Source organism: Neoarius graeffei, chromosome 3 (genome assembly GCF_027579695.1).
Source record: "Neoarius graeffei isolate fNeoGra1 chromosome 3, fNeoGra1.pri, whole genome shotgun sequence".
Taxonomy (NCBI): domain Eukaryota; kingdom Metazoa; phylum Chordata; class Actinopteri; order Siluriformes; family Ariidae; genus Neoarius; species Neoarius graeffei.
Window position 1 is genome coordinate 35,827,596 of NC_083571.1, and position 144,179 is coordinate 35,971,774.

At 42.3% G+C, this 144,179-nt stretch overlaps 1 protein-coding gene across 1 annotated transcript; it reads left to right on the top strand.

Moving 5' to 3' along the window:
- The first annotated feature begins 3,698 nt into the window (after window positions 1-3,698).
- Window positions 3,699-118,906, top strand: tusc3 (tumor suppressor candidate 3). Its single transcript, XM_060915881.1, has 10 exons — window positions 3,699-3,812; window positions 55,129-55,298; window positions 56,096-56,213; window positions 56,507-56,647; window positions 59,153-59,293; window positions 63,489-63,578; window positions 116,139-116,202; window positions 117,872-117,946; window positions 118,564-118,654; window positions 118,744-118,906. Exons 1-10 carry the CDS (start codon window positions 3,708-3,710, stop codon window positions 118,757-118,759), a joined length of 1,011 nt encoding a protein of 336 aa, XP_060771864.1. The 5' UTR covers window positions 3,699-3,707; the 3' UTR covers window positions 118,760-118,906.
- The last annotated feature ends 25,273 nt before the right edge of the window (window positions 118,907-144,179 follow it).

Here is a 144,179-nt window from a genome sequence, read left to right on the forward strand (position 1 = left end):
ATGTGCCTTTTACTAAGGAGTGGCTTCCGTCTGGCCATTCTACCGTAAAGGCCTGATTTGTGGAGTGCTGCCTGGATGGTTGATCTTCTGAAAGGTTCTCCCATCTCCACAAGGATACGCTGGAGCTCTGTCAGAGTGACCCTCGGGTTCCTGCTCACCTCCCTGGCTAAGGCCCGTCTTCCCCAATCGCTCTGTTTGGCTGGGTGGCCAGGTCTAGGAGGATTCTTGGTGGTTCCAAACTTCTTCCATTTATGAATGATGGTGGCCACTGTGCTCTTTGGGACCTGTAAAGCTGCAGCAATTTTTCTGTACCCTTCTCCAGATCTATGCCTTGACACAGTCCTGTTTCTGAGGTCTGCAGGTAATTCCTTTGACCCCATGGCTTGGAGTTTGCTCTGACATGCACTGTCAACTGTGGGACCTTATAGGCAGGTGTTGGCAATCTCCAATCATGTCCAATCAATTGAATTTACCACAGATGGACTCCAATTAAGTTGTAGAAACATCTCAAGCAGTATCAGTGGGTGGGGGGGTATTAGACCAAAAATTTTGTTCTACCCCCTCCAAAATATGGAGATGATCTATCATATGATTTCCATATAAGTATGGAAATACCAATATTTGGCCAACTGAAAAATGCTAACCCCCCTGTACATACCCTCTGAAGTTAATAACCCCTCCAAATAGTCAAAAACTGCCTTTTTCACTAATATAAGCATTCCTTAACGGAAATAACTCTTAAATATAACATCAAAAATCACAGTAATAACATTTATTTCTCACAAAAAGAGTTGTTAGAAACCCTCATTTTGTTTCTGTTTATGGGTTTGAATCAGTAACAAATTCTCCATAAAGTTTCAAGATAAGCTTCTTTATATGTCTGGTGTGCATGGTGTATAAGTTACAAAATAACCAGTGCTCTTAAACAAGTTCTGCCAGCAACTGAGCAGCAGCATCCCTGGATCTCTGTGCTTGACCAGCATGCTTCGGCCGCAGCAGATAGAGCATATTCTGAATGATGTCCTTCCCTGTTGGAAGCATCCCAGAAGGGAGCTCAGCCTGCTCTGTGTACTCTACTACACCTAGTATCTTCTTAGCTTTTGACCGTGTTGCAACAGAAGCCATTATTTACCTGCAAGAATACAAATAATGACTATTTAATACATTGGGAGATATAATTCAGATATGAATCATTTGTGCATACTGGTTCTTAAAACTAAATTAGTAACCTTAAGTAATGATCCTCTGTGCTTAAAAATAGTTCATATTTGAGGTATTACTGAAGAGTGTGACATTCATCAATAACTTTAAAACTTGCTGAAAAAGAGCGGAATTACCATACGTTTAATTTACTTGAATGTAAGGTTACTTACCACTAAGCTTATTACCTTAAAATAATGATCATCTGCACTGAAAATGTTGTAGTCGTACCTAGTGGCATACCTGAAGAGGTTAGCATTCATCGATAACTTTAAAACACATTAAAAAAAGCAGCATTCTAATATCAAACAGCACTGTAATGTATTTTGTCATACTGTAAGAATGGAAACTTTCAGAGGGTATGTACGGGGGGTTAGCAAGGTTCAATTTAATAAAATTTGACATTTTCCCACATAGATGGACCATCTCCATATTTCTAGGGGGGTAAAACATGGAAAAGTCAAAATTCTTAAAATAACCCCCCCCAACCTCAGCTCACTTCTGGGTGTCATATTAAAGGGTGTGCACACTTGTGTACATATGATATTTTACATTTAGATTTTTAATAACTCAGCACAAATGTCTAAAAACCTGCTTTCACTTTGTCATTATGGTAGGGTGACCAGATTTCCCTAGTCTGAAACCGGGACACTTTTGCGCGCGACCATGCTCGTGCACGCATACCTTTTTTTTACGTAAACATGACACTCAGAGAGGTGCTCTTATCATTTTGTTGAAGCTCACATTTATCAACATCTCACATAAAATAAAACAAACAGGCATTTTGTTATCTAGTAGCATAGTGGTATACAGATCAGTTAAATTATGGTCAGACAACAGATTTTGTAATGGCTGAGAATAGGCCAGGCTATGTCCATAGGCCAAATTTAAACTGATGTATTCCACCTGTTTGTGAGAACACCAAGAAGAATGCATATGCACATGTAGGCTATATCTCTAAAATTGTATGCACTATAGCATGAACTTAAAAAGTAGATATGTGACCTCAACATAGCCTAGGTCAGAATCAACCTTACTAACCATTCCCCACAACTGAATGAATAAAGCAAGAAGATGTGTACAAAAGTGAACACTTTAATGGAAGGTGCAACAAGCTGTTCAACACAGCAATAATGGCCAAACTGTCAGAATGGTATGTTAAACAGAAACAAAAAAGAGACAAGTGATTTGAGAATATACACTCAAACAAAACAGCAATAAAGGAGGAGAGGGGCGACAGCCCGAGGAAAGCCCCCACAGGAGCGCACATCATTTGCAACATAGGCTACCCAACTCAGTACAAGAACAAAGCACTTACAGTGTGTGCAGTAGGCTTCGTGCGCATTGTTCTGCACCTCTCGGAGGAAGGGCTAGATGCCCTGTAAATCTTTGGAAAAGGTACATTTTCTTTTCGGCATAATTGCTGCGGCATTACTGCTGCTAGCTGCTAGACAAAGAACATTCGCGCCAGTTAATGTTTATTTTATTGTTTCATGGCAACACGTTCTGTTGTCTGGAATAATGTGGCTAAATAAACACCCATGCCACAGGACCAGGGGGCAGTAACCAGGAAAGTTTGCGATTCCTGTCAATTCATCAAAATAGTAAATGCAGACATTTCTCCGCTAATGATTCCCACGCTGCTCAGTCGCAAATGTCGCGAGTGGCGAAAACCGGGACATATCCGTGTCCCAACAGACTTTTGTCGGGACTCGGGACATACAACCCCAAATCGGGACTGTCCCGGTAAAACCGGGACGTCTGGTCACCCTAGATTATGGGCTATTTTGTGTAGAATTTCTCGTCATCTCATCTCATTATCTGTAGCTGCTTTATCCTGTTCTACAGGGTCGCAGGCGAGCTGGAGCCTATCCCAGCTGACTACGGGCGAAAGGCGGGGTACACCCTGGACAAGTCGCCAGGTCATCACAGGGCTGACACATAGACACAGACAACCATTCACACTCACATTCACACCTACGGTCAATTTAGAGTCACCAGTTAACCTAACCTGCATGTCTTTGGACTGTGGGGGAAACCGGAGCACCCGGAGGAAACCCACGCGGACACGGGGAGAACATGCAAACTCCACACAGAAAGGCCCTCGCCGGCCACGGGGCTCGAACCCGGACCTTCTTGCTGTGAGGCGACAGCGCTAACCACTACACCACCGTGCCGCCCTGTGTAGAATTTTGTGACAAAAAATGAATTCAGTCTCTTGTAGAATAAATCTGTGATGTAATAAAATGTGGAGAAGGTGAAAGGGGTTTGCAGACTTTCCGGCTTGATTGTATATCAACAAAAACGGGTAATAGTTTATATCAGATTATTACGTTGTTATAACAATAAAACCTGACCCTTTAACTAGCATAACGCCGTTATTAGCAGCGATACAAGAAACAGAACTACATTTCCCATGAAGCCACAGCAGCAGGGTCGTTTCTGATTGGTCGCCGCTTGAGCCAATCGTGTTACAGAGACGCTGCACAACAGGAGCATCTTCCAAAATGGTAGCCATGTTCAAGCGCTTGTCTTTCAACCTGCAGCGCGCGGCTTTGTTTCTGATTCTGGCGCTTTTCCTTCAGCCTGCAGGAGCTCAGAAGAAGAAAGAGGTACGGATTGTGTGTGAAAATGATTCAGCTCGAACAATTATTTCGTCCTCGGTGTTAAAAACGCCACCCGGCGCTGTCCAGTGATGAATGAATTCCAAACGGCTTGCTCCTCCCTACTTAGGCGCACTACCTAGGGTATTCAATAACGGCGTGTAGGGCGCGTGCAGTGCACTTTGTTTTAAATATGGAGGCGTTCGTTATTCGGCCGCTCACTGCTTTTTTTATTCTACTGTCATCCAAAACCTGTTCAACTGAACATCAACTTCCGGGTAAAAAAAAAAAAAAAATAAAGAATAAACATCAGCACTATCTATTTGTCCATCCTTATCTAATATTTCTGATAAGATCATTAGAACTCAAGTATAAGATTATTTAGCTCACTTTTAGACGCTTTTACTCATTTCAAGCTTTAAATTTTCTTATTCTGTTGGCAGATAATTTTGCTTCTTTCTCAAATTAAATGCTTAAACATTAGCAAATTATCTGCCAACAGAATAAGAAAATTTAAAGCTTGAAAAGAGTAAAAGCGTCTAACCAAGGTATCATTTTTTGCAGTGTAGATAGATAGATATTACAATTAATCTTTACTGGTATAATATGCTCAGTATTTTTGTATTAAGTCTGTTTTTTCCTCAATAATCTACATTTATTTGCATACATTCTAATTAGGGCGGCACGGTGGTGTAGTGGTTAGCGCTGTCGCCTCACAGCAAGAAGGTCCGGGTTCGAGCCCCGTGGCCGGCGAGGGCCTTTCTGTGTGGAGTTTGCATGTTCTCCCCGTGGGTTTCCTCCGGGTGCTCCGGTTTCCCCCCACAGTCCAAAGACATGCAGGTTAGGTTAACTGGTGACTCTAAATTGACCGTAGGTGTGAATGCACTGTAAAAAAAAATCCGTTGTTTTTACAGAAAAACACTGGCAGCTGTGGTTGTCAGAATAATCCTGTTAAAAATACAGTGAAATGTAAACAACATTACAGAATAACTTGTACATTTCACTGGGATTCCATGTACAATTAATGATAAATGTAAATTTTACAGGTATTCAATGTACAATAATCAATACATAACTGTTAATTTTACGGATATTCATTGTACAATAAACAATGATTCAAAATGGTTACAAGCAATGATCTACTAGACAGATATTTTTTGGGGGGCTTTTTTCACCTTTATTGGATAGGACAGTGTTGAGACAGGAAATGAGCTGGAGAGAGATCGGGAAATGACCTTGGGTCGGAATCAAACCCAGGTCCCCAGATTCATGGTATGGCGCCTTAGTTAATTGAGCCACGACGGTGGCTGTTTTTTAATTTTTTTAACAGGGCAATGATGTAATTTTAACTATCACATTCTGCTTTAGTATTACAGTTTGTCTGTGTTTAAACTACAACAATTTGTAAATTCTACAAAAAAATATGATCAATTCAACATATTCTTACTGTTAAATTAACAGTGGTATTTGGTTAGGAGTTTTACAGTATATTGATGTAAATTACATACTGCTTCATTGTTTTTGTATTTACAGTTTTTTTATGTCATGATTTTACATAAATTCACTGTTAATTCTACGGACATTTTTTACAGTGTGGTTGTCTGTGTCTATGTGTCGGCCCTGTGATGACCTGGCGACTTGTCCAGGGTGTACCCCGCCTTTCGCCCGTAGTCAGCTGGGATAGGCTCCAGCTTGCCTGCGACCCTGTAGAACAGGATAAAGCGGCTAGAGATAATGAGATGAGACATAATTAAACCAAAAATCTACTCTTTAGATGATATTCGAATTAAAATGTTTCATTTTTTTAAACAAGCTTTTTTTTTAAATCCATGATTGTTTATCATTTAATCAAGAAAATCCCATGAGCATTTTCCATGAAGAAATTTTTTCTTCCACTTTTTCAATTTAGAATAAAATGTAAATCCAACATTTTGAGAAATTTCTCAGTGCAGAAAAAAGAGATATCGAGATAAAAGCGGATAAAAAAAATCCAGTGTTTTTATGTTTGCACTCAAGACAGTGTGATTATTAAAGTGCATATTCTGGACCAATTTCGTGTTTTTTATATAAAAGTATGTCCCTTTACACACTCATCCAGAAGGGTAATTTTGAACAAGGCCATCTGTCTACAGCAGAAAAAAATAAAATCCCAAGGGAGTCTGGAGCCAGATTCGTGACGTTACCTGCGGAAGCGCCAGCAGGCTGCGAGAGCTTTGCACGGTTTCAGTGCACAGCCTGTGTAGACCAAGCGCTCCCATTTCTCTCTCATTGTCCGGTCTTTTGGGAAACGATGAGCACTAATCCCATCATGCTTGGTGTTGCTACACCCTCCTACGATACATCTGTTAACCATTTTAATAATTACGCACTAACGTTGAAGAAATTTGCAGAAAACCACCAGGTCGTTTTCTCATAAACAAACCAGCGCTGACGTAGGATTCAGAGGGAGGCGTCCCGCATGCGACGTCACGAAAATCAGTGTTTCCCGGGAAATCCAAATGCAAAGTTTTTTCAGAGGCGGACCAATTCGCCTCAAATGGCTTGATTTCAACTTAATTTTTCTGGTATTGCTCAAGAGAATGCAAAATGTTACAGATATTTGACCAAAGTTTAATATAAAATAGGAGAATTGCATTGATCTCGCTCCTGAATTTACCCTTTAAGGCTTATAACAACATGTGAATAAATGCATATTAGGTTCTGTGCTGTGAGTGTGAAGTGGGCGGAGCTTAAGGAATTAAACTAAAGAAGTAAGTAAATAAATAAATATTTTCTGTTCAGGCATGATAGTTTAAGGTCACAATCATATTCCTGAATATTCCTAAACACATTAATGAAGCTCATTCATGTACAGTAGCTTCACTTGGGGGTGCACAAACTTTTCAGCTCGGTCATAAAAAAAAATCTGAACTATAAAATAGCCGTATGTTTGAATCTTTTCGCTCGACCGTCCTTTTAAACGTCAGACTGTTTTGAGTCTTGACTGCTTCGTCTGAGTGAAAGCGCCGCGATGATGTCGGCAGGAGAGCGAGGCTCGCACAGAGAACGGGACGAACCGCCACATTCTGAAGAAGGAATATTTCTCCGGTTCCTCGTTCATCATGGACACTGAATATTCCATCCTCGAGTGATATAAATTAGGGGATGACGGGGGGGAAAAGTGAATAAGCACTTCTGTCTCCATCTCTGTCTCTCTGTCTCTCTCTCTCTCACACACACTTTTAATATCTTTTTAATGATCTAGATTGTAGCTCGCGAGTGATTTATTGGAACAGCGAAGTAAGACACACAGAGTGAGCATGTGCTGTGTTATGGGAGGGGAATAAGTTTTCATCCCTCTCACAGTTCTGGAATTCAAGACATCTCTCTCTCACACACACACACACACACACAGCACCTCAACCTATACATCTTGCAGTAGAGTTGAGTGTAAATGCGTTGATCAAGCACATTCTCTATGTTTCACATTTAGCCACGCCTACAGAACTCCAAAAAAGGCAACGACCGCTCAATAAAATGGTGACTAAATGGTGAAAGAGTGTCTCGTCTTAGCCTGGGCCCGCCCATCCTAAGTGTGACGCAACACGAGGGCCTGTTGCGAGCTTAGTCTGGCAAGGCAAGCTATCTCCAGCTCTTCCAAGCTCCCGAAAAATCAGGAGCCAATCAACTTTGAGCATCTCCAACGGCCCTGGGTAGAGGCGTGTTCAAGGCAGTGACGTAGTAGAACTGCGACCGGAAGCCATAGATTGTTTACAGAATCTATGCTGGAAGCGCTTTATTCACTAGAAACATTACGAACATGGAGCAGCGGCAAGCCTTTGACACAGCGGTAGATGCTGTATTGAAAGCATTCAACGGGAAGTTCTCATTGAAAACGGAGCAAAGAGCAGCCCTGGAGGTATTTATCTTCTTCCTGTTACTCAAGCAGTTTCCGTCACGTCACATACGTCAGAGGAAAGAGTGATGTGATTGGTTTAAGCTTCGTCACAGCCTTTTCTGGCTTCGACCAGTAGCAAACTGAGACATTTCTGGGAGGCGGGTCAACCACGCACTTTGTGAAACGGTTGGGCTTAATATCTTTGCCAGACCAAATGCTCGCAGAGCTTTGAAGTCGCGTTAGCCAGACTAGTCTCGTCCTGCTTCTGGAGGGTGCCATTACTTTTGTCCTAATTAAATGCCTAGTCTTGTTTCTCTCGTATGTCAGTTTCTTTCTCTTTCCCTCTCACTGATATTTTTTTCTTTCTTCTCTTTCTCTTACTCTTTATCACACACTCGATCGGTTTCCATCTGTGAGAATTCCCCCGGTCCGAGTTGTGATTATAAGTCGCGCGTGTGTGTGTGTGTGTGTGTGTGTGTGTGTGTTTCCACCCCAGGCCGGGCTTCATTAAGCCAAGCGGCGGTGAATAATTGAAAATGGCGCGGCAAGGCGAGCCGTCCTTTTGACTGATGCGTTTATTCCGGAGACGTCCCCCTGTCCTCACTGTGACATTTCGGCAAATAATTACCCGCCAGTTATTTTTAAAAGAGAGCGAGCTAGAGAGAGAGAGAGAGAGAGAGAGTGGTAAGAGTTTAAAGTAGAATACAGGAGAATGATGTGATGAGGCGATGAGAGAAAATGGAAAAAAAAAAACCAAGATAAAAATAAAGACGGAGGAGGAAGTGGAAGGAAGCTTCATAAGGCTGACATTTAGGAGTTATAACATCCAGAGATGGAGTTCATTAAGATAAAAAAAAAAGATGAACAGAACCTAAAAAGACTCGACCGACGTCGAATACCACGTGCTGCGGCTCCTGAGCTTTACGTTCACGCTTGGTGATTCTACAGCCACCTGTGGGGGGGTGTGGCTTAACGTAACATCATCAGAGTGTCCTTTCGAAAGAGAAACAAGACATCGATGAGGCCATCCTTAAAAAAAAAAATCCGTTTCCTGTCCACCGGGTGAGCAAAAAAATTTTCAGTCGGGAGGGAGGGATTTATTTTTTTTATTATTATTATTTTTTTATACAGTATATATTTGTGACCCCTCACCGAATCCAGGGACACATGTCGGCCAAAACGAATCCGAGATAATCGCAAAAGGAGCATTTTTTTTTCGAAATTTGTGATTTTTGTTTTTTTCCATCATGTGCAAGTTGAGATCTTGAAGAATGCAATCAGTATTTCAGATAATAGATTGTTTTGTTGGAAAAGCATACATTTTTTGTTGCAAATTGTCTCGTTTTTGTCAGGACTGTAGCCTGCTGGGGGGTGTGGGTAAATTACCATATGGGCCATTCACATGATGATTTAAGTCTTTTGTTTTTTTTTCCCGCGAATCAGCTGTATGATGCGAGCTGAGCGCATGGCTACTTAACTGCATACAGGCATGTGATTTCACTATGGAATGAGTTACTAAACAGAGCGCAGAGGAGCTGAAACACCGCGAAGCAAACAGACACTCGGTATTTACATCGGAGATAATCATTTCTAGCAAAAAAACCCCGCAACCTCGTTTTCCAGATTGAATGGAATACTTGAATGATTGGATGATACACGGACCGTTCTAGGATTACATTCCATCGGAGGCATTGGTGTGTGCAAGGCGCCGTTTCTCTTTCTGATGGGGTAAGTTTATTAATCTAAGGCTGTGTGGTTATTTTTGCATGTAACGGAGAGTGTTGTGGTTTGGTTAAGCCTAGGTCACAACCGGACGTACGATTTTTTGGCCGTGTGATTTTTGGCGTTTCCCAAATCGCTGCGTTTTTTTTTTGTTCACGGAGTAAGTTTGTCTTGCAACCTGAAAAAAAACGTAAGCGCCCGTAGAGTTTGTTTGACATGACAAAGAACCTCTGCGGCCGGTCTGCGGCTCAAAAATCAGCACGTCACACGCGCACTCTCGTGCTTTTCACACGCGCGCTCTCGTGCGTTTCATGCGCGCCCTCTGTGCGTTTTTTGCATGTAGACCGGCCGTAGGAGCACGGTACGGCCGGTTGTTACCGAGGCTTTACATGAAACTAGTGTTGTGTTAGTTGTGTCATCATCGTGCTATCTTTCTTTCTTACGGTGTGAGTAATTTTTCAACCACAAAATGTTAAAGTATACTTTAGGACTTATTTTTGTACTTCATAATTGTGTTGGGCATACTTTGCATGGAAGGAAAATTGACGTAGTGATCTTTGTTTACATGAAAGTAGTATCGTGCTAGCTAGTAGGGGGTAGGGCTTTCCTTAATGTCATGCAGATGAGCAGCATTATGTGGCCGCCCTACACCCAGAGTAGCTGAGATGGAAAACTTTGAGGGCGATTTTCTCCCTTTTCTGTTTTAAGAGGTATACACTTTCAAAAGGCCACACATTCTTCAAATATTGTCAGATCTCCACATGGAAGGCATCATTGGAAAGCTTAGAAACTGTACTTTCTGAATCTGTCAATAACTCAAAATGCCCCCGGGCCAACATGTGTCCCTGGATTCCGTTATCTGACACATATGGATGGATAAGAAATCGCAATGCTGTGTTTGCTTTTTCTTTCAGTACTTTTTTATTACAAAAGCAGACACATTTAATAAAATATGACAGTTTAATCAACTGAAACTTGTACAAAAACTTTAAGTTAGCATTTTAAATGCTGACTGCAACATTTGCAAAACTTTTACAAAGGTACTTAAAATGTCCGACACACGAACTTTTTGTAGTTCTAAATCGACCGTTAGGCCGAGTTCGGATGAAATTACACTATTAAAATGATCACTGAATGATTTGTTTTTCTGAATCTTTACTATTTTGTTGTTCGCTAGAATACCATTTTGCGATTTCACACTTAAGCAAATGTTTGAAAACTCCGGATCTCCTTCCTTCATGGTGGCTGCTGTTTTTTTGTGCCGCATGGCGCATGCACAGAGCTGATTCAGTTCAGAGTGCGCGCGCACTCGGCGGAGGCAGTAGTGTGTCGGAGGGAGCAGAAGCAGAGATAACGCTTATTTTGTCTCTGGTAAACCAGTCTTCTCTCGTTCAATTATGTGCTGGCAGCAAAAGACACCGTTGGTTGTAAATGAAACCAAACTGAGTGGTTGGAGTGTATTTTCATACACAAATGGAGAAATGTTCGCTGAGTGTGTAATTGTGTAGCCCCACGGCAGACCGTTGTCGTTGTTAATTCATAGCATGCTCAGCTGCGTGAAAGTGCCATGCACCGAAAATAAGAGATTTACAAGCCAGGAACGCCTCATGATGCAATACGCAAGAAAAGAAAGAAGATTTTACTTTGTATTTGAGTAAAGTGAATAAATAAATGGTCTGTGGAAAATACATTTAATCCTGGGAACTGCGTGCACAGGAGTTTATTTTGTGTTTACCCCGCCCCCCCGGCTACTTATTTGTCATGGCTGGCTAGTATGAGCCTCAGTGGAAAGCCCTGGGAATGTGGAAATGTCAAGTTTGATTTTAGATTTACGAACCCGAAAAAAATGTCGGAAAACCGGCGTTAAAATAAAATTTCAACCGCACAAACGGCACTCACCTGGCCGGTGGACCGGAAACAGAACATTTTTTAATAATGGCCTGAGGCGAATGAATCGGTAAAAACAAATCTTCATATCCGGGAGGTTGGGTTTTTCATCAGCGTCGTTAATCCGGAAAAGTCGTACTCAGAAATATCGCTCGAAAGATCGGACCTTTTAGTGATCCAAAGCGAATATTTTTCTCCAGAGAATTCGTAATAAGTTAATTTTCCTTGTCTGGGACTCATAGGAGCAAGACTGTGCGTGCTGTCTGGGTGGGAGGGGCATACGCTGTCTCTCTCCTGTCAATCAGTGACGCTTGCCGGTCGGAGTCATCCGCGAGTCGCCTCCAAGTGTGAATGAGCGTGAGACAGAACGGCATCCCATCCAGGCTGTATTCCCACCTTACACCCGGTGTTCCCGGGATAGACTCCGGATCCAGTGCCACCCAGACCAGGATAAAGCTCCTACTGAAGATGAATCAGTGAAGGAAACATTCGTTCCATTTGTGATTGGGATATTAGACATATCAGGAATGCTTGTCCCGAAATCCCGGGAATGCAGGATCCCAAGCCGAGCACACGGAGTCGCACTGGAGATTTCATTGACCACCTCAAGAATCAGCTCACTCTAACTCGGTGTCTAATTATTATTATTATTATTATTATTATTATTATTTTAGATGATGAAGTGCTGATCCGACTCCAGAGCACACTCACTTTCTTTTTCCGTCGCTCCTCTCCGCTCTCCATCCCACCAACCTGTCGGATCATAAACATTGTGTGTGTGTGATTCCCATTCACATCCTGAAGTGTTTTATTCCTCCAAAGCGATCTGTCACTCATTAAAGCTTTTTATTTATTCAAAAAGTCACACTTTTTATCTGTTTATAGTTACCTTTAGTGAGGGACGTCTCTGAAACGTGCTGCCAGTTGTGTTGTCGCTGCGTAAAGCAGTGGCTCCTTCACAGCCTCTCTGTTCTCATACCTCTAATGAATTCATTAGAAGTTTCAGACTGAGGGCGAAAGCATGACATCTAATAGACGGGAAAATGAGATCGTGTTTCTCTCTCTCACTCACACACACTCACACACGCGCGCACACACTTTGAAACTCAATCTCAGTGTAATGAGAGTAAAATAATAGAAAAGAATCACAATTTAATTCCAGAGTTTAATTCGTGCAAAAACCTTAAAGTGAAACCTGGCACTAAATTTGTCGTTAATTAAAGTGAGAAACCACTGAAGTGTGTGCGCGCGTGTGTGTGTTAGTTATATCTTTGTATTTCTTCCCAGGAAACCCAACACATAAAAGAAACCTGTTCTCAGGTTTCATTGTTTAAATAATTTAGCTCTTCATTATTTTCCTTCATCTTTCCTCTTTTATATGTTTTCCTCATAGATATGTTAGTGAACATATTCAGAGTCAATTTCAGAGCTGACTCACGGAATGATTCAGTGTATACTCAGGTCACTTATAGTGAACAGATTCAGAATCACTTTCAGAGCTGACTCACGGAATGATTCAGTGTATACGCAGGTAACTATAGTGAACAGATTCAGAATCACCTTCAGAGCCGACTCACGGAATGATTCAGTGTCTACTCAGGTAACTTATAGTGAACAGATTCAGAATCACTTTCAGAGCCGACTCACGGAATGATTCAGTGTATACGCAGGTAACTTATAGTGAACAGATTCAGAATCACTTTCAGAGCCGACTCACGGAATGATTCAGTGTCTACTCAGGTAACTTATAGTGAACAGATTCAGAATCACTTTCAGAGCCGACTCACGGAATGATTCAGTGTATACGCAGGTAACTTATAGTGAACAGATTCAGAATCACTTTCAGAGCCGACTCACGGAATGATTCAGTGTATACGCAGGTAACTTATAGTGAACAAATTCAGAATCACTTTCAGAGCCGACTTACGGAATGATTCAGTGTATACGCAGGTAACTTATAGTGAACAGATTCAGAATCACTTTCAGAGCCGACTCACGGAATGATTCAGTGTCTACTCAGGTAACTTATGGCCCTTTTCCACTACCCTTTTTCAGCTCACTTCAGCTCGCTTCAGCTCACTTCAGCCCGACACGGCTCACGTTTCGAGTACCAAAAACCAGCACGACTCAGCTCATTTCAGCCCTGCTTAGCCCCTAAAACTCGCACCGTTTTGGAGTGGGGCTGAAGCGAGCCAAGCCGTGCCGAGTGAGGCTGGGGGCGTGAGCAGACACTCCCCTGTGCACTGATTGGTGAGGAGGAGTGTCCTCACATGCCCACACACGCCCCGCGAGCGCGCTGGGATCTGTAAACACCGCAAACCCGGAAGGAGAATAATTACGAATTACGAGAATTTCTGAAGCCTTATGCGCCTCGCCTCATCTATACGCTCTTGCCAGTATCTGTCCGCGTTGTCGGTGACAACAAGCCACAGCACCAAGACCAGTAACACTAACGACTCCATGTCCTCCATGTTTATTGTTTACTATTCGGGTTGTGAGACTACCGCTTAAAAGATCACTGATGTCACTGTTTGCGCTGCTTAACGACATCACCTGACGTCCACCCACTTTCGCTAACTCCACCCAATGTGTCCACCCACTTCCAGCCAGCACGGTTCAGCGCGGTTGTAGTCGAAATGCAACTCCAACAGCCCCGCTCAGCTCGACTCAGCACGGCACGGCTCAGCCCGACTCAGCCGCGTTTGTAGTGGAAAAGCGGCATTATAGTGAACAGATTCAGAATCACTTTCAGAGCCGACTCACGGAATGATTCAGTGTATACGCAGGTAACTTATAGTGAACAGATTCAGAATCACTTTCAGAGCCGACTCACGGAATGATTCAGTGTCTACTCAGGTAACGAACAGATTCAGAATCACTTTCAGAGCCGACTCACGGAATGATTCAGTCACTACGTTTACATGCACATAGAGAGAATCAAATTTCTGCCGTTGCTCGACTGAAATCGAAGTTCAAAATGCCATGTATACACCTTAATTCGGCTGAAATTGAACCGAACTTGATTTCTCGGAATCGAGCTACACGACCTAGTTTATGCGATTTCTGCCGAGCTACTTTGTGCATGTATATCCTATCGAGCTACTTGTCGAGCTACTTCCGGAAGTGACGAGTGACGAGACCACAAGCGGGAAACACAACAGCCTCGGTCGGCATGACAACAGTAGTAGCGAGCAGAAGAAGAGGTCAGGAGGAACAAACGGAGAAGAGAAAATGGCAATGTAGAGCTCTCTGAAGTGTGGGTGGAGCACAGAGGACGGCAGGACAAAGCTTCTGGTACTAATAGGCTTTTTATTATCAGACTTTTCAGTTTAACAGCCTACTTTTATTCTTGAGAGAAGCGCGCGCGCGCGCACACACACACACGCGCGCGTGCGCACTGTGTTCTAGTCCCGGGATGAGCTGTCCCCTCTGCTCTCCCTCTGCCTCCTTAAATAGGGCGCGGTTACTGGGAAGACACACAAACACAGGTTAATTACCGTCAGGTGTAGTTATTCTGCCACTCACCTTCCCTGGCTCCGCCCTCCTGTCACAGACCGGCGCTTGACCACGCCCCCACTGCCACAAGCAAGCAGAAACGTGAGCAAACTTCCCACTTCTGGAGCAATGAGGAGAAAGAGTTCATGCTCATTCAGCTTAAGGAGTTGAATATATTAAAATTCATGGACGGGAGAAAAATGCGCAATGGAGAACACGGAACTGATAACTTTGTTTACACTCTTGAATAGCTCTTCTTCATGACGACAACCGGAAGTGTACCAACACGATGGGGCGTGTTGCGCCACCTGTGGCTCGGGTGCACAATGCACCTCACACAATAGCCCGATTTCAGTTGTGTGCATGTAGGATTGGATTTCTCTGGCACCCTGCTGGGACCTTCAGCTCGATTACCGACAGCAGCTCAATTTGGATGTGCATGTAAACGTAGTCAGTGTATACTCAGGTAACTTATAGTGAACAGATTCAGAATCACTTTCAGAGCCGACTCACGGAATGATTCAGTGTCGACTCAGGTCACTCATAGTGAACAGATTCAGAATCACTTTCAGAGCCGACTCACGGAATGATTCAGTGTATACTCAGGTCACTCATAGTGAACAGATTCAAAATCACTTTCAGAGCCGACTCACGGAATGATTCAGTGTATACTCAGGTCACTCATAGTGGACAGATTCAAAATCACTTTCAGAGCCGACTCACGGAATGATTCAGTGTATACTCAGGTCACTCATAGTGGACAGATTCAAAATCACTTTCAGAGCCGACTCACGGAATGATTCAGTGTATACTCAGGTCACTCATAGTGGACAGATTCAAAATCACTTTCAGAGCCGACTCACGGAATGATTCAGTGTATACTCAGGTCACTCATAGTGGACAGATTCAAAATCACTTTCAGAGCCGACTCACGGAATGATTCAGTGAGATTTGATTCATGAAATATTATTTTCTTTATTATATCCTTCAATGTGGGCGGCACGGTGGTGTAGTGGTTAGCGCTGTCGCCTCACAGCAAGAAGGTCCGGGTTCGAGCCTCGTGGCCAGCGAGGGCCTTTCTGTGCGGAGTTTGCATGTTCTCCCCGTGTCCACGTGGGTTTCCTCCGGGTGCTCCGGTTTCCCCCACAGTCCAAAGACATGCAGGTTAGGTTAACTGGTGACTCTAAATTGACCGTAGGTGTGAATGTGAGTGTGAATGGTTGTCTGTGTCTATGTGTCAGCCCTGTGGTGACCTGGCGACTTGTCCAGGGTGTACCCCGCCTTTCGCCCGTAGTCAGCTGGGATAGGCTCCAGCTTGCCTGCGACCCTGTAGAGCGGGATAAAGTGGCTACAGATAATGAGATGAGATGAGATATCCTTCAATGTTATTTTTTCCTTGTCCTGTAAAATTTCTCTTCAGGGCTCCAGACTAACTTTTTCATTTGGGCGCACCAAAATTTTTCACAGTGCCTTTAGTGCCACAATAATACATTTTAAGGGTTGCCACTTTCATTTCCCATACACATCGATAGTTATGTAAATGACAGTAAACAGAAATAAAAGTGCAGATAAATATCTGTCTTTATTTTAACGGCAGTTTATTTATTTATGTGGCAGCATCGATTCCTCTGAAAAAATAACACCATTACATTAGAGCTTGTAACCGTCAATACTTTTGAAATTTTATTTGCTTATTTTAAGATTCAACTCAGCTCCGTGGCCTGAACAGAGGTTTCATGTTTCGAACTCAATACAATTACCCTAATCACCTGCAGTCATGAGTCATTTAACTTTATTCATCTTATATTTTAACTTTTTGCATGTCCTGTTTCTGCTTGAACTATAGTAGCACTCTTGTGGTTATGCCTTGCATTGGCTACACTTACCTTGTGCGTTGGCATGCTCCACCTCGATGTGGCCAGTGAATATTGCCGCTTTTCCACTACAAACGCGGCTGAGCCGTGCCGTGCCGAGTCGAGCTGAGTCGGGCTGAGCGGGGCTGTTGGAGTTGCATTTCGACTACAACCGCGCTGAACCGTGCTGGCTGGAAGTGGGTGGACACATTGGGTGGAGTTAGCGAAAGTGGGTGGACGTCATGTGATGTCGTTAAGCAGCGCAAACAGTGACATCAGTGACAGTGGCGGAACAAGTCAGAGCCGGGCCGGGGCAAATGACCGGGCCCTTTATTAAAGCTTATCATAACATCATTTTAGGCTACACAATGTCCGCAACTGCGGTGTTTACCAATTTCAACACTACCGGGTGCAACTATGTTATTTAGTACATCAAGTCCTTCAAACGAACATGTAACTCAGAAACAAAAAACATTAGGATACTGTACATGGCTCATAATAAAACATCAATAGCCTATACTGCGCACATTATTTGAAGGGCATACGAATGAGCGCTCAGAGTGGTGACAGGAAGAGTCAGAAATAAAAGGAGGGCGGTGCAAACCTCACTGAATGCACTGTGTTTACCAATTTCAACACTACGGGGTGCAACTATGTTATTTTGTACATTAAGTCCTTCAAACGAACATGTAACTCAGAAACAAAAAAGCATTAGGCGACATACTGTACATGGCTCATAATAAAACATCAATAGCCTACTGCCCGCATTATTTGAAGGGCATACGACAAGCCTTGCGCTCCGCGAACTCGTCCACGATGCTCTGTATGTCACTGATTCAGTGATCTTTTAAGCGGTAGTCTCACCACCCGGATAGTAAACAATAAACATGGAGGACATGGAGTCGTTAGTGTTGCTGGTCTTGGTGCTGTGGCTTGTTGACAACGCGGACAGATACTGGCAAGAGCGTATAGATGAGGCGAGGCGCATAAGGCTTCAGAAATTCTCGTAATTCGTAATTATTCTTCTTCCGGGTTTGCGGTGTTTACAGATCCCAGCGCGCTCGCGGGGCGTGTGTGGGCATGTGAGGACACTCCTCCTCACCAATCAGTGCACAGGGGAGTGTCTGCTCACGCCCCCAACCTCAGTCAGCACGGTTTGGCTCGCTTCAGCCCCGCTCCAAAACGGTGCGAGTTTTAGGGGCTAAGCAGGGCTGAAACGAGCTGAGTCGTGCTGGTTTTTGGTAGTCGAAATGCGAGCTGTGTCGGGCTGAAGTGAGCTGAAGCGAGCTGAAGTGAGCTGAAAAAGGGTAGTGGAAAAGGGCCACAAGTTGACCCACCTCCCTTTGCGCAGGATACGGCTGTAGATGATCACACACTCCTTTGTGGAAATGTCTGTGTCTCCATCAGTCATGAATGACCTGGACGTAGAATTCGCCATTTGAACTGTTTTTTCAAGGTGTCGTGAATTACCCCAGTGAACTGGGCACATGCAGCGTCAGCGCTGTAGGTCGGGTTTACATTTAACCCCTTCTTTTTCATGAGGATGGTTTGAAACTGAAGTTTAGTAAAATGCAGCTCTTCTTTGGCTATATTATAAGCACCGTTGAATTTTGTTATCATCTCGGACTCCTCACTGCTTCGGTTTGCCGCTGCCTGACGCTGAAATGCTGCGGGGGCACTCTGGGGTCACACACTTGTCACGGCATAGGATGTGTTTCTTTGAGGAGTTGTGTTTTTTTAACATTTCAATTTGGAATGTTGATACTCCGACAACAAAAGCACCGTTACTGGCCATGCTTTGGCTGCATTCTTTGCAGTAAATACACTGCGTCCCGTTCGCCCTTTGATCGTACCTGAGCTACGGAAACTGGGTTCGCCAGTCTTTCTGAAATGCATATATTTTGACCTTTTTATATTCAGTGGGCTCTGGCTCCAAGTCTGACCTGATGCGATCTCCGATGCTGGGCCAGGGTTACTGTTTGGCGTCTTACCAGGGACAGGGGAGACGGACGATTGAAAGGTTACCTCCGCTGATCGTGTAAGGTCCAGGCTGGAACTTTCAGAGCCGGGGTCAGGCAGATGTGTAATGGACAGCACAGCACATTTCTTGATAAAAACGCGATCAAGTCTTCTTTTCATCTCGAGTTTTCACTCGCTTAGCATGTGTTTCGTTTGTCACGCCAGGATGAGTAGCCTGCCACTCGCAATTTCAAACATACACAGCAGCATACAGCAATCTCTGGATCAGAGCCAATCAGAGGCGAAGACCCATCCTTTCTCTGCCTTTGATTGGTTTTGACCTTGATGTCATTCTTCCTTGAGCGTGAGTTTGGGGAAAAGATGTAGCGCTACAGTCATACACATACACAGACATGCAAAAAAAAACAACTGCAAAATGTTAAGTGCACCAGTGCGACCAAGGAAAAAATTTAGTCGCACTCATCAGATTTTTGGTCGCACTCTCAAGCCCTGCTCTCTCCTGCTTTATTCACAGCTTGTTTTTATCCCCCACTGGCCGAAAGACCCAAAGGGGGATTATGTCATCGTGATGTCCATCCGTCTGTCCGTCCGTCCCGGGAAGGGTGCTCACCTTCTGAAATCAACTCCTCTCACAGTTTTTGGACGAATTTCACCAAACTTGGCAAAAGGCTTTGTTATATGACAGTTATACGCAGATTGAAATTTCGTTTAATTTGGGCAAGTTTTACCAGAGTTATGCGCTTGATTATTAACAAACTTGTACTTTGGCAATTTCATCAAGATGTGCCTGCTTTCTGAAATCAACTTCCATCACAATTTTTATCCCCCACTGGCCGAAAGGCCCAAAGGGGGATTATGTCATGGTGATGTCCATCTGTCCATCCATCCGTCCGTCCCAGGAAGGGTGCTCACCTTCTGAAATCAACTCCTCTCACAGTTTTTGGACGAATTTCTCGAAGCTTGGCAAAAGGCCTTGTTATATAACGGTAATGCGCATATTGCGATTTAATTTCGTTTGTGAAAATTTTCCCAGAGTTTTGACCCTTGATTAAATAACTTGTACTTCGACAATTTCATGAGGGTGTACGTTCTTCTGAAATCAACTCCTCTCACAGTTTGTGGAGGAATTTCACCAAACTTGGCAAAAGGCTTTGTTATATGACAGTTATACGCAGATTGAAATTTCGTTTAATTTGGGCAAGTTTTACCAGAGTTATGCCCTTGATTATTAACAAACTTGTACTTTGGCAATTTCATCAAGGTGTGCTTGCTTTCTGAAATCAACCTCCCTTACAATTTTTATCCCCCACTGGCCGAAAGGCCCACAGGGGGATTATGTCATGGTGATGTCCATCCATCCGTCCATCCGTCTGTCCCAGGAAGGGTGCTCACCTTCTGAAATCAACTCCTCTCACAATTTTTGGAGGAATTTCACCAAACTTGGCAGGATTCTTTGTTATATGTCGATAATACACGTTGTAATTTTGTTAATTTGGGTCACATTTTACCAGAGTTACAGCGCTTGATTAACAGCCTTGTACTTTCACAATTTCATGAAGGTGCACTCGCCTTCTGACATCAACTCCTCTCACAGTTTTTGGATGAATTTCTCGACGCTTGGCAAAAGGCCTTGTTATACAGTGGGGCAAAAAAGTATTTAGTCAGTCACCAATTGTGCAAGTTCTCCCACTTAAAAAGATGAGAGAGACCTGTAATTTTCATCATAGGTACACTTCAACTATGAGAGACAGAATGAGAAAAAAAATCCAGAAAATCACATTGTCTGATTTTTAAAGAATTTATTTGCAAATTATGGTGGAAAATAAGTATTTGGTCAATAACAAAAGTTCATCTCAATACTTTGCTATATACTGTACCCTTTGTTGGCAATGACAGAGGTCAAACGTTTTCTGTAAGTCTTCACAAGGTTTTCACACACTGTTGCTGGTATTTTGGCCCATTCCTCCATGCAGATCTCCTCTAGAGCAGTGATGTTTCGGGGCTGTCGCTGGGCAACACGGACTTTCAACTCCCTCCAAAGATTTTCTATGGGGTTGAGATCTGGAGACTGGCCAGGCCACTCCAGGACCTTGAAATGCTTCTTACGAAGCCACTCCTTCGTTGCCCGGGCGGTGTGTTTGGGATCATTGTCATGCTGAAAGACCCAGCCACGTTTCATCTTCAATGCCCTTGCTGATGGAAGGAGGTTTTCACTCAAAATCTCACGATACATGGCCCCATTCATTCTTTCCTTTACACGGATCAGTCGTCCTGGGCCCTTTGCAGAAAAACAGCCCCAAAGCATGATGTGTCCACCCCCATGCTTCACAGTAGGTATGGTGTTCTTTGGATTCAACTCAGCATTCTTTCTCCTCCAAACACGACAAGTTGAGTTTTTGCCAAAAAGTTCTATTTTGGTTTCATCTGACCATATGACATTCTCCCAATCCTCTTCTGGATCATCCAAATGCTCTCTAGCAAACTTCAGACGGGCCTGGACATGTACTGGCTTCAGCAGGGGGACACGTCTGGCACTGCAGGATTTGAGTCCCTGGCGGCGTAGTGTGTTACTGATGGTGGCCTTTGTTACTTTGGTCCCAGCTCTCTGCAGGTCATTCACTAGGTCCCCCCATGTGGTTCTGGGATTTTTGCTCACCGTTCTTGTGATCATTTTGACCCCACAGGGTGAGATCTTGCATGGAGCCCCAGATCGAGGGAGATTATCAGTGGTCTTGTATGTCTTCCATTTTCTAATAATTGCTCCCACAGTTGATTTCTTCACACCAAGCTGCTTACCTATTGCAGATTCAGTCTTCCCAGCCTGGTGCAGGTCTACAATTTTGTTTCTGGTGTGCTTTGACAGCTCTTTGGTCTTGGCCATAGTGGAGTTTGGAGTGTGACTGTTTGAGGTTGTGGACAGGTGTCTTTTATACTGATAACGAGTTCAAACAGGTGCCATTAATACAGGTAACGAGTGGAGGACAGAGGAGCCTCTTAAAGAAGTTGTTACAGGTCTGTGAGAGCCAGAAATCTTGCTTGTTTGTAGGTGACTAAATACTTATTTTACCGAGGAATTTACCAATTAATTCATTAAAAATCCTACAATGTGATTTCCTGGATTCTTTCCCCCCATTCTGTCTCTCATAGTTGAAGTGTACCTATGATGAAAATTACAGTCCTCGCTCATCTTTTTAAGTGAGGGAACTTGCACAGTTGGTGGCTGACTAAATACTTTTTTGCCCCACTGTATAACGGTAATACGCATATTGCGATTTAATTTCGTTTGCGAAAATTTTACCAGAGTTTTGACCCTTGATTAAATAACTTGTACTTTTGACAATTTCATGAGGGTGTACATTCTTCTGAAATCAACTCCTCTCACAGTTTGTGGAGGAATTTCACCAAACTTGGCAAAAGGCTTTGTTATATGACAGTTATACGCAGATTGAAATTTTGTTTAATTTGGGCAGATTTTACCAGAGTTATGCGCTTGATTATTAACGAACTTGTACTTTGGCAATTTCATCAAGGTGTGCTTGCTTTCTGAAATCAACTTCCCTCACAATTTTTATCCCCCACTGGCCGAAAGACCCAAAGGGGGATTTTGTCGTGGCGATGTCCGTCCATCCGTCTCGGGAAGGGTGCTCACCTTTTGAAATCAACTCCTCTCACAATTTTTGGAGGAATTTCACCAAACTTGGCAGGATTCTTTGTTATGTGTCGGTAGTACACTTGTTGTAATTTTGTTCAATTCAGTCGCATTTTACCAGAGTTACAGCCCTTGATTAACAGCCTTGTACTTTCACAATTTCATGAAGGTGTGCTCGCCTTCTGACATCAACTCCTCTTACAGTTTTTGGATGAATTTTTCGACGCTTGGCAAAAGGCCTTGTTATATGACGGTAATACGCATATTGCGATTTAATTTCGTTTGTGAAAATTTTCCCAGAGTTTTGACCCTTGATTAAATAACTTGTACTTTTGACAATTTCATGAGGGTGTACGTTCTTCTGAAATCAACTCCTCTCACAGTTTGTGGAGGAATTTCACCAAACTTGGCAAAAGGCTTTGTTATATAACAGTTATACGCAGATTGAAATTTCGTTTAATTTGGGCAGATTTTACCAGAGTTATGCGCTTGATTATTAACAAACTTGTACTTTGGCAATTTCATCAAGGTGTGCTTGCTTTCTGAAATCAACTTCCGTCACAATTTTTATCCCCCACTGGCCGAAAGACCCAAAGGGGGATTATGTCATGGTGATGTCCGTCCATCCGTCCTGGGAAGGGTACTCACTAGGGCTGCACGATTATGGAAAAAATGATAATCACGATTATCTTGATCAAAATTGTAATCGCGATTATTAATCACGATTATTCTTGATGTTAGGGAAATCACTTAAATTTTATTTCACTATATTCAAACAAACAATATGAACAGCTTTCGGTGCAGAATAAAATTTAAAAGAGAAATTCTGATTTCCAAATGACAAATAAATGAAATTTATCCAAGAAATTACCAAAGGATGAAGGAACTGAAAACTCAATTGCAACAATTACATAGCATTATACTGAGGCCTACAAGTTTTTAGCTAGAAAGACCAGCCTATCAACATGCTCTGGCTTTAAACATGAGCGAAGGCAGGTCACAACATTGCCTCCAGTGCTAAATAGTCTGTTGTTCCGACTCTCTCACCTCAATCTGCTACCTACTCTCACGCTATCACCCCTTGAAGAAGATACCGCTGCACTGAAGCTCTGCGCACTTGGCTTGCTTGCTTATTTAGGCGGAGTAATGAAACCTTACATGCGTCGGTTCGCCCCCTAATGGTTTGGCGGAGTATTGGTCAAAAAGTGCTTGATCAGATATGCAGCAGAGCTCGCATTTTAAATGGAAATAAATCGCAATTTTCATTTAATTTAATCGTGGCAGCCAAAATCGCGATTTTCGATTAAATTCGATTAATTGTGCAGCCCTAGTACTCACCTTCTGAAATCAACTCCTCTCACAATTTTTGGAGGAATTTCACCAAACTTGGCAGGATTCTTTGTTATATGTCGGTAGTACACCTGTTGTAATTTTGTTCAATTCAGTCGCATTTTACCAGAGTTACAGCCCTTGATTTACAGCCTTGTACTTTCACAATTTCATGAAGGTGTGCTCGCCTTCCGACATCAACTCCTCACAGTTTGTGGACGAATTTCTCGAAGCTTGGCAAAAGCCCTTGTTATATAACGGTAATACGCATATTGCGATTTAATTTCGTTTGTGAAAATTTTACCAGAGTTTTGACCCTTGATTAAATAACTTGTACCTTTGACAATTTCATGAGGGTGTACATTCTTCTGAAATCAACTCCTCTCACAGTTTGTGGAGGAATTTCACCAAACTTTGCAAAAAAAAAAATTTCTCAAGATGGCGGCACAGGTGTTTGTCTTGTCCCTGTCTCAGTTATCTCAATGTGTATAATGTGTTAAATAACTTGTGTTTGCTCACGCTCGCTCGCTACTTTAAACCATTCCGTTACAGTTGACGCACAGAATTCACTGAAGAGTCTATTGTAAACCAGCAATATAACTATGTGGGTTACAGTGGTTGCTTTAGACTTTTTCATTGTCCGTCATTTTGACGGACAGGGTCGTAAAAATTCCGTCATTGTCCATTATTATCTGTCATTTTATTTTAACTTTTAAATGACAATGTATATAGGCTATAAATGCGACACGCTCCACCTCACGCAATTAATGCATGCGCCCACTCGCATTAATACAAAGGACATGAACAAGTCGACTCTGTTAGATGTCATTCTTACAAACACCCCGCATAAATATACTGCTGTTGGTATATTTTGTAATGATATCAGTGACCATTGTACAATTGCTTGTCAGGAATTGTAAGCCTCCAAAAACTATTTCAAGATATGTCTTCAAACGGGACTACAAACATTTTAATGAACAGGCTTTCCTGCACGATGTTTTTCATAGTGATTTGCATTATGTGTGCAATATGACTGATGTTGAACAGGCTTGGGACTTTTTTAAATTAACTTTTCTTTCTTTAATTAACAAACATGCCCCAATGAGATCTTTTAGAATAAGTGGTAAAAACAATCCTTGGTTTAAAGATGACATTGCTGTGGCCATTAGAGAAAGGGACAGGGCTTGGGCAATTGCTAAGAAACATAATGACCCCAAGTAGGGCTGTGCGATATATCGAATATACTCGATATATCGTGAAAATTCTGTGCGCGATACATAAAATTATTATATCATAACTATCGAGTATTTTATGGTCATCTTCCGACTTGCGTTTGTTTCGTGTTTGTTTAAAACCTTTCCTGGTGGTTTTCTCCCGGTCCCTCAGGCAGTAACGTGAGAGGCTGCCTAAGGGTGAAGAAAACAATAACGTCACGCACTCGCCAACCAATCCCGGGCGACATCTCGGTGCTGAAAGGAACTTCCGGGAAGATTTTCTAGTTTCGGTTGTGTTGCCAGATTGAGCGGTTTTAAGTGCATTTTGGCGGGTTTTGAACATATTTTGAGCTGGAAAACGTAAGCAGTATCTGGCAACACTGCCGGCGGGAAGATTTCCTGGTTCCGGTTTACAGCGCTGACTCAGTTCGTGCAATCGCTGGTGTTGCATAGGCTACCGTGTAAGCTCTGGCAATTTCAGTGACAAATTACTTCCTAAAAGAACTAGTAAGGGGTCAGTCAACTGGCATTTTTTGGATATCGCGAGGAGGACGTACTGGTAGAACAGCAAATGCCAGTTTGTAAAGTGTGCAAAAAAAAAAACCTGTCATCACGAAAGGCAGCAGCACTACAAATATGTTCCATCACCTGAAACTCACCCGGTACAGTATGCAGAGTCTCTTAAACTCCGAACTACTTGCCCACGAGCTAAAACCCCCCACAAGCTAAACAAACGACCATAGCGGCCTCGATCTCCAAAGCCACCCCATATGAGAAACCGAGTCAGAGATGGAGCGCTATAACGGATGCAACCACTAATGTCATTGCCGAAGACATGATCCCAATTAGTATAGTGGAAAAACCAGGCTTCCAAAAATTACTAAACACACTCGATCCCAAATATGAGTTGCCTGGTCGCAGACATTTTACAGAGAAGGGAATACCGGAATTATACACATCTGAGAGGCAGAGCCAGAAAACATTCAGTTCAAAAGTGTGCAAAGAGAAAAATGATGTTTTGCAGATCTCTCTCTTCTCTCCCTCAATCTCTCTCTCTCTATTGTGAATGTTCCAGTGGTTCTCAGTAGTCAGGTTAATAGCTTGGAGATCTATTTTTTAAAATAATTTAATGAAAGAGCACTTTTCTTATTTAGGCTAAATGTCTTTCTCAGTGTTGAGCTTGCACTTTATTGGTTTGAGCTCTGAGCAGCTCTGTATTGTGTTGCCCCTTTGTTGCAATTTTCAAGATTGTTTTTGCAGTTTGTGCCACATCTTTGTTGAATAAAAATAGTCTTATTTCAACTCAATTGTGATTAATCACCAACATGACAATTTCAAATGTGTTGTTGAAAACCACCTGTAAAGTTAACCAAGAATGTTATTTAATCTGCAGGGACTGTAGTGAAAACAGTAAAGAGTAAAAGTTAGATTTCATGGGGTCCTTTAGAGGAGATTTAAATATATCGAGATATATATCGTATATCGTGAAATGGAGAAAATGTATCGGGATATTCATTTTTTTCCCATATCGCACAGCCCTAACCCCAAGCTGTGGTCGGACTATAGGATTCTTAGAAACCGCTGCACAAGATTAGTGAAGAACGCAAAAAGTGGTTATTACCTTGAAATGATAAATGAAAATTTAAATGACCCTAAAAAGTTTTGGAAGCTGATCAGATCTGCTGAAGGTACAATTACGCCACCTACCCTTCCAAACTCTCTTACATGTAGCAAGGGGGAAATTATAGGGAAACAAAACATTGTGAACGCTTTTAATGAACATTTTATAAATGCAGGGGTTATGACTCAGACCAGTACTGCTGTAACAAACACTGACCACATATGTACTAGGGGTGGGCAAAATTATCGATACGGCGATATATCGCGATACTTTGTCTTCCGATTCAATATCGATACTCAAAATTTGAATATCGATATTTTTTCAAATAATAAATCATGTTTCAGACGGGTTGTAAATCCAGTACGACTTCCGCACCTCCGCTCCGCAAGGTGTCACTGTGCCGCTACCTCACTGCAAGGCACTCTTCGTCTTCTCTTTTTTTCCCGGTGGTTGCAGTGAGGAAAAAAAAAAACAAGCAAGCATGGCTGTTAATGTAAACCTAGAGACGCTGCCGAACTTTAAGGCAGATGTTTGGAGGCACTTTGGATTCCAAAGGAAAGGAGACAAAAAAAACAATGAGCTGGACAAAGAGTACGCACTTTGCAAAACTTGTTTCGCTCCAATTATATATTCAGGTAACACAACAAACTTGCGAACTTACTTAGCACGACACCACCCCGACATATTAGCTCAGCCGGAGCCACCGAAACCCGACCCGAAGCAAACTACACTGGACAGCGCCAAAGTCCTCCCGTCTACTTCAGTGATGTGTGACTTACTGTAACTGTGAACTTAATTTTGTCATTTAAGGCCAAAGGCAAGAAGCTGCACTTTATTTTGCATTTTCAATTTTAGTGTGTGAGAGACACTGCATTTTATTTTGAGTATTTACTCAAAGTTCAGAAGAAACATGATTCACTGAGGTTTCAGTTCAGTTTCAGTGTGTGGACACTGACCCACACTGCACTTTGTTTCATAATTGTGCTTAGGGAGACTAAGATGCACACTGCACTCTTCAGTGTGTTCAGACAGTGTGTTGTTCCTGCAAATATGTTGTAACTTGCGCTTGTATAGTTACAATAAAATGGCATGGATAATTAGAATTACATTGTTTTGACTCAGTTTGTCCCACGAATTATCACTATCATCTGATGTACATACAACTCGGATTTTAAGATGCATAATGCGTTTACATTTTTCAGTGAACTATGTAGAATATCGCAATATATCGCAATATCGTATCGTGACTCAAGTATCGTGATGCGTATCGTATCGTGAGGTCCTTGGCAATACCCACCCCTAATATGTACTTCATCTAACATTTGTCCTTTTTATTTTACTCATATCTCCACCTCACAGGTATGCAAGGCATTGACAAACTTGGATTGTAAAAAATCAGCAGGTCCTGATCAAATTGAACCATTCTTTTATAAAACTGCTGCACTTTTAATTTCTGATGCCATTGCTGCTATTTTTAACCTTAGTTTAACAAGTGGGTCTATCCCAGAATCTTGGAAGTCGGCTCAAGTACTACCACTTTTAAAAGGGGGTGACCCGTCTATCTTAGATAACTATCGGCCCATTTCTAGGTTGTCAACTTTAGCTAAAGTGTTTGAATCTCTTGTCAGTGATCAAATAAAACACTATTTAGCTGAAAATAATATATTAAGTTCAACTCAATCAGGCTTCAGACAAGGTCATAGCACTATAACTGCTGTAACATCTGTTTTAAAGGTCCCATGGCATGAAATTTTCACTTTCTGAGGTTTTTTAACGTTAAAATGAGTCCCTCTGACCTTCTTAAGTCACCCCAGTGGCTAGAAATTTCATAATGTGTAAACCAAACTATGCCCAACATTTGAGAATGGCGCGTCAAAACGGCGCGTTGATAAACTCTTCCCTTTACTACGTCAGCAAGGGAGATGATCCCCACGCCCCCCCCTCTGGATTCCCACCCACTGTATGGATTGCCCCACCCAGTTGTAGTGAGGAGACCATAGAGGACACAACAACATGGCATCACCTAAGCGAGCGAAACATGGAAATTGTGCTGTACATGGATGTGACAACACAGAAAAGAGTCTGTTTTTACTGCCGACGGGAGAGCCCCTGAAGACGCAGTGGCTTAATTTTATTTACTTCAATAATACGCCGTCGAGTCTACCTAAGACGGTGTATGTTTGTCGGAAGCATTTTCCTGAGGAATGTTTCCACAACTTGGGACAGTACAGGGCAGGTTTTGCACATCAACTGTCACTGAAGCCTGGGTCCGTACCAAGCATCCCTGCCGCATCAGCAACAAACACCGAACAAGTAAGTGTATAACTGGTCGTTTTGCCGTGTTTTAAAATCGGTGCGTTAGCCTAGCAATGGCTACATTAGCTGTGCAGCTAACCGCTTCCTGCAGTTAGCCAGGTAATCTGCGCTACAAAACTAAAGAGCATGCAGCATGCTCTGTTAAACTGAGTTTAGTCTGGAAATTGACTGTAACTTATGAGCTTATGTTTGACTATTGCTCCGCAATGCATGTCTTCTGTTGGATAAGCGATATGTTGCTGTAGTTGCTGCTTCTATCCTCTTTGGTTATGGAGTGCATGTTCAAGCCTAGGGTATTATACGTTCGTAAACTACCACTCCGAACACTCTCACTGTTCTCTGTGTCACGTTGAGTTTACGAAAGGAGTCCGAGGGAGAACGGGGTTTTGTCTTAGCAGCATGGCTACAGGCGCTGATAGCAGCGAGTATGTGTGTGCGCAGCTTGGTCAAGCCCCTCCCCCTCCCCCCATGGCCCTCTACCCTTCCCTGCCTCCTGCTTCTCATTAGCAAAACGATGCACTGGGAAAAGCGCTGAAATGGGGCTTTCTCCCAGGAGGCTATATTTACGTGCTGAGGGTTCATTTCGAGAAAGGCTGCGGATATAACATCCGGAAGCCTCCACAAGCCCGTTTAAAGCATCAACAAACCACCATGCCATGGGACCTTTAAATGATTTTATCTCTGCCTTAGACACCAAAAAATCCTGTTGTGTACTTTTTGTTGACCTATCCAGGGCGTTTGATACAGTTGACTTTAAAATACTGTTGCATAGGCTAAAGGCAGTAGGTTTTAGTAATCCAGTGTTACAATGGTTTTCTAATTATTTAGTAGGCAGGACACACTCAGTGCGTTTACATGCACATAGAGAGAATCGAATTTCTGCCGTTGCTCGACTGAAATCGAAGTTCAAAATGCCATGTATACACCTTAATTCGGCTGAAATTGAACCGAACTTGATTTCTCGGAATCGAGCTACACGACCTAGATTATGCGATTTCTGCCGAGCTACTTAGTGCATGTAAACCCTATCGAGCTACGTAGTCGAGCTACTTACTTCAGCACTGCCCCTTCCGGAAGTGACGAATGACGAGACCACAAGGGAAACACAACAGCCTTGGTCAGCATGACAACGAATCATGACAACGGCATGAATCTTTTCTTTTTGTGGCATTGTTTGCACTGTTAAAATTTAGCTCACTTACTGTATCACCAAATACATCTGTACAGCTGTTGCATAGCTGTGAATTGTGTACATAAACAAGTCATTGTATTTGTGTGTGTGTGTGTATATATATATATATATATATATATATATATATATATATATATATATATATATATAATGTCCAACATCTGAAGAATGTCAATAAAAACAAAACAATTGAACTTTTTGTGTGTTTATTAAGACATAAGTTAAATTGTAAGCAAAAAAAAAAATATTTTTGTAAGCAAAAAATGGACTTTAGAAAAATATTATTGTGCAAAATAAGTTGTCTTACAAAACAGTGGTCTGCGCCGGACAGTTTGTAGCCATACAGTCTGTTAGAGCAAGCCGAACAGCTTGAACACGGAACTGCCAGTGTTGCCAGATTGGGGGTTTTAACTGCATTTTAGCGGATTTGAACATGTTTTGGGCTGGAATACGTCAGCAGTATCTGGCAACACTATAGCTCTTCTTCATGATGACAACCGGAAGTGTACCAACACGATGGGGCTTGTAGCGCCACGTGTGGCTCGGGTGCACAATGCACCTTGCACAATAGCCCGATTTCACTTGTGCATGTAGGATTGGATTTCTTTGGCACCCCTGCTGGGACCCTTTGCTCGATTACCGACAGCAGCTTGATTTGGACGTGCATGTAAACGTACTGACTGTGTTGCCTTAGAGAACTATCAGTCACCCTTACTTACCATAAAAGCAGGTGCCCCTCAAGGGTCAGTTCTCGGCCCAATCCTGTTTTCTTTGTATATTAATGATATAGATAAAGGCCTAAATCCAGCCAAAGTACATCTGTATGCTGATGATACCATTTTATATACTGTTGGTTCCTCAGTGCAAGACGCCCTGGATTCTTTACAAACTGCCTTTATATCCATTCAAAATGCATTGTTGCAGTTAAAATTAGCATTAAACACAAATAAAACTAAATATATGATTTTCACACGGTCAAGATCATGTCCTGATGGTAACTTAACAACACTTGATGGTACCTTCTTGGAGAGGGTTACGTCCTACAAATATCTTGGCATTTGGCTTCACCATAAGCTCACATTTGAAGTACATATCAATAATCTTTTAAGAAAGCTAAGACCCAAGGTCGGTTTTTATTTTCGTTTAAAAAAATGCTTTTCATTTTTAACAAGAAAAAGGCTGGTCCAGAGTACTTTTCTCTCAGTGTTGGACTATGGTGATACAATTTATATGCATGCACCTTTATGTTTCCTCAAGAAGCTGGATGCAGTTTATCATTCTGCATTGCGGTTTGTAACAGGGGCCCCCTCAAGAACTCACCACTGTGATCTGTACTTTAAAGTTCAATGGCCATCTTTGTATTTAAGACAAAAATTGCACGTTACTTTTTATTGCTAAGGCATTGTTGGGCAAACTTCCCCATTATATCTGTAATCTTTTGACTCTTTGCACTTCTTCATATAGTACACGTTCCTCACACAAGTTGTTATTACAGTTTTTCACCCCTCGTACTGAATTAGGGAAAACAGGCTTTTCTTTTTTGGCTCCACATCTCTGGAATGAGTTGCAGAATACATTGAGTATGGACACTCTGCCTTCATTAGAGATTTTTAGGAGAGCAGTTAATACTATACACTGAGGAATGTCATTGCTTTTAGAGTTACTCCACAAAATTTTTAGCTGCCACTGTGTTTTATGTAAGTTTATTATTTTTTTTATTATGTGTTAATGTGTTTGTCTGCGTCTGGAACTTTTTGTTGGCTGCCATTTTGACCAGGACTCCCTGGCAGAAGAGACACTTAGACCCCGTCCACACGTAGCCGGGTATCTGCTAAATCGAAGATATTTTTCTACGTTTTGGCCTGTCATCCACATGAAAACACATCAAAAACGAATATTTAAAAAAACTCCGGGCAAAGTGAAGATTTTTGAAAACTCCGTGTATGCCTTTTCGTGCAGACAGAGATAACCGGAGTTTTGCGTTTTAGAACGTCACAGTCTGCGCCAAAAAAATGACAACAAATCTGCCCTGACGTCAAACGTGCGACCTTTGTTTACTGCAGAAGCCAGATTAAGCATGGACAAAGAGTAATGGATCGGAGTAGTGCCTTGAAAGTGTTAATTATTGTGCAGGTGCTATTTACATGTTTAATTTTAGAAGCCCAACTACTGCTCCAAGAGCACAGGCGATGTGATTAGGGGGTAGGATTTGGGGAAATAATGCCATCTACAGGTTTGGAATGCTTATGAATGTGATTGAAAACGCAGATGTTCGGTTATGTGTGGAAGGGATTTTTTTCGAAGACGAGGTGGTGTGGATAAAACATTTTTATAAACGGGGGGGGAATGTTTGGTTTTAAAAATACCCGGCTACGTGTGTACATGGCCTTAGTCTCAATGGGACAATCCTGGCTAAATAAAGGAATAATAATAAAATAAATAAAATAAAAGGCTTTGTTATATGACAGTTATACGCATATTGAAATTTCGTTTAATTTGGGCAAATTTTACCAGAGTTATGCGCTTGATTATTAACGAACTTGTACTTTGGCAATTTCATCAAGGTGTGCTTGCTTTCTGAAATCAACCTCCCTCACAATTTTTATCCCCCACTGGCCGAAAGGCCTGAAGGGGATTATGTTGTGGCGATGTCTGTCTGTCCATCCCGGGAAGGGTGCTCGCCTTCTGAAATCAACTCCTTTCACAATTTTTGGAGGAATTTCTTGAAACTTGACAGAATTCTTTGTTATATTTTTGGTAATGTGAATATTGCAATTTCGTAAAATTCAGTCTCATTTTACCAGAGTTATGGCCGAGTTGCCAGCGGGGGATATTGTGCTCTCAGAGCACTCTTGTCTTTCTCTTTTTTCGCTTTTTCCTCTATTTTCCTTTTTCCTCTGATTTATCTTTTTCTTGTTTCTTGATTTTCTTGTTCTTTTCCCTTTCTTTCATTTCTTTTCCTTGTCAATCCCCATTTGACCTTTTTCTTTGCCTCTTCCTTCCCTTTTTCACTCTCTTCTTTTTCCACTGTGGGAAAAAATGAACTTTGGATCATATTTATATGTTGTAACTGTTTTCAACATGTTGATGTTGATTGTATTTTTACTGTTTTTTTTCTGCCTTTGTTCTAAACTTCATCATTTCTTCCTCTTTTCCTTTTCTGCTTTTTTCCTTCCTTTTTTATCTTAAATTATTTTTTACTCTCGTGTTCATTTCATCCTCCTTTTTTCTCCTTTTGTACTCTCATCAGTGTTCCCCCATTTTTCTGTTTCTTTTCCTTTTTGCCCCTTTGTTTTTTTCTCTCCATCTTTTCTTTTCTCTTTTTGTCTTCCTCTTTCTTTTCCCTCACATCTCTCAAACACTTCCTTTTTACTGTTTCTTTTCTCTTCTGTTTATTACACTGTTCGGCTTCCACATGGAAAAACTCTTCCTCTTCCTCCTTTCACCTTTTATTCTCGTTTCCTCTTTCTTTATCACTTCCTTTTTTCTTTCTCGTCCATTGTTTTCGTTTTCCTTTCCTTTTTCCATTCGTTTTTCTTTCCAATCCTTTTTTTTCTTTTCATCTTCCATTTACTTTTCTGCCTTTTCCTCTTTTTCTTTATAAACAGCTCTGCTCTTTTATTTTCTGCCACTAATCAGGGTTTTGGTGTCGGTAATAAATTATGCTGAATGTGTGTTCAAACAGCATGGAGAGAAACACGCTTAACACACTGACTCTGCATTATCTCACACACACACACACACACACACACACACACACACACACACACACACACACACACACACACACACACACAGGACCTGTCTTAACTGGCAGGTAATAAATATTGGGTTGAGCCCGTGTGTGTGTGTGTGAGTTGATTCTTTTCGAAATATTTTGTTGTGGTTAATAGAAACATTATTCTCTAACTCCTGTCAACATTCAAATCTCATGAATCGACTCTGAATCAGTCTATGAGTCGGCTCCGAATCAAGTATTAATTTGACTCATTCTTCATGAGTCATCTCTGAATCCTTCCCATTGTTCGACTCTGAATCTGAATCTTTCCCTTGGTTGAGTATAACTTGAGTCAACATTCAATCCTTCAAATCCTTCTGTGTGTCGGTCGACTCTGAATCTGTTCACTACAACTTCTCAGTGAGTATATATTGAATCATTCCATGAGTCGACTCTAAACGTGCTCTTCAGTAGATTACAAATCTTCCTTGAGTCAGTGCTGAATTGTTCCTGAATCGACTCAGAATCTGTCCTTCAGTTGACTCTGACCGTGAGCTGACTCTGAATCCCGTCATGAGTCGACTCGTCTGAATCAAATCCCAGTTCTTTGTGTCAGATTTGATTAGATTTGAATGCTTCCATGAATCAAATCCAAAAAGTACTTTCATTCCAGTAGTTGACTCTCATCAGAATCCTCTCATGAGTCCGAAATGGATCTGATTTTTTTTTAAAATTTGTAAACTGTGAATGAATCATTAGATCGACTCTGAATTAGTCTCTTGATGAAATCCTTCCATGGATTTGAAATGACTGAATCTTTTTAGGAGTCATGACTGCAGTATTCATCATGAACTTTGTTTTCATGGATGTTGGAAATATCACCAGCTTTAGTTTCATTTATTAACTGCTTTAAAATCTGTCCCTCTCTTGTCTCGTACACACTCGTACAAACTCTACACACTCGTACATCAGTGTGTGAGTAATCATCTGTTATATGTGACAACGTGCTCCATCTTTATAAATGTGTTCTCTTTCCATCTAAATAAACTCAACCATGTGTGTGTGTGTGTGTGTGTGTGTGTGTGTGTGTGTGTGAGAGAGAGAGGGAGAGAGAAAAATCTCCCACGTCTCGCATGACTCATGTGATCCCTCATGTTACAAAAATATTTAGCAATTTATTAACATGAATTTATAACAAACAAACAATTAAACAAACAACCTGATTGTAATTAAAATGAATAATGCACTACACAAAATGACAATTCTAATATGTCACCGTTTCTATAGCAACAGCTTGAGGAAAAAGGCTAAAGAGCAAAATCATTAGCAAAGGAATCATTCCATCACTTCTGAATTTGATTCTGAATCTGTTCAGTACAATTTATTTATGATTATACACTGGATCATCCCGTGAGTCGGTTCTGAAGTTGATTCTCTGAATCTTTTCATGACAACTTGTTTGATTATAATAATAATAATACAACCCTGATTCCAAAAAAGTTGGGACAAAGTACAAATTGTAAATAAAAACGGAATGCAATAATTTACAAATCTCAAAAACTGATATTGTATTCACAGTAGAACATAGACAACATATCAAACGTCGAAAGTGAGACATTTTGAAATTTCATGCCAAATATTGGCTCATTTGAAATTTCATGACAGCAACACATCTCAAAAATGTTGGGACAGGGGCAATAAGAGGCTGGAAAAGTTAAAGGTACAAAAAAGGAACAGCTGGAGGACCAAATTGCAACTCATTAGGTCAATTGGCAATAGGTCATTAACATGACTGGGTATAAAAAGAGCATCTTGGAGTGGCAGCGGCTCTCAGAAGTAAAGATGGGAAGAGGATCACCAATCCCCCTAATTCTGCGTCGACAAATAGTGGAGCAATATCAGAAAGGAGTTCGACAGTGTAAAATTGCAAAGAGTTTGAACATATCATCATCTACAGTGCATAATATCATCAAAAGATTCAGAGAATCTGGAAGAATCTCTGTGCGTAAGGGTCAAGGCCGGAAAACCATACTGGGTGCCCGTGATCTTCGGGCCCTTAGACGGCACTGCATCACATACAGGCATGCTTCTGTATTGGAAATCACAAAATGGGCTCAGGAATATTTCCAGAGAACATTATCTGTGAACACAATTCACCGTGCCATCCGCCGTTGCCAGCTAAAACTGTATAGTTCAAAGAAGAAGCCGTATCTAAACATGATCCAGAAGCGCAGACGTCTTCTCTGGGCCAAGGCTCATTTAAAATGGACTGTGGCAAAGTGGAAAACTGTTCTGTGGTCAGACGAACCAAAATTTGAAGTTCTTTATGGAAATCAGGGACGCCGTGTCATTCGGACTAAAGAGGAGAAGGACGACCCAAGTTGTTATCAGCGCTCAGTTCAGAAGCCTGCATCTCTGATGATATGGGGTTGCATTAGTGTGTGTGGCATGGGCAGCTTACACATCTGGAAAGACACCATCAATGCTGAAAGGTATATCCAGGTTCTAGAGCATAGGTGGCCAACCCGCGGCTCGCGAGCCGCATGCGGCTCTTTGCCTGGTGTCATGCGGCTCTCACCTTCACGTGCAAGTTGGTGTTCGTTTGTGGTTTTATGTGCGTTTTCGCTTCACTGCAGTTAATTACGGTTATTTTATTAAAGGTGCTTCGCTTGGTTTCATTACGGTATTTTCACATCATGACAAATGCGCAGGTGCGTGAGATGATATGCTAAATTTCAGATCTCAAAATGGCAGGGGAAAAAATGCACTTCAAAAAGAAAATATGAAGATGAAAACAGGACGTTTTTAACAGAGTGGGAGGATTTATATTTTTTCGTTGAACGTTATGGCAAGCCATTCTGCCTTCTATGTCAGTCGTCATTGTCGCATTTCAAGGCTTCAAATCTTCAGCGTCACTTCAGCTCACTACATGAGAACACAGAACACATTGAATGAGAAGGTGTGTCCAAACTTTTGGCATGTAGTGTATATACATTATGTATTTGTTCATTTGTTTTCCAGTTATCAATTTGTGTGTGTGCGTGTGTGTTCTTCTTTCAAAAATTTGAGCATTGTATTATATTTTATCTATATTTGCACTTGCACTGATCACTGTTCCCAGTGCCTATGGAGCTTGTACTGTTTGAGGAAATTAAATTAGCACTTTGTAATTTCCATTTTCCGACTGACTGTATTTATTTGAATACTTATTTATTTGAATGCAGGTCTTGTGCAGGTCATGCAATTGAGAATTCAAGCTGAATCAAAATGGCTTTTGCATTTTCGATGTTAAACAGGTAGCTCCAAAATGCACTAGAATACAGGAAATTGCATCTAAGAAATCCAAAATTTTTCGGGGGTGGCCCCCCAGAACCCCCCCAATGGGGGGAATCCCCACATGTAAACAATGTCTGCCTTTGTGCCCCACCTACAATTTTCTTCACCAGTCGCCACTGTTGAAAATGACTGGCCTGTGGTCTTGGTACTGCAGTAAATGTATCATTATCATGTTGGTGTGGGGCACTGGTTAAGTTGGAGTGTGACATCAATGTGGCTGTGTGTGTGTGTGTGTCCGCGCGCGCAGAAGGAAGGGTAATATTTGTGTGCCCATGTTCATGTGCCGATGTGGCTCTTTGCCGTAACACAGTAAGAATTGTGGCTCTTGGGCTCCAACTGGTTGGCCACCCCTGTTCTAGAGCAACATATGCTCCCATCCAGACGACGTCTCTTTCAGGGAAGACCTTGCATTTTCCAACATGACAATGCCAAACCACATACTGCATCAATTACTGCATCATGGCTGCGTAGAAGAAGGGTCCGGGTACTGAACTGGCCAGCCTGCAGTCCAGATCTTTCACCCGTAGAAAACATTTGGCGCATCATAACACGGAAGATACGACAAAAAAGACCTAAGACAGTTGAGCAACTAGAATCCTACATTAGACAAGAATGGGTTAACATTCCTATCCCTAAACTTGAGCAACTTGTCTCCTCAGTCCCCAGACGTTTACAGACTGTTGTAAAGAGAAAAGGGGATGTCTCACAGTGGTAAACATGGCCTTGTCCCAACTTTTTTGAGATGTGGTGTTGTCATGAAATTTAAAATCACCTAATTTTTCTCTTTAAATGATACATTTTCTCAGTTTAAACATTTGATATGTCATCTATGTTCTATTCTGAATAAAATATGGAATTTTGAAACTTCCACATCATTGCATTCCGTTTTTATTTACAATTTGTACTTTGTCCCAACTTTTTTGGAATTGGGGTTGTAGTAGTAATAATAATAATAATAATAATAATAAACTTTATTTAAAGATGGAGCCAATTTAGCACTGCTAATCTTACATTGGGCCATCTGATAATAAATACACAATATATAAGATATAAAATAAAAATAACTCAAGAATACAAAAAACAAATATTACAAAAAAATTATATACAGTACCAGTCAAAAGTTTGGAAACGCCTCTAATTCAGTGGTTTTTCATTATTTTAAAAAATTCTGACTTGTAGATTAATACTAAAGTCATCGACATTATGAAGAAATATATGTGGAATTATTTGGTAAGGGGCGGCACGGTGGTGTAGTGGTTAGCGCTGTCGCCTCACAGCAAGAAGGTCCGGGTTCGAGCCCCGTGGCCGGCGAGGGCCTTTCTGTGCGGAGTTTGCATGTTCTCCCCGTGTCCGCGTGGGTTTCCTCCGGGTGCTCCGGTTTCCCCCACAGTCCAAAGACATGCAGGTTAGGTTAACTGGTGACTCTAAATTGACCGTAGGTGTGAATGTGAGTGTGAATGGTTGTCTGTGTCTATGTGTCAGCCCTGTGATGACCTGGCGACTTGTCCAGGGTGTACCCCGCCTTTCGCCCGTAGTCAGCTGGGATAGGCTTCAGCTTGCCTGTGACCCTGTAGAAGGATAAAGCGGCTAGAGATAATGAGATGAGATGAGATTATTTGGTAAACAAAAAATGTTAATCAAACCAGAACACGTTTTATATTTTAGATTCTTCAAAGTAGGCACCTTTTGCTTGGATGACAGCTTTGCACATCTTGGCATTTTCTCAGTCAGCTTTATGAGGTAGTCACCTGGGATGGCTTTCAGTTTACAGCTGTGCCTTGCCAAGAGTTAATTTCTTGAATTTCTTGACCTCTTAATTTGTTTGAGGCCATCAGTTGTGTTGTGAAGAGGTAGAGTTGGTATACAGTGAATGGCCCTATTTGAGTACTGTTCTAATCCAGATTATGCCAAGAACTACTCAACTAAGTAAAGAAAAACAACAGTCCATCATTACTTTAAGAAATGAAGGTCAGCCAGTCCGAAAAAGTTTGGGATGAGTTGGACCGCAGAGTGAAAGCAAAGCAGCCAGTGAGTGCTCAGCACCTCTGCGAACTCCTTCAAGACTGTTGGAAAACCATTTCGAGTGATGACCTCATGAAGCTGATTGAGAGACTGTCAAGAGTGTGCAAAGCTGTAATCAAAGCAAAAGGTACCTACTTTAAGAATCTAAAATCTAAAACATATTTTGGTTTGATTAACATTTTAAAGTTTACTAAATGATTCCGTACGTGTTGCTGCATAGTCTGGATGACTTCAGTATTCATTTACAATGTAGGAAAAAAATAAATAAATAAAAACATCGAATTTGAAGGTGTTTCCAAACTTTTGACTGGTGTACTGTATACACACACACACACACACACACACACATATAGAGTGGTGCTTGAAAGTTTGTGAACCCTTTAGAATTTTCTCTATTTCTGCATAAATATGATCTAAAACATCAGATTTTCACACAAGTCCTAAAAGTAGATAAAGAGAACCCAGTTAAACAAATGAGACAAAAATATTATACTTGGTCATTTATTTATTGAGGAAAATGATCCAATATTACATATCTGTGAGTGGCAAAAGTATGTGAACCTTTGCTTTCAGTATCTGGTGTGACCCCCTTGTGCAGCAATAACTGCAACTAAACATTTGCGGTAACTGTTGATCAGTCCTGCACACTGGCTTGGAGGAATTTTAGCCCATTCCTCTGTACAGAACAGCTTCAACTCTGGGATGTTGGTGGGTTTCCTCACATGAACTGCTCGCTTCAGGTCCTTCCACAACATCTTGATTGGATTAAGGTCAGGACTTTGACTTGGCCATTCCAAAACATTAACTTTATTCTTCTTTAACCATTCTTTGGTAGAACGACTTGTGTGCTTAGGGTCGTTGTCTTGCTGCATGACCCACCTTCTCTTGAGATTCAGTTCATGGACAGATGTCCTGACATTTTCCTTTAGAATTGGCTGGTATAATTGAGAATTCATTGTTCCATCAATGATGGCAAGCCATCCTGACCCAGATGCAGCAAAACAGGCCCAAACCATGATACCACCACCACCATGTTTCACAGATGGGATAAGGTTCTTATGTTGGAATGCAGTGTTTTCCTTTCTCCAAACATAACGCTTCTCATTTAAATCAAAAAGTTCTATTTTGGTCTCATCTGTCCACAAAACATTTTTCCAGTAGCCTTCTGGCTTGTCCACGTGATCTTTAGCAAACTGCAGACGAGCAGCAATGTTCTTTTTGGAGAGCAGTGGCTTTCTCCTTGCAACCCTGCCATGCACACCATTGTTGTTCAGTGTTCTGATGGTGGACTCATGAACATTAACATTAGCCAATGTGAGAGAGGCCTTCAGTTGCTTAGAAGTTACCCTGGGGTCCTTTGTGACCTCGCTGACTATTACACGCCTTGCTCTTGGAGTGATCTTTGTTGGTCGACCACTCCTGGGGAGGCTAACAATGGTCTTGAATTTCCTCCATTTGTACACAATCTGTCTGACTGTACATTGGTGGAGTCCAAACTCTTTAGAGATGGTTTTATAACCTTTTCCAGCCTGATGAGCATCAACAACGCTTTTTCTGAGGTCCTCAGAAATCTCCTTTGTTCGTGTCATGATACACTTCCACAAACGTGTTTTGAAGATCAGACTTTGATAGATCCCTGTTCTTTAAATAAAACAGGGTGCCCACTCTTTGGTTTGTCGTAAATTATTCTTAATGCAATATTCTACAGTTTGCGAATCTGGATCACATGATTTGACATTCCCCAAACAGTAATACAATAATCAATGTGTGGTTGCATGAATGCTTTATACTAGATTAGGTGGCAATTCAAAGGTAAAAAATTCCTTAAACCTTCTTAGCAAATAGTTACCTTTACTTAGTGATCTAGCCACACTATCAATGTGAGATTTCCAAATAAGGTTTTTATCAATCGTTGCACCAAGCAATTTCTCTCTAACAGTATTTGATAGCTTAGTATCACCAAGGTAAATCTCCAGATCTGATGTATTAAGTCTTGCTGCTTTTTGATAAGTGGATATTAACATACATTTTGTTTTCTCCTGATTAATGACCATTTTATTGTTTACACAACAATTATGAATATTGAACATGTCTTGAGTTAGCACCATATTGATTTCATAGTCGACTGTCTGTACACCAATATAAATTGTAGAATCCTCTGCATACAGTGGCATGCAAAAGTTTGGGCACCCTTACTGAAAATGTCTGTTACTGTGAATAGTTAAGTGAGCAGAAGATGAACTGATCACCAAAAGGCATAAAGGTAAAGACGATACATTTCTTTTCAGCATTTTCTGCAAGATTTGTGTGTTATTTTTGTTTTGTACAATTGGAGAGTGAAAAAAGAAAAGGAACACAATGCGAAAGTTTGGGCACCCCAATACATTTGAGTTCTCAGGTAACTTTTACCAAGGTTCCAGACCTTAATTAGCTTATTGAGCTGTGGCTTGTTCAAATTCTTCATTAGGAAGGGTCAGATGATGCAGATTTCAAAGCTGTATAAATTCTCTGACTCCTCAAACTTGTCCCTAAAATCAACAGCCATGGGCTCCTCTAAGCAACTCCCTCGCATTCTGAATAATAAAATAATTGATGCTCACAAAGCAGGAGAAGGCTACAAGAACGTAGCAAAGTGATTTCAGGTAGCTGTTTCCTCAGATCGTAATGTTATTAAGAAATGGCAGTTAACAGAAACAGTGGAGATCAAGGTGAGGTCTGGAAGATGAAAACTTTCTGAAAGAACTGCTCGTTGGATTGCTAGAAAGGCAAATAAAAACCCCTGTTTGACTGCAAAAGACCTTCAGAAAGATTTAGCAGACCCTGGAGTGGTGGTGCACTGTTCTACTATGCAGCGGCACCTGAACAAATATGACCTTCATGGGAGAGTCATCAGAAGAAAACCTTTCCTGCATCCTAGCCACAAAATTCAGCGTCTGAAGTTTGCAAATGAACATCTAAATAAGCCTGATGCATTTTGGAAACAAGTCCTGTGAACTGATGAAATCAAAATAGAACTTTTTGGCCACAATGTGCAAAGGTATGTTTGGAGAAAAAAGGGTGCCAAATTCCAGGAAAAGAACACCTCTCCAACTCTGAAGCATGGGTGTGGATCGATCATGCTTTGGGGTTGTGTTGCAGCCAGTGGCACAGGGCACATTTCATTGGTCGAGGGAAGCATGGATTCAAATAAATACCAGCAAATTCTGGAAGCAAACATCACACCATCTGTAAAAAAGTTGAAGTTAAAAAGAGGATGGGTCCTACAATAAGACGATGATCCAAAAGACACCGCAAAATCTACAATGGAATACCTCAAGAGGCCCAAGCTGAAGGTTTTGCCCTGGCCCTCACAGTCCCGACCTAAACATCATTGAAAATCTGTGGATAGATCTCAAAAGAGCAGCGCATGTATTACGGGTCCCAAGAGTGATACCACAGTAATAAAGATAGTACCTGTAAAACAGGTGGATAAAATAAGGAGATTACACGGGCTGCTGCTTTCCAGTTCTTCATCCAAAGTGCATCTATTTATTTACTTCCAATCATGCCAAAGTATCTATGTGCAATAATTCTCTTGTCTGTGCGTTTCAGCAGTAAACATATTCATTAAAATTATATTTATGTATATCATACAAATACATTCATATTGTCATTCCACAACACCACACACATATGCTCATGTATCCCAAAACCATTCATACATTCACATTTTCACCTTTACACCAGTGAGAACAGGCCACTATGACTGAATAGTGCAATAACATGGAAATTCCAGTGTATTTAAGTAAAGGCTACCTGTAGCTGCCTAACAAACCACCTCACTAGACATTCATACTGGAAAGAATTCCACAAAGTAGCAAACGTCTGAGAATAGCACATATAAAGATTCAGTTCATTACTATAAAACACTTAACCTGTTTAAATTTGCATATAAAACAGCAATATTAATGTATCAGAGACACTAGTACATAACTTACACTACCGTTCGAAAGTTTGGGGTCACTTTGAAATGTCCTTATTTTTGAAAGAAAAGCACTGTTCTTTTCAATGAAGATCACTTTAAACTAATCAGAAATCCATACATTGCTAATGTGGTAAATGACTATTCTAGCTGCAAATGTCTGTTTTTTGGTGCAATATCTCCATAGGTGTATAGAGGCCCATTTCCAGCAACTCTCACTCCAGTGTTCTAATGGTACAATGTGTTTGCTCATTGCCTCAGAAGGCTAATGGATGATTAGAAAACCCTTGTACAATCATGTTAGCACAGCTGAAAACAGTTGAGCTCTTTAGAGAAGCTATAAAACTGACCTTCCTTTGAGCAGATTGAGTTTCTGGAGCATCACATTTGTGGGGTCGATTAAATGCTCAAAATGGCCAGAAAAATGTCTTGACTATATTTTCTATTCATTTTACAACTTATGGCAGTAAATAAAAGTGTGACTTTTCATGGAAAGCACAAAATTGTCTGGGTGACCCCAAACTTTTGAATGGTAGTGTATACTCAATCAATTTTAGATGAAAATCATTCAGTCTCATAGCTTAGTAGGCTATACATTCATTACTAAAAGATAACTCTTTTATCAAGACTGTGTTTCTTAACATATTCAGTCTTCATACTTTACAAAATACTGTTCCTTGTATCAATATATCTATTTATACTCATATATTTTATCAAACTAATCATGCCTTATGACCAGCGTGTATTTATCTCTTTATACTCTTGAAACTTCGTCAAATTCTGTATCTTATAACCAGTGTGTCTTAACTTATTTATAATCATCAAACATCATAAAATATCCGTTTCATAACAGCAGTGGATGAACTTATTTATACTCATTAAACTTCGTGAAATAACCATGTCTAAAAATAGTGTCCGGGAGCTCACAACACTATGTTAGCAGTTAGCTATGTGAATGTCAGTAGGATCTCAAAGGATCCAGTTAGCTAAAAGACGGCAGCTAACCATCTGAAGCGCTTCAGTTTGCCGCCACAAATAGCTCGCGAGACGGCAGCTGAACGTTTACCTCAGCTAGCCACTTCATATGATGGCAAACTTTCTAATATAACTTTTATACTTAAAAAAAAGTATAAAATATACCGTTATTTTGAATATTTTTTTATTCAAAATAACGGGCGGCACGGTGGTGTAGTGGTTAGCGCTGTCGCCTCACAGCAAGAAGGTCCTGGGTTTGAGCCCCGTGGCCGGCGAGGGCCTTTCTGTGTGGAGTTTGCATGTTCTCCCCGTGTCCGCGTGGGTTTCCTCCGGGTGCTCCGGTTTCCCCCACAGTCCAAAGACATGCAGGTTAGGTTAACTGGTGACTCTAAATTGACCGTAGGTGTGAATGTGAGTGTGAATGGTTGTCTGTGTCTATGTGTCAGCCCTGTGATGACCTGGCGACTTGTCCAGGGTGTACCCCGCCTTTCGCCTGTAGTCAGCTGGGATAGGCTCCAGCTTGCCTGCGACCCTGTAGAAGGATAAAGCGGCTAGAGATAATGAGATGAGATGAGATGAGTTCAAAATAACCCAAAAACAAGTTATCAAACAAACCTCAGTCATGAGTTGCAAACACCATAACATGGGCGGGGAGGGTTACCCAGTACTAACCTGTAAAACAGGTGGATAAAATAGCGGTGGTCCTCCCCATTAGCAACCCGGACACAACTGCTCCTCCTGTGTCATGCGCTTACGTTCCTACTCGGCACTAGGCCATTCTAGAGTAACAATAGTTGAAAATAAAAGTCCTACCATAGTACCATTCTAGATGAATAAGATAAAAATACAAATGCAGTAAATAAACAAATAATACATAAAACATGTGGTCACCTACTTGGGTGCGCCACACATGCAAGACAGCCCAAGAAACTTGTAGAACTGGAAGGCTTTTGCAAGGATGAATGTGTGAAAATCCCCCAGGTAAGAACTGAAAGATTATTAGCTGGCTACAAAAAGTGTTTACAAGCTGTGATACTTGCCAAAGGGGGTGTTACTCGGTACTAACCATGCAGGGTGCCCAAACTTTTGCTTCGGGCCCTTTTCCTTTTTTTGTCATTTTGAAAATGTAAAAGATGAAAAAAATTGTTTTTGCTTAAAATATAAAGGGAACGAGTCATCTTTAACTTTATGCCTTTTGGAGATCATTTCATCTTCAACTTGCTTAAAGGAACAGTCCACCGTACTTCCATAATGAAATATGTTCTTATCTGAATTGAGACGAGCTGATCCGTACCTCTCCGAGCTTTGCGCGACCTCCCAGTCAGTCAGACGCGCTGTTACTCCTGTTAGCAATGTAGCTAGGCTCAGTATGGCCAATGGTATTTTTTGGGGCTGTAGTTAGATGCGACCAAACTCTTCCGTGTTTTTCCTGTTTACATAGGTTTATATGACCAGTGATATGAAACAAGTTCAGTTACACAAATTGAAACGTGGCGATTTTCTATGCTATGGAAAGTCCGCACTATAATGACAGGCGTACTAACACCTTCTGCTCGCTTCGACAGCGCATTGATACCTTCACTCCTGTTTTTTTTTTCTCTCCCCCGCCCCCCCAACTTCCGTCAATACAACCAACGTGACCACCAAGACAAGTAGCCTGCACTCCTTGGAACACAGTCTAGTCAGGGGGGTGGGGGAGAGGGGGAAAACAGGAGTGAAGGTATCAATGTGCTGTCGAAGCGCGCAGAAGGTGTTAGTACGCCTGTCATTATAGTGCGGACTTTCCATAGCATAGAAAATCGCCACGTTTCAATTTGTGTAACTGAACTTTGTTTCATATCACTGGTCATATAAACCTATGTGGCAGATCACAGAATCCAGGGACACATGTCGGCCCGGGGGCATTTTGAGTTATTGACAGATTCAGAAAGTACAGTTTCTAAGCTTTCCAATGATGCCTTCCATGTGGAGATCTGACAATATTTGAAGAATGTGTGGCCTTTTGAAAGTGTATACCTCTTAAAACAGAAAAGGGAGAAAATCGCTCTCAAAGTTTTCCATCTCAGCTACTCTGGGTGTAGGGCGGCCACATAATGCTGCTCATCTGCATGACATTAAGGAAAGCCCTACCCCCTACGAGCTAGCACGATGCTACTTTCATGTAAACAAAGATCACCACGTCAATTTTCCTTCCATGCAAAGTATGCCCAAAACAATTATGAAGTACAAAAATAAGTCCTAAAGTATACTTTAACGTTTTGTGGTTGAAAAATTACTCACACCGTAAGAAAGAAAGATAGCACGAAGATGACACAACTAACACAACACTAGTTTCATGTAAAGCCTTGGTCACAACCGGCCGTACCGTGCTCCTACAGCCGGTCTACATGCAAAAAACGCAAGAAACGCACGGAGAGCGCGCATGAAACGCACGAGAGCGCGCGTGTGAAAAGCACGAGAGTGCGCGTGTGACGTGTTGATTTTCGAGCCGCAGACCGGCCGCAGAGGTTCTTTGTCATGTCAAACAAACTCTACGGGCGCTTACGTTTTTTTCAGGTTGCAAGACAAACTTACGGCCAACGCGCGTCTTTCTCCGTGAACAAAAAAAAAAGCAGCGATTTGGGAAACGCCAAAAATCACACGGCCAAAAAAATCGTACGTCCGGTTGTGACCTAGGCTTAACCAAACCACCACACTCGCCGTTACATGCAAAAATAACCACACAGCCTTAGATTAATAAACTTACCCCATCAGAAAGAGAAACGGTGCCTTGCACACACCAGTGCCTCCGATGGAATGTAATCCTAGAACGGTCCGTGTATCATCCGATCATTCAAGTATTCCATTCAATCTGGAAAACGAGGTTGCGGTTTTTTCTGCTAGAAATGGTTCTCTCCGATGTAAATACCGTGTGTCTGTTTGCTTCGCGGTGTGTCAGCTCCTCTGCGCTCTGTTTAGTAACTCATTCCATAGTGAAATCACATGCCTGTATGCAGTTAAGTAGCCATGCGCTCAGCTCGGATCATACAGCTGATTCGCGGGAAAAAAAAACAAAAGACTTAAATCATCATGTGAATGGCCCATATGGTAATTTACCCACACCCCCCAGCAGGCTACAGTCCTGACAAAAACGAGACAATTTGCAACAAAAAATGTATGCTTTTCCAACAAAACAATCTATTATCTGAAATACTGATTGCATTCTTCAAGATCTCAACTTGCACATGATGGAAAAAAACAAAAATCACAAATTTCGAAAAAAAATGCTTCTTTTGCGATTATCTCCGATTCGTTTCGGCCGACATGTGTCCCTGGATTCGGTGAGGGGTCACCTATGTAAACAGGAAAAACGTGGAAGAGTTTGGTCGCATCTAACTACAGCCCCAAAAAATACCACTGGCCATGCTGAGCCTAGCTACATTGCTAACAGGAGTAACAGCGCGTCTGACTGACTGGGAGGTCGCACAAAGCTCGGAGAGGTACGGATCAGCTCGTCTCAATTCAGAGAAGAACATATTTCATTATGGAAGTACAGTGGACTGTTCCTTTAACTGTTCACGGTAACAGCAATTTTGACCAGGGGTGCCCAAACTTTTGCATACCACTGTACATATCTTAATTGGAGCTAACCCACAGTGGAAGATCATTAATAAATCGGGCAAACAGAAGAGGCCCCAATATACTACCTTGAGGTACTCCATGGGGAACTGGTTTCATAGATGACAAATGACTATCGATGTGCACACACTGCAGCCTGTCTTGAAAATATGATTTAAACCAGAAAAGAGTCAAGTTGTTACAACGACAGATAGAAAGTTTCTGCACAAGTATATCCAAGTTCACCATGTCAAATGCCTTCCAGAAGTCAGCATACACAACCCCATTAAGCAAGCCATTGTCCATGTTAGAGGTCCAAATGTCCAACAAAGCTGTCTCACAAGAATGATTGTTTCTGAAACCAGATTGAGCAGCATACAGCGAGTTCTTCTTAACAAGATAACTGTAAAAACAGTTGTGAACATGGTGCTCAAGAATCTTGCTTATGGTACATAGAATGGATATTGGCCAGCAATTATTGACATCACTAAAGCTTCCAGACTTATGAACAGGAGTCTCATCTCATCTCATTATCTCTAGCCGCTTTATCCTGTTCTACAGGGTCGCAGGCAAGCTGGAGCCTATCCCAGCTGACTACGGGCGAAAGGCGGGGTACACCCTGGACAAGTCGCCAGGTCATCACAGGGCCGACACATAGACACAGACATCCATTCACACTCACATTCACACCTACGGTCAATTTAGAGTCACCAGTTAACCTAACCTGCATGTCTTTGGACTGTGGGGGAAACCGGAGCACCCGGAGGAAACCCACACGGACATGGGGAGAACATGCAAACTCCGCACAGAAAGGCCCTCGCTGGCCATGGGGCTCGAACCCGGACCTTCTTGCTGTGAGGCGACAGCGCTAACCACTACACCACCGTGCCGCCCATGAACAGGAGTGATTTTCGATATTTTCCACATAGAAGGAAATATACCACTTGACAGACTTTTATTAAGAATTGTGGTTATAGACTGACAGATTTGCTTTGCAGATGTCTTAAGGACTTTAGAACTCAAACCATCCAACCCAGTGGCCTTATTAACATCTAAGTTACATAAAGATTTCAAGACATATTCGGCAGTCATCAGGGGGATAGAGAATTCAAAATTATCATTAATACTTAAGTTGACAAATTCTTTCAGTTTCTCAAAGTTGGGCGTAGAATGCTGATTTGAAATATAACGGTCCACAATAGAAGAAAGATAGTCATTGAAACACTCACCAATCTGCTGAGGATCTGTAATGGTATTATTATACTGCAGAACTGTTTTGGTCGCTTTGGGTGCAAACTTATGCAAATGTCCCCAGAATTCCTTTGAGTTGGTTTTGCCATTGTTTAAGCTCCTTATATAGTATGTACTTTTGGCATTTCTTATTATACACTGAATCATTCTGTGAGTCGGTTCTGAAGTTGACTCTGAATCTGCTCACTCCAACTTGTTTATAATTATACACTGATTCATTCCGTGAGTCGGTTCTAAAGTTGACACTACATCTGTTCACTACAACTTGTGATTATACACTGAATCATTCCGTGAGTCGGTTCTGAAGTTGATTCTCTGAATCTGTTCACTACAACTTGTTTACAGTTATACACTGAATTATTCTGTGAGTCGGTTCTGAAGTTGACTCTCTGAATCTGTTCACGACAACTTGTTTATGATTATACACTGAATCATTCCGTGAGTCAGCTCTGAAGTTGATTTTCTGAATCTATTCAGAGAATACTTGTTTGACTATACACTGAATCATTCCGTGAGTCGGTTCTGAAGTTGATTCTCTGAATCTGTTCACTACAACTTGTTTACAGTTATACACTGAATCATTCAATGAGTCAGTTCTGAAGTTGAATCTGAATCTGCTCACTACAACTTGTTTATGATTATACACTGAATCATTCTGTGAGTCAACTCTGAAGTTGATTTTCTGAATCTATTCAGAGAAGATTATACACTGAATCATTCTGTGAGTTGGTTCTGAAGTTGACTCTCTGAATCTGTTCACTACAACTTGTTTACAGTTATACACTGAATCATTCCGTGAGTCAGCTCTGAAGTTGATTTTCTGAATCTATTCAGAGAATACTTGTTTGTTTATACACTGAATCATTCCATGAGTCGGTTCTGAAGTTGACTCTGAATCTGTTCACTACAACTTGTTTACAGTTATACACTGAATCATTCCATGAGTCGGTTCTGAAGTTGACTCTGAATCTGTTCACTACAACTTGTTTACAGTTATACACTGAATCATTCCATGAGTCGGTTCTGAAGTTGACTCTGAATCTGCTCACTACAACTTGTTTACAGTTATACACTGAATCATTCCATGAGTCGGTTCTGAAGTTGACTCTGAATCTGTTCACTACAACTTGTTTATGATTATACTCTGAATCATTTCATGAGTCAGCTCTGAAGTTGATTTTCTGACTCTATTCAGAGAATACTTGTTTGATAATACACTGAATCATTCTGTGAGTCAGTTTTGAAGTTGACTGAATCTGTTCACTACAACTTGTTTATGATTATACACTGGATCATTCCGTGAGTCAACTCTGAAGTTGATTTTCTGAATCTATTCAGAGAATACTTGTTTGATTATACACTGAATCATTCCGTGAGTCGGTTCTGAAGGTGACTCTCTGAATCTGTTCAGTGCAACATAAGTGTCGTTTGGAACTTTTAAAATTTTTCTTCAGGACAGAGAAGTTTACTCTTCTTTGTAGTTTCTCAAGAATATGAGAAGCTGTGAACAGGAAAGCATGGACACTGCTTCATTACACCGCCCTGTCACTGGTTATTTTCCTCTGACAGCACCCCCCACAGTGGTTTAGTCCCTGCTCGATGCAGTAAATAATGTGAGTTGATCGCTCAGAAAGCGTAACATTGTGTACATTTTAATTTTTGGCTAATCCCGTCCTTTATCGGTGAATGAAATGACGCGTGATGTTTACCGAACCATGGATTTAGAGGACATACTGTGTGTAAACAAAACACTGGCAGGCTGCGGATGCTTGTTTTTCCTGTAGGACAGTGTGTGTCGGTGATTTTTCCTCCACCACCAGAGCCAAGCTGAGCGCTGGCACCATCTGAGCACAGAACGAGAGAATTTGTGTGAAATGTTTCAGAATGTTGCCACATGGAGAAGGACGTGAGGGTGATGATGATACAGACGAGAACAGATGGAGACTCCAGACCTCAGGGTTGAAGTGTTTCATTCTTTCTCACAGTTCACATCCTGGCATTTTCTGATCATGTTCTCTGGTGTGCGAAAGTAAAGTGTTTTTGAAATGATGACTAGCTCTTATAAGCTGTAATAAAATATTATTATTATTATCTTCCACAGTCTGAGAGAACTGATTTATTCCTCAGTAGGGGAGGGCGATATGACACAAATATATCCTGATACTTCTACAATATATAGTGAATATATACATGATATATAGTTATTCTAACAAATAAAATAAAAAAATGATCCCCATCAGCATCTCACTGTTTTGAGAAAATCGTCTCTTTATTCCTAGAAAATATCCATTTCCAGATGAAACGTCTCGTCGTTTTGATCAGAGGAAGTTTGACGTTATACAGTCACACGTATGCACGTAAATACATTTCTGCTACGCAAGAAAAAATAAATCTCCAGCTATACGAACAAGATGCTTTTCTAGTCATATTTTTCGAATAACATCACAATGTTTTTTCATCATAAATAAATGCTTTCTAATTCAGATGTTATTTCTTTAATAAGTGCTTTTCTCAGTGATGAAGAAAGGGCTGTCACATGATCAAGATTATTCTCGTAATAACAAGATGCTTTTTCTCATAATAATGATGCTTTCATAATAATAATAATGTGTTTTTCTTGTAATAACTGTTAAAGTTAATATAAATAGCGATATTAATGTAATCGTTCTGTTACAAAAGGAAAATGATGGTGGAAGAATACAGATAAAGAAGTGTTTTGTATTTGAGCAGTTAATGCAGAAGAATCAGAGATGCGCATGCTGATGAAGTGAAAGCGTTCGGTTTTTATTTTAATGCAGCATTACTAATGAGTCACATTTCACCTTTTTCAGTTTTTTGATACTCTTTCATTTTATATGTAAAAAATCGAAAGTTTGGAAAGTGTCAATCATTTCAGAGAAAGGTTGTGAAAAGGTCCCGGATTTGTTCATGAGGAAAGGGTGAGCGTTCTGCAGATGGTCTGAGTTATTTATTCCTTCACTTAGATTCAGTCTGATGGGGACAGCTGTTCGTCATGATAAAAAAAACTGGCACCATTTTATTCATATTTAAACTTGTGCTAAAAGACTTGCAACCTTTCTACCACAAGTAGTTTAATGCAGAGCCATGATGAAATTTTCTGATTGATCTCATCTTTCTGTTTCACTGCTCTGTCAGCTCTGATGCCGCTCTGTCAGCTCTAACGCCGCCCTGTCAGCTCTAACGCTGCTCTATCAGCTCTAACGCCACCCTTTCAGTTCTGACGCAACCCTGTTAGCTCTAACACCGCTCTGTCAGCTTTAATGCCGCTCTGTCAGCTCTGACACCACCCTGTCAGCTCTAACGCCACCCTGTCAGCTCTGACACCGCTCTATCAGCTCTAACGCCATTCTGTCAGCTCTAACGCCACCCTGTCAGCTCTGACACCACTCTATCAGCTCTAACGCCACCCTGTCAGTTCTGACGCAACCCTGTTAGCTCTAACACCACTCTGTCAGCTTTAATGCCGCTCTGTCAGCTCTGACACCACCCTGTCAGCTCTGACGTCCCTCTGTCAGCTCTAACGCCGCCCTGTCATCTCTGATGCTGCTCTATCAGCTCTGACCCCATGCTGTCAGCTCTAACGCCACCCTTGTCAGCTCTGATGCCACTCTATCAGCTCTAACCCCATTCTGTCAGCTCTAATGCTACTCTATCAGCTCTAACGCCACCCTGTCAGCTCTAACGCCATTCTGTCAGATCTAATGCCACCCTGTCATCTCTAATGCCGCTCTATCAGCTCTAACGCCACCCTGTCAGCTCTAACGCCATTCTGTCAGCTCTAATGCTACTCTATCAGATCTAATGCAACCCTGTCATCTCTAACACCACTCTATCAGCTCTAATGCCACCCTGTCAGCTCTAACGCCATTCTGTCAGATCTAATGCCACCCTGTCATCTCTAATGCCGCCCTGTCAGCTCTAACGCCACCCTGTCAGCTCTAACGCCATTCTGTCAGCTCTAACGCCGCCCTGTCATCTCTGATGCTGCTCTATCAGCTCTGACACCATGCTGTCAGCTCTAACGCCACCCTTGTCAGCTCTGATGCCACTCTATCAGCTCTAACCCCATTCTGTCAGCTCTAATGCTACTCTGTCAGATCTAATGCCACCCTGTCATCTCTAACGCCGCTCTATCAGCTCTAACGCCACCCTGTCAGCTCTGACGCCATTCTGTCAGCTCTGACGCCATTCTGTCAGCTCTAACGCCACCCTGTTAGTTCTGACGCAACCCTGTTAGCTCTAACACCGCTCTGTCAGCTTTAATGCCACTCTGTCAGCTCTGACACCACCCTGTCAGCTCTAACATCCCTCTGTCAGCTCTAACGCCGCCCTGTCATCTCTGATGCTGCTCTATCAGCTCTGACGCCATGCTGTCAGCTCTAATGCCACCCTTGTCAGCTCTGATGCCACTCTATCAGCTCTGACGCCATGCTGTCAGCTCTAACGCCACCCTTGTCATCTCTAACGCCGCTCTATCAGCTCTAACGCCACCCTGTCAGCTCTGACGCCATTCTGTCAGCTCTAACGCCACCCTGTTAGTTCTGACGCAACCCTGTTAGCTCTAACACTGCTCTGTCAGCTTTAATGCCACTCTGTCAGCTCTGACACCACCCTGTCAGCTCTAACGTCCCTCTGTCAGCTCTAACGCCGCCCTGTCATCTCTGATGCTGCTCTATCAGTTCTGACGCCATGCTGTCAGCTCTAACGCCACCCTTGTCAGCTCTGATGCCACTCTATCAGCTCTAACCCCATTCTGTCAGCTCTAATGCTACTCTGTCAGATCTAATGCCACCCTGTCATCTCTAACGCCGCTCTATCAGCTCTAACGCCACCCTGTCAGCTCTGACACCACTCTATCAGCTCTAACGCCACCCTGTCAGCTCTAACGCCATTCTGTCAGCTCTAACGCCACCCTGTCAGCTCTAATGCCATTCTGTCAGCTCTAATGCCGCCCTGTCATCTCTGATGCTGCTCTATCAGCTCTGATGCCATGTTGTCAGCTCTAACGCCACCCTTGTCAGGTCTGATGCCACTCTATCAGCTCTAACCCCATTCTGTCAGCTCTAATGCTACTCTGTCAGATCTAATGCCACCCTGTCATCTCTAACGCCGCTCTATCAGCTCTAACGCCACCCTGTCAGCTCTGACGCCATTCTGTCAGCTCTGACGCCATTCTGTCAGCTCTAACGCCACCCTGTTAGTTCTGACGCAACCCTGTTAGCTCTAACACCGCTCTGTCAGCTTTAATGCCACTCTGTCAGCTCTGACACCACCCTGTCAGCTCTAACATCCCTCTGTCAGCTCTAACGCCGCCCTGTCATCTCTGATGCTGCTCTATCAGCTCTGACGCCATGCTGTCAGCTCTAACGCCACCCTTGTCAGCTCTGATGCCACTCTATCAGCTCTGACGCCATGCTGTCAGCTCTAACGCCACCCTTGTCAGCTCTGATGCCACTCTATCAGCTCTAACCCCATTCTGTCAGCTGTAATGCTACTCTGTCAGATCTAATGCCACCCTGTCATCTCTAACGCCGCTCTATCAGCTCTAACGCCACCCTGTCAGCTCTGACGCCATTCTGTCAGCTCTAACGCCACCCTGTTAGTTCTGACGCAACCCTGTTAGCTCTAACACTGCTCTGTCAGCTTTAATGCCACTCTGTCAGCTCTGACACCACCCTGTCAGCTCTAACGTCCCTCTGTCAGCTCTAACACCGCCCTGTCATCTCTGATGCTGCTCTATCAGTTCTGACGCCATGCTGTCAGCTCTAATGCCACCCTTGTCAGCTCTGATGCCACTCTATCAGCTCTAACCCCATTCTGTCAGCTCTAATGCTACTCTGTCAGATCTAATGCCACCCTGTCATCTCTAACGCCGCTCTATCAGCTCTAACGCCACCCTGTCAGCTCTGACACCACTCTATCAGCTCTAACGCCACCCTGTCAGCTCTAACGCCATTCTGTCAGCTCTAACGCCACCCTGTCAGCTCTAATGCCATTCTGTCAGCTCTAATGCCGCCCTGTCATCTCTGATGCTGCTCTATCAGCTCTGATGCCATGTTGTCAGCTCTAACGCCACCCTTGTCAGGTCTGATGCCACTCTATCAGCTCTAACCCCATTCTGTCAGCTCTAATGCTACTCTATCAGATCTCCTGCCACCCTGTCATCTCTAACGCCGCTCTATTAACTCTAACACCACCCTGTCCGCTCTAATGCCACTCTATCAGCTCTAACGCCGCTCTATAAACTGTCACACTGCTCTGTGAACTGTAACACCGCTCTATCAGCTTTAATGCCTCTCTGAACTCTAGAACATGCTGGTGGAGAAGGTGGAGCAGATGATGGAGTGGAGCTCTCGTCGCTCGGTGATCAGGATGAATGGAGAAAAGTTTCGCCGATTTGTTAAAGCGCCACCGAGAAACTACTCTGTCATCGTCATGTTCACTGCACTGCAGCCTCAGAGACAGTGTTCTGTCTGCAGGTACACACACACACACACACACACACACACACACACATAGATACATGCAGACACACATGCTATAGACACGTTAGTCTGCAGGTGCTCTCGTGTGTGTGTAGTGTGATTAGTTTATTTTGCTGATACGAGCTGAGGATGTTGGTGTGTAAGTGTATTAGTATGATGTGCAATAATATAAAGTTACCTGTGTTTATAGAATATTAAAGCCATTCCTCAGACATGGAGAGAAGTGAAGGAAATGAATGAAGAGAAGGAACGATAGGAAACAAACAGTGAAACTAAAAAATTAAACTGACACCATAACATTCATGAGTGCATGGGGAAAATTATAAAAATACAAAGAGAGAAAAACAAACATGTTATAAAGGTGAATAATATGATGTTCTGAATGGGATTATAAATGTGTTATTAATGTGTTATAAATGTTAATCCAAATGTTATTAACTCGTCCTCATGAGATAGAAAGCAGGAAAAATACTGAGAGCTCGGATTCTTCAAAATGTTCAGGGCTCTGTTCATCTGGAATACATCAGAGCTGCAAAGTGTGTGTGTGTGTGTGTGTTGACACATCAGAATGTCAGAACATCAAACATGCATGAGGAAACAAAAGCTTTCAGTTTGTTTGTATGTTGCTTGTTGATGTCAGAGTAATGAGCAGAAGGTTGTCAGACTTCCTCTCCTTCATGGATGAACAGATAATTAGAGGTTTCTCCTCTCTCTCTCACTGTCTCTCTCTATCACACTCTCTCTATCACACTCTCTCTCTCTCTCTCTCTCTCTCTCTCTCTCTCTCTCAGACAGGCAAATGAGGAGTACCAGGTCTTGGCAAATTCTTGGCGTTACTCATCCGTTTTCTCCAACAGACTTTTCTTCACTGTGGTCGACTACGACGAAGGCGCTGATGTCTTTCAGCAGGTAACACACCTGGATCCACATCTGGATCAGTCTGGCAGTCTGTTAGTAAACTGGAGCATTAGTATTGTGTTAGTGATCAAACATCCTCATTCTTAAGATCTTTTTGTACCACACTGAGTTACTCCTCGACTCTTCTGTCTATTTTTGTCTTTTATTTTTCTTTTCCTTCTGATGCTTGTTTCACTTCCATTTTTTTCCTAAAAGGCTTGATGCTGTGTGTAAATGAGAGTAGAATTTTGGAAAATTTTATCAAAGAGCTCTCTCTCTCTCTCTCTCTCTCTCTCTCTCTGCAGTTGAACATGAACTCTGCTCCGACCTTCATGCACTTCCCGGCGAAAGGGAAGCCGAAGCGAGCCGACACGTTTGACCTGCAGAGGATCGGGTTCGCTTCCGAGCAGCTGGCAAAGTGGATCCACGACCGCACTGATGTGCAGGTAGCACACACACACAGAGATTCCACTGAAACACACTTGGCTGGAACCTACTTTGAAGAAATGAGAAGGAGAAGATGAGAAAAGAGGAGAGGAGAGAAAAAGCAGAGAAAAAAAAGATGAAGAAAGTGAATGAAAAAATGGCAAGAAATAAACAGATACAGAGAAATTAAAGGTGGCACAGTGGAATAGGAGTAAAATGAAAAGAAAGGACAAGATGTAGCAAAGTAAAATAAATACAGATGGAAAAGGACAGAAAATGAACAGACGGGGAAAAAAGGAGAATAACAGGAGAAGCAAAACATAGAAGTAAAGTAGAGGGAGAAAGAAATGGAGGGATGAGCGGAGCAGAGGTCAGAACTCAGTGACACGTTTGGAGTGAACATGAAAGCAGGAGTGGATTACGAGGGGCTTTTTTCTGTCTCAGCTCTAAAGATTAAACTTTCCTTTTAATCTTAATTCAGTCTCTCTCCTCTCTCTCTCACACACACACACACACACACACACACACACACACTACTGCAGTCTGAACATCACAGGGATTTTATTCGTAAAGAGGAATTTACTGACTAGCATCCAGAATGTTGTCAGTGACCCCGATGTTCATTTTATATTTTAAAATTTAATAACAGCTGCAGTTACAAATATAACCGCAAGCAGCAATTACGGGGCCCAAGCACTTTCACCACTTAGCCACAGACAAAGGCAAGAAGTCATCGGAACCATCAGCACTTGTTACCAAGGAGACGCCAGGATGTCAAGCCGTTGTTGAGATATGACCTCACTTACTGCTTTCAGTCGAACTCCCAAGTTGCAACTTATTGGTTGAGATTGGGTCATGTTGGTCATCATATGTCCAAGTTTGGTGTTGGTATATAAAAGCGTTGCTGCACTACCCCCACCCGCCCATTGTTTTGTGACAATGCTGGAAATATCCAATATATTAAAAATCAGAGAAAGAGGTCACGTCAGTGTGGGTCTCATGATACTGTGTCCAACTTTGGTGATGATTGGACAAAATTTGTAGGAGAAGAAGCAAAAAATCAAATATATTTTTTTAAATTAACATGGTATACACTGAACTTGGCATGAATCAAAAAATCAGTGGAAAATAGAATCAAAGTGATGTCATTTTCTAACCATAACCAACACCAAATCGGGAAAATTGAGCTGTAGCACCTGTCCATGGTACTGAAAACGAACAATGCACTGGGGCATCTGTCCATGGTGCTGAAAATGAACATTTGCGCTGTGGCGTCCCTCCAGGGTGCTGAAAATGAGCATGGCGCTGTAGTGCCTGTCCGTGGTGCTGAAAGGCACGCTGTTGCAGTAGCAGTAATAATGGTAGTATCCATCCATCCATCCATCTATCCATTATCTGTAGCCACTTTATCTACAGGGTCGTAGGCAAGCTGGAGCCTATCCCAGCTGACTACGGACGAGAGGCGGGGTACACCCTGGACAAGTCGCCAGGTCATCGCAGGGCTGACATATAGAGACAAACAACCATTCACACTCATATTCACACCTACGGTCAATTTAGAGTCACCAGTTAACCTAACCTGCATGTCTTTGGACTGTGGGGGAAACCGGAGCACCCGGAGGAAACCCACATGGACACAGGGAGAACATGCAAACTCCACACAGAAAGGCCCTCGCTGGCCACGGGGCTCGAACCCGAACCTTCTAGCTGTGAGGTGACAGTGCTAACCACTACACCGTAACCGTGCCGCCAGTAATAGTAACAGTAGTAGTAATAACATATATTTTAATAGCATTTTTCATACATTAAAATGCTAAAAAAAAAAGAGTGTGTAAAAGCAGAAGCAGAAACAGAAAATAAAAATGTAAGAATGAAAAATTCCAAAATATAATAAATTAACCATAAAATGATGGCATGACCAATATAAAATAGAAGTAAGGATTTTAAGAGAGGAAATGTGGCAAATATTTATTTGTGGTATTATTTTGATATTATTATGAGATTAGTGAAGCTGTGTAAATGCAAATAAATGAAACATTGTAGCAATCGCCTTCATTTCTGTTTCATCTTGTTGAAGTTTAGAACTGAAATTTATTCACAGAATTGTCTTGAAGTATTAAATTTGAAATGAGAATTGGAATAAAAGCTTTTACATTTCCCCGCTTAAGGAACGAGGATAAGATCAGCAAAATGTGTGTGTGTGTGTGTGCATGTTGGTTTATTATTATATGTTTTAATGCTCATCTTGATGTCATTAATATGGTTATTCTGGATTTAATTATAATAATAAGTTAGTTTTAAATTTGTCATCACATCTACTGTATGAGTCTGTGGTCTGTGGCAACCCAAAAAGGACAAAAAGCCTTTTTAGTTCTTGTGCAATCAACTGGCTTTCTTAAAAGGACAACAGAAGTCGTAAAGTATGAACTGATTTTTCATGACACGCTACAGACGCTTGACGATGCGGTAATAAAGTAAAGGTCGTTGTTTCCTCTCAGTGTGACGTTCGCTGTGTTTTCCCGCAGATCCGCGTGTTCAGGCCGCCGAATTACTCGGGTACGATCGCTCTGGCCCTGCTGGTGTCTCTGGTCGGAGGTCTTCTCTACCTGCGCAGGAACAACCTGGAGTTCATCTACAATAAAACGGGCTGGGCCATGGCTGCACTGGTAAACAGCGCTCCTTTATCAGAGTTCAACTTACACTTCGACCTCACTGGGAAATACACAAAACACTTTACAGTGAAATATCCAACAAATCTGGTGCTGTTTGTAAACATTTTTTATTTGATTGGTGTTTCATAATGTTTCGTTATTCCTGTGAGAAGTTAGCGGTTACAGTAAAACAATCAATAACAGTGTGGTGCGATGAAGCAGCGTTACCGTGACTACACAGAAGTTGATTATTTTCCCCCAGAGTGTTTTATTCCTCTTACAGCACAGCAGGTTGCCAGGGAGTCTAGGTTTGTATTTACTAGTGCATCTCAAAAAATTAGAACATTGTGAAAAAGTTCAATATTTTCCATCAGTTATTTAAGAAAGTGAAAATGTTATATATTATAGACTCATTACACATAAACTAAAATGTTTCAAGCATTTTTCTATTTTAATTTTAATCAGTATGGCATACAGTACAAAAACATAAAAAAAACATCTCAAAATATTAGAATATTTCATTTCGAGTTTGAGTAAAACAGTATGAACACAGTGTATCTCTCGGTCTAGTTCAGTACACACAACCACAATCATGGGGAAGACTGCTGACTTGACTGTTGTCCATAAGATGATCGCTGATGCCCTCCACAAGGAGGGTGAGCCACAAAAGGTCATTGCTGAAAAGGGTGGCTGGAAAAGGTGCACAAGCAACAGGGATGGCCGCAGTCTTGAGAGGATTGTCAAGAAAAGTTGATTCAAGAACTTGGGAGAGCTTCACAAGGAATGGACTGAGGCTGGTGTCAGTGTATCAAGACCCATCATGAACAGACATCTTCAAGAAAGGGGATACAACTTTCGCATTCCTAATATCAAGCTACTCCTGAGCCAGAGACAATGTCAGAAGTGTCTTATCTGGGCTAAGGAGAGAAAGAAATGGACTGTTGCTCAGTGGTCCAAAGTCCTCTTTTCAGATGAAAGTACATTTTGCATTTAATTTGGAAATCATGGTTCTAGAGTCTGGAGGAAGAGTGGAGAGGCACAGAATCCAAGGTGTTTGAAGCCCAGTGCGAAGTTTCCACAGTCTGTGATGATGTGGGGTGCCATGTCATCTGCTGGTGTTGGTCCACTGTATTTTATCAAGTCCAAAGTCAACACAGCCATCTACCAGGAGATTTTAGAGCACTTCATGCTTCCATCTGCTGATGAGCTTTTTGGAGATGCTGATTTCCTTTTCCAGCAGGACTTAGCACCTACCCACAGTGTCAAAACTACTACCAAATGGTTTGCTGACCATGATATTACTGTATTTGATTGGCCAGCCAACTTGCCTGACCTGAACCCCATAGAGAATCTATGGGGTATTGTCAAGAGGAAGATGAGAAACACCCGACCCAAAAACACAGATATGCTGAAGGCCACTATCAAAGCAACCTGGGCTTCAATAACGCCTCAGCAGTGCCACAGACTGATCACCTCCATGCCACACCGCATTGATACAGTAATTCATGGTAAAGGAGCCCCAACCAAGTATTGAGTGTATAAATGAATATACTTTTCAGAAGTTGGACATTTCTGTATTGTAAATCCTTTTTTTGATTGATCTTAGGGAATATTCTAATAATTTGAGATACTGGATTTCTGATTTTCATGAGCTATAAGCCATAATCATCAAAATTAAAACAAAAAAGGCTTTAAATATTTCACTTTACATGTAATGAATATAGAATATATGAACGTATACCTTTTTGAATTAAATTATGAAAAAAAAGAAACTTTTTCATGGTATTCTAATTTTTTGAGATGCACTAGTATTACAGAACTCAATATCATGCTTTTTATCCATTTATAGTTACATTTCTTACTGCGAAACGCTTTTTCGTTATAAGTTATAAACGCTGATTCGCTCATCTCACGAGCTTGTCTTTAGTTACTCTGAGGTGGCATTTTGACGTTGATGTTTATTTCATAAGGCGGACATGTATGTAGTACATTTAATACTCCTCTATTTGACCTCTTTACCCTTTGACTGGGAAAGTTTCTGAGACATGAGTAAGCAAGAGAAATGAGTTCCTGACTTTGAGTACTTTTCACAACCCTGTGATTAGACTCCGGAAGCAGGGAGACTATTAATTCGAGTTAGTGTTGGAAAGGTCAGATTTCACAGCAGCCAAAAATATCCTTGGACAGACAAAAGGGCTGGCTGACGTTGCACATGCTTTAAGTAATCATTAAATATGTCAGAATTGAGTGGGAAGTTTTGCTTAGAGGAAATTAATTAATGTCCTTAAAAGCAGCAGCGCTACGTTTCGGCATGCAACGAGCATCGTAACGTTGAGCGAATTAAGAATTCGGGAGCATGGGCTGAGCTTAATGCGGCCAGCGATGTCGTAACAGATAATGCTGTAGCTGTACGCTATTGATATTTATTCTGGTAAAAAAGCATGAGCTCGACCTTCTGCACTGCACCGGCTGAAGTTTGTTATTCAGAGTATTGATTACAGGACGAGGCTTGGCTATGGATTCTACTGCCTGAGAGGATCATATCGATCTCTCTCTCTTTTCTCATACTATCACCATCTCTGTCTCCAGTAGAGTCTAAAAGTCTGAGTCGACTTCCAGATGCTGTTTATTACAAAAAAAATAATAATAGATTTATGTCAAACGAGGTTTCAGGACACACACAGCTTTATTTCTCTTTTCCCTAAATATTTCACCAATATGAACGCGTTACGATTTGTATTTTGTTTGTAAATAAGGAATAAAACGCTGCACGTGTTGTGCTGTTGTCGGAAAGTCATCATGACAGCCATCCGAATGACTGTTTTTCCTCTAGCAGCATCTCCTGATGTTTTATTCCTCTTATTCCAACTTGTTACAAAGTACTGACACTGGAGACTCCTTCCATAAATGTTCTCGAACAGTGTCAAAACTCCTGGAACGTAACTGAGAACAGGAACTAATGCAGCGTTAAATGTAAGAATTGTAATTGTCGGCACATTGCCGTGGCATAAGAGGAATAAAACACGTGCTGTTACAGGAGAATAATCAACTTTAGCATAGGTTTGTTTACTATGTTTTAAAGGGGAACTGAAGTCATTTTTAAACTTGCTTTATTTCTTAATTAACGTGTTATTCAGTTACGTTTTCGGTTTTAGTAACCTTATATCGTGACTCGTATTGGCAACTAATTGCAATTAAATATACTTATTGGCCTATTCGGTTTTTAGCCATGTTGAATTTAGTTCGTTTGGTCCATGGCAGGCGTCGCTTATCCGCGCGAACTTCACGAGACTTGTGCGAGACTCCGAAGCGTGAAGTGTCAGCCAGGTGTCAGTGCCGCCATTTTGAAAACTGTTTTCCAAACGAAATATTGCACAAAAACGAGTTTAAATGACGATTACTGCCTACTTTTTTCAAACTTTCCTGATTGCTATCAAAACAAACAAAACTTCCGGCTTGATTACGCCAGCATTCGAAAGAGGGCGCGCGCGTGTTTTGACAACGTTGGCAGATGTTGGTCTCTTTGATTTCCACTGTACGTTTTACTTCCATCCTACGATGTCTCGTACAGGTCTCAACGAATCTCGTTTACGGCCATTGCTTTGACATATGGACTGATATATTACAGAGCGTATTTCAAACACTCACAACTTGCTATAGCAGCGACAAAATAGCTGTCTGAAATGCATTCCGATATTTAATAAAATGAGAGAAACTGAATTTTGATCATGAAAAATTTGCCTTCAGTTCTCCTTTAATGCTTTGATGAAACATTGACATATTAAAAAAAGGGAAGTACTGGTACTTTTTGTTCCAGTATAAGCACTGGACTCGGCACGGTCACAAAAAATAAAGTACGTACTTGTGAAACAGATGTTAAGGGGCAATTTTGCGCTTTGAGGAATCTGACAGGACCAAAATCTGTTACACATGTAGAAAAAGGGGACTAAACTGTATCTTTTCAGTATGGTGGTACATTTAAGGCCACACCTTTTGTACCTAGCCATAGCTTTAGAAATTTAAGATATATGTAATTGGAGCTTAAGGACTGTATTGGCTTTTAAAGGTGCACATGAGTAAAAGGTACTGGATAAAGAAGCAAATTACAGACCCACTGCATCGACACACTGAGTGGTGGGTTGTTTTTTTTTTTTTTGCTTGTTTGATATTTTTCTCTCTCTCTCTCTCTCTCTCTCTCCTTCTCCTCTAGTGTTTAGTGTTTGCTATGACCTCTGGTCAGATGTGGAATCACATCCGAGGCCCTCCATATGCCCACAAAAATCCCCAGAATGGCCAAGTGGTGAGTTCCATACCTCATTTTATTTTTATTCTGTATGTCTCTCTCTCTCTCTCTCTCTCTCTCTCTCTGTCTCTCCGTTAATCCATCAGACACACAGTGGCGCTTCAACACAAACAGCACCTGCACTTTATATTCTACAAACACAGCCGTACCATTCCGAGCTCCACAAATACATTTGTTAAGCATTTGTTTGTTTAGCATTTAGTCAGTGTGAGAACATTCGGATCAGAATTTGCAGTATTTACAATCCAGAGGCAAGGGCTTTTTTTTTTTCTTTCTAAACAGGAAAACAAACCTCAAACACAGTAAGGATTTGAGAAAAAGCCAGAATTGAACTTCCTCTGAGCAAGGACACTCTGGATTGATCAAAGGACCAAAAGAATGTTGAAGAGATTTGAGGAATGTTGGATAGATTCCAAAGGTTGACGGGCATTCCGGGTTTGAAGATCTCACAGTGTATCTGAGAACCTTCAGGTGGATCTGAATAAATACCAGAAAGGATCTGAGCAACTTGGGCTAGATCTGAAGATCCCGTGATAGATCTGAGAAGCTCTGGATGATTCTGAAGATCTCAGAATGTATTTGAAAGAATATCAGAACAGATCTGAGGCACTCGGTGTCTGGGTGCAGGCACTCACGGATGCAAGCGCAGGGGAGAGCAGGTGCGTCACAAACTGTAAAGAAAGCCAACTCGGGAAACTGGAGACGTAGTCAGGCGTGGGCAAGGGTCAGTCAACTGGCGAGCAGAATATCAGAGATCAGGCGAGAGAACGAAGTAAGAAATAAACGTAAACAGAGTTCAATAGCGGGAAGTCCGGCAGATCGTCAAACGGTTCGGGAAAGTCAGGCACGGGGACACAGAGCAATACTTCACAAAGTCAGAGTGTGAGAGTTGAGTGCTGGTAAATTAGAGACAGATGTTGAGGTTAGAATTCTGGCGAAGTGTAGTCCAGAGCAGCCATGTTTGGAGGCTGCTCCGAACTCAGGTTTTCAGCGCTGTTACTGACACTCGGGATAGAGCTTAAGATCTTTGGATGCATCTGAGGGCCTGCAGATGAATTGAAATAAAAAATGAATGCATGAGTGGGTCTGAAAAATTTGGGCTGTCTCTGAAGCTTCCTGAATGGAGCCAAGGAATTTATGGATGGATCTGAATAAATACTTAACCCTTTGATGCAAAACATATGCACACCCCTTCTAATGCACAACATGGGTGAAAAATGACCCGCATTCATTTTCCAGGTTATTTCATGCTGACTGAGTTTTTCTTTGCTCTATCTTTTGAAATCAATTTATTTTATGATTGAATATTCCAAGCATTCTTTAAATATCTTGTTTTTAATTACCACAAATCATTAATTTAATTTTTTCTTTCCTACTTTATGAACAAAAATACTTTTTATATTACTACACATGGGTCATCCAAGTGTGATTTAAAATTAAATGTCTTAATACTATAATAATAATTTGTTTCAAGTAATTACTTTATAGACTGGTACCAAAATTCAAAAAAGTGCTTATTTAAGGAGTTAAAGGCATTTTTGAGACAAAGTCGGCAAACAGTCTTATTTTGTCAATTTGGGTGTGCCGAATTCAAATCTGCAATATGCCGAGCTCTATCTGACCTCTGTTGACCTCTAGAGGTCATTGAACTTTGGGCCTGTAAACGTCTCAGCTGAACCCAGTTTCTCAGCTTTCTAAGGAATGAGATGTACTAAAATGATTAATGAAGTTAGCAAATGGCCTTGTTTGTTAAATGTTTGGGTGCTGAATTCATTTTTCATTTGTAAAACGACATATGACCTCTGATAACCTCAAGGTCATTAAACTTGGCCTATAGGCCTATGCATTTAACGGCATTTTTAAACTGACTTTACTCCCCCAAAAAGAATATGAACAGACAAAAAACAAATAGAAAGGAACAAATACAACATTAAATGCCAGTCCATGTACATGTGACTTACTTTTCACAATGAGAATGCCTCGGCAATCACCTTACATAACACTGCATTACATTTAGCGGTTATTGTTTATACAAAGCTACTGAAAAAAGGACAGATTCAGCAGCATACAAAATGTGGGGGCGTACAGGGTATACAGGTTAATCAGGGTTAGTATATATGAGAGTTTTTTTCTTTGTTGTTTGTTTTTTGTAAAGGCTTTACCCCGTTTAAAACAAAAACAACAAAGAAAAAAACTCTCATATATACTAACCCTGATTAACCTGTATACCCTGTATGCCCCCACATTTTGTATGCTACTGAATCTGTCCTTTTTTCAGTAGCTTTGTATAAACAATAACCGCTAAATGTAATGCAATGTTATGTAAGGTGATCGCCTAGGCATTCTCATTGTGAAAAGTAAGTCACATGTACATAGACTGGCATTTAATGTTGTATTTGTTCCTTTCTATTTGTTTTTTGTCTGTTCATATTCTTTTTGGGGGAGTAAAGTCAGTTTAAAAATGCCGTTAAATGCATAGGCCTATAGGCCAAGTTTAATGACCTTGAGGTTATCAGAGGTCATATGTCGTTTTACAAATGAAAAATGAATTCAGCACCCAAACATTTAACAAACAAGGCCATTTGCTAACTTCATTAATCATTTTAGTACATTTCATTCCTTAGAAAGCTGAGAAACTGGGTTCAGCTGAGATGTTTACAGGCCCAAAGTTCAATGACCTGTAGAGGTCAACAGAGGTCAGATAGAGCTCGGCATATTGCAGATTTGAATTCGGCACACCCAAATTGACAAAATAAGACTGTTTGCCGACTTTGTCTCAAAAATGCCTTTGGGTGTCACAATTCTGGATTTTGGTACCAGTCTATTAGCAGTGAATGGGGCCAGTTATTTATTTATTAACTATGTAGTTAGCTAAGCCAACTACAATAAAATTAGCTAACTAAAGTAGAATATGCCAACAGCTTGGTAGCTAATAGTAATTACTTGTAACTTTCTGACAAGTAATCTACTCACTCTCAAGGTAACCTAAACATCATCAATTTTTTTCTAAGGTAATGTTAGAACAATTGAAAAACATTACTTCCATGTATTAGATGGGCAAAGGGCGCTGTGCTGAGCTGTGAAATGTCTGACACAAGCACAATTCACAGTTCCCACCAAACGCTGGAGTAAACGCATGCGGGTCGGTTCTGACCCATGTGTGTAAACTTGATGTAGAATTACAAAAGCTGTGCTTGTTCATAACTTAAGAAAGGAAAAATAAAAATGATGATTTGTGCGGGGCGGCACGGTGGTGTAGTGGTTAGCGCTGTCGCCTCACAGCAAGAAGGTCTGGGTTTGAGCCCCGTGGCCGGCGAGGGCCTTTCTGTGCGGAGTTTGCATGTTCTCCCCGTGTCCGCGTGGGTTTCCTCTGGGTGCTCCGGTTTCCCCCACAGTCCAAAGACATGCAGGTTAGGTTAACTGGTGACTCTAAATTGACCGTAGGTGTGAGTGTGAATGGTTGTGTGTGTCTATGTGTCAGCCCTGTGATGACCTGGCGACTTGTCCAGGGTGTACCCCGCCTTTCGCCCGTAGTCAGCTGGGATAGGCTCCAGCTTGCCTGCGACCCTGTAGAAGGATAAAGCGGCTAGAGATAATGAGATGAGATGAGATTTGTGCGAAACAAAAACAAGATATTTACTGCATATTTGGAAAAGTAAATGACAAAATGAATTTATTTCAAAAGTATATCATAGAAACACTCAGCCATACATGAAATAACCTGGAAAATGAATGCAGGTCGTTTTTGACCCATGTTGTGCATTAGAAGGGTAGTGATACAAAAAGGGTTTTTATTCAAAAAGTAAGAAAGGAAAAAATAAAATAAGGATGTATGATGATCAAAAACAAGTTAATTTAGGAATACCTTGAATACTGAATGATGGAATTAATTTATTGCAAAGATATAGAAGATAAAAACTCAGCCGGGTCACTTTTGACCCATGTTTTGCATCAAAGGGTTAAGGAACTTGGGATGGATCCATATATCTCTGAATGGATCCATTGAACTTTGGATGGACTGGATTGGAGTCTCAAGATATTCAGATGGATTTAAGGAATAGTGGATGGATTTGAATGAACTGAAGCAGCTTTGGGACCAAAAGGTTGCTGGTTCGATTACCTGGACCAGCAGGAATGGCTGAAGTGCCCTTGAGCCAAGGCACCTATCCCCCAACTGCTCTGGGTATGTTGTACGTCACTCTGGATAAGAGCGTCTACTAAGCATTTGACATGTAATGTAATGTAATGTAATGCCATTCAGGAATGGGTCTGAGGATCTCAGGATGGATCCGAAGATCTCACAATGGAACTGAGGATATTCAGATGAATCTGAATGGAACTGAATGGATCTGAGGATCTCCAGATGGATCTCCAGATGGATCTGAAGATCACTAAGGGAGATCTTGGGAATGGTGACGGAGCTGAGAAACACAGGGCCCATGAGCCTCCAAATGGGTTTTGGGTAAATCTGGAAAGATCCCTAAAGAGGACTTGTTCTGGAAAAACAAGGCGTGCATCCAGGAGTGACATAGAAAGCTGGCTCTAAAGGTATGAAGAACAGTTTCTACAAGGGTTTATGTGATGGTGCAGTGTGAAGCATGCAGCTCTGGAGAACTTTTCAAAGCCGTTGCTCATAAAAACACAACAGAAAATAAACTTTTACTTCCAGCAAAACTGCCAGCGCATAAAATTGTGTAAATATTGAACAACACTTTAAGCGTTTGCCAGCAGTGTCAAAGTTTCACACACACACACAGAAATGCAATAACTCCCGCTCTTTGTCCTTGTCCCAGAGGAGTTTTTGTGTCCGCGATCCGGTCAATAAAACAATTGAATCCGAGTGTTTTAATTAATACACTATAAATAAGGGGATAAAAAGCTTCCCGACTGTAATCCTGCTCTTACGACGAGTTTCCCTTTTACTGAAACTCCCGCTGGAACGCCAGTGACTTTTATTGTCCTTAATTTAGGGGTGGCATCGGAATTCACGCCGGCGTGGGAAAATTAAACCATCTCTACAAAGTCGTAGAAGGAAGATTAATTTAGCGTTGCGTGAAAACCTCACGAGAGCTTTTAGCGCAGCAACATTTTCACCTGCGTCAGTACTGACTCTGAGCGATCCTCGTACACTTTCTGAGAAAGTAAACATCCTTAAACGATGGCACGTTTATGTCAGTTGCATTTCACTTACATTTTACCGATGTGTTGCTCTACTCAGTTCAAGCGACAAATTGTGAGGGGGAAAGAAAACAGGAAGCTTGAGATTTGTGGATTTCAACGGCTCTTTCTCTCCACCTCCAATTTGGAATTTAACAACATGGCGTCTACTCATTATCGATCTTGCACTTGATCCAGCACATGTTGTATAACTTCAAAACTGTGACAACAGCACAACAAAACGTGCATAACTCCGCTCTGAATACGGTCCACAAAATATCACCGAGAGTCGATACAGCTGGAATGTACTCTAGCTAGCTAGCTAGCTAATTGAAGTAACTAGCTGTAGGGTAGGTATGGTGTTGGTGAAGGTGTGGTAACTGGATTAGGGTTAGCGAGTTACAACCCCGATTCCAAAAAAGTTGGGACAAAATGCAAATTGTAAATAAAAACGGAATGCAATGATGTGGAAGTTTCAAAATTCCATATTTTATTCAGAATAGAATATAGATGACATATCAAATGTTTAAACTGAGAAAATGTATCATTTAAAGAGAAAAATTAGGTGATTTTAAATTTCATGACAGCAACACATCTCAAAAAAAGTTGGGACAAGGCCATGTTTACCACTGTGAGACATCCCCTTTTCTCTTTACAACAGTCTGTAAACGTCTGGGGACTGAGGAGACAAGTTGCTCAAGTTTAGGGATAGGAATGTTAACCCATTCTTGTCTAATGTAGGATTCTAGTTGCTCAACTGTCTTAGGTCTTTTTTGTCATATCTTCCGTTTTATGATGCGCCAAATGTTTTCTATGGGTGAAAGATCTGGACTGCAGGCTGGCCAGTTCAGTACCCGGACCCTTCTTCTACGCAGCCATGATGCTGTAATTGATGCAGTATGTGGTTTGGCATTGTCATGTTGGAAAATGCAAGGTCTTCCCTGAAAGAGACGTCATCTGGATGGGAGCATATGTTGCTCTAGAACCTGGATATACCTTTCAGCATTGATGGTGTCTTTCCAGATGTGTAAGCTGCCCATGCCACACGCACTAATGCAACCCCATACCATCAGAGATGCAGGCTTCTGAACTGAGCGCTGATAACAACTTGGGTCGTCCTTTTCCTCTTTAGTCCGAATGACACGGCGTCCCTGATTTCCATAAAGAACTTCAAATTTTGATTCGTCTGACCACAGAACAGTTTTCCACTTTGCCACAGTCCATTTTAAATGAGCCTTGGCCCAGAGAAGACGTCTGCGCTTCTAGATCGTGTTTAGATACGGCTTCTCCTTTGAACTATAGAGTTTTAGCTGGCAACGGCGGATGGCACGGTGAATTGTGTTCACAGATAATGTTCTCTGGAAATATTCCTGAGCCCATTTTGTGATTTCCAATACAGAAGCATGCCTGTATGTGATGCAGTGCCGTCTAAGGGCCCGAAGATCACGGGCACCCAGAATGGTTTTCCGGCCTTGACCCTTACGCACAGAGATTCTTCCAGATTCTCTGAATCTTTTGATGATATTATGCACTGTAGATGATATGTTCAAACTCTTTGCAATTTTACACTGTCGAACTCCTTTCTGATATTGCTCCACTATTTGTCGGCGCAGAATTAGGGGGATTGGTGATCCTCTTCCCATCTTTACTTCTGAGAGCCGCTGCCACTCCAAGATGCTGTTTTTATACCCAGTCATGTTAATGACCTATTGCCAATTGACCTAATGAGTTGCAATTTGGTCCTCCAGCTGTTCCTTTTTTGTACCTTTAACTTTTCCAGCCTCTTATTGCCCCTGTCCCAACTTTTTTGAGATGTGTTGCTGTCATGAAATTTCAAATGAGCCAATATTTGGCATGAAATTTCAAAATGTCTCACTTTCGACATTTGATATGTTGTCTATGTTCTATTGTGAATACAATATCAGTTTTTGAGATTTGTAAATTATTGCATTCCGTTTTTATTTACAATTTGTACTTTGCCCCAACTTTTTTGGAATCGGGGTTGTAAAAAAAAAAAAGTAATAGAAACTTAGCTGTGTTAGTTCACTCGCAGGAGAAACTGAGAAATTCGAATCACGTGTTTTGTGCTGCTGCCCCCAAATGGTTCGCTCTGGTACTACATTCTACCCAAACCCGTCCATGTTTAGACTATCAGCCGTTTCACGGATACTGCTATTTTGGATTTGGCGCGGTGCACTCTGGGACCGTTTGGGAGCAAACAAAGCATCCCATGCGAGATGTCAGCCTACGCGAACTTGTTGTAGACGTTGTGTAATTAAGTCATAAAAGCCTCGTACTCATTTGTCCTGCCAGTGTGTGTTTTACTCCTAGAGTTTTTTTGTTTTATTTTATTTGGATCCCCATTAGCTGATGCCAAAGACATCAGCTACTCTTCCTGGGGTCCACACACAACATATAACACACAAGAAATCAACATACAAGACAACAGATTAAAAAAAAACCCATCAACACCCAAAACAGACATCAACACCAAACAAATAGAATTACAAAAAAAGGAAAAAAAAGTATAACTGAGTAAATAAAAGTAAAATTTAATAATACAATGTATCATGAGGATTCAGTGCTAACAGCCATGAAATGTTGCTTCACTTGTTTTTTAAACCTAACTTTATTCTGGATTTTTTAAATGTGATCTGGAAGCAAGTTCCATTCAACCATAGCTCTACATAGTATTGTACTTTGTTTTGAGTTTGTCTTAATTGTTGGTATAATACACTGTAAAACCCGATAAGGTCACTGAGCTCAAAAATTTTATTGAAACCGATTACGTAAAAATTTTTGAGGTAAGTAACTTAAATTTTTTAAGAAATCTTACCTTAAAAAATTTAAGTTACTTACCTCAAAAATTTTTACGTAATCGGTTTCAATAAAATTTTTGAGCTCAGTGACCTTATCGGGTTTTACAGTGTGTAGTTGCCACTAGTGGCATGTTTAGTGGGATACGTATGCACATTAGAGCCAAGTGTGAGCTGTCTACTCAAACACTTAGGGTTATTTAATGTATTAATATTTTTTATGAAAGAAATAAGTGATGCTCTCAACCTTACATCAAATTTCATCCAGGAGAGTTGATCATGCATATTATGTTAGGACTGGGGACTGTCTTGGCATCTAGAGGCCGCTGTCATTGCTTTTTCTTGTCATGTTTGTTTTGGCCTCGAGAGGCCGCCACTGCTTCTGTGTTTTGTGTTTGTTTTGATTGCTTGTTTTCATGTGCTTTTTGCCTCACCTGGGGCCTCATGTACAAAGCTTGCGTACGCACAAAAAAGCTACGTACGTCACTTTCTGCGCAAACATTCGTATGTACAAAGATTGACTTGGCGTGGAAAAGTGCGGTACTCTACGCAAACCTCATGGCTGGCGTACGCACATTTCTGGTGCATCTTGGTACTTGGCGACACTTAGAGGCAGAGCAACGCAACTACATTTAGGCCTACTCGGTCAAGAGTCATGAAATGGCGATAAGAGGCATCCAAAAATGCATCGGAACATCAGGATGCGTGAATTGAAATGTATGTCAGTCATACGACATTGTCGAGACACATAATGCGAGACTGTTGGGTAAATGCCAACAGATCCATCAACCATCCCTTCCATATTGTAATTACGGGAAATGAGAAACCCCAGCAATATCATTTCGATATTATTCCCATTGACTATTGGTTAATTAATTAAATTAAAGAATGCACATGCAGGACCATGCATTGCAGCTAGCTTAATAGATCTTCCTCGCGCATTTGCCGCGAGGTGTCAGACTGAAATATTATTAGTTGATGTTGCGTGGGGTAGCCTTATCACATAATTACCAAGATCAATATATGAAACGATTTCCAAGTGCGTACAAATCAGACACAACCGCGGTGTGTGGCATGTTACACAATGTGGCGCAGCGGCACGGCTTGCCAATAATGGAGCGAGACCTGCCAGAGGACCCAGACCCTGGGCCTCACAACGAGGTGCCACAGCGACATGGCATACAAACCCGGCAGCGCTTAATAGCCACAATGTGAAAAGGTAAGGACAGACGGGACACAGGACACCATTCATTTTTTAAGATATTCTTTTAATGTGTTATTCAGTTCCTTCAATTCCTCGCGGATTCCCTCGAGGTTGTCGTTAATCGCCTCTATCCCCTTTAAAATTTCCCCCTGCGACTCAAGGACCGCGCGCGTCAGCACCCGGCCTGTGGACCCGGCGACAGGGGCAGGCGGTGGAGAAGGGGGGCAGGTGACAGTGACGCTGGATCCGCTCAGCTGGGGGTCCTCTTCCTGCTCGGGTGGGATGGACTGGGGGCCTCCTGTTGTTCCCTGGCACCCTGCTAGAATACATTTGTCATTAAAATCCTATTGTGGAAAATATGTGCACATGTTTTACAACCCCGATTCCAAAAAAGTTGGGACAAAGTACAAATTGTAAATAAAAACGGAATGCAATGATGTGGAAGTTTCAAAATTCCATATTTTATTCAGAATAGAATATAGATGACATATCAAATGTTTAAACTGAGAAAATGTATCATCTCATTATCTCTAGCCGCTTTATCCTTCTACAGGGTCGCAGGCAAGCTGGAGCCTATCCCCGCTGACTACGGGCGAAAGGCGGGGTACACCCTGGACAAGTCGCCAGGTCATCACAGGGCTGACACATAGACAACCATTCACACTCACATTCACACCTACGGTCAATTTAGAGTCACCAGTTAACCTAACCTGCATGTCTTTGGACTGTGGGGGAAACCGGAGCACCCGGAGGAAACCCACATGGACACGGGGAGAACATGCAAACTCCACACAGAAAGGCCCTCGCCGGCCCCGGGGCTCGAACCCAGGACCTTCTTGCTGTGAGGTGACAGCACTAACCACTACACCACCGTGCCGCCCAAAAATGTATCATTTAAAGGGAAAAATTAGGTGATTTTAAATTTCATGACAACAACACATCTCAAAAAAGTTGGGACAAGGCCATGTTTACCACTGTGAGACATCCCCTTTTCTCTTTACAACAGTCTGTAAACGTCTGGGGACTGAGGAGACAAGTTGCTCAAGTTTAGGGATAGGAATGTTAACCCATTCTTGTCTAATGTAGGATTTTAGTTGCTCAACTGTCTTAGGTCTTTTTTGTCGTATCTTCCGTTTTATGACACGCCAAATATTTTCTATGGGTGAAAGATCTAGACTGCAGGCTGGCCAGTTCAGTACCCGGACCCTTCTTCTACGCAGCCATGATGCTGTAATTGATGCAGTATGTGGTTTGGCATTGTCATGTTGGAAAATGCAAGGTCTTCCCTGAAAGAGACGTCGTCTGGATGGGAGCATATGTTGCTCTAGAACCTGGATATACCTTTCAGCATTGATGGTGTCTTTCCAGAAGTGTAAGCTGCCCATGCCACACGCACTAATGCAACCCCATGCCATCAGAGATGCAGGCTTCTGAACTGAGCGTTGATAACAACTTGGGTCGTCCTTCTCCTCTTTAGTCCGAATGACACGGCGTCCCTGATTTCCATAAAGAACTTCAAATTTTGATTCGTCTGACCACAGAACAGTTTTCCACTTTGCCACAGTCCATTTTAAATGAGCCTTGGCCCAGAGAAGACGTCTGCGCTTCTGGATCATGTTTAGATACGGCTTCTTCTTTGAACTATACAGTTTTAGCTGGCAACGGCGGATGGCACGGTGAATTGTGTTCACAGATAATGTTCTCTGGAAATATTCCTGAGCCCATTTTGTGATTTCCAATACAGAAGCATGCCTGTATGTGATGCAGTGCCGTCTAAGGGCCCGAAGATCACGGGCACCCAGTATGGTTTTCCGGCCTTGACCCTTACGCACAGAGATTCTTCCAGATTCTCTGAATCTTTTGATGATATTATGCACTGTAGATGATGATATGTTCAAACTCTTTGCAATTTTACACTGTCGAACTCCTTTCTGATATTGCTCCACTATTTGTCGGCGCAGAATTAGGGGGATTGGTGATCCTCTTCCCATCTTTACTTCTGAGAGCCGCTGCCACTCCAAGATGCTCTTTTTATACCCAGTCATGTTAATGACCTATTGCCAATTGACCTAATGAGTTGCAATTTGGTCCTCCAGCTGTTCCTTTTTTGTACCTTTAACTTTTCCAGCCTCTTATTGCCCCTGTCCCAACTTTTTTGAGATGTGTTGCTGTCATGAAATTTCAAATGAGCTAATATTTGGCATGAAATTTCAAAATGTCTCACTTTCGACATTTGATATGTTGTCTATGTTCTATTGTGAATACAATGTCAGTTTTTGAGATTTGTAAATTATTGCATTCCGTTTTTATTTACAATTTGTACTTTGTCCCAACTTTTTTGGAATTGGGGTTGTATTTCTGGTTACATGTGGCTAGGAATATTGGGCCTACTAAGAGAGGAAGACATTTCCTCAAATACAGGGTGTCCCCAAAAAAATGTACACATTAGAGCACTAAAGGTGTTTTTTTGTTTTCAAAACCCATGCAACTCAAATAGACACTCATTGTGGCGCAGGCACTGCGGACGATGCGAATCATACCGTTATCTTAGTATAGGCTACACTCACATTCAGTGGCATACAATCAGTGACCGTTGCATGTCTCATAGCATACACTTTGAACATCAGTTTAATTGGAGGTGACAGAACAATTAAGTGATGTATGTGAATTCTATTACACTGTGCTAAAGGCAGGGATTAACGCGAATAAATGTTAAATGTTAATTTGATTAACGCAAGATTTCTAACATTTAATTAACATTAACGCGTTAGTAAAAGTTGCCATGTCTTTTACCTAACGCGGGCCTTACTGCAGGTCTGTTTATACTAATTAACATATTCAGTGTGGAATAACTGAGGGAGGAGACGGGGCGGGGAACGGGGCTCGTGCATGTGCGCCGAATTCCACGTTGATTGGGATGTACAACAGGAGAGTGTGTGGAAACCTTCGTACGCACTGATTGATACATCCGGATTTTTTTGGTCGTACGCAAATTTCCCGATTTTGACGTGCGCACATATTTAGTGGGAAATCCACACAGGTCTTTGTACATGAGGCCCCTGTTCCTTATTTCCTGCCCCGCCTAGTTTCTAATTTCCCTGTGTATAAATACTTCCTCAGTTTGGTCCCTAGTCACAGTGTCTTTGTGCTGTTATCACCTGAGATCTCTGTTCTGTGTTCCTTGCCCTTGTGGTCTTTTGTACTTTGTTTTCTTGTGGACATTTTGGACTTTGTGTTTACCATTTTGGGATCTATCAGAGCATTTGGATTTTTGCCTTTTCTTATCTTTGGCTTTTTGTTTTTGACTTTGAACTTTTTGATTTTTTATTTTTTCTCGTATATCTTCTGAGTGTTGGGATTATACTTTTGTTTTTTGCCTTTTTGCATTGTAAATAAACTTTTTTTTTCTACTCTACTTTCGCCTCACTCCTCTGCACTTGAGTCATTCCCCTGGTGGCCTAGTGGGGGTTTGCTGGATTACTACACCAGCAACCCGGGTTCGATTCCCAGCAAAACCCTAACATATTGTTTATGCTGGCTCTCGGTGTGCATTTAAGGGCAAGCCTAGCTGCTCTGTTTTGTACCCGTTGCAGCTTCCCTAGATTCATTTTTGTGGTAGCTGACCAGACCACTGAGCGGTCTGGTGAAATGGACAACTCCATCGTTTAGTGAACCATCACTTTCAGTCTTGCTAAATATTATGTGTTCATTATATTGATTCATGAATTTTAATGCTAAAGGATTAATCTTTAGTGCTGTAATTATGATATTGCTCTAAGGAAGGTTAGAACTTGATTGTGGGGTGAATGAAAATTGAGAGTTTAAGAATCACACATTTTATACCAATAAATGCAGCTTTATTAATTGCATGCTCCCACCAATATACGGTACATGTATGTGCTTTATTACAAAACAAGATGGTCAAAAAATATCGATACTGCTTAACGCAACAAATGTACTGTGGCAAGTTAGCAAAGCTATTACAAAATGGCATGGTATACTGGACAAATATATTATTACAAGAATTACAATTTAATTACAACAATAACTTTACAGAAGTTACACTCCAGTACGCTAGGCCTTACACTGAACCATTGCAATTTCTTACTTCTGAGAAAACGTTCTGTTCCCTTGATGCCAACACACACCCAGTGACACCAGCTGTCACACTTATCACAACAAATGCTCATATCTGTGTGAGCGAGTGGTTCCTCAATGCACTCTCGCTTGCAAACTTGGCAAGGGTAATCTCATCTCATTCTCATTCTCTCTAGCCACTTTATCCTGTTCTACAGGGTCGCAGGCAAGCTGGAGCCTATCCCAGCTGACTACGGGCGAAAGGCGGGGTACACCCTGGACAAGTCGCCATGTCATCACAGGGCTGACACATAGACACAGACAACCATTCACACTCACATTCACACCTACGGTCAATTTAGAGTCACCAGTTAACCTAACCTGCATGTCTTTGGACTGTGGGGGAAACCGGAGCACCCGGAGGAAACCCACGCGGACACGGGGAGAACATGCAAACTCCACACAGAAAGGCCCTCGCCGGCCACGGGGCTCGAACCCAGACCTTCTTGCTGTGAGGCGACAGCACTAACCACTACACCACCGTGCCGCCGCAAGGGTAATCTATGGCGGATAAAAGAGCCTGTTTACTTTCATCAGAGGCTGTTGGGTCACTTGAGGTAACATTGTTGTTATGGTCATCCGTGATGCTTTTTCTAACAGAGCCTTCCAGGAGTTCGGGGATTATGATGTCCTTGAATACAAGTGTTGCCTTTTCAATAAGTTCTTCCATGAACATTGGATCGAATGAAATTTCTTCAAAGTGGAAGTTATTGTAGGGCGAAACTGTTTTTACACAAAAAAAATGACTTAATTACTAACACAACGTCTACAACAAGTCCGCGTAGGCTGACATCTCGCATGGGATGCTTTGTTTGTTCCCAAACGGTCCCAGAGTGCACCTCGCCAAATCCAAAATGGCGGTATCCGTGAAACGGTCCATTGACTACTTTCACATACCCATAATGCCTTGCGCCTTGGGGGGTAACCAGGCGCTATATTTGTTTACTAGGTGAGATAACCTCAGTCATTTCTTCGAATTCACATGGGGGAAAACGACTTTTCCTGATTTAAAGTTTTATAGAATACCTAAAGAGGCTAAGCGTCGAAAAGCGCGGTGAGACAGAATTCGCCATCAAAATTTTACACCGACAGACAACCCACGACTGTGTTCTACACACTTCAGCGGTGGAGTAAAGTCTGATGATCCAAGTCACGAAGGCTGCAACCCCTCGGTCTTTGTGTTTAATCATGAAAAGTGCAAAAAACAAGGACAAGTCAAAGAACTGAAAAGGACAACTTTATTGAAGGATCGACTCCCAAAACAGAGCACAAACGATGCAGTGTAAGTAAGCTCACATGTGCTTCCCCTTTTAGTGTTTATGTAGGTAGAGCGACTGTAGTATTTGACCCTGTAGTCCTAACAGCTTCCTCTAACAGCCCAAAGACTGCCGTAATGTGGTAGCATATGAGCCCGAGGAAAATCAGAATGAAGGAAATGATAATAATAATAAACAAGTCTTGCCAGGCAAAACAAACCTCACCTGGTAGCACTTATGATGAATATGAAGGAAGATATCGCGAAAAAAAATAGATACCCTATGGGTACATGTGGCTACTGCTTATAAATAAAGTTGTTTTCTGATACCATGTCCATAGAGTAAATACATGTTCAAGATATTTCCATCGGTTCTAAACCTGATATAGATGCCTTCATCTCTGCAGCTGGCCATTGACTCTTCAAGCATAGCTCCGAAAAAGATGAGCAATATTGGGCCGATTACGCAGCCTTGTTTAACTCCAGTTGTTATAGGGAAGCGATCGGAAAGCTGACCATCAGCACACACTCGAGCATGCATACCGTCGTGAAGCTTCGTCAGTACTCTGATCAACTTGTCTGGGAAAGTTCTGGGTTCGAGCTCAGTGGCCAACGGGGCCTTTCTGTGTGGAGTTTGCATGTTCTCCCCGTGTCTCTATGGGTTTCCTCCAAGTGCTCTGGTTTCCCCCGCAGTCCAAAGACATGCAGTGAGGTTAACATGGGGTGGCCTTGAGCAAGGCACCTCACCTTTTTTCCAAAGATCTTCCACAGGCTAGCACATGGAACAGAGTCGAAGGCCTTGGTTAGATCAACGAGGGCCGCAAATAAGGCGACGTTCCACTTGACACACTTTTCTTGCAACTGTCTGGCAGCAAAAATCATATCAAATGTTCCCCCACTCACTTCTAAAACCACATTGCGACTCGGAAATGACATCATCAAGGACGGAGTGCACAAGTCGGTGTTGCGTGATCTTAACAAGACTGCGTGCAGAAACCAAAGCAAAATACCAACTGGTCCAGGAGCTTCTTTTTGCTGACGACTGTGCTCTATTCGCCCATAGCGAGGACGGTCTACAAACGCTGGTGAGCAGTTTCTCTGCAGCCTCAAAGTGATTCAGCGTAAGCATCAAGAAAACAGAAGTTCTCTATCATCCTCCACCCATGACACAATACGCTGACCCTGTAGTCTTTATCTATAGCAAGCAGCTAAAGAACACAGATGCCTTCGTGTACTTAGGGAACATTCTGTCGAGGGACACCCGGTTGGATAGAGAGGTATCCAACCGCATCGCAGAAGCTAGCGCATCCTTCGGGCGTCTGCAAAAGCGGGTGTGGAGTAGCCACACCATAACCCTAACAACCAAGATTGCCGTCTTTCAAGCCATCGTTTTAAGTACCGTACTCTGTGGTGCTGAATGCTGGACAACACATCGCCACCACATCAAGCAGCTCGAGGCCTTCCAACAACATTGTCTCAGAAAAATCTTGAAAACATCTTGGGAAGAAAAAGTATCCAATCTCAAGATGTTATGCAAGTCAAACTGCTCATCTGTTGAAAGCATCATCATGCAACAACAACTCCGGTGGACAGGACACCTTGTCCATATGGACGACCATAGAATTACCAAGCAGCTGTTTTATGGCGAACTCACATGTGGCAAACGCCGAGTTGGAAGGCCCAGAAAATGGTTTAAAGACTCTCTTAAAAAGTGTGATATTGCTGCTTGTGATTTCGAGCAAAAAGCAGAAAACCGCCTGCTGTGGAGAGTTACCGTTCAAAAGGAAGTTTCCTCCTTTGAAGAAGAGCGAGCCTACCAGATACGCCAGGCCAAACTAAGGAGGAAAGCACCAGATTCTGCTGATGTCCCCTTTAGATGTACAACCCCGATTCCAAAATAGTTGGGACAAAGTACAAATTGTAAATAAAAACAGAATGCAATGATGTGGAAGTTTCAAAATTCCATATTTTATTCAGAATAGATCATAGATGACATATCAAATGTTTAAACTGAGAAAACGTATCATTTAAAGAGAAAAATTAGCTGATTTTAAATTTCATGGCAACAACACATCTCAAAAAAGTTGGGACAAGGCCATGTTTACCACTGTGAGACATCCCCTTTTCTCTTTACAACAGTCTGTAAACGTCTGGGGACTGAGGAGACAAGTTGCTCAAGTTTAGGGATAGGAATGTTAACCCATTCTTATCTAATGTAGGATTCTAGTTGCTCAACTGTCTTAGGTCTTTTTTGTCGTATCTTCCGTTTTATGATGCGCCAAATGTTTTCTATGGGTGAAAGATCTGGACTGCAGGCTGGCCAGTTCAGTACCCGGACCCTTCTTCTACACAGCCATGATGCTGTAATTGATGCAGTATGTGGTTTGGCATTGTCATGTTGGAAAATGCAAGGTCTTCCCTGAAAGAGACGTCGTCTGGATGGGAGCATATGTTGCTCTAGAACCTGGATATACCTTTCAGCACTGATGGTGTCTTTCCAGATGTGTAAGCTGCCCATGCCACACGCACTAATGCAACCCCATACCATCAGAGATGCAGGCTTCTGAACTGAGCGCTGATAACAACTTGGGCCGTCCTTCTCCTCTTTAGTCCGAATGACACGGCGTCCCTGATTTCCATAAAGAACTTCAAATTTTGATTCGTCTGACCACAGAATAGTTTTCCACTTTGCCACAGTCCATGAGCCTTGGCCCAGAGAAAAGACGTCTGCGCTTCTGGATCATGTTTAGATACGGCTTCTTCTTTGAACTATAGAGTTTTAGCTGGCAACAGCGGATGGCACGGTAAATTGTGTTCACAGATGATGTTCTCTGGAAATATTCCTGAGCCCATTTTGTGATTTCCAATACAGAAGCATGCCTGTATGTGATGCAGTGCCGTCTAAGGGCCCGAAGATCACGGGCACCCAGTATGGTTTTCCGGCCTTGACCCTTATGCACAAAGATTCTTCCAGATTCTCTGAATCTTTTGATGATATTATGCACTGTAGATGCTGATATGTTCAAACTCTTTGCAATTTTACACTGTCGAACTCCTTTCTGATATTGCTCCACTATTTGTCGGCGCAGAATTAGGGGGATTGGTGATCCTCTTCCCATCTTTACTTCTGAGAGCCACTGCCACTCCAAGATGCTCTTTTTATACCCAGTCATGTTAATGACCTATTGCCAATTGACCTAATGAGTTGCAATTTGGTCCTCCAGCTGTTCCTTTTTTGTACCTTTAACTTTTCCAGCCTCTTATTGCCCCTGTCCCAACTTTTCTGAGATGTGTTGCTGTCATGAAATTTCAAAATGTCTCACTTTCGACATTTGATATGTTGTCTATGTTCTATTGTGAATACAATATCAGTTTTTGAGATTTGTAAATTATTGCATTCCGTTTTTATTTACAATTTGTACTTTGTCCCAACTTTTTTGGAATCGGGGTTGTAACACCTGCTCAAGACCCTGCCAGCCTCGCCGCCCACACATGCATCCACCGGCAGTCGTCGTCGGCTTCAACATGACATCCATGATGACAGTAAATATCTAATCTCATTATCTCTAGCCGCTTTATCCTGTTCTACAGGGTCGCAGGCAAGCTGGAGCCTATCCCAGCTGACTACGGGCGAGAGGCGGGGTACACCCTGGACAAGTCGCCAGGTCATCACAGGGCTGACACATAGACACAGACAACCATTCACACTCACATTCACACCTACGGTCAATTTAGAGTCACCAGTTAACCTAACCTGCATGTCTTTGGACTGTGGGGGAAACCGGAGCACCCAGAGGAAACCCACGCGGACACGGGGAGAACATGCAAACTCCACACAGAAAGGCCCTCGCCGGCCACGGGGCTCGAACCCGGACCTTCTTGCTGTGAGGCGACAGTGATAACCACTACACCACCGTGCCACTCTGACAGTAAATATAGCATATATATATTTACTCTGTGAGGCAGTAGCCACAAAAACGAAGCGTAATCCAAAAATGAACAATTTAAAAATCACCGAACTAAAATATACCAAGTGTCTGTACTTTATATTATTCTACTCTTACCTTGTACAGTTTTCGAAACTGAAACCTCCGAACCGAGGCTGACATACACACACTGTCGCCATGACTGAAACTCTTATTTCCAGGGAATGGCCCGGCGCTAGAGCTCAGTGGAACACATTTTCCCTCTGTAATTAGCATAAACATGTCTGAAAGCAATTTCTTTAGTCTAGTCCATTTATTTCAAATGGTGAACTGAATTGTATACACTCACCGGCCATTTTAATTGGAACACATGTATGCGCATGCACAACTGTTACACTCTTATAACACGATGACATAGTGGCTAGCGCCTCTATATGAAGCAGTAGCCACAACAAAAACAATTTTGACCTTTTTGGTGACCTTGACCGGATGACCCTCAAAACGTTGGCGGTTCTATTTGAGACCAATGCCCATCTATCCTGAAAGTTTCGTGAAGATTGATCCAGCCGTTTTCCCATAATATCGTTAACAAAAAAACAAAGAAACCCAACCGAAAACAATATCTCGCCCCCTGGTGGACTCCGTCCCGGGCGAGGTATTAATAATAATAATAATAATAATAATAATAATAATAATAAGTATAATAATCAGTTAAATTTATATAGCGCCTTTCTCATACCCAAGGTTGCTTTACAGTTATAGGGAGAAAGAAAAGTACACCAAAAGAAGGTCAGAATGGCACTCCCATGGCGTAGCTACCACAGTCCCACCAAGAGGCACAGGAAGATTAATCCCACACCGCCTGCACAGCCACCACGGCGCCGCCAGGCAACATCACTCGGAACACCACGCCAAGCACAGAAGTGCCACAGCACAGAGCGCTGGACAACCATGATGTTTAAAGAGCAGCAAGCTCACTGCAGTCCATAGTGAAGAAAACAAGCATCACCCACAGCGAACCAAGTCCTGGAGGGAACCGACGCCCAAAACTGGGCCTGGAGCGACACCACAACCGGCGGACAAAACACTCAAACAAAAAAACTACACAAACACAAAAAAGAAAAACAAAAGAGAAAATAAAATAAAAAGCTCTGGTGAGAAGCGGCAGCCAGAATGCGCACAGACTTCAAAAATAAACGTGACAGTTCTGCCGCGTTTACAGTACTTACCCGACTGAGTGAATTCCTTGCTTGTGTTCCCGCGCACGAACCGTTGCGTATTTTGTTACAGCTTTCTCGTCGTAACCAGCACCCAGCAAAAATGATTTCACTGCGGATTCTTCTATGATCAGTGTCGATCTTTCTCAGCTCTTCTGCAGGTCAGTAATTGTTGGAACACCCGTGTTGACAGACGAAGAAGGCTGCGGACTGTCACCTGAAGTAGAGATGTTCAAAGCGTCCGGTACAACATTTACCAGCGCTTTTTACCGATTGAATTCTCAAAGTCCACAGAAAAGGTTTTGCAGATTTCTTCTTTTAGCTTTAGTTTAGTTAGTTTTGAAACTTCTTTGAAGGTTTTCAGGTCAAAGTCAAAGTCCCTTCCACACCAGAATCTGGTCTTCCCAGGCAGTCTCCTGTCCCAGGACTAGCCAGCTCTTTAAGGCGTATGGGTGTGGCGCCAATCTCCGTTTCGATAGCCTTTGGCGTCTTGCCTGTACAGCTAAGGTTACAGTGGTGGGCGGGTCCTCTGGTAACCACGAGAGTTTGACTTCCCTACTTGTATCTGTATTGCAGCGTGCCTTGCCAGATGGCAGTAGGTACCATTTTTATGTTGGTCTTTGGTACCCGACCACACGTAGAACACACTAACCACAAGGCCAGCTCACAGTTTTGAAGGTTTTAAAGGGGAACTGAAGGCAAGTTTTTTATTATCAAAATTCTATTCATCTCATTTTATTAAATATCGGAATGCATTTCTGACAGCTATTTTGTCGCTGCTATAGCAAGTAATGAGCGTTTGAAATACGCTCTGTAATATATCAGTCCATATGTCAAAGCAATGGCCGTAAACGAGGTTCGTTGAGACCTGTGCGAGACATCGTTGGACGGAAGTAAAACGTACAGCGAAAATCAAAGTGACCAACATCTGCCAACATTGTCAAAAGACGTGCACGCCCTCTTTCGAATGCTGACGTAATCAAGCCGGAAGTTTTGTTTGTTTTGATAGCAATCAGGAAAGTTTGAAAAAAGTAGGCAGTAATCGTCATTTAAACTCGTTTTTGTGCAATATTTCGTTTGGAAAACAGTTTTCAAAATGGTGGCACTGACACCTGGCTGACGCTTCACGCTTCGGAGTCTCGCACAAGTCTCGTGAAGATTGCACAGATAAGCGATGCCTGCCATGGACCAAACGAACTAAATTGAACACGGCTAAAAACCGAATAGGCCGATAAGTATAATATTTAATTGCAATTAGTTGCCAATACGAGTCACAATATAAGGTTACTAAAACCGAAAACGTAACTGACGCTACGTTCACACTGCAAGGCTTAATGCTCAATTCCGATTTTTTTGTGAAATCCGATTTTTTTGTGAGGTCGTTCACATTAACAAATATATGCGACTTGTATGTGATCCTCAGTATGAATGAAAAGCGACCTAAAAGTGTTCCGCATGCGCATTGCAGGATACGACGACGTCACACGCAGTGAGCATGGCCAGTGTTTACGGAAGTAAAACCACCCGGTTGCGGTATGACCCATCCAATCTAGCTTGAATAGCTGTATCCCCCCAAATGGAAATCAGCTCCCTAACCTCTGCGTCCTTCCATTGAGAAGATTCAGAACCTTCACAGCCCGAAGCGTCCCTCGCATTGATGTCATGCGCAGGGGCGCAGATACGTTTTTTTGAACTGGGGGGGACAAAAAACTGGGGGGGGGGGGGGGGGACAAAGCTGCCAGCAAACCAACCCCAACCCTGATATACCTGTCAAACTTGTTGTAGGGTTACCATAGCAACCAAGCTCGAGCTCGCAACCTGTGCAGTCTGCGCAGCTCAACCAACCGAATATCAGTCTTTGTTTTGTTTTATGTGAGTTGTTGCAACTATGTATACACTGCTGTGCACCTCAATAAACCGAATGGTAATTAGTCTTTTGATTTTTCCGTGAGGTTTGCCTTATGCAAAGAAAGACAGCATAGACGTTTTTTCCTCCCTATAAGTGGGGGGGACCGAGCGAGGTGAATTTAAATCTGGGTGGGACGAGTCCCACCCTCTATCTGCGCCCGTGATTATGCGCCATGTTGTTGTAACTTTTTTTTGAGAGACCCGCCGCCTACTTCAGCGCAGAATAGTGACGTTTGTGGCTTGTTGATGACGTGTAAGTCGGATGAATGCGACCTGGCGGTTCAGACTGAAGTCGCATATGAAAAGAGCGGATAGGAATCGGAATTAGGACCACATATCCAAACGGCCTGGGTCGGATTTGAAAAAATCGGATCTGTGTCGTTCATATTGTCAATAAAAGATCGGATACAGGTCACATATGGGCGAAAAGATCGGATTTGAGTCACTTCAGCCTGCAGTGTGAACGTAGCCTGAATAACACGTTAATTAAGAAATAACACAAGTTTAAAAATGACTTCAGTTCCTCTTTGAGGAGATTTGAATTCGAAAGATTACTGTCAGTGTGCGACGCCGTGTTGTTTTAGTTGGTTTATATTTTGGTTTCCCCCTAAGGTGCAAAGCATTATGGGTGATGTGAAAGTAGTCAACATGACATTTCTGTTCCAACAATTTGGATAAAATCATGGCAGTGTAGAAGAGGAAAGACAGACAGCACCGAGTGTATGGAAAGGATGTTCAGTATGAGCAGAGTGCGTGTACAGATTAAATCCTGAAGCAAAGGCAAGGCTCGATCATAAGAAATCTTTAGTGTGTCCGTGTGGAACCATCCACAGTTTTCACCTCACCCTTTGAGCTGCAACTTTTATCAGTTAAGTGATTAAAATCCACTCAACATTACAGCTTTTCACAAAAAAAAAGTTCACTTTTTTTCTTGCTGAAAGTGCCCCGGCTTTCACAGAGGGCAATAAAAGTCTGGAACTGTGGTGCCATAATAGCAGAGGAATGATACCAGCGCTCATCAGTAAAGTAAAAATGCTCCGTGGTGGAACAGCGTGACCTTCCTGCTCCGCTTTGTTCGGCTCTGGTGGAAAGGCTGACCCATCTCCCATTGGATGATGCTTGAGGTCAGAATGAGAAGAAGCGTAGCATTAGCCATCTCCTCTATCGTCTCTTCACACAGTAGAACAAACCATTAACAAACTTGTATTTGCTCTTGACGTTTCCGAAACCTCATGGTTTCCACATTCACACAGATGGTTCGTGAAGTCTGGAAAATGTCCTGGTGAAATAAAAAGTCACTAAATATTTAAAATCATTCCCGATTTCCACACATTGGTCATTTGGCTCTTATTTTATGGTTTAAGGAGGACTCGATGTTCTTATTGCTCATGATCAATCACATTTTTACTTGCTTTATAATTAATAGATAACTCAAATATGATCGCTTCCTGTCCGAGTCTCATCATTATTGGTTCAGTGCACAGTGAGTTCTAAAGTTAGTACTAATGATCATAAACTCTGCTATAAGGGAAGCGGGAACTCTGCAAATACTAAACGTTTGCGGTAACTGTTGATCAGTCCTGCACACCGGCTTGGAGGAATTTTAGCCCATTCCTCCATACAGAACAGCTTCAACTCTGGGATGTTGGTGGGTTTCCTCACATGAACTGCTTGCTTCAGGTCTTTCCACAACATTTCCATTGGATTAAGGTCAGGACTTTGACTTGGCCAGTCCAAAACATTAACTTTATTCTTCTTTAACCATTCTTTGGTAGAACGACTTGTGTGCTTAGGGTCGTTGTCTTGCTGCATGACCCACCTTCTCTTGAGATTCAGTTCATGGACAGATGTCCTGACATTTTCCTTTAGAATTCACTGGTATAATTCAGAATTCATTGTTCCATCAATGATGGCAAGCCGTCCTGGTCCAGATGCAGCAAAACAGGCTCAAACCATGATACTACCATCACCACGTTTCACAGATAGGATAAGGTTCTTATGCTGGAATGCAGTGCTTTCCTTTCTCCAAACATAACGCTTCTCATTTAAATCAAAAAGTTCTATTTTGGTCTCATCCGTCCACAAAACATTTTTCCAATAGCCTTCTGGCTTGTCCACGTCATCTTTACAAACTGCAGACGAGCAGAAATGTTCTTTTTGGAGAGCAGTGGCTTTCTCCTTGCAACCCTGTCATGCACACCATTGTTGTTCAGTGTTCTCTGAACATTAGCATTAGCCAATGTGAGCGAGGCCTTCAGTTGCTTAGAAGTTACCCTGGGGTCCTTTGTGACCTCGCCGACTATTACACGCCTTGCTCTTGGAGTGATCTTTGTTGGTCGACCACTCCTGGGGAGGGTAACAATGGTCTTGAATTTCCTCCATTTGTACACAATCTGTCTGACTGTGGATTGGTGGAGTCCAAACTCTTTAGAGATGGTTTTGTAACCTTTTCCAGCCTGATGAGCATCAACAACACTTTTTCTGAGGTCCTCAGAAATCTCCTTTGTTCGTGCCATGATACACTTCCACAAACATGTGTTGTGAAGATCAGACTTTGATAGATCCCTATTCTTTAAATAAAACAGGGTGCCCACTCACACCTGATTGTCATCCCACTGATTGAAAACACCTGACTCGAATTTCACCTTCAAATTAACTGCTAATCCTAGAGGTTCACATACTTTTGCCACTCACAGATATGTAATATTGGATCATTTTCCTCAATAAATAAATGACCAAGTATAATATTTTTGTCTCATTTGTTTAACTGGGTTCTCTTTATCTACTTTTAGGACTTGTGTGAAAACCTGATGATGTTTTAGGTCATATTTATACAGAAATATAGAAAATTCTAAACTTCACAAACTTTCAAACACCACTGTAGGAGAAAACATTCTGGTTAGTCAAACTGAAAGCCTGTCTTTGGGGGCTGCCATGAAATTTGCAGATTCTGAGTTGGGACCTCATGTGTTGCTTGTTCTTGTCCCATTTTGGGTATAAATAAAGTTTTGTAAGTGAATTCTGGGTTAGCTCTCTCTGGGTCTGGGGACATTTCGCTGACTTGTAGTTGCTGCTCGGTTGAAACATTTTTACCCCCTTTTCCCTGTGCGTAGTTTAGCGATGATGGGACGCCAGGGAGCGTCAGGCCATCTGCTCACAAGAAAACAAGGTAACGCTCTCAGGAACCATTCCACAATCCATCCACACCATCACTTTTATGGGGAAATGTGCTGTGGAGGTGTGGAATAAGGAATAGGTAAGAAACAGAAATATAAACATCGCTAGCGCAATTATACAGGGGTGTGGCTGAGACAGAATATCGTAAACCCCACTTTTCCTGTCAGAATCTCATAGTTTCGCCAATATCAAATAATTCTGCTTCAAGTAATCACTCTTTACATCCGTGGTGAGCAGAAAAGCATCTCAACACGTCTCATCTTGATGCAAATGAGCTGCAATAGTAACAGAGCACATCAGGTTCCCCTTCTGTATGCCAAAGAGCACAGTAATCGCCATGGTAACACTACAACCATCATGTAAACATGAGAATCGGATGGGCATCAGGCCTTATGAATTACAAAAAAAAAAACTATTAGAAATGTGCATCAAGGAGGAAAACCATCATCCTCGATTCGTTACATTGGGATTTAAAATGAGTTTCTTTGTGATTAATCACCAGTGAAGTGTGTGTGTGGAAAGGACTCGCTGATTTCCCAGAGTATAGTAAAGCTAACTTTACCTCGTTGACCCTGGATGATGTCAGTAATGAGGATACATTTGTCACTTCGTATGTTTTTGGGTTTTTTTTGCTTTCGTATTTCTCATTCAGCAGCGACAACATTCCACAACTTCGACTCCTGCCTGCTTATGAATATTCATGAGCTGTGAAAACTGAGATGGAAAAGACGGAGGAAGTCATTCCACAGCGATTTACAGGCAATTCATCACAGGCGTGATTTTCAAATGCCTGAAAGGAAAAAGACGGAGCACTTTTAAGCACCGCAAACTTTTCCAAAAAATCACTTTAAATCCTTCGACGCAAATATCATGCACATTACCACGACGACCATCAATCATAACGGCTTAATAACTCAAATCTTTAACTTCTCTACAGGGGAACTTTGCTTTAAAAGTATAATAAATGCACAAAAACCTACAGCTAGCGCATGTCTCTGCCCTACTTGTCTTCCTCAGAGAGCAGAGCGAAGTGAGCTCTCGTCTCATCCATTAAATCTGAAAGTGTCGAAAGGAGAAAAAAAAACACCACAAATGAGGACTGAGCGCCACAGAATGACAATTAAGATGAAGCCACAAAGGCTAATGCGGTAGAAATCGTTAAAAAGGTCCGTCATGTCTCTTCTGTTGTTGATGAACAATCCGAGATTGATTTGTTGGTGTGCTTGGGTTGCCATGCCTTTCTCCCCCCCCCCTTCCGAATCTCCCACATCTCGTGTGCTGACGTTATGAATTATTCAGCCGTGAGCATTGATCTCGGTGTCGTAAACAAACCGCTAACGATGCCACCGATCCCTGAGCCCAGACACTTGACTCTGATGCTCCTCAGATGTATCCGCTTCGTCCCCAAGCTGATTGAAACAACTTTCCAGCCGAACCGTCTCCTTTTATGACTGTTTCAGAAGTCAGGTTAAAGAAAGTGCTGACCGGGGAAGTTTGTTTCCAAACTTTTATTCCATAAAGACAATTCATTTCCTAAAGTTTAGTGGAGCATCTGCCATAGAAGTCCCTGTGAATAAGCTGTTACCATGGAAACCATGTTAAAATGGTCATTTTACACCTCATACCAAATCTACAGCTCGGAACTGGGTCTGCGTTTTATTATTTATCATCATGTGAAATATTTAGCATCGAGTTTGTTCACAAATTCAGTCTGGAAAAGCCGAATTCGAACAGAAACAAGTGTTGCCAGGCAAAACAAACCTCGCCTGGCAGCACTTATTTTATGCCTGTATGTTGATAATGGTAATATTTCTCAATCATCAGCTGTCAGGTTATAGTCCTATGAAAATCCATGACCTTGAGTTTAACATTTCAAAGTCATTCAAGGTCAAAGGTCATGGAGTCAAATGAAAGCCCATATGGCACTTCCTGTAAGTTGATAATGGTAAACATCTGTCTACCCTCAACCGTTTTCAAGTTACAGCCCTCTGAAAATCTGTGACCTTGAGTTTGACCTTTGAGGATTACTCAAGGTCAAAGATCATGGTGCCAATTGAAAGGCCATATGGGAGTTCCTATACGCTCATAATAGTAAACATCTGTCTCTCATGAACTGTTTTTGAGTAATAATGGAATTATGTTATTTTGACCGAGAGGTTGACCTTTCCGGTGACCTTGACCTTCACCTTGACCTGATTACCCCCAAAATTTAATCAGGTAATCTATGGACCATTGCCCACCTACCCTGAAAATTGGAAGTCAATCAGTGCAACTGTCTAGACGCTAGATTGTTAACAGACAGACACACAAACAAACAACCCGCATTAATTACAATACTTCGCCCTGCTGACTCTGTCACGGGTGAGGTAACAAACAAACAAACAAACCGCACTGATTACAATACTTCGCCCTGCTGACTCTGTCGGGGGTGAGGTAACAAACAAACAAACAAACCGCACTGATTACAATACTTTGCACCGCTTACTCTGTCGGGGGCGAGGTAAAAAACAAATAAAACAAACAACCCTCGCTAATTACAATACCTCACCCTGCTGACTCCATCACGGGCGAGGTAACAAACAAACAAAACAAACAAACCCCACTGATTACAATACTTCACACCGCTGACTCTGTCAGGGGAGAGGTAACAAACAAACAAAACAAACAACCCGCACTAATTACAATATCTCACCCTGCTGACTCCGTCACGGGCGAGGTAAAAAACAAACAAACAAACCCCACTGATTACAATACTTCACACCGCTTACTCTGTCAGGGGTGAGGTAACAAACAAACAAAACAAACAAACTGCAGTGATTACAATACTTCACACCGCTTACTTTGTCGGGGGGCGAGGTAACAAACAAAACAAACAAACCCCACTGATTACAATACTTCACACCGCTTACTCTGTCAGGGGTGAGGTAACAAACAAAACAAACCGCACTGATTACAATACTTCGCCCTGCTGACTCTGTCAGGGGTGAGGTAACAAACAAACAAAACAAACCGCACTGATTACAATACTTCACACCGCTTACTCTGTCAGGGGCGAGGTAACAAACAAACAAAACAAACAACCCGCACTAATTACAATATCTCACCCTGCTGACTCCGTCACGGGCGAGGTAACAAACAAACAAACCCCACTGATTACAATACTTCACACCGCTTACTCTGTCAGGGGTGAGGTAACAAACAAACAAACAAACCGCACTGATTACAATACTTTGCACCGCTTACTCTGTCGGGGGCGAGGTAAAAAACAAATAAAACAAACAACCCTCGCTAATTACAATACCTCACCCTGCTGACTCCATCACGGGCGAGGTAACAAACAAACAAAACAAACAAACCCCACTGATTACAATACTTCACACCGCTGACTCTGTCAGGGGAGAGGTAACAAACAAACAAAACAAACAACCCGCACTAATTACAATATCTCACCCTGCTGACTCCGTCACGGGCGAGGTAAAAAACAAACAAACAAACCCCACTGATTACAATACTTCACACCGCTTACTCTGTCAGGGGTGAGGTAACAAACAAACAAAACAAACAAACTGCAGTGATTACAATACTTCACACCGCTTACTTTGTCGGGGGGCGAGGTAACAAACAAAACAAACAAACCCCACTGATTACAATACTTCACACCGCTTACTCTGTCAGGGGTGAGGTAACAAACAAAACAAACCGCACTGATTACAATACTTCGCCCTGCTGACTCTGTCAGGGGTGAGGTAACAAACAAACAAAACAAACCGCACTGATTACAATACTTCACACCGCTTACTCTGTCAGGGGCGAGGTAACAAACAAACAAAACAAACAACCCGCACTAATTACAATATCTCACCCTGCTGACTCCGTCACGGGCGAGGTAACAAACAAACAAACCCCACTGATTACAATACTTCACACCGCTTACTCTGTCAGGGGTGAGGTAACAAACAAACAAAACAAACAAACTGCAGTGATTACAATACTTCACACCACTTACTTTGTCGGGGGGCGAGGTAACAAACAAACAAAACAAACAAACCCCACTGATTACAATACTTCACACTGCTTACTCTGTCAGGGGTGAGGTAACAAACAAAACAAACCGCACTGATTACAATACTTCGCCCTGCTGACTCTGTCGGGGGTGAGGTAACAAACAAACAAAACAAACCGCACTGATTACAATACTTCACACCACTTACTCTGTCAGGGGCGAGGTAACAAACAAACAAAACAAACAACTCGCACTAATTACAATATCTCACCCTGCTGACTCCGTCACGGGTGAGGTAACAAACAAACCCCACTGATTACAATACTTCACACCACTTACTCTGTCAGGGGTGAGGTAACAAACAAACAAAACAAACAAACTGCAGTGATTACAATACTTCACACCGCTTACTTTGTCGGGGGGCAAGGTAACAAACAAACAAAACAAACAAACCCCACTGATTACAATACTTCACACCGCTTACTCTGTCAGGGGTGAGGTAACAAACAAAACAAACCGCACTGATTACAATACTTCGCCCTGCTGACTCTGTCAGGGGTGAGGTAACAAACAAACAAAACAAACCGCACTGATTACAATACTTCGCCCTGCTGACTCTGTCAGGGGTGAGGTAACAAACAAACAAAACAAACCGCACTGATTACAATACTTCACACCACTTACTCTGTCTAGGGGCGAGGTAACAAACAAACAAAACAAACAACCCGCACTAATTACAATATCTCACCCTGCTGACTCCGTCACGGGCGAGGTAACAAACAAACAAACCCCACTGATTACAATACTTCACACCGCTTACTCTGTCAGGGGTGAGGTAACAAACAAAACAAACCGCACTGATTACAATTCTTCACCCTGCTGACTCTGTCGGGGGTGAGGTAACAAACAAACAGAACAAACAAACTGCAGTGATTACATATCTGTGAAGATACTCAGTCGTCCAGGTACATAGTAATCTGTGGTTGGTAGAAGAGAGCAACTGGACTTGCTTGAAAAGTCTTGAAGACTGATGATGCCTTTTGGACGAGAGGCGAAACGTCTTCAAGACTTTTCAAGCAAGTCCAGTTGCTCTCTTCTACCAACCACAGATTACTATGTACCTGGACGACTGAGTATCTTCACAGATATGTTTCTACACACTTTGGGATGAGTTCCCTTCCACTGGTGCGGGAGTATGAGAGGACTTCCAGAAAACTGGCAGACATCTTAGCCAGAGAGGATCGTTCAATTTTGTCAGCCTGGAACGACCATCACTGAACAGAGGTGGGTGTCTATGACATCTATCAGCCACCTTCAATGTAGCCATCAGCATTCTGATTTGGATTCTATTATGATCCATGAGAGGATAAATACTTGATACTCCCTATTAGACAGACAGAACTGATGATGCCTTTTGGATGAGAGGCGAAACGTCTTCAAGACTTTTCAAGCAAGTCCAGTTGCTCTCTTCTACCAACCACAGATTGCAGTGATTACAATACTTCACACCGCTTACTCTGTCGGGGGCGAGGTAACAAACAAACAAAACAAACAAACCGCACTGATTACAATACTTCGCACCGCTTACTCTGTCAGGGGTGAGGTAACAAACAAACAAACAAAACAAACAAACCGCACTGATTACAATACTTCGCACCGCTTACTCTGTCAGGGGCGAGGTAACAAACAAACAAACAAAACAAACCGCACTGATTACAATACTTCACCCTGCTGACTCTGTCGGGGGTGAGGTAACAAACAAACAAAACAAACCGCACTGATTACAATACTTCGCACCGCTTACTCTGTCAGGGGCGAGGTAACAAACAAACAAACAAAACAAACCGCACTGATTACAATACTTCGCACCGCTGACTCTGTCGGGGGCGAGGTAACAAACAAACCGCACTGATTACAATACTTCGCCCCGCTGACTCTGTCGGGGGCGAGGTAACAAACAAACAAAACAAACAAACCGCACTGATTACAATACTTCGCACCGCTTACTCTGTCGGGGGTGAGGTAACAAACAAAACAAACAAACCGCACTGATTGCAATACTTTGCCCTGCTGACTCTGTCGGGGGTGAGGTAACAAACAAACAAAACAAACCGCACTGATTACAATACTTCGCACTGCTTACTCTGTCGGGGGTGAGATAACAAACAAACAAAACAAACCGCACTGATTACAATACTTCGCACTGCTTACTCTGTCGGGGGTGAGGTAACAAACAAACAAAACAAACCGCACTGATTACAATACTTCGCCCCCCTGACTCTGTCGGGGGCGAGGTAACAAACAAACCGCACTGATTACAATACTTCGCCCTGCTGACTCTGTCGGGGGCGAGGTAACAAACAAACAAAACAAACAAACCGCACTGATTACAATACTTCGCACCGCTTACTCTGTTGGGGGTGAGGTAACAAACAAAACAAACAAACCGCACTGATTACAATACTTCGCACCGCTTACTCTGTCAGGGGCGAGGTAACAAACAAACCCCACTGATTACAATACTTCGCCCCGCTTAGTCCATCACGGGCGAGGTAATAAAAAATCTAATTTTATCTAACTTAATCAAAAGAAAAAAAGAAAACTCGAGCTAAGCTAGTTAGCCACATTGCTAACGTGGCCGTTTAATGAACGCTAAATTAATGCAATACTCTTGAAATTTAAAATCATCTCGTGTGTGAACACAATAATAAATCAAGGTTAGTATAAATATGAAGGTGATTATAGAAAACCGTGCGCTCTGATTGGTCGAGAAATTCAGACTATTTCTCAATAAAATGGAGTTTTATCGAAGTTTGGTCTAAAACTATTCAAAGGGAAGGTGGGATTGTGATTTATTTTATCGATTTCAAAACAAAGTATTTTATGTGACTCGGCGTTGATAAGTGACAAGTCTGATTGCGCCATTATTACATTTACTGAAGCTTTTGTTAATTTAAATAAATATAATTTTTTTAATTTAAAAAAAATTACCTGTGTATTTCTCCTGAGACAATTAGTTTACAATTAGGCTTAGTGAATAATTGCTAAATAATCTACAAGTAATAGACGGGGTGCCAATAATTTTCTCTCCTCTCCACTCCAGTGTGAGAGATGATGTGATTTTGATGAAATATATATTTATTTTCCCTGAGTAATGCTCTATAACACAGTCCCACTTGTATTCGTGCGATTTGAATAATAACCCCATTGGTTTGTTTTTTTAAAATTCCTAATTAATTCCTTAAGGACGCGGTGACGTGATGACTCTCCTCTTCTCGTCGAGTTTGTTTACGGCTCGTACCGACGCACTGATGAAAAACTCGCCTCAGCTTTGGCGACCCTTTTTTAATTTACCGAAGTAAATCTTTTTCTCGGCTAAAAATAGTCAGCAGGAGCACGCGGCGTCGACGCCAGAGACTTCACGGTCATCATGTGCGGCTGTGTGCTCGAGTGTGAAATTAAAAAAAAAAGAGAAGAGAGTGAGAGAAGGAGAGAAAAAAAAGGGGCGTAAATTACCTTGATTTCCGAAACTCAACGCTACATTTGCATGAAATTATGTTTCGTCGGCCTGCGAGAGCGCCGCTTCCGCGCTTCATGCCTGAACGGACAGAGAAACTCGTTTGGGAAGCAAAAAGCTGTTCGGCAAATGAAAGCGTCTGCATGGAAACGCGCTCGTGTGTGTGTGTGTGTGTGCACGCACCGCGGGCCTCATCTCACACCCATCTGAATCTATTTAACACGTGGGATCAGCTGTCTGCTCCTGAAGACTCCGGAACAATCCGCAACATCCTCTTTTTTCCGTTTTCTTCAAAGTGGCCACTTTTTTTCCCCGTCTGTATTAATAAAAGACCCTGACGTCAAGGATTGTGGGTAATTTCAAGTCACGCACTTGTATCTAAAATCCAGCTCAGTCTTCATCCTTCAAACTCCAACCTGACAAACGAATCTGGCCATGAAAACACCTGAGCCCTAAACGTTAGTGCCCCCTAGGTCAAGAGCATCCACTTATCAATCTCGTACCTCAGAATTTCCAACCTGAACCGAGGAAAAACCAAAGAAGACACCTTCTCAACCTGTCTTAAAGTCCCAAAGGTCTTTCTAACTCCGAGTCCAGCACATGACCTCGACTCGCATGATTTCCGACTTCCAACTAGGAGAGAGAGAGAGAGCGCTCTCTCAACTTAGAATTCCGACTCAAAGCTGGGAAGATGTCCTCAAGACGTCTCATGGAAGCTCATGGAATTTCCAACCTTCTATCAGACTACATGGACTAAAACCTGAATCAAAAAACGCCCCCTCGACTTGGAATTCCTACTCGGAATGTTGGGAATGTCTCCTGCGAGTGCGAGTTCATCTCATCTCGTTATCTCTAGCCGCTTTATCCTGTTCTACAGGGTCGCAGGCAAGCTGGAGCCTATCCCAGCTGACTACGGGCGAAAGGCGGGGTACACCCTGGACAAGTCGCCAGGTCATCACAGGGCTGACACATAGACACAGACAACCATTCACACTCACATTCACACCTACGGTCAATTTAGAGTCACCAGTTAACCTAACCTGCATGTCTTTGGACTGTGGGGGAAACCGGAGCACCCGGAGGAAACCCACGCGGACACGGGGAGAACATGCAAACTCCACACAGAAAGGCCCTCGCCGGCCACGGGGCTCGAACCCGGACCCTCTTGTTGTGAGGCGACAGCGCTAACCACTACACCACCGTGCCGCCCAGTGTGAGTTCAAATATCAAATGTACTTTATTGGTCCACAGATGTGGAAATTTATCTTTGGCTCCACAGGTAGTTGTTTAAAAAAAAAATACCATACAATTAATTAACAAACATCGCATAAACACGATACAGAAGAAGCCTAGTACACAAATATGGATATTTTATGCCTATTTTGAGTTTCGAAGTGTTACTGCAGTTGGTATGAATGATTTTTTTTGTAGATGTTTTTGGTTGCAAGACGTCTTCCTGAGGGCAATTTAATAAACTCTCTGAACGGGATGCATACAGTCAGACACGATTTGCTGGGCTTTTTGTTTGACCTGTGTCTCATAGCTGTTACCCAGCTCTTTCTGGCCTCTTCCAATAATTTTACTTGCCATACTAACAATTCTTGTTAGTCTATTTCCGTTCGTAGCCCTAAGGTTCCCATACCATGTATGCATATTAAAAGTCAAAACACTTTCCACAAGGCTTCTGATTTCCGTTTCCGGTTGAGAGTATGTCGTGCGCATCCTGGCTGCCGCTTCTCACCGGAGCTTTTTTATTTTATTTTCTCTCCTTTTTTTATTCAAATTTTTTTCTTTTTTCTGTGTTTGACGTTTGTTTGAGTGTTTTTGTCTGCCGGTTGTGGTGTAGCTCCAGACCCAGTTTTAGGCGTCGGTCCCCTCCAGGCCTTGGTTCGCTGTGGGTGATGCCTGCGCTCCTAGCTATGGACTGCAGTGAGCTCGTTGCTCATTTTACATCGTGGTTGTCCAGCGCTCTGTGCTTTTAGTGCTTGGTGTGATGTTCCGAGTGATGTTGTTCGGTGGCGTCGCGGCGGCTGTGCAGGCGGTTTGGGACACACCAGCGCTCTGCGTGACGGTGCTTCTGTGCTCGCTTTGTGGATCCATGGCATGGTGTTCGAGCGATGTTGCTGGCGGCGTCACGACGGCTGTGCTGGAGATGTGGGACTTGTTTTCGTGCGCCTTTTGGTGGGACTGTGGCCGCTACACCACTGGAATGATATCTTGACCTCTATTTGGTGGACCTTTTTTTTTGTCTATTATTGTAACGCAACCTTGGGTTTTGAGAAAGGCGCGATATAAGTTGAACTTATTATTTTTTTTTTCTGTATACTGTGTCTAGAATGGACTTGCTAACCCCATATGAATCTAACTTCCTGATTAGATACATTCGTTGCATTGCTTTTTTTTTAAATATACTCAGTGTTCATTGTAAAACTTAAAGTGCAATCAAAGAAAGAAGAAGAAGAAACCTTTATTTGTCACATGCACACTTCAAGCACAGTGAAATTCATCCTCTGCATTTAACCCATCTGAAGCAGTGAACACACGCACACACTCAGAGCAGTGGGCAGCTATACTAGAGCGCCCGGGGAGCAGTCAGGGGTTCGGTACCTTGCTCAAGGGCACTTCAGCCCAAGGCCACTCCATGTTAACCTAACTGCATGTCTTTGGACTGTGGGGGAAACTGGAGCACCCGGAGAAAACCCACGCAGACACGGGGAGAACATGCAAACTCCGCACAGAAAGGCCCTCGCTGGCCGCTGGGCTCGAACCCGGAACCTTCTTGCTGGTTAGCACGGTCGCCAAAAGTCCCCAAATACTTGAATTCCTCTACTTTCTCTACAAGCTGTGCATTAATAACGACAGGTGAATCCTGGAAGATGTTGTTAGATCTTGCATTGACAAGTTCCTTGGTCTTTTTCTCATTAATGAGAAGGCTACTGTCATGACACCATTTTGTAAGCTCCTCGATATATTGAAAATAGGCGGATTGATTGACTGACTGCATTTTTCCCTGCCTGCATAAGGCAGTGCCATATCGTCAGCGTATTTGTATAAATGACAGGTAGAATTCATAATTTGCATTTCATTCGTATATACACTACCGTTCAAAAGTTTGGGGTCACCCAGACAATTTTGTGTTTTCCATGAAAAGTCACACTTTTATTTCCCACCATAAGTTGTAAAATGAATAGAAAATATAGTCAAGACATTTTTCTGGCCATTTTGAGCATTTAATCGACCCCACAAATGTGATGCTCCAGAAACTCAATCTGCTCAAAGGAAGGTCAGTTTTATAGCTTCTCTAAAGAGCTCAACTGTTTTCAGCTGTGCTAACATGATTGTACAAGGGTTTTCTAATCATCCATTAGCCTTCTGAGGCAATGAGCAAACACATTGTACCATTAGAACACTGGAGTGAGAGTTGCTGGAAATGGGCCTCTATACACCTATGGAGATATTGCACCAAAAACCAGACATTTGCAGCTAGAATAGTCATTTACCACATTAGCAATGTATAGAGTGTATTTCTGATTAGTTTAAAGTGATCTTCATTGAAAAGAACAGTGCTTTTCTTTCAAAAATAAGGACATTTCAAAGTGACCCCAAATTTTTGAACGGTAGTGTAAAGAGAACAAAACAGGTGACAACACACAGCCTTGGGGCACCCCTGAATTTAGTATAACAGTGTCTGAGGAGAAGCCGCTATACTGTACCTCACCTCACTCTCTGTGGGCGGTCTGTAAGGAATTACTTAATCCACTTTGCAGTGTAGCTGTTAGTATTAATATCTCAGAGTCTTTTAATAAGAATGTGTTTCTGCATACAATTAAAAGCTGAGCTAAAATCACAGAATAATATTCTGGCCGTTGCAGGTGTTTACAGACGGTGTTCATCAGTGTCAGAGTTGCGTCGCCAGTACCCCAACCCTTCTTGTACGCAAACTGGAGTGGGTCAAAATACTCACTGAGTGATGTTGAAAGATGATTTACTATGACCCTCTCCATACATTTGCACAAGATACCGGTCAGCACAACAGGTCTAAAATCATTAAGCTCCATAGCTCTTGACTTGGGCGGCACGGTGGTGTAGCGGTTAGCGCTGTCGCCTCACAGCAAGAAGGTCCGGGTTCGAGCCCCGTGGCCGGCGAGGGCCTTTCTGTGTGGAGTTTGCATGTTCTCCCCGTGTCCGCGTGGGTTTCCTCCGGGTGCTCCGGTTTCCCCCACAGTCCAAAGACATGCAGGTTAGGTTAACTGGTGACTCTAAATTGACCGTAGGTGTGAATGGTTGTCTGTGTCTATGACTACGTTCAGACTGCACCCTGAAACGACCCATATCCGATTTTTTTGCCCATATGCGACCTGTATCCGATTTGTTATTGACAATCCGAACGACACAGATCCGATTTTTTTCACATGCGACCCAGGCCGCTTGGATATGTGGTCCTAAATCCGATGCATATCCGTTATTTTCACATGCGACTGCAGTCTGACCGGACAGGTCGCATTCATGCGACCTACACGTCATCAACAAGAGACAAACGTCACTATTCTGCGTTGGCTGATCCCGCGTCTTTGGTGGAAAACAACAACATTTGTACAGTTTTCAGAATTTAAATAGACTTTTATAGAATTGATCAAGCTAATGGTGGATTTGGTAGGGACCTGGATGTTGATCTGTTAGCCTGATTAAATAAAACAGTTTCTATAACTGATTTATAACTTAAACTATCCTGTATTACACGATTATAAGCTTGTTCTGGAAATTTCCAGTGATTTGACACCTTTGGTCTCATTAGTCTGCTGCCCACATTAATCAGATTATTGTGCGAGTTCCGCCGCCGCCACAAAAACCACATCGCCAGGTCTCACCTCATCTCCATGCTTTACTTGCAAACTTGAAGAGTGCGCTTTTTTTTTTGTTTACGTATTACGTAGATGTGCTTATTATGTGTCAATTTGCGCATGCGGGACACTTTTGGGTCGTTTTCCGTTCATATTGGAGATCGCATACAAGTCTCATATAATTGGTAATGTGAACGGCCTAACAAAAAAATCGGATTTCACAACAAATCGGTTATGGGTCGTTTCAGGTTGCTGTCTGAACGTAGTGTAAGTGTCAGCCCTGTGATGACCTGGCGACTTGTCCAGGGTGTACCCCACCTTTTGCCCGTAGTCAGCTGGGATAGGCTCCAGCTTGCCTGCGACCCTGTAGAACAGGATAAAGCGGCTACAGATAATGAGATGAGATGAGATGAGATGAGATGAGATGAGCTCTTGACTTCTTAGGGACCGGGATGATATTAGATATTTTCCATAGCTTTGGAACAGCATGATTATTCAATAAGAGTTGAAGTAATTTTGTCAAAACTGCAGTTCGCTCAAATCTGCATGTCTTGATCACCCTGCCCTTAAGTCCGTCTGGACCAGGCGCTTTATGTGGTTTAATTCTGGCCAAACTGGCTGATACCTCTGCTTTTGTCAGTACAATCGGCGAGTGTATTCATAAAAGCATCACATTTGAGTTCGTCCCTGTCATTGCATAAGGGATTATCAAATCCTGAATAAAATTGACTCAGGTCATTAACAAATGATACACCTTTGTTTCCCAAGACCACCTGTTGATCTCCCTCCCTGCCCATCATTACATTGAGTCCCTTCCAGGCCTCTCTGGTGCTCCCAGAGCAGAGTTGTCTTTCTCCCTTCTCTTTCTACTTCAGCCTATTCTTCCTTAACCCTTTGATGCAAAACATGGGTCAAAAGTGACCCGGCTGAGTTTTTATCTTCTATATCTCTGCAATAAATTAATTCCATCATTCAGTATTCAAGGTATTCCTCAATTAACTTGTTTTTGATCATCATACATCCTTATTTTAATTTTTCCTTTCTTACTTTTTGAATAAAAACCCTTTTTGTATCACTCCCCTTCTAATGCACAACATGGGTCAAAAACGACCTGCATTCATTTTCCAGGTTATTTCATGTATGGCTGAGTGTTTCTATGATATACTTTTGAAATAAATTCATTTTGTCATTTACTTTTCCAAATATGCAGTAAATATCTTGTTTTTGTTTCGCACAAATCATCATTTTTATTTTTCCTTTCTTAAGTTATGAACAAGCACAGCTTTTGTAATTCTACATCAAGTTTACACACATGGGTCAGAACCGACCCGCATGTGTTTACTACAGCGTTTGGTGGGAACTGTGAATTGTGCTTGTGTCAGACATTTCACAGCTCAGCACAGCGCCCTTTGCCCATCTCATACATGGAAGCAATGTTTTTCAATTGTTCGAACATTACCTTAGAAAAAAATTGATTATGTTTAGGTTACCTTGAGAGTGAGTAGATTACTTGTCAGAAAGTTACAAGTAATTACTATTAGCTACCGAGCTGTTGACATATTCTACTTTAGTTAGCTAATTTTATTGTAGTTGGCTTAGCTAACTACATAGTTAATAAATAAATAACTGGCCCCATTCACTGCTAAAGTAATTACTTGAAACAAATTATTATTATAGTATTCATCTCATCTCATTATCTCTAGCCGCTTTATCCTTCTACAGGGTCGCAGGCAAGCTGGAGCCTATCCCAGCTGACTATGGGCGAAAGGCGGGGTACACCCTGGACAAGTCGCCAGGTCATCACAGGGCTGACACATAGACACAGACAACCATTCACACTCACACCTACGGTCAATTTAGAGTCACCAGTTAACCTAACCTGCATGTCTTTGGACTGTGGGGGAAACCGGAGCACCCGGAGGAAACCCACGCGGACACGGGGAGAACATGCAAACTCCACACAGAAAGGCCCTCGCCGGCCACGGGGCTCGAACCCAGGACCTTCTTGCTGTGAGGCGACAGCGCTAACCACTACACCACCGTGCCACCCTGGATGACCCATGTGTAGTAATATAAAAAGTATTTTTGTTCATAAAGGCAGAAAGAAAAAATTAAATTAATGATTTGTGGTAATTAAAAACAAGATATTTAAAGAATGCTTGGAATATTCAATCATAACATAAATTGATTTCAAAAGATAGAGCAAAGAAAAACTCAGTCAGCATGAAATAACCTGGAAAATGAATGCGGGTCATTTTTGACCCATGTTGTGCATTAGAAGGGGTGTGCATATGTTTTGCATCAAAGGGTTAAAGTGCACATCACGGGTAAATTCAGGAGCAAAATCAATGTAATTCTCCTATTTTATATTAAACTTTGGTCAAATATCTGTCACATTTTGCATTTTGTGCAATTTTTTTTTTACCTTGCGCAATACCAGAAAAATTCAGTTGAAATCAAGCCATTTGAGGCGAATTGGTCCGCCTCTGAAAAAACTCAGCATTTGGATTTCCCGGGAAACATTGATTTTCGTGACGTCGCATGTGGGACGCCTCCCTCTGAATCCTACGTCAGCGCTGGTTTGTTTATGAGAAAACGACCTGGTGGTTTTCTGCAAATTTCTTCAACGTTATCGCGTAATTATTAAAATGGTTAACAGATGTATCGTAGGAGGGTGTAGCAACACCAATCTTGATGGGATTAGTACTCATCGTTTTCCAAAAGACCGGACAATGAGAGAGAAATGGGAGCGCTTGGTCTACACAGGCTGTGCACTGAAACCGTGCAAAGCTCGCGCAGCCTGCTGGCGCTTCCGCAGGTAACGTCACGAATCTGGCTCCAGACTCCCTTGGGATTTTTCCAGACGCGTTTTGTTATTTTATTTTTTTCTGCTGTAGACAGACGGCCTTGTGCAAAATTACCCTTCTGGATGAGTGTGTAAAGGGACATACTTTCATATAAAAAAAAACACGAAATTGGTCCAGAATACCAGTATGCACTTGAAGATCGACCTCAGTTCCTTTCTCTTTACCTTCACCATATCATGATCCCCATTAATAAAGGCAGTTCTCCTCTCCATGATACACTTCCGCATATCTGCTGAAGCCTCTACCTTGTTATTTGGATAGACTGTAATTCATTTCCTAATAATGGCATTATCCTCACAGAATTTCAGATACTCAGTTATAGTCTCTGTTAATTCGTCCACACCAGTCGAAAAACATGTCCCAGTCCGTAATTCCAAAACAGTCCTGCAGCATCTCCTGACACCATTCGTCCCATACCTGGACCTCTTTCACTACAGGTTGCTCACGTTTAACTTTGGCTCTATGTTTTGGAAGCAGGTGGATAACACTGTGATCCGACTTCCCCAGTGGTGCACGGCATAGCACTGTATATGCGTCTGGTATGTTACCGAAGCATAGATTGAGAATTCGTGTGCCTCTCGTTGGACAGTCTATGTCCTGACAGAGCATGGGGAGATCATGGACTAGATCACAGTTGTTAAAATCACCGAGGACGAACACTGGATCATCTGGAGAGCGTGTAAGTGCAGCGTTATAGCTTTCAGCTATCCTTCCTGCAGCCTCTTGATGTTTTGGTCCACGTGTGTCAGGATAATTGTGATCCGTCCAAACTCCCTTGGTAGATAGAAGGGCCGAAACGACACGGTCAAGATTTCGTAATCCAGCATACAGACCTGTTCCTGAATGTTCATCTGTGTGGCCCAAGTGTTGTCCACGAATATGCACAATCCTCCGCCGATTGATTTCCTTGACAGGTGCCCATCTCTGTCTGCCCTTAGAGTTGTATATCCAGCAATGGAAACTGTTATTTCTGGCTTTAACCACGTCTCTGTCAGACAAACGAGGTCGCATAGTTTAAAATCCGTTTCAAGGCTCAGTCTCGCTGTTAGGGCGGCACGGTGGTGTAGTGGTTAGCACTGTCGCCTCACAGCAAGAAGGTCCGGGTTCGAGCCCCGTGGCCGGCGAGGGCCTTTCTGTGCGGAGTTTGCATGTTCTCCCCGTGTCCGCGTGGGTTTCCTCCGGGTGCTCCGGTTTCCCCCACAGTCCAAAGACATGCAGGTTAGGTTAACTGGTGACTCTAAATTGAGCGTAGGTGTGAATGTGAGTGTGAATGGTTGTCTGTGTCTATGTGTCAGCCCTGTGATGACCTGGCGACTTGTCCAGGGTGTACCCCGCCTTTCGCCCGTAGTCAGCTGGGATAGGCTCCAGCTTGCCTGCGACCCTGTAGAACAGGATAAAGCGGCTAGAGATAATGAGATGAGAATCTCGCTGTTAACTCATCAACTTCGTTGTTAAGAGATCGCACATTTGACAGGGTGATAGTGGGGAGAAGAAACCTGGAGCCGCGTCTCCTCAATCTCATGCGTACACCTCCTCTAGACCCCCTTTTCTTCATTTTTGTTTTCTTTCTGATTACTCTCCCTCGACCTCTGTGTCTCAGAATGTCTGCACAGTCCATCGGAATGGGATATTTAAAATTGCCAGCATGGGCTTGGAGCGTTAGCAGCTGATCTCTGCCGTAGATGAGAATGGCGTCATGTCCACTAATTGACACGATGCTATTCGCCAAATATAGCAGCTGTCATGCTCCGCCCCGGACATCCACTCCGCAGATTACAGATCTCCCACGCCAGCGCCGATCCGGGACGGGAATTCCAGCTCACCTTTAACTCACTTCCTGGTTTTCACCCCTGCTTATTTAAAGGCCGTTCTCAGACCCTGACTTTGCCAGAACGTCTCGTTTTGCTATTCCAGCCGTTTCTGTGCCTTTATAGACTGGTACCAAAATTCAAAAAAGTGCTTATTTAAGGAGTTAAAGGCATTTTTGAGACAAAGTCGGCAAACAGTCTTATTTTGTCAATTTGGGTGTGCCGAATTCAAATCTGCAATATGCCGAGCTCTATCTGACCTCTGTTGACCTCTACAGGTCATTGAACTTTGGGCCTGTAAACGTCTCAGCTGAACCCAGTTTCTCAGCTTTCTAAGGAATGAAATGTACTAAAATGATTAATGAAGTTAGCAAATGGCCTTGTTTGTTAAATGTTTGGGTGCTGAATTCATTTTTCATTTGTAAAACGACATATGACCTCTGATAACCTCAAGGTCATTAAACTTGGCCTATAGGCCTATGCATTTAACGGCATTTTTAAACTGACTTTACTCCCCCAAAAAGAATATGAACAGACAAAAAACAAATAGAAAGGAACAAATACAACATTAAATGCCAGTCCATGTACATGTGACTTACTTTTCACAATGAGAATGCCTAGGCGATCACCTTACATAACATTGCATTACATTTAGCGGTTATTGTTTATACAAAGCTACTGAAAAAAGGACAGATTCAGCAGCATACAAAATGTGGGGGCATACAGGGTATACAGGTTAATCAGGGTTAGTATATATATATATATATATATATGAGTTTTTTTCTTTGTTGTTTGTTTTTTGTAAAGGCTTTACCCCGTTTAAAACAAAAACAACAAAGAAAAAACCTCTCATATATACTAACCCTGATTAACCTGTATACCCTGTATGCCCCCACATTTTGTATGCTGCTGAATCTGTCCTTTTTTCAGTAGCTTTGTATAAACAATAACCGCTAAATGTAATGCAATGTTATGTAAGGTGATCGCCTAGGCATTCTCATTGTGAAAAGTAAGTCACATGTACATGGACTGGCATTTAATGTTGTATTTGTTCCTTTCTATTTGTTTTTTGTCTGTTCATATTCTTTTTGGGGGAGTAAAGTCAGTTTAAAAATGCCGTTAAATGCATAGGCCTATAGGCCAAGTTTAATGACCTTGAGGTTATCAGAGGTCATATGTCGTTTTACAAATGAAAAATGAATTCAGCACCCAAACATTTAACAAACAAGGCCATTTGCTAACTTCATTAATCATTTTAGTACATTTCATTCCTTAGAAAGCTGAGAAACTGGGTTCAGCTGAGACGTTTACAGGCCCAAAGTTCAATGACCTGTAGAGGTCAACAGAGGTCAGATAGAGCTCGGCATATTGCAGATTTGAATTCGGCACACCCAAATTGACAAAATAAAACTCTTTGCTGACTTTGTCTCAAAAATGCCTTTGGGTGTCACAATTCTGGATTTTGGTACCAGTCTGTTATTGCATTTCATGGTTTTTGCTCAAGCCATTTTTCTAGTTCATGTTTTTTGCACTTAGGGTTTTCTTCTTGTTTAGGGTTTTTTTGCTCTAGCGTTTTGTCCTTGTCTGCCTCGTGTTTTTTGTCAAGTTTTTGTCTCTTTTTACCTGGGCCCTGTACTACGAACGGAGGTTAACCTACCCAGAAGTAACCCAGGGTTCCCCCGCTAAACCGGGGTTGACAAAACCTGGTTATCTTGTTTGGGGTTAAACGGTACTACGACGCCAGTTATGAAGTTGATTTGTTGAACCTGGTTTAACCTAATCAGGGTTAATGCGCGTTCACGTTAAAGGGGAGGTTATCAGTGCAAATCCCCACTGTTCACAATGGCACGGTCGCCGTACTTCACGGAGGAAGAACGCGCTGTCATAATGCAAAGCTACGAGGAGTTCAAAACAACATTAAGAGCAAAATCTAACACAGCGGCTGCCAGTAAGGAGCGGCAAGCATGTTGGCAACGAATTGCCGATCGGGTAAATGTGTAAGTACATTCTCCCTTCTACATGTTCCAGAACAGAAGTACAGGATGAGAGAAAGCTTCATGATCAATCACAAGTCACAGAAAATGGTCCTTCGACGTGGCCCCAGTCATATATAGCTTGTTTAATGTCCGAAAAATCCTGAATAAAATTTGGTATGGTAAATTCATGGAGTAGCCTACTTAAGCTGATATGTGCACAGAGTCACATGAATTAGGACGACTGACTGTTCAGTCCCTTTGACTAAGTTGGTTTATGTCCTGTGAACATTTCAGAGGCAACAGCAGTGCCAAACGCACCTGGCAACAGGTGAAAATTAAATATAAAAACATCATTCATAATGGTGTGTGTGCGCGCGTGCAAGCAAGCATTCATTCATTTGCCTTTTATTTATTCAAGTTTTATCTGTTTGCCTAATAGTTCAAATTGTTTTGTATATAGTTTATAATGTTGTTGTGTGATATTAATGATAATATTGTGGGAAAACTACTTTGCACGGACGTTCATTTAATTTATTCTATCGTCATTTTGTTTGTTCTATTTTTGTGTATTTTATTTATTTATCTGTTTGTCTAGTTGTATCTATTTTTCTAATAATAATATATTTTTTGCATTAATAGTTTGTTTTTTCCTATTAAAATAATCTTGTGTTCTTGTTATAACTTTATCTATTTATCTGACTGTTTAGTTGTATCTATTTTTGTTACAATTTCAATATTTTTAATATAGAAAGTTTGTTTTTTCTATTAAAATGTTCTTGTGTGATAACTAGTTCTTGTGTTATTTATTGTAGTTGTATCTATTTTGTATCTCAGACTTAAATATTTTTGTAAAACAAGTGTTTTTCTATAAAATATTCTTGCGTTCTTGATAACTATGTTCTTGAGTGGGTTCTTTTTTTTTTTTTTTTTTTTACAGAAAAGCCGTTCTGCATGGACATTCATTGAAGCCCTCATTGTTTTTTAATGGTTATTTATGAGCGTTTAGGGGTTACAATAATGTAAGTCTAGGTTGCTTTATATAAAAGGTATGTCCAGAAATATTGATGTCACTGTCTAAGCAGAGGGATCTGGCTTCTTTAGACGCTGTCTTCTTAAAACTGAATAAATATTTAAAAAGAGCCAAATGAGCCAGTCTTTTGAACGGCTCTTTTCAAAGAACGGATCACAAAGATGCGGATCCCATCAAAGAGCCATAAATCCCATCTCTAATCTCATCTCATCTCATCTCATTATCTCTAGCCGCTTTATCCTTCTACAGGGTTGCAGGCAAGCTGGAGCCTATCCCAGCTGACTACGGGCGAAAGGCGGGGTACACCCTGGACAAGTCGCCAGGTCATCACAGGGCTGACACATAGACACAGACAACCATTCACACCTACGGTCAATTTAGAGCCACCAGTTAACCTAACCTGCATGTCTTTGGACTGTGGGGGAAACCGGAGCACCCGGAGGAAACCCACGCGGACATGGGGAGAACATGCAAACTCCACACAGAAAGGCCCTCGCCGGCCCCGGGGCTCGAACCCAGGACCTTCTTGCTGTGAGGCAACAGCGCTAACCACTACACCACCGTGCCGCCCCCATCTCTAATCTGCGCTCCGATATCGCACAGGTCATCCAGGTACGCTGGCATTGTCTCTAGAGGAAATGTCGGTGGAGAGGTGGTGTTTAAAAAGGGTGTGGTTAATCGGAAACCTCGGGTTAACCAAGAACATAACCTGAGACGAGCAGGTTTGAGATGCAGCGTAAGTTGCCATGGCAGCATACCTCGGTTTGAACATAGCCAACTTTCGTAGTATGGGTTAATCGGGAAGTTACGCTGCACGTGATCAAGTTACTCTCGAAGTTACCCTGGTAAGCCAGAAAACCCGCTTCGTAGTACAGGGCCCTGGACTATTTTGCCATTTGTTTTTGTCCCGTTGTTTACCTTTTTGCCACGCCCTTTTCCCTGGATTAAATCACCTTATTTATTGGATTCCTGTCTGTGTTCTGCCTGTGGATCCTTATCTCACCACACCTCCACCACCCCAACAGCAGCGCGATCACCAACCAAGCATTCAATAGTTCCATATTTGTAAACCACATACTCTGTTATCGTTACAAGATTCGTAAATTATTGACAAAGTTAAAAACAAACAAACTATCGACGTGAAACAGTGGGTCAGCGGCCGTACCGCGCCCCGGAAGCCGAAGCAAGAGATCAAATGTATAAAACCTGTACATGACAATAAATCAGCATAGCTGCTCACGGAATTTCCAACCTCCATTGAGGAAAAAAACAAACAAACAAATCTCCCTGTCAACATTTTAGTTGTATTTTTTTTACCGGTTACTGGTTCTTCTAGTCTCTGTTCACCAGTTCACCTTGTTCCAGGTTTGCTCCATGTTTCTCCCTTTACATTCCCGGTTCGTTAGTTTCCCCTTCTCGGACCTTCCTTATTTTTTACACATAGCTCTGAGTTCTGGTTCTCTTGGTGTTTTCCAGTCTCCTGTTCTCTTGGTTCTCCATGTTTCCTTGTAGCGCCTCTCCATGTTCTTCCAGATTCCAGTCTCATCTCATTATCTGTAGCTGCTTTATCCTGTTCTACAGGGTCGCAGGCAAGCTGGAGCCTATCCCAGCTGACTACGGGCGAAAGGCGGGGTACACCCTGGACAAGTCGCCAGGTCATCACAGGGCTGACACATAGACACAGACAACCATTCACACTCACATTCACACCTACGGTCAATTTAGAGCCACCAGTTAACCTAACCTGCATGTCTTTGGACTGTGGGGGAAACCGGAGCACCCGGAGGAAACCCACGCGGACACGGGGAGAACATGCAAACTCCGCACAGAAAGGCCCTCGCTGGCCACGGGGCTCGAACCCGGACCTTCTTGCTGTGAGGCGACAGTGCTAACCACTACACCACCGTGCCGCCCAGATTCCAGTCTTTTTTTTTTTATTTCTCCTTGTTTGCTTTCCCCGTCTCTTTTTTCAGAAGTCCTTCTTTTCCAGTTCCTTGTTTTCCGAGATTTTCCTGTCTTTTCCTCTGTGTTCTTTGGGGTCCTGATTGTTTTGTAGATACTGATGACGATTTTCTTCATCCTCACTGGATGTGGTGTAATCCCCTGTCTGGACATTGATCATGAATATTGGATTCACGTGAACAGACAGTCTTGCACTCATATGTTTTGGCGCCGTGCTCATCCAGTAAAGACAGGAAGCCTGAGAACTTTTTCAGACCCAAAATATTCCCCCATGCAGGAAGTTAAACATCAGGGAGCAGTCTGTTTTTTAATTTTTTTTCCACATTAATTAGTTTGTGTTTGACCCAAGCTATGATTTACGCTTCTTAATGAAATGAGAAAAGTACCGCTTTCTCTCTTTTCTGAGTTTTTCAGCTCGGGACCTCAGGTTTTCAGGACCTTTGCCAGCTTGTTTTGCTTCACTGTTTTGTGGATCTGTTAACAAATCCTGGCGCTCGCTCTCACACACGTGTGCCAACCAAATCAGCACCCCAACACGGATAAACGTGTTTATTTTTCCCCCACGGACTCGTTTTTTTTTTTTTTTCAGCTTTTTAACGCCTTTACAAATGTTTACTTGTTTGGCCTGGAAGTGTGTGCGTGTGAAGGGACTTGAGCAGTGAACTGAAGCGTTAAATAAATGTGGAACTTGGTGTGAGAGAGAAACCTGGAGTGCACACACACACACACACACACACACACACACACACACACACTGCTCCAGCCGCTTTATGGATCTCCGAGGTGAACCCAAGCCCTAATTAGTAGAAATGCCAAATGGCAGACAGTCGCAGGGTGACGATAATAAAAACACACACAGAAGAGAAGCTGAATGAGTGGGAGTTAATTATGTTTTCCTTCTTTTCTTTTCCCAGCAGAAGGGGCCCTTTATTTATTTAATTTTGGATCCTGATTGGTCAAAAGCTGATGATTGATTTTCGATACCAGCAGCTTTTGACAGACGTGCAGCTGAAAATCACAGCTTTATATGAATTATGTGTCTTAATTCTTTAATCAATAAAATCTGTAGTTTTGCTGTGGTGTAAGTGAAATAAAACACTTTCAGATAAAGCGTTCGTGTGAAATAATGAGCTGCAGTTAGAGACGACGTCTCGTGTTGCAGGAGTGTAGACGATATTTAAATTTACAACGTTCCTCAAACTCGGCTGAAATAGACCTTTCCTTTTGTTCCACTTGAACAAGCAGCTTTTTATGGCTCTTGATGCAACACACACACGCGCGCGCTGTCCCTCATACCATGTTTAAAGGTTAGTGGGGAAATGAGGTCGTACTGCACTTCCTGTTTGTGTTAACAGCAGAACTTCTGCATCCTGAATCACTGAGTTTAGAGAAAGTGAGATTTTCTTCCATGAACTAATCTCTCTGACATCACTATCTTTCTACTGCTCCATATTCTACTGACAGAGAGAGACACAGGCAGAGAGAGAGGAAACAATAGTTTTACCGACTGTGAAGGAATCATGCTGGCAACCTGCTTTATAGCAGCCACAGAGAGAGAGACAGGAGGGAGAGTGAGAGAGACAGGAGGAGGGAGAGAGAAATGGGAGGGAGAGAGACGAGAGGGAAGAGAGATGAGGAGAGACAGAAACGAGGGGCGGAGAGAGAGACATAAGGAGAGAGAGAGAGAGAGACAGGAGGGGGCAGAGTGATGGGAGGGAGAGACAAACGGGAGGGGAAGAGAGACCCAAGGAGAGAGAGAGACACGAGGGGAGAGAGACGGGAGGGAGGGAGGGAGTGATGGGAGAGGGAGATGGGAGGGAGAGAGAGAGACACGGGGAGAGAGAGACGAGAGGAGGGGAGAGAAAGGCGGGAGGGGGAGAGAGAGAGATGGGGAGAGAGAGATGGGAGGAGGGGAGAGAAAGGTGGGAGGGGGAGAGAGAGACACGGGGAGAGAGAGAGAGACGGGAGGGGGAGAGAGAGATGGGAGGAGGGGAGAGAAAGGTGGGGGGGAGAGAGACACGGGGAGAGAGAGAGAGACGGGAGGGGGAGAGAGAGATGGGAGGAGGGGAGAGAAAGGTGGGGGGGAGAGAGACACGGGGAGAGAGAGAGAGACGGGAGGGGGAGAGAGAGATGGGAGGAGGGGAGAGAAAGGTGGGAGGGGGAGAGAGAGAGACGAGAGGAGGGGAGAGAAAGACTGGAGGGGGAGAGGGAGATGAGAGGAGGAGAGAGAGATGGGGAGAGAGAGACAGGAGGGGGAGAGACACGAGAGAAGAGAGAGAGATGGGAGGGGGAGAGAGACGCGGAGGGGAGAGAGAGATGAGGGGGGAGAGAGAGACAGGAGGGAGAGAGAGAGAGACGAGGAGAGAGACCGTAGGGGGGAGAGACACGAGGGAAGAGAGAAACGGGAGGGGGAGAGAGAGACAAGGAGAGAGACAGGAGGGGGGAGAGACATGGAGGGGAGAGAGAGACGGGAGAGAGAGACGAGGAGAGAGACAGGAGGGGGGAGAGACATGAGGGAAGAGAGAGAGATGGGAGGGGGAGAGAGACACGGAGGGGAGAGAGAGACGAGGAGAGAGACAGGAGGGGGGAGAGACACGGAGGGGAGAGAGAGAGAGACGAGGAGAGACAGGAGGGGGAGAGACACGGAGGGGAGAGAGAGACGAGGAGAGAGACAGGAGGGGGGAGAGACGAGGAGAGAGACAGGAGGGGGGAGAGACATGAGGGAAGAGAGAGAGATGGGAGGGGGAGAGAGACACGGAGGGGAGAGAGAGACAGGAGGGAGAGAGAGAGATGAGGAGAGAGACAGGAGGGGGGAGAGACACAGAGGGGAGAGACGAGGAGAGAGACAGGAGGGGGGAGAGACACGGAGGGGAGAGAGAGATGAGGAGAGAGACAGGAGGGGGAGAGACACGGAGGGGAGAGAGAGAGAGAGAGATGAGGAGAGAGACAGGAGGGGAGAGACACGGAGGGGAGAGAGAGAGAGACGAGGAGAGAGACACGGAGGGGAGAGAGAGACGAGGAGAGAGACAGGAGGGGGGAGAGAGAGATGGGAGGGGGAGAGAGGCATGGGGGTTTGGAGGTAAGGGGGAAAGAAAACTTCATTTTAGTTTCTCTGCTCATTATTCTAACAATATTAACTGGCAGTCACAAAATGGAAAGTTTGTAGAAAGTGTCTGTAGTTGTCTGAGAAGAAGTGTGTGTGTGTGTGTGTGTGTGTGTGTGTGTGTGTGTGTGTTTTCATGTTGTTCAGAATAAAGCGTGTAAATATTAGCAGAGAAAATATCAGAATGTGAAGCTCTGAGTGAGTGAAGGTGGGCGTGTCCTTTATACGACATCAGAATTCTGTGAGTAAAGAACACTCCACACCACTAGGGGGCACCGAGTGCTGAGCTTTCCAACATCGTGGTCGTCAGGTCTGCAGTTTTGGGTTGAAATGGTGTTACTTCCTGTAACTGATCATTTGATGAGTTGTAACAGCTCTGCAAAAGTGTGGGGGTGTGGTCATTGTTAGGGGCGGAGTCCCAAATAGCTGTTTGATGGAGGTGATATTCAGTGCCTCAGCATGCTTAGGTTCCTAGAAGACAGTGTCAGGAATCAAAAACCTTCTGGAGTACGCAGCTCCCTCGTCCTCCATCTGGACAGATGTTCCTCCTCTTCTTCTTCTTCTTCCTCCTCAGCTAGTTCGCTGCTGTTGTCCATCACACTTACAGGAACGAAACCCGATATTACAACCTTTACAGCAGTGTGTATACTTTGTGTGAGTTTAGTATTAAAAAAAATGGTTGCTATGGTGATGTAGAAAATGCCTTAAATGTACCGTAAAACTTGGATTGTGGATTTTAAAAAAGCTGCTAACTGCCCAACAGTAAAACTGCTTGGACCTCGGTCGGTTTGGATTCGTGTGAAATTGAACGGTAGATTTTTTTTTTTTTTGTACTGCAGGAACCTTGTACTTTAAAAATAATAAACGGTGGTCCAGATGAAACAGAAACAGATTTTTCACTGTGTGTCTGTGGACAAACGAATCCACAGGGATCCGAATATCTGACAGATTTGAAAAGTGTGTTTCCTTTCTCTTGTTTTTTTTTTTTAATATTTATTTATTTATTTTTAAAGAAAGTCCAAATTCATGGACACTTCAGGGTGTTTGGACTCTTCTTCTGAAAGCGCTTATGTATAATTAATCCCACAGCAGCACTCGATCCGGACTCTCTCTGTCTCTCTCTCTCGCTCTCTGTCTCTGTCCCTCTCTCTCTGTGTCTCCGCTTTGTTAACTTTTCATTTATCTCAATCACTGACTCACTCTCTTGACCTTTAGTTCTGAGGTTCTGTGAAAAAACACTGCATTAAACAATAAACAGAATCATTTGTAAAAGGTTACAACACCAAAACCCATTAGGCAGAAACGTGCCTCTGGAACTATTTATCTGCAGCATCCAGGGGAAGAAAAGAAAGAAGGGAAAAAATCCCATAGCTTGCATTTTCCCCCAGTGGCCTGATCCATCAGAGAGAGAAGCGCAGATCAGGGACTGAAGTTTAAAAGTCCCTCTGAATGTCAAAGCTCTGGATGCATCTCATCGTTAGATTTGAGAGAGAGAGAGTCTCAGGACAGGGACACACTGGGGAGGGAGAGAGAGAGAGACTCAGGACAGAGGGACACACTGGGGAGGGAGAGAAAGAGAGAGAGAGACTCAGGACAGAGGAACACACTGGGGAGGGAGAGAGAGAGAGAGACTCAGGACAGAGGGACACACTGGGGAGGGAGAGAGAGAGAGAAAGAGAGAGAGAGACTCAGGACAGAGGGACACACTGGGGAGGGAGAGAGAGAGAGAGAGAGAGAGAGAGAGAGAGACTCAGGACAGAGGGACACTGGGGAGGGAGGGAGAGAGAGAAACTCAGGACAGAGGGACACACTGGGGAGGGAGAGAGAGAGAGAAAGAGAGAGACTCAGGACAGAGGGACACACTGGGGAGGGAGAGAGAGAGAGAGAGAGACTCAGGACAGAGGGACACTGGGGAGGGAGGGAGGGAGAGAGAGACTCAGGACAGAGGGACACTGGGGAGGGAGGGAGAGAGAGACTCAGGACAGAGGGAAACACTGGGGGGGAGGGAGAGAGAGAGAAAGAGAGAGAGACAGACTCAGGACAGAGGGACACACTGGGGAGGGAGAGAGAGAGACTCAGGACAGAGGGACACACTGGGGAGGGAGAGAGAGAGACTCAGGACAGAGGGACACACTGGGGAGGGAGGGAGAGAGAGAGAAAGAGAGAGAGAGACTCAGGACAGAGGGACACACTGGGGAGGGAGAGAGAGAGACTCAGGACAGAGGGACACACTGGGGAGAGAGAGAGAGAGAAATAAATATAAAATAAAATATAGTATACAGACGTGAAATACCTATCAAGATATGACACAATTCTATGTCTATAAATGATGTCAAATAAATTTCATTGGAAATGTCCTTTCCAGAATTATTGGCACCCTCTGTGAAAATGAGTAGAGATTGGTGTGTGTGTGTGTGTGTGTGTGTGTGTGTGTGAGATGATGTTGAGGCGTCACTTTGTGTTTATTTCTCACTTCTGCTCACTGTGCTGTTTCTTAATTACTCTCATCTTTCCTGCTCTGCTAACGAGTTCATGGGATTTTTGCTTGTTTTGGGTTATTTATGAAGTAAACACACACACACGTTAATAAGTGTACTTGCCATTCAGGAATTCATTAATTACTGAATTGCTCTCTCTCTCTCTCTCTATACAGAGTTATATCCATGGCAGCAGTCAGGCTCAGTTTGTGGCCGAATCACACATCATCCTCCTGCTAAGTATCCTTAAACACACACACACGCACTACCATGTTTCCCTGAGGAGGCGGAGTCAGTGCAGATTCGCTTCAGTGTCATTTACACCCAGATCAGTTCGACTGAACGTAGTAAATGAGCAGAAGTCGCTTCCTGACATGTAAGAACACAATCGGAGCTTTATTTTATTCTTTAACGTTTCTCTACGTTTATTCTCAGGCTGCTTTCACACACACGCGCACCCACGTTTTACACGTTTTATACGTAATTGTACAGGAAGTGGCTGCAGTTTCCAGCAAAGCCACAGCGAAGAGCGACAACCCCCCGACGACCAGAGTCAGAGTCACACCCGTCTGCACCTCGGAGAAGAACCCGAAGCTAGCCAGAGTGCGAGGCTAGTCCGTTAGCCAGTAGCTCAGACTGGGGAGAGCGTTGTGATGGGTACAGCGAGTCACATGACGCCTTTTATTTTGTGTATGAGCACAGGAACGCTCTGAGCAGCAAATGTTTCTGTTAATAAATAAATAAATGAGCCGCGAGGAGCCGGTGAGTGGGAGAGAAGTTTCGAGTTTTTCAGCGACTCTGTAGGAGTGAAGAGCAAACTGATCACTACATTACCTCTGTGTGTGTGTGAAAGAGAGAGAGACAGCAAAAACACACCAAGAGTCTCTCTCTCTCTGTCTCTCACTGACTCTCCTACTATCTGTCTGTCTCTCTGCCTCGATACCTGACTCAGTCTCTCTCTACCTGTCTGTCTCTCTCTGTCTCTCTGCCTCGATGCCTGTCTCATTCTCTCTCTACCTGTCTGTCTCTCTCTGTCTCTCTGCCTCAATACCTGTCTCAGTCTCTTTCTACATGTCTGTCTCTCTGCCTTGATACCCGTCTCATTCTCTCTCTACCTGTCTGTCTCTCTCTGTCTCTCTGCCTCTATACCTGTCTCAGTCTCTCTCTACCTGTCTGTCTCTCTCTGCCTCGATACCTGTCTCAGTCTCTCTCTACCTGCCTGTCTCTCTCTGTCTCTCTGCCTCGATACCTGTCTCATTCCCTCTCTACCTGTCTGTCTCTCTCTGTCTCTGCCTCGATACCTGTCTCAGTCTCTTTCTACCTGTCTGTCTCTCTCTGCCTCGATACCTGTCTCAGTCTCTCTCTACCTGTCTGTCTCTATACCTGTCTGTCTGTCTCTCTCTTTCTACCTGTTTGTCTGTCTCTCTCTCTCTGTACCTGTCTCAGTCTTTCTCTACCTGTCTGTCCCTCCCTCCCTCTACCTGTCTGTCTCTCCCTCCCTCCCTCCCTCCCTCCCTCTACCTGTCTGTCTCTATACCTGTCTGTCTCTCTCTTTCTACCTGTTTGTCTGTCTCTCTCTCTCTGTACCTGTCTCAGTCTCTCTCTACCTGTCTGTTTCTCCCTCCCTCTGTCTGTATGTCTTGCTCTCTCTGTCTCTATTCCTGTCTCTCTTTGTCTCTATACCCCTCTCTCTCTCTGTGTACCTGTCTGTCTGTCTCTCTCTACCTGTCTGTCTGTCTCTCTCTAATGGAGTTCTTCAAGTCTGTGAATAAAATCTTGTCCTAATAAGGCTGTACTTTGTTTTCCTTCCTCCTCCATCATTTCACTTTCCCAGGGGTTCTGTCGTTTCTGTCATTTCTTCCTGCACTTTTCCCTCTTTGTCGTGTTTTTTCCGTAACTCTTTTCCCAGACGCTGCTATAACGATGGGGATGGTTCTGCTGAACGAAGCCGCCACTTCCAAAGGAGACGTGGGGAAAAGGAGGAGTGAGTAGCCACTGTTGTGTGTGTGTGTGTGTGTGTGTGTGTGTGTGAATTCACTGATTCCTCTCCACTCATATGCTCACCCTCCGAACTCTGGGCATTATGCAAACGAGCAGCAATGTTGGGGGCGGGGCTTACACCCAACTCCACGCAGTAGGTTATTTCTCCTGTTTTTTAACATGTTCAGGAAAAAACACTGCTGACGTTGTGACTTTGGGAAAATCAGCCCTGCTCCGTCACGTTCACTGTTCAAACACGTTTTTACTGGTTTTTAATGCCGCGATTCACGTGCTGATCGTGCAGCTTGCGAGTGTCCACACTGTCCACGCTCACAGAACGCAAAACAAAAAGGGGAAGGATATCACATCACGACGTTTCACCTTTTCACATGCAAAAATTTTTCAATCTGAAATTCAGCCGAGTCACGACTTTCATATAAAAACTCTCCATCTTTCCATCCTTCAGCTCTCACTTCTCCTCCTCTCTCCAGTCACTCTTCTTCTTCTTCTTCTCTTCTTCCTTTCCATTTCTCACAACAGCCGTCACTCTCTCACACACGCGCACAATTATTTGTCAACAGATGTAACCGCGTGTGTGTGTGTGTTCTTGTTCTCCTGCAGTTATCTGTTTGGTGGGTCTCGGATTGGTTGTCTTCTTCTTCAGCTTCCTTTTGTCAATCTTTCGCTCTAAATATCATGGCTACCCGTACAGGTAACACACACACACACAGTAAAATAATATATCTAGCATTATCTAGTAAATGAAGCTCTTGAACATAATGAGCAAATCCTCTTCCTCAGCTTCCTGATTAAATAAAGACACACCAGGTACCAGGAGGATTCTGGGAGATTTCTGTGAGCTCTACACCTGAAGCAACACACACACACACACACACACACACACACACACACAGGCACCACTGTAAACACTGAGTAAAGAGAAATAAATCTCATAGTGAACTAAGCGCTCTGATCTGCGTCTCTTTATTTACACACACACACAAACATTTAATCAGTGTCCCAGTCATCACACATCCTCAAACGCAGTACAGAAGAAGGAGAACTTGTGCGTCAGTGTTTGTGATCTGTGAATCCTGTCCTGCAGTGAGCTCCTGTTAGGCCACGCCCACTCAGCTCGTCTGTTTACTTCTTTCCTTTGCTTTAATGTTTGAATGCGAACTCTGGATGGTGAAGTTTGTGCATTTGGCCGTGTGCGAGTTTCCTGATGGCCGCGAGCGCCCCGTCGTCTTCCTCCTCTCTTATCTTCTTCTCCAGAGAGTAGAGAGAGAAAAACACACACGGTCGCACCATTGCACCATCACACCGCTCATAAACATCATTTACATTTCTCTCTGAAACACGGCCAATAAAAAGAGCTTCCCTTACAAATAAACCTGAATTGCTGTCTGGATTCGAATACGGCACCTCTCTCGCTCTGATTGTCTCTAATTCTTTCTTTTTTGTCTCTCGACCAAGTTCTCTTTCTCCAGCCATCCGTCTCCATCACTCTCATTCTCCATCCTTCTCACTTTGTTCACTCTCTCTGTGTGTGTGCGCAGTGAAATCGTATGGCCTTGCTTCTGAATCTGGATTTAATTAAGTGCTAAATCAACACTAATTAATCATTAATTAATTAACGAGCTTAGCTAGAACAAAACCCTTCCCTGACCCCTGTATTCTCCAGGGAGAGACGCTCTCTTACTCTCTCATCCTCACGAGATAACAGGACCGATTCCGGATTTCCAGAAGCGCTCGGATAATAAATCAACAAAGAGGTGTGTGTGTGTGTGTGTGTGTGTGTGTGCTCCCTTAAAGTGCATATCACGGGTAAATTCAGGAGCAAGATCAATGTAATTCTCCTATTTTATATTAAACTTCGGTCAAATATCTGTAACATTCTGCATTCTCTGCAATTTTTTTACCTTGCGCAATACCAGAAAAAATCAGTTGAAATCAAGCCATTTGAGGCGAATTGGTCCGCCTCTGAAAAAACGTGGCGTTTGGATTTCCCGGGAAACATTGATTTTTGTGACGTCGCGTGCGGGACGCCTCCTTCTGAATCCTACGTCAGCGCTGGTTTGTTTATGAGAAAACGACCTGGTGGTTTTCTGCAAATTTCTTCAACGTTATCGCGTAATTATTAAAATGGTTAACAGATGTATCGTAGGAGGATGTAGCAACACCAATCTTGATGGGATTAGTACTCATCGTTTCCCAAAAGACCGGACAGTGAGAGAGAAATGGGAGCGCTTGGTCTACACAGGCTGTGCACTGAAACCGTGCAAAGCTCGCGCAGCCTGCTGGCGCTTCCGCAGGTAACGTCACGAATCTGGCTCCAGGCTCCCTTGGGATTTTTCCAGACGCGTTTTGTTATTTTATTTTTTTCTGCTGTAGACAGATGGCCTTGTGCAAAATTACCCTTCTGGATGAGTGCGTAAAGGGACATACTTTCATATAAAAAAAAAAGAAATTGGTCCAGAATATGCACTTTAAACCAGACCTTCTTATTGCCAGAGGTTTTTTTTTTAAACACTATTAACTTGCACACTTAGCTCCTGGTTTAAAAATAAAATAGTCATTTACTCAACATTAAAAGTAAATAAAAATTTTGCTCCATTTCACTAGTTATTTAGTGTCAAATAAGGCGGCATAGTGGTGGAGTGGTTAGCACTGTCGCCTCATAGTAAAAAGGTTCTGGGTTCGAGCCCAGCAGCTGTGTCTGCGTGGGTTTCCTCCACAGTCCAAAGACATGCGGTTAGGTTAGCATGGGGCGGTCTTCGGCTGAGGCGGCCTTGAGCAAGGCATCGAATCCCCAACTGCTCCCTGGGCACTGTAGCATAGTGGCTCACTGCTGTGGGTATGTGTGTGTGCTCATTGCTCACTTGTGTGTGTTCACTGCTTCACATGAGTCAAAATTTCAGAAAGAAGTTTCCCTTTGCTTGAGTATCCATGTGATAAATAAAGACTTCTTCTTCTTCTTAGCTACAACCCTGATTCCAAAAAAGTTGGGACAAAGTACAAATTGTAAATAAAAATGGAATGCAATAATTTACAAATCTCAAAAACTGGTATCGTATTCACAATAGAACATAGACAACATATCAAATGTCGAAAGTGAGACATTTTGAAATTTCATGCCAAATATTGGCTCATTTGAAATTTCATGACAGCAACACATCTCAAAAAAGTTGGGACAGGGGCAATAAGAGGCTGGAAAAGTTAAAGGTACAAAAAAGGAACAGCTGGAGGACCAAATTGCAACTCATTAGGTCAATTGGCAATAGGTCATTAACATGACTGGGTATAAAAAGAGCATCTTGGAGTGGCAGCGGCTCTCAGAAGTAAAGATGGGAAGAGGATCACCAATCCCCCTAATTCTGCGCCGACAAATAGTGGGGCAATATCAGAAAGGAGTTCGACAATGTAAAATTGCAAAGAGTTTGAACATATCATCATCTACAGTGCATAATATCATCAAAAGATTCAGAGAATCTGGAAGAATCTCTGTGCGTAAGGGTCAAGGCCGGGAAACCATACTGGGTGCCCGTGATCTTCAGGCCCTTAGACGGCACTGCATCACATACAGGCATGCTTCTGTATTGGAAATCACAAAATGGGCTCAGGAATATTTCCAGAGAGCATTATCTGTGAACAGAATTCTCCGTGCCATCCGCTGTTGCCAGCTAAAACTCTATAGTTCAAAGAAGAAGCCGTATCTAAACACGATCCAGAAGCGCAGACGTCTTCTCTGGGCCAAGGCTCATTTAAAATGGACTGTGGCAAAGTGGAAAACTGTTCTGTGGTCAGACGAATCAAAATTTGAAGTTCTTTATGGAAACCAGGGACGCCGTGTCATTCAGACTAAAGAGGAGAAGGACGACCCGAGTTGTTATCAGCGCTCAGTTCAGAAGCCTGCATCTCTGATGGTATGGGGTTGCATTAGTGCGTGTGGCATGGGCAGCTTACACATCTGGAAAGACACCATCAATGCTGAAAGGTATATCCAGGTTCTAGAGCAATATATGCTCCCATCCAGACGACGTCTCTTTCAGGGAAGACCTTGCATTTTCCAACATGACAATGCCAAACCACATACTGCATCAATTACAGCATCATGGCTGTGTAGAAGAAGGGTCCGGGTACTGAACTGGCCAGCCTGCAGTCCAGATCTTTCACCCATAGAAAACATTTGGCGCATCATAAAACAGAAGATACGACAAAAAAGACCTAAGACAGTTGAGCAACTCGAATCCTACATTAGACAAGAATGGGTTAACATTCCTATCCCTAAACTTGAGCAGCTTGTCTCCTCAGTCCCCAGACGTTTACAGACTGTTGTAAAGAGAAAAGGGGATGTCTCACAGTGGTAAACATGGCTTTGTCCCAACTTTTTTGAGATGTGTTGTTGTCATGAAATCTAAAATCACCTAATTTTTCTCTTTAAATGATACATTTTCTCAGTTTAAACATTTCATACGTCATCTATGTTCTATTCTGAATAAAATATGGAATTTTGAAACTTCCACATCATTGCATTCCGTTTTTATTTACAATTTGTACTTTGTCCCAACTTTTTTGGAATCGGGGTTGTACAAACAGAGACAGCTAATGTTAGCAACACGAATGTGTTTGCTTGTTAATAGCCCAGTGCTTTAGCTTAAACACTTTCAGCTATGTACAGTAACACTCAAGTACTTTATGCTTGAGACAATACTGAACTCGAGATGGTTAGTGATGTCACATGACTATTTTCATGATAAAATTCTCACAATGACCCACAGATTAGATGTTTTAAATAGATTTTGCTGTGCAGACGAACACTTTTAGATGTTTTAGCAGCCTATAAACAACGGTTTTTAGTCAAGATAAAAGTTGTCAGATTTTTCGACAGATTTCCGTCAAAAATATTTTAACTGAATGTCTACCTGAATGGGAATTATTAATATATTAAAGGGGAAAAGCATAAACCCATAAAACAAACTTTACAGAGTAGTAACAGAACTGAGGAACTGAAGTTGGAGCGGAAGACAGGAGGAAGTTTGTTTAGCCTTGGGGTCGTGGCGGTGCTCGGATTGGAGCCGGGCTGCTGTGAGAGGGAAACACATTGATGAAATGATAAAAACCATTTCTGTAATAACGCTTGTTTGTCAAAATGCCACCCGAGGCACTTTCCATTATCAGAGCTTCAGCACTTTACAGGCTGTCTTTAAATACAACCTACAGAGAGGAAAGGGAGAGAGAGGAAGTGAGTGAGAGTCTCCTTTTGCCGTTCGCAGCATCCCTCCAATCTCCCAGCAGCGCTTGTCTCAAAAGGGCAATAACCGTTTTTTTGTTTTTTTTGCTGAGCTCAGATCCCTAATGATGCCATTATTGCCTCTCCAAAAGATGACCCAGCAATAACACTGACGATTCAATTTTTGGACTTTACCTGGCCACTTTTGGACACTCCGTCGAGGATCACAATGCTGATCACCTTCAAGTGAGGTGATTCTGGAACATTCCCCATTCCTGAGCTCAAATACTGTAGGAAATCTGGCAAGTGGTAATCATGACGGATCACGATGACCATGAAAACGAATTTGATTTCAGTTTTGAATTTTAACACTGTATTTAGACGTAGAGAGGAATGGATGGAAGGATGGAAGGACAGATCGAGCACTGCGTGCTTGAAATGATGGATGGATGGATGGATGGATGGACAGGAAGAGAGGGCTGGGTACTTGAAAGGATGGATAGATTGATACACTCAAAAAAAAGACTCTTTGAACGAACATTAAAAAAAAAAATCATGGAAGGTATTTCCACACAATTAGATGGCTTTCTTTGAACATTAAGCAGTTCTGTTAGTCCAACTTAATGTACAGTCAAGCCGGAAAGTCTGCACACCCCTTTCACCTTCTCCACATTTTATTACTTTACAGCCTTATTCTACAATAGATTGAGTTCATTTTTGTCACAAAATTCTACACACAAAATAGCCCATAATGACAAAGTGAAAGCAGGTTTTTAGAAAATATGCAATTTTATTTTACTGACAAAAATAGGTTATTTAGGGGTTACATATCTGTACACACCCTTAACCTAATACTTGGTTGATGCACCTTTGGCAGCAATTACAGCTTCAATGTATCTTGGGAAAGAAGCTACGAGCTTGGCACACTTGTTTCTGGACATTTTTGCCCATTCCTCTTGGCATATCCTTGCAAGCTCCGTCAGGTTGGATGGGGAGCATCGGTACACAGCCATTTTCAGCTCCTTCCACAGATGTTCAATTGGATTCAGGTCTGGGCTCTGGCTGGGCCACTCAAGGACATTCACAGACTTTCTCCAAAGCCACTCCTTTGTTCTCTTGGCTGTGTGCTTTGGGTCGTTGTCATGTTGAAAGGTAAACCTTCGCCCCAGTCTGAGGTCCAGAGCGCTCTGGAGCAGGTTTTCTTCAAGGATCTCGGTGTACTTAGCTGCATTCACCTTTCCCTCTATCAGGACTGGTCGCCCCGTTCCCGCTGCTGAAAAACATCCCCACATCATGATGCTGCCACTGCCATGCTTCACTGTACAGATGGCATTAGCAAGGTGATGAGTGGTGCCTGGTTTCCTCCAGATGTGACGCTTGGTATTCAGGCCAAAAAGTTCAATTTTGGTTTCATCAGACCAGAGAATCTTATTTCTCATGGTTTGAGAGTCCTCTAGGTGCCTTTTGGCAAACTCCAAGCAGGCTGTCATGTGCCTTTTACTAAGGAGTGGCTTCCGTCTGGCTACTCTACCATAAAGGCCTGATTTGTGGAGTGCTGCCTGGATGGTTGATCTTCTGAAAGGTTCTCCCATCTCCACAAGGATACGCTGGAGCTCTGTCAGAGTGACCCTCGGGTTCCTACTCACCTCCCTGGCCAAGGCCCGTCTTCCCCGATTGTTCAGTTTGGCCGGGCGGCCAGGTCTAGGAAGATTCTTGGTGGTTCCAAACTTCTTCCATTTATGAATGATGGTGGCCACTGTGCTCTTTGGGACCTGTAAAGCTGCAGCAATTTTTCTGTACCCTTCTCCAGATCTATGCCTTGACACAATCCTGTTTCTGAGGTCTGCAGGTAATTCCTTTGAGCCCATGGCTTGGAGTTTGCTCTGACATGCACTGTCAACGGTGGGACCTTATATAGGCAGGTGTTGGCAATCCCCAATCATGTCCAATCAATTGAATTTACCACAAGTGGACTCCAATTAAGTTGTAGAAACATCTCAAGCAGTATCATCTCATCTCATCTCATTATCTCTAGCTGCTTTATCCTTCTACAGGGTTGCAGGCAAGCTGGAGCCTATCCCAGCTGACTACGGGCGAAAGGCGGGGTACACCCTGGACAAGTCGCCAGGTCATCACAGGGCTGACACATAGACACAGACAACCATTCACACTCACATTCACACCTACGGTCAATTTAGAGTCAGCAGTTAACCTAACCTGCATGTCTTTGGACTGTGGGGGAAACCGGAGCACCCGGAGGAAACCCACACGGACACGGGGAGAACATGCAAACTCCACACAGAAAGGCCCTCGCCGGCCCCGGGGCTCGAACCCAGGACCTTCTTGCTGTGAGGCGACAGCGCTAACCACTACACCACTGTGCCGCCCCAAGCAGTATCAGTGGAAACAAAATGCACCTCAGCTCACTTTTGGGTGTCATATTAAAGGGTGTGCACACTTGTGTACATATGTTACATTTTGATTTTTAATAAATTAGCACAAACGTCTAAAAACCTGCTTTCACTTCGTCATTATGGGCTACTTTGTGTAGAAATTTGTGACAAAAAAATGAACTCAGTCTATTGTAGAATAAGTCTGTAACGTAATAAAACATAGAGAAGGTGAAAAGGGTGTGCAGACTTTCCGGCTTGAGTGTACTTGGGTTGAATCAGTTTAATTTATTTCAGCTGGATTAACTTATTTACTATGGTCGGGTCCGACTTGACGTACTTGGGTTCAGTCGATAAAGTTTATTAGGGTTGATTCAGCTGAACTATAAGGATTCAGTCAAACTTCATTTAATTGGGTTAGTCCAACTAATTTTTGTAATTGTAAAATTACACTGCTAAATTAGATTGATCTACCCAAAGTAAAATAAATTGGGCCAACAGAATTGCTTAATGCTGAAAGAATGTCAAATACTTTCCATGATTCAGTTATGTTACTTCAAAGACTACATTTTGAATATCTCATCTCGTTTCATTATCTCTAGCCGCTTTATCCTGTTCTACAGGGTCACAGGCAAGCTGGAGCCTATCCCAGCTGACTACGGGCGAAAGGCGGGGTACACCCTGGACAAGTCGCCAGGTCATCACAGGGCTGACACATAGACACAGACAACCATTCACACGCACATTCACACCTACGGTCAATTTAGAGTCACCAGTTAACCTAACCTGCATGTCTTTGGACTGTGGGGGAAACCGGAGCACCCGGAGGAAACCCACGCGGACACGGGGAGAACATGCAAACTCCGCACAGAAAGGCCCTCGCCGGCCACGGGGCTTGAACCCGGACCTTCTTGCTGTGAGGCGACAGCGCTAACCACTACACCACCGTGCCGCCCACATTTTGAATATAAACAACAAAATCTCTACCCTGCCTAGTGTCAAGGGTGGAAACAAAACACAAACAGATCATGCAATACAACCATAACTGTATTTACGGTAAGTGTAACGATGTGCCCATGTCTTTGTAATCACGTTCCTTTCAAACCTTCCCTTACAAAAAAGAAGTTTATTCAAATGTGCTTCTTTTAAACTAAAAATAAGACAGTATGCTTTGAGTTTATTTACTTATCAGAAATATACTTAATAAAGTTATACATAAGTATACTTGGCTTATACTGAAAAGTATATAGAAAAGTCTAAAGGTGATGATACACGGGGCAACTTTTTGGGCAATGTTGCCGAGCAATGTTGCTGGCAACGGGCAACTAGGTGAGACACAGGGCAACTTTTCAGGGCAACTAACAATGGGCAACAACAGTTAGCAACAGCAGTTTACAGTTAGCTAAAAAAAATCGATGTCTTAATTTTTGCTGTGACCATTTAATCAAGCTGTCTGTTGTTTTTTAGAGCTTTGGTGAGGTAAATTCCTCCATATAGAATATTAAAATAACAACTTACCGGCGTAAAAACAGATGAGGAGTCTCTCCATCTCTTCACTCCACTGACACTGAGCGGCCGCCATATTTGTTTGAAATTTCTGATCCGAACCTCACCGGAGGTCACATGACTCGATACTCGCGTTCTGATTGGCTTATCTCAAAAAGTTGCCAGAGATTATCAAAACCATTCAGAAAGAAACAATGTTGCCCAATCTCAATAGAAAAGAGTCAAAACGCAATTGCCCAGCAACATTGCTCGGCAACATTGCCCAAAAAGTTGCCCCGTGTATCATCACCATAAGTATATTAAGCTTATACTTAAACTTTTGATCAAGATATACTTAACAAAAGTGGAATAAAGTATTAAAATATTTGTGCCTTATGTTTAAATGTACTTGCCCTGTAGTTGTGCTTCAGCATTGTTGACTCTTATGGTGATGATACACGGGGCAACTTTTTGGGCAATGTTGCCGAGCAATGTTGCTGGCAACGGGCAACTAGGTGAGACACAGGGCAACTTTTCAGGACAACTAACAATGGGCAACAACAGTTAGCAACGGCAGTTTACAGTTAGCTAAAAAAAAAAAAATCGATGGTCTTAATTTTTGCTGTGACCATTTAATCAAGCTGTCTGTTGTTTTTTAGAGCTTTGGTGAGGTAAATTCCTCCATATAGAATATTAAAATAACTTACCGGCGTAAAAACAGATGAGGAGTCTCTCCATCTCTTCACTCCACTGAGCGGCTGCCATATTTGTTTGAAATTTCTGATCCGAACCTCACCGGAGGTCACATGACTCGATACTCGCGTTCTGATTGGCTTATCTCAAAAAGTTGCCAGAGATTATCAAAACCATTCAGAAAGAAACAATGTTGCCCAATCTCAATAGAAAAGAGTCAAAACGCAATTGCCCAGCAACATTGCTCGGCAACATTGCCCAAAAAGTTGCCCCGTGTATCATCACCATTAGGTACAGTGGTGCTTGAAAGTTTGTGAACCCTTTAGAATTGTCTAGATTTCTGCATAAATATGACCTAAAACATCATCAGATTTTCACACAAGTCCTAAAAGTAGATAAAGAGAACCCAGTTAAACAAATGAGACAAAAATATTATACTTGGTCATTTATTTATTGAGGAAAATGATCCAATATTACATATCTGTGAGTGGCAAAAGTATGTGAACCTCTAGGATTAGCAGTTAATTTGAAGGTGAAATTAGAGTCCGGTGTTTTCAATCAATAGGATGACAATCAGGTGAGAGTGGGCACCCTGTTTTATTTAAAGAACAGGGATCTATCAAAGTCTGATCTTCACAACACATGTTTGTGGAAGTGTATCATGGCACAAACAAAGGAGATTTCTGAGGACCTCAGAAAAAGCGTTGTTGATGCTCATCAGGCTGGAAAAGGTTACAAAAGTATCTGTAAAACCTGTAAAACCCAGACATAGTAAAACATTTAAAAAAAATGCAACCTCTTAGATGGTGTTGTAGGAGGCCTTTGGAGATGAAAATCAAGTGTTTGCAAAAAAATAATGTTTTTGTAAGGTTTTATGGGAATGTTGTAATCTTACAACATTGGGTGAAGTGGGTAGCAGAATTTCCCGTAGGCTATTTGTACTCATTGTCTGAATATAAAGGTACAAATGTTTGTACCTCAGTAAAAAAAAACCTAAGGGTTCATTTGCATGGTTGATTGCTTATTACTTGGCCCCAGAACAGTATATAACATGAATAATAATATCAACATTAGTCATATTTTTATGAATAGCGATTTTATTTTAAAACAATAACTAAATAAAAAACAGGAACATGTGCAAGGCAAGCATGTGCATGCATGTAGGGAGTAGTGCAGTGATCATTTACAGTGATAGTTCCAGAAACAGTCCTTGTCCTCCGAAAAGCAAAGACGAACATCACACTTGCGGCACTGTGTGTTGGTGTACCCTTTGGGGCAATGTTTGCAGCGCCCTCTCTTAGTCTTCATTGGGAAATGTCCAATGAGGTCCTTGCATGCATCCAGTGGCAGGTGTGCACATGATCTCTTTGGTGGGATGCTGTTTGGACTCCCATCACCCAAGGATGGTCTCTTCTGTGCATTCAGAGGGCTGCTTGTTGTCACCGTCCATGTGTCTGGGCTACCAGAAGATGGTCGTCCCCTCTTTGGAGTTTTGACTGTGTCCACCAGAATGAGAGAGGATGCTAGCTGTGCCTGGAAAAGTCTCATGATCAGTGTCTTTTTCTTAGAGATCTTGAGAGCTTGGCAGTCCTGCTTGTAAAGGAGCCAGGCGTTGACCACAGCAAGGGTGATGGTGTGCCAGAAGATGTACATGTACCAGCGGCGGGATTTCAGGGGGAACTTATATTTGGCTGTAAATGAGTCCAGCAAATCCACACCTCCCATGTATGTGTTGTAGGTACCCACAATGTAAGGCCTTTCAGCTTCAACGTAGGTCTTGTTGGCTTTGTCCCAGCATTGAATCTTCTGCACCGGTTCTGTTCCAGCAAAGGATGATACAAGTGTGACCGCCCTGTTGTCATACCATTTGACAGCACAGATGTTGTGTTTCACCTCCACTCTGTAGTCAAAGGTTCCTCTCCCCTTCTTCTTCAAGCTCTTATCATCCTCAAGGTTGCAGTTGGGTAGGTGCACCTGACTGGCTGTTCCCACATAATGGATTCCACAATCGAGGAGCTTTTCTATCAGTGGAACAGAGGTGAAGTAGTTGTCTGCATAGATTTTGTAATTCTGCAATGTCGGGTCTTTTAGACTACACTTAACCAGGTACGTTGTAAACTTACAACATGGCTATTTTGACTACCACACTTTCCCAGTGTTGTAAAATTACAACAAATATACAACATGCTCTAATTTACATTTGAGGCATGTATTTCACAATAACCACATATGTACATGTTCTAGTCAGTGTAATGATCACCAAAAAAGATATTAAAGGCATTTTACTTACTTAAATCTGACAAATCCAGTCCAATGAAACAAAGTGTTGGTGCTCGGCCAAAGTTTTGCAGCTTGTGAAAGTTCGGGACCTGTGGGCCGGACTTACAGTTAGGTCCATAAATATTTGGACAGAGACAAAATTTTTCCAATTTTGGCTCTGTACATTACCACAATGAATTTTGAACAAAACAATTCAGATGCAGTTGAAGTTTATTCTTTCAACTTTAATTCAGTGGGCTGAACAAAATGATTGCATAAAAATGTGAGGAACTAAAGCATTTTTTAAACACAATCCCTTCATTTCAGGGGCTCAAAAGTAATTGGACAAATTAAGTAATTGTAAATAAAATGTTCATTTCTAATACTTGGTTGAAAACCCTTTGTTGGCAATGACTGCCTGAAGTCTTGAACTCATGGACGTCACCAGACGCTGTGTTTCCTCCTTTTTAATGCTCTGCCAGGCCTTTACTGCAGCGGTTTTCAATTGCTGTTTGTTTGTGGGCCTTTCTGTCTGAAGTTTAGTCTTTAACAAGTGAAATGCATGCTCAATTGGGTTGAGATCAGGTGACTGACTTGGCCATTCAAGAATATTCCACTTCTTTGCTTTAATAAACTCCTGGGTTGCTTTGGCTCTATGTTTTGGGTCATTGTCCATCTGTATTATGAAACACTGACCAATCAGTTTGGCTGCATTTGAGCACACAGTATATCTCTGAATACCTCAGAATTCATCCGGCTGCTTCTGTCCTGTGTCACATCATCAATAAACACTAGTGACCCAGTGCCACTGGCAGCCATCCATGCCCAAGCCATCACACTGCCTCCACCGTGTTTTACAGATGATGTGGTATGCTTTGGATCATGAGCTGTACCACGCCTTCACCATACTTTTTTCTTTCCATCATTCTGGTCGAGGTTGAGCTTGGTTTCATCTGTCCAAAGAATGTTCTTCCAGAACTGTGCTGGCGTTTTTAGATGTTTTTTAGCAAAGTCCAATCTAGCCTTTTTATTCTTGAGGCTTATGAGTGTCTTGCACCATGCAGTGAACCCTCTGTATTTACTTTCATGCAGTCTTCTCTTTATGGTAGATTTGGATATTGATACGCCTACCTCCTGGAGAGTGTTGTTCACTTGGTTGGCTGTTGTGAAGGGGTTTCTCTTCACCATGGAAATTATTCTGCGATCATCCACCACTGTTGTCTTCTGTGGGTGTCCAGGTCTTTTTGCATTGATGAGTTCACCAGTGCTTTCTTTCTTTCTCAGGATGTACCAAACTGTAGATTTTGCCACTCCTAATATTGTAGCAATTTCTCGGATGGGTTTTTTTCTGTTTTCGCAGCTTAAGGATGGCTTGTTTCACCTGCATGGAGAACTCCTTTGACTGCATGTTTTCTTCACAGCAAAATCTTCCAAATGCAAGCACCACACCTCAAATCAACTCCAGACCTTTTATCTGCTTAATTGAGAATGACATAACGAAAGAATGGCCCACACCTGCCCATGAAATAGCCTTTGAGTCAATTGTTCAATTACTTTTGGTCCCTTTAAAAACAGGGTGGCACATGTTAAGGAGCTGAAACTCCTAAACCCTTCATCCAATTTTAATGTGGATACCCTCAAATGAAAGCTGAAAGTCTGGACTTTATGACCATTATATAACTATAACTTGAATATGTTTCAGTAAACGGGTAAAAAAAAACAAAATTTGTGTCAGTGTCCAAATATATATGGCCCTAACTGTATATACAAATGTCCTATCCAATACCATTGTGAGACTGAACAATAGGGCTCAATGACTATGTTAATGTGAAAAAAAAACATTTATACATTTTTTTAGAAAAAATAAAAATGTTGTAATTCTGCAACGTTGGGTCTTACCTGGCTAAAGAGTTTGGACTCCACCAATCCACAGTCAGACAGATTGTGTACAAATGGAGGAAATTCAAGACCATTGTTACCCTCCCCAGGAGTGGTCGACCAACAAAGATCACTCCAAGAACAAGGTGTGTAATAGTCAGCGAGGTCACAAAGGACCCCAGGGTAACTTCTAAGCAATTGAAGACCGCTCTCACATTGGCTAATGTTAATGTTCATGAGTCCACCATCAGGAGAACACTGAACAACAATGGTGTGCATAGCAAGGTTGCAAGGAAAAAGCCACGGCTCTCCAAAAAGAACATTGCTGCTCGTCTGCAGTTTGCCAAAGATCATGTGGACAAGCCAGAAGGCTATTGGAAAAATGTTTTGTGTAAGGATGAGACCAAAATAGAACTTTTTGGTTTAAATGAGAAGCATTATGTTTGGAGAAAGGAAAACACTGCATTCCAGCATAAGAACCTTATCCCATCTGTGAAACACGGTGGTGGTAGTATCATGGTTTGGGCCTGTTTTGCTGCATCTGGGCCAGGACGGCTTGCCATCATTGATGGAACAATGAATTCTGAATTATACCAGCCAATTCTAAAGGAAAATGTCAGGACATCTGTCCATGAACTGAATCTCAAGAGAAGGTGGGTGCAAGACAACGACCCTAAGCCCACAAGTCGTTCTACCAAAGAATGGTTAAAGAAGAATAAAGTTCATGTTTTGGAATGACCAAGTCAAAGTCCTGACCTTAATCCAATGGAAATGTTGTGGAAGGACCTGAAGCGAGCAGTTCATGTGAGGAAACCCACCAACATCCCAGAGTTGAAGCTGTTCTGTATGGAGGAATGGGCTAAAATTCCTCCAAGCCAGTGTGCAGGACTGATCAATAGTTACCGGAAACGTTTAGTTGCAGTTATTGCTGCACAAAGGGGTCACACCAGATACTGAAAGCAAAGGTTCACATTCTTTTGCCACTCACAGATATGTAATATTGGATCATTTCCTCAATAAATAAATGACCAAGGATAATATTTTTTGTCTCATTTGTTTAACTGGGTTCTCTTTATCTACTTTTAGGACTTGTGTGAAAATCTGATGACCTAAAACATCGTATTTATGCAGAAATATAGAAAATTCTAAAGGGTTCACAAACTTTCAAGCACCACTGTATGTCTTTGGTTCCATATAAGGTTTTTTTTTATTTCTTTTTCTTTAGAGCTTGGGTGTCAATTTCAGTTGTCATTGCCATGTTTTTATACTTTGGCATTTGATACAATGTTGCTTTAAATTTTGATTTTTAAAGAAAATGAATATGTTCTTAATCCTGAGTATCTGTTGTTATTTTGTGAATTCTTACCTTTATAACTTCATTGTAACTTAAGGTACAAAACCCTTAAGTTGTCTCCTGGTAGTGTGCATGAGGTAAGGGTTAGGGCTAGAAAACTAATAGAAGGGTAATTGCAGTCTACTTCAAAACTAAAAAGTGGACTAGATGTATATAACCAGTAATGAATAGTATATTTCCAATATGCTATAAAGTAAACTTTTATAAACTAAAAAGTGGACTAGAAGTGTTTAACGAGTAAACCAGTAGTATATTTCCAGTATACTACAAAGTATACTTTAGTAAACCAAAAAGTGGACTAGAAGTATAAAACAAGTAAACTCATAGTATATTTCCAGTATACTATGAAGTATGCTTTTGTAAACTAAAGAGTGGACGACAAGTATAGAACTAGTAAACTATTAGTATATAAGTTTATTTGTGGTATACTTGCAGTATAAAATAAAAATACTAGTTGTATACTCAAAGTTGACTTCTCTTAGACTTAAAGTATACTTTTTATAAACTAAAAGTGGGCCAATTTAGTCCCAAGAAGTATTAGATTAGTTTACTTACAAGTCTACTGTAAGTACATTTGATATCAGTATACTTGGTACACAAAAGTATCTCATCTCATTATCTCTAGCCGCTTTATCCTGTTCTACAGGGTCGCAGGCAAGCTGGAGCCTATCCCAGCTGACTACGGGCGAAAGGCGGGGTACACCCTGGACAAGTCGCCAGGTCATCACAGGGCTGACACATCGACACAGACAACCATTCACACTCACATTCACACCTACGGTCAATTTAGAGTCACCAGCTAACCTAACCTGCATGTCTTTGGACTGTGGGGGAAACCGGAGCACCTGGAGGAAACCCACACGGACATGGGGAGAACATGCAAACTCCGCACAGAAAGGCACTCGCCGGCCACGGGGCTCGAACCCGGACCTTCTTGCTGTGAGGCGACAGTGCTAACCACTACACCACCGTGCCGCCCACACAAAAGTATACGTATAAAAGTATAAGGAAATATACTTTAACTTAAGTATACTTAATCAAATGAACTTGAAGTATACTTCTTTTTGATAAGGGTTTGCACAACAATGACTGCAAGTTAAGTGTTAAGTTTACAGCTTGTTTGGCATCAGTAGTGGAAACCTAACACAAGACAAACAAAAGATCTTGCCATAAAATTGTTTCCCAAAATTGGCAATGATAGTGCAAAAATAATTAACACTGGCAATTCCTTGCAAACAGCACAAGAATAAAAAGTAGTTTGTGCCTCCATTTTTTAATAAAAATAATAGAGTACACTGCTTCCCTTATTTTATTATCCTTCTCCTCTTGCAATATCTTCCGTGATAATGGCCTTGATTTTCCCGGTTATGCGCTGATACTAGATAGCCTCGGTTCAGTTTAACATGAATTAATCTAATTCATGTGAGGTTGTTGGATTTCATGCAAATGCTACACAATTTAATCATGTTCCTCTTGGAAACATGAATTTATTTCATAGAAAATACATGCTACACTTACATAAATGTAACAGCAAGCCAGTTTCCTTTTTTTTGAGTGCAGATGGAAGGAGCGTAGGATGGATGGACAGACAGATATAGACAGATGGAGGGAGGATGTGATGGATGGATAGGCAGAAAGAGGAATGGATGCTTCAATCAATTAATGGATGAATGGATCCATCCATGGGTGCTGGATGCTTGAAAGGATGGTCAGACTGATGGATGGAAGAATGGATGGAAGGACAGAAGGACCAATAGAGCACTGGATGCTTGAAACAAGGGAAAGATGGATGGACAGTCAGACATATAGAGGCCTGCATCCTTGAAAGAATAAGTGGATGGACAGATGGAAGAACAAAATAATAGATAAAGGGCTGGTTGCTTGAAAGGATGGACAGAGATGGATAGATATATAAAGGGATACATGGACGAATGGAAGGACTGAAGGGCAGATAAAGGACTGGATGCTCGAAATGACTGATGGATGGATGGATGGACAAATGTCTGTTGGTTTAAAAGGATGGATGGATGGAAAGATGAGCTCAAACTTGGAATTTTGGTAAATGAAAATAATGAAGAAAGATCACATGGAATGCAAACTTTATTTATTTATTTTATTTTATTTTATTTTAATTCTGTACATACTTAAGCTGAGAGACAAGAAGCGGACAGAAAGTGCTCGATTTCTTCCTAAAAAAATTACTGAGGATGATTAAGTAATCTCATTTTGTCTTACTGTCTTCTTAATATTGCAGAAATGTTCTTTGTGGCTAATGTGAACTGTCCACTGAGCCACGACATTCCCATCAAAATCTCATCAGAACCTCAGTGGCCATGATTGCCTGCATTTGACTTCACAGTGAAGAAAGTAGCAATGGGAAAAGCGTGACCAAGTCCGAGTCATCAGATCGTAGATAATGCTATGAGTTACTTGCCTCCACTGACCCGAGCTGTTCTAATCATCTCCACTATGCAATCTGTGGATTCATATCTACATCACAGACAGGAATTTAATAATTTGTTATTACAAAAGAGATCTAGACAAGATATGGATGGATGGATGGATGGATGGAGATGCAATGGAGAAAACTTTTGGAAAGGTTTCAGTCCAGCCTCTTTGAGGATGGCAGGGCTGACAAACACTGGATGAATACATGGATGGATGGACAGTCAGATACAGTGTCTTGCAAAAGTATTCATCCCCCTTGGCGTTTGTCCTGTTTTGTTGCATTACAAGCTGGAATTAAAATGGATTTTTGGGGGATTAGCGCCATTTGATTGACACAACATGCCTACCACTTTAAAGGTGCAAATTGTTTTATTGTGACACAAATAATAATTAAAATGAAAAAAAAAAACAAAATCTGGAGTGTGTATAGGTATTCACGCTCTTTCGTATGAAACCCCTAAATAAGAGCTGGTCCAACCAATTCGCTTCATAAGTCACATAATTAATTGATTAAGATCTACCTGTGTGCAATCAAAGTGTCACATGATCTGTCACATGATGTCTGTATAAATCAACCTGTTCTGGAAGGACCCTGACTCTGCAACACGACTAAGCAAGCAACATGAAAAACCAAGAAGCCTCCAAACAGGTCAGAGACAAAGTTGTGGAGAAGTATAGATCAGGGTTGGGTTATAAAAAATATCCCAAACTTTGAATATCCTATGGAGCACCATTAAATTCATTATAGCAAAATGGAAAGAATACAAACCTGACAAGAGAAGGCCGCCCACCAAAACTCACAGACCAGGCAAGGAGGGCATTAATCAGAGATGCAACAGAGACACCAAAGATAACACTGAAGGAGCTGCAAAGATCCACAGCGGAGATGGGAGTATCTGTCCATAGGACCACTTTAAGCCGTACACTCCACAGAGTGGGGCTTTATGGAAGAGTGGACAGAAAAAAGCCATTGCTTAAGAAAACACATGTGGCATTTGCCCAACAGCATGTGGCAGACTCCCCAAATGCACGAAAGAAGATTCTCTGGTCAAATGAGACTAAAATTGATCTTTTTAGCCATTATGGGAAATGCCATGTGTGGTACAAACCCAACACCCTGAGAACACCATTCCTACAGTGAAGCATGGTGGTGGCAGCATCATGCTGTGGGGATGTTTTTCATCTGCAGGGACAGGAAAGCTGGTCAGGACTGAAGGAAAGATGGATGGCACTAAATACAGGACAGTTCTGGAGGAAAACCTGTTTGAGTCAGCCAGAGGTTTGAGACTGGGACGAAGGTTCACAGTCCAGCAGGACAATGACCCTAAACATACTGCTAAAGCTACACTGGAGTGGTTTAAAGGGAAATATTTAAATGTCTTGGAATGGCCTAATCAAAGCCCAGACCTCAATCCAATTGAGAATCTGCGGCATAACTTGCAGATTGCTGTACACCAACACAACCCATCTAACTTGAAGGAGTTGGAGCAGTTTTGCCTTGAGGAATGGGCAAAAATCCCAGTGGCTAGATGTGCTAAGCTAATAGAGACATACCCCAAGAGACTTGCAGCTGTAATTGTAGCAAAAGGTGGCTCTACAAAGTATTGACTTGGGGGGGCATACCTATGCACACTCCAGATTTCTGTTGGTTTTTTTTTTCATCTTAATTATTGTTTGTGTCACAATAAAACAACAATTTGTGCCTTTTAAGTGGTAGGCATGTTGTGTAAATCAAATGGCGCTAACCCCCAAAAAATTCATTTTAATTTCAGCTTGTAATGCAACAAAACAGGACAAACACCAAGGGGGATGAATACTTTTGCAAGACACTGTACATAGAGGACTATATTCTTGAAGGGATGGATGATATGGACAGATGGAAGGGCAGATAAAGGGCTGGTTGATTGAAAGAATTTGCAGATGAGCAGACAAACATATAGGGGAATGGATGGATGGAAGGACAGAAGACAGGATGCTTGAAATGCTAAATGGATAGATATATAGAGAGCTGGATACTTGAATGGGTGGATAGACATGGATGGATGGACAGATATATAGAGGACTAGATGGATAGAAGACTGTATACAGTACATGAAACAATAGAAGACCGGATATGTGGATGGATGGACAGATATCCCTGGCGGAAAAAAAATGTACTTTATTGTATTTAAAGTATATTCATATTTTCAATAGTATATTGAAAATGTACTTACACAAATTGTACTTTTTGTAAATATATAAAAAGTATACTAACATCACGCTTTCATGCTAACACTTTTAACACACTTTAAAATAATTATACTATATTACACTTTATAGAAATATATTATACTAAAATATACTTTAAGTGAAAGTTATGTGTAATTTTTCTAAAGTGTACTAATTTTTAAGGTACTTATAATACAAACAAAGTACACTTTAATTTGACTAATTAAGCATATATTAGTACATATAAAGTTATATACTTAAAGTATACAAAATATACTTTAAGTTGTTCCACTTTAGCACATAAAAGTACACTAAATACACTTCAAGTTGCACTTTTCTACAATTTAATTACATTTAAAATATATTTAGTACAAAATTAGTTGTTCCAAAATAGCATGCCTCAAGTTAACTCATCATAAACACACTTGAAGTATATTGATGATTAGTGTGGCTTCAAGTACACAAAAGTGTGCTAAATTTTAGTACACTTAGCACATTTATTTTTCACCAGGGACATAGAGGACTGGATGGATGGATGGATGGATGGATGGATGGATGGATGGATGCATGGATGGATGGATGGATGGAATACTGAATACATGAAACAATAGAGGACTGCATATGTGGATGGATGGACGGATGGAAGACTGGATATGCAAAACTGGAGGACTGGATATGTGCATGGATGGATGGAAGACTGGATATGTGAAACAGTGGAAGACTGAATATATGGATGTATGGATGGATGAATGGAAGACTGGATATGTGAAATAGTGAAGGACTGGATATATGGATGGATGGACAAATTATATAGGGGACTGGATGGATGGATGGATGAATGGATGGATGGATGGATGGATGGATGGATGGATGGATGGAGGACTGGATGGAATACTGAATACATGAAACAATAGAGGACTGCATATGTGGATGGATGGACAGATGGAAGACTGGATATGCAAAACTGGAGGACTGGATATGTGCATGGATGGATGGAAGACTGGATATATGGATGGATGGACAAATTATATAGGGGACTGGATAGATGGAGGACTGGATGGAATACTGAATACATGAAACAATAGAGGACTGCATATGTGGATGGATGGATGGATGGATGGATGGACAGAGTTTTGTATTTTCTTCAGTTTGTCTTTCAAGAGGAAACCTCAAAGGAGCGTATGGAGCATTTGCATTGTGAAAATATTTGCAAGGAAAAACTCCCTCAGAGAACTCTAGTCTGAAACAGGGTTCCTGAACAGTTCTTTGGAGTGCTCAGGGTTCTTCCTGAAGGTGATCCTCTCTGACAGGGCAAACACTGAGAAACCCTTTGGCTCTACACCAAATTTGTAAGGACTTCCCGAGAAGAACACACCAAAGAAATCTTTGCGGTTCTCGATTTAACTTTGTTTCCTTGGATTAAATTGAGTGAAGAACTTTGTAGAACTTTTAACCACCCAAAGAACCCTTGAGGATCCTGAGTGTAGTGTGTTGGTAGTGATAAAGGATGACAGTGGAACCAGCCAAGTAGTATCATAATAATCTTTATTTTATAATATTAAACACCATATAAAGTTGATAATTGCTAATTGTAAGCTACATAATAATGTTACAAAAGTGCTGACCTGCAGAATGCAGCATGTAAAAGTCACTTTATTTCATTTCCCTGCAATTTAATGATATAGCAATATAAAATATGCCGACAGTAATGCTGTGTTTGCGCGGGTGTGTGTGTGTGTGTGTGTGTGTGTGTGTGTGTGTGTGTGTGTGGTGCCAGAAGCCAGCAGTTCTCACTGTTTTCTAATGAAAGACAGAAATATTCAATTAAATTAGATTTTTGAAAAAAGCCCTAATATATCACAAATTTCTGTGAGGAAGATCTTCTGATATGGTGATTAAACCCAAAAAATAAACTCCTAACAAACTTACCACTCACTAAAGTGTGATTAATGTTGTGAATGTGTGATTTATAAAATTATGTGTGTTTACAGCAGCGCTGCGAGCCTCCTGTTTAATGTCGAGCACCCACACCGGTGAGAGAATGATTTATTTACTGCGCTTCGTTCTTCATTAGCCATTAACAACATTCCCGATCCTCCGATTAGCACAGTAAGGGAGGAAGGTGTGTGGGATGAGCGGGCAGGATTTACACGGTAATTGCGTCATTTGTGTTTAATTATTGTTTGGTTTTTCGCACCTACAGGATGTTATGATGATGGCTAGATGATCATTAGTGCTCAAAATGCTTGAAGCTTTAGTTTTTCCTTAGCATGAAACTAACTAAGCTAAGATGATGGACATACATAGTTTTAGAATTATAGTGGTGCTTGAAAGTTTGTGAACCCTTTAGAATTTTCTATATTTCTGCATAAATATGACTTAAAACATCATCTGATTTTCACACAAGTCCTAAAAGTAGATAAAGAGAACCCAGTTAAACAAATGAGACAAAATTATTATACTTGGTCATTTATTTATTGAGGAAAATTATCCAATATTACATATCCGTGAGTGGCAAAAGTATGTGAACCTTTGCTTTCAGTATCTGGTGTGACCCCCTTGTGCAGCAATAACTGCAGCTAAATGTTTCAGATAACTGTTGATCAGTCCTGCACACGGGCTTGGAGGAATTTTAGCCCATTCCTCCGTACAGAACAGCTTCAACTCTGGGATGTTGATGGGTTTCCTCACATGAACTGCTCGCTTCAGGTCCTTCCACAACATTTCGATTGGATGAAGGTCAGGACTCTGACTTGGCCATTCCAAAACATTAACTTTATTCTTCTTTAACCGTTCTTTGGTAGAACGACTTGTGTGTTTAGGGGTGTTGTCTTGCTGCATGACCCACCTTCTCTTGAGATTCAGTTCATGGACAGATGTCCTGACATTTTCCTTTAGAATTCACTGGTGTAATTCAGAATTCATTGTTTCATCAATGATGGCAAGCCGTCCTGGCCCAGATACAGCAAAACAGGCTCAAACCATGACACTACCACCACCATGTTTCACAGATGGAATAAGGTTCTTATACTGGAATGCAGTGTTTTCCTTTCTCCAAACATAACGCTTCTCATTTAAACCAAAACGGTCTATTTTGGTCTCATCCGTCCACAAAACATTTTTCCAGTAGCCTTCTGGCTTGTCCACGTGATCTTTACAAACTGCAGATGAGCAGCAATGTTCTTTTTGGAGAGCAGTGGCTTTCTCCTTGCAAATGAACCCTGCCATGTACACTATTGAGGTATTTCACCTGACGTCACAGGGTCACGTGACGCCCCGGTGTCCGCCATTTTGAACGTCAAGCTAGCTAATGTCAACAACAGTAGCTAGTATGTTACTGTAGCAATGTTTACGTTCAGTCATTTGGATGACTGTTAAAACCTTTCAGTCTCAAGTTTTTCCTTTACTGGATTTACTAGTTTACTGAGCTAGCGCGCGCCGGCCGCCGGGGAGCTAGCGCGCGCTAGCTCCCAGCTTGCCCGAGCTCAGTAAACTAGTAAATCCAGTAAAGGAAAAACTTGAGACTGAAAGGTTTTAACAGTCATCCAAATGACTGAACGTAAACATTGCTACAGTAACATACCAGCTACTGTTGTTGACATTAGCTAGTGCTAACAGCTAGCTGCTAGTGCACTGCTACAACTACACCGACCCTAATAATACAGTTCTTGGTCATTGTCTGGTAACAGCAAATTTATAACGGGCCATGTCTCAACAGACTAAGAAGTTATTTCAATGACATTTAATAACATTTTGTTTATCCTGAGGACCGAAAGTAAATGAAAATGTGAACAAACCATAGCTGTAATAAGATGGCAACCACCGGCTCCAGGGACGACCCACTGATGTAGGCATGTTACCCAGCCTGACACAAAATATTTTTAGGCATCCAAACTCTTATACGCGTTCAGATCAATACCTGTGTATGGCGATGGGTTTTTAACGACATAGGTATACAGATCATGTGGGCGAAGTCAGGTAAAGATGAGGGCTTCATGTACTTCCGTACGTCAGTGAACAATCCTGGTGGAAGCAGGTAAATGTCGTTCTCTAAGCCTGCTAACCTCAATTTTTGCAAATACCTCTCCCTCTGCTCGCCCTGTAAATGCCCTACGTCGCTGGATAGTGAAGGTGTTTTCTGCATCTCGCTCCTTTTTCTTTTATGTTTTTTGTTTGTCGCCTTCCTCGCATTCAAACTGATTCGAGCCGTGCCGTCCAAAATGGCAGCATCACATGACTTGGTCACGTGGGTGAAATACCTCAATTGTTGTTCAGTGTTCTCCTGATGGTGGACTCATGAACATTAGCCAATGTGAGAGAGGCCTTCAGTTGCTTAGAAGTTACCCTGGGGTCCTTTGTGACCTCGCCAACTATTACACGCCTTGCTCTTGGAGTGATCTTTGTTGGTCAACCACTGCTGGGGAGGGTAACAGTGGTCTTGAATTTCCTCCATTTGTACACAATCTGTCTGACTGTGGATTGGTGGAGTCCAAACTCTTTAGAGATGGTTTTGTAAATTTTTCCAGCCTGATGAGCATCAACAACGCTTTTTCTGAGGTCCTCAGTAATCTCCTTTGTTCATGCCATGATACACTTCCACAAACATGTGCTGTGAAGATCAGACTTTGATAAATCTACGTTCTTTAAATAAAACAGGGTGGCCACTCACACCTGATTGTCATCCAATTGATTGAAAACACCTGACTCGAATTTTACCTTCAAATTAACTGCTAATCCTAGAGGTTCACATACTTTTGCCACTCACAGATATGTAATATTAGATCATTTTCCTCAATAAATAAATGACCAAGTATAATATTTTTGTCTCATTTGTTTAACTGGGTTCTCTTTATCTATTTTTAGGACTTGTGTGAAAATCTGATGATGTTTTAGGTCATATTTATGCAGAAATATAGAAAATTCTAAAGGGTTTACAAACTTTCAAGCACCACTGTATTAGCACTTTTCATGAATAATGCTGTTAAGGGTATAAGGGATTCAAATGAGATGAGAAGAGATACACTACTGTTCAAAAGTTTGGGGTCACCCAGACAATTTTGTGTTTTCCATGAAAAGTCACACTTTTATTTACCGCCATAAGTTGTAAAATGAATAGAAAATATAGTCAAGACATTTTTCTGGCCATTTTGAGCATTTAATCGACCCCACAAATGTGATGCTCCAGAAACTCAATCTGCTCAAAGGAAGGTCAGTTTTATAGCTTCTCTAAAGAGCTAAACTGTTTTCAGCTGTGCTAACATGATTGTACAAGGGTTTTCTAATCATCCATTAGCCTTCTGAGGCAATGAGCAAAAACACATTGTACCATTAGAACACTGGAGTGAGAGTTGCTGGAAATGGGCCTCTATGCACCTATGGAGATATTGCACCAAAAAACAGACATTTGCAGCTAGAATAGTCATTTACCACATTAGCAATGTATAGAGTGTATTTCTGATTAGTTTAAAGTGATCTTCATTGAAAAGAACAGTGCTTTTCTTTCAAAAATAAGGAAATTTCAAAGTGCCCCCAAACTTTTGAATGGTAGTGTACATTTTAAAAAAAAAATTAAACAGTAATAAACAAAAAACCCACCTTAGACCCTTCTATCATCCAGAACTACCACCCCATTTCTCTCCTCCCCTTCCTGTCAAAGACACTTGAATGTGCTATTGCTAACCAACTCTCCTCTTTTCTCTCATGGAACAACCTCCTGGATCCTCACCAGTCTGGCTTCCGTGCCAGGCACTCAACCGAGACTGTGCTTCTCTCAGTCAGTGAGGCACTTCATGCAGCACATGCTGCCTCCCTCCTCTCTGTGCTGATTCTCCTTGATCTTTCTGCTGCCTTTGACACTGTTGATCACTCCATCCTCCTGTCATCCTTATCAGTTCTATGGATCTGTGGGACAGCCCGAGACTGGTTCAAGTCCTACCTCTCTGGTCACTCCTTCCAGGTTACCTGGTCTGGTTCTGTATCAGCACCATGCTCACTTACCACCAGTGTCCCTCAAGGTTCAGTCCTTGGTCCACTTCTCTTCTCCCTCTACACCCAGTCTCTTGGCCCAATTATCTCTGCTCATGGTCTGTCCTACCACTGCTATGCTGATGACACCCAATTGTTTCTCTCTTTTCCTCCTTCTGACACACAAATCTCCACTCACATCTCTGCTTGCCTGTGTGACATACAGAGCTGGATGGACAACCATCACCTGAAGCTCAACCCAAGCAAGACGGAGGCAATCTCCATTCCTGTTCCACCCTCTCCACCCCTGGACATTGTCCTTTCC

Excerpts from the sequence above, each read along its gene's own strand:
- tusc3 (XM_060915881.1), top strand. The coding sequence starts at position 3,708 with ATGGTAGCCATGTTCAAGCGCTTGTCTTTCAACCTGCAGCGCGCGGCT. Across the intron at positions 116,203-117,871 it reads ACACATCATCCTCCTGCTAA|ACGCTGCTATAACGATGGGG; the intron begins GTATCCTTAAAC and ends CTCTTTTCCCAG. Across the intron at positions 117,947-118,563 it reads AGACGTGGGGAAAAGGAGGA|TTATCTGTTTGGTGGGTCTC; the intron begins GTGAGTAGCCAC and ends GTTCTCCTGCAG.